We start from the raw sequence: 144,179 nt of genomic DNA on the forward strand, positions 1-144,179 counted from the left end.
TGAAAGAGATGATGTTGCCCACCGAAATGTTCCCCACAATATAGTCCAGGATTTCTTTTGATAGGTCATGATTAATATATGCCCGATTCAAAACCATCATTAATGAGTTCTTGTGTGGTTCGGAACTAAAGAGCAAAGATAGTAGTGAGATACGAGCAAGTAATTTGTTCAACTGTTCAACCACATTGTACTCACTGTGATTAATAAATTTTAGAAATTCTACAACTTCTTTTTCCATCATAGGTCCTTTCAGGTTATTTATTGATCTTTGAGATTGGATTTTATCTTCATTCGGACCTTGCTCCTTTTCTTTTCCTTTCTCTTTTATGAAATTCTTTAAAGCTTCTAACGTAGAACAACATCCATTATAAGTAATCCCTCTAACACTGATTATATTTGCAAAACTAGCTTGGGGTGTAGATACCCATTTTTCCATGTTAGAAACTTGTATACTGTAGTTATAATTCTAAGGTACAGCTTTGTCACTTTTGTAAGGGATAGGTCTAAGGACTTTAATGGTGACTTTTGTCGACCTCTTGTCCTCAACAAGTTTTTCTTTCTCTTCATTATAAATAGCTAGAGGCTTTATCTTAAGCTGATGGGTCTAATTCTTCGTTGAGTCCTCCACTATCACATTAACATATGGCTTTAAAGCTTCTACATAGAATTCAATCAACGATTCATCCATCATTCTTTGTATATTTTCTCGGAATAGACTGTAGTCTTGTATTCGATGCCCCACAAATCCTTTATGATACAAGCAGCGAGGACTTTAGATTCTTTATGAACCATTCTTGCAAAAATAGTCTGGCCAAACTCCAAGCATGTTGGTTTTCACTAAAGCTTCAAATACCTTTTACATAAGTGTTTCTGCCACTCAAACATCCCTTTTGATGTACTTCTCCCTTTCTATAATACTTACTCTAGCTCCAGCATGGTTTGGCAATGGATTATCATTAAAACCCTACACAATTTTTTTCTCAAAATTTAAAAAACCCACCTTAATCAAGCCTTGCACCTTATGTTTGAAGGTCGTGTAGTTCTTAATTGAGTGACCTTTAACTCCATAATGATAATTGCAAAGAGCAATAATATCATACCATCTTAGGAATGAGGGTTTTAATGGTTCATGTATAAGGGTGCCACAATATGATTTACAACAAACTGTGTGAACGTATAATATTGGAATTGGGTCAAATTTCATTTTCTCTTGCCTATTCCACCATCCTCTTAATTCAATGGTTGTATTATTAAGAGATACTACAAGTTGTGTGGCTAAAGCTGAAATATGTGTGGGAGCAAGTAGGCAAATGTTTGTAAGATAGAGTGTAAATTGAACATGAGCATATAGGTAAAGGCTAGGTAAGGCACTAAGCATTAATGGGTACATGTATGGATATTGGGAGGTGTTGTTCACTATTAGGTAATAACGATATGAAGGATATGGGTGATAAGGATTATAGACCACATATTGTGGCTGTCCTAAAAAGATAACCTAGGTTTCTCTTTCTTGCTTTTTAAAAGTATGCTCTTTCTTAGTGTCTGTTGCCTCGCCTCTTTCCGTTTTACCTTGCTTGATAATGCTCTCGATCATTTCCCTTGAAATTACCATTTCAGCAAAATTCTTTGTAGCACTATTAATCAACCTTTCATAGTAGGGTTCTCGTAAGGTATTAACAAACATGACGATGGTCTCTTTTTCAATCAAAAGCGGTTAAACTTGAGAAGCCATATTCCTCCACCTTTGGGTATATTCTTTAAAGCTTTCAGTGGGTTTCTTCCCCATATTTTCTAGAGATAGGTGATCAGGGGCCATGTTTGTAACATGCTTGTATTAGGCCATAAACGCCCTAGCGAGGTCTTTCCATGTATGGATTTAGTTACGGTCTAATTAGACATACCATTTCATCGTAGCGCCCATAAGGCTATCTTGAAAACAATGGATCAAAAGCTCGTCATCATGTGCATACACAGCCATTCTCCTACAATACATGGTGATATGTGTAATCGGCATTTGGTGCCATCATATTTTTCAAAATTGAGAATTTGGAATTTTTGAGGGATGATCACATCTGGTATAAGGCAAAGCTCTATTGCGTCCATGGAACAATACATGTCCATCCCTTTTACCATGCGCAACCTCTCTTCTAGTAGGTCATACTTTTGACTAATTTCAGGGTTATCTTTTGATTTAAAGAAACCACACTTGAGTTTTTCCTATTTCTTTGGATCATCCAAATCAGGTATAAATATAGGGTCAAAAAGACTCGTTCCCCCAATTGCCTTGGTTGAACGCATCCTGGAGGTGGTCCCATAGGCATAGACATTCTAAAGAATGGATATAAACTAGCTTGTGACATAGGGACCTGAGGGTTCCTCATTCGCGGCGAGGTAAATTCTAACGGATATGTAGGTTCCACATTGGTATCCGAAGGTTGTACCTCTTCCAATACACTAAAACTTCCCATCACCCTTTTTCCTTTATCGATAGACATCATTATGCAAGATTTTAGCCAATTGACCCATTATCTCCTCCTACGTCTTCTTGATCTTATTTATCTTTTCTGATTGTTTGTTTCCCATGACCTTTGAGTGGAACCTTGTGCTGTATTTGTGAGGAATTTGGCTCTTTGAAATTTTGTTTTATTTAATCATTTTCAAAAGTTAGAGTTTTATTAACTAATTAAATAAAAGCCAACAAATATATATTAGTGTTTCTTTTTATGCCCTTATTGAGTGACTCATGCAATTGTAATGTTAGTGAAAAAATACTAGCCATCCAACAATAATTACCATAGGAAATCCATATCCACAAAATTGATTATTCGATTACATCCATATTTAAACATTTACATCTTTAGTTTCAAAAGAAAAATCCAACTCGATCATATTGGTCCTGCACTATCTTAAAGTGACCTATTAAACGTTCACTAAGCTTCTTTTTTGGAAAAATCTCCCGCCTAAGCTCTTTAATCTTATTTACCATCTCTCTTACTTTGATAGCTATTTCCCTCAGTTGCATTAGTATCCATTACATTTCAGATGGCTTCTTTTGAAGGTCTTGCTCATATAAATCTCCCACTTTTTGCATCCGAAAGTGTTCTTACTTGATGGCTTCATATTGCTCTTTATAACCCTTCATGGCTGTCTCAATTAGGTTGCAATCGTTCTTGAGCTCTAGTATGGTTTGCTTCTATAGTTGTACTTTGTTTTGCAAAGTATCATTAACGGTATACATTTCTTGAATCTCAACAACCAAAGATGAACATGTCGCATTTGAACTTTCAAACTTGTTTCTCCACTTATTCATTCATCAAGAGCTCCTTGAACTTTCCTTAATGCTTTTTTCTTTACCTCTTCTAATTTAGCTTTATATTTGCATTTCATCTTCATCATTTCTGTCTCAAGCTTCCTTCTAGCCAACTCATTTTTTAGGAGAACATCTTGAGGCTCCAAGCCAATAGGGAGTTTAAATGCACTTTCTGAAGGACATACGACATCTTTCACTCTTCGAGCATGCTATGCTAAATATCCAACATTAAGCTCGTCAGTGAACCTTCCCTGATCCACCCTACTTGTCCTTTTCCAAGCTTGTATTATTTCTTGAATCTTCTTCAAAGTTCCAAGCTCTCCATATGTGAATTCTAGTTGATTAAACCAGTCGATCATAAGCATAAATGGCTTGGATCCAAATTATCTTCACACCATTATTGAAATGCAGCTGATTACTCCCCAAGGCCCCATCAATGGTACCCATGGCTCATCTCCACACTTGTACATTACTTACATCTTAGGCATCCAATGAGCTCTTTAAGTCACCTCCACACTTACCAGCCTTCTGAGTCTTACAATCAATTCTTTTTTTTTTCTTACAAACTGGCCATTCACTTTCATAGAATTTGAGGATAAGGCAACTTGATTGCAGAAAAGGCTTTCGAAATTTGTCCACTCTACACTTGAAATGGCTCTTGATCCATATGGTGAAGAATTGGGCACACCTGATGAAATGCCTTTCACCTTTTCTACGATAATAATTTAATGACCTGAGTCTCTAAACTAAAATGGCAAGAGCTGAAGTAATGTTTCCCGTCACTAGGTCGAAGAAATCTATAACTGATACTTCAACATGACCTAAGATTTTTGGGAAAACTAATAACCCATATATCACAAAGGCAAAGGCAAGATGACTTTGTTCATCTTTCTTATGTTTTCTAATATAATCATTCAAAAAGCTCCCCAAAAGGCATTTAGTATCTCATTTCTTCTTCAAATTCTAATCAACGTCTTCAGTGGTGATATTTAATGACTTGTCCAATTTACTTTGATGCCCTATCTTTTGGGATCTCCGATATATCTTGTCTGGTTGCATCTATTTTATATGAAGCAATGACGAATACTTCTCTATTGTTGGTATCATATCTACTTCATTAAACACGAAACAACAGTATAAAGGATCCTAAAATTGAGTGATGGCCCTAAGTAGTTGATCATCCACGTATATATAAAGAAGCCATGCAACATGCCTATACTTGCTATAGAAACTATCTCGATTGGTGCGCCCCCACTATTCCTAAACATTTATCATCTCTATAAAATCATTTTACCTAAGATCAAGGCGAATCTTTTGTGGTTAAAGCTAAGACGTACCTTGTGGCCAAACGATCTCCTTTGTTCTACTAAGCTTGTCTCATCTGTAATTCCACTTCATAGTCATTTTTATACTTGTTAAGTGGGCCTGCTAATGATGATGCCATGGATGCAATCGGGATTTCTTTGGTTAATAGATGTTGCATAGTCAATATTTTCCCTATATGCAACGTGATTGATGCAAATGCGTACCTGTAAAATATAACAATGATAACAAAAATTAACTCAAGCTAGCATGGTGAAAAGAAATCTAAGAAAATTAAAATAACTTGTACTTAAAGAAGAAAAGAACGAAAAAAGAGAAAAAAAGAACAAAGAATGAAAACTGACAATTAATATCATGAGTATTTACTACGTTATCAGACACTATCTATTCCACGATATTCTTTTCTTATATGTGGCGAGAAATTTAAAATAAAAGGTGTGAACAAGGTTCTTTCATGTGTGACTACGTCATGCATATTCTCTCATGGGTAAAGCTCTACTTGGGAAAAGCTGTCCATGGTATTCTATATGCTAAGTTTGGGTTCGAATGGAGCTAAAGATTCCCAAATTGTTCTCATTGTCATCCACTCGGACTACTAAGGCACACTAGTCCTCACTTATTACCAGCTTCAAACGGACTAGGTTTAATCTGATTGGGAGTTTTCACTAACCCTGTTGAGGTTATCACTTTACGAGAGTGTAGCTACTAAACTCCCTCCTAACAAAGGCTAAAGCCTATGTAAAAGGCTTATGCATGAATCCAAAATGTGTCATGTGTGTAAAGGAACGTTCCAACCTTTGATCGATAGTCTCACATCCTTTTATCCTAAATTCCCACAATTATTTAAAAGCAGTAAAATAACAACAATGAAATAATAAATGCACCAAACAATAATGCACAAAATAAATGCTCGAGACTAAAGGAAACACAAAATTATTTAAGACTTAGGATAACCTATGATTAATTAATGGCTCGACCCTGAAAGCGTTTTTAATGGAGTTGCTAATCTATCTCAACATGCGACGTGGAAAATTTTGAGAGTTGCCATCAATCTTTTTTATCTAGGTGTGATTGGCCACCTACTAAAATAGTTCCATTCGACAAGGTCCTAAATTGATTTTAGATTCGTCTAAAGAACAATAATCTGGTCTGTGAGTTTTAGAGTTGGATTTTGGAGTACAGTTATGCACAAGGAAATATTAGCGCCCCCGTGACACCATTCTACGAATGGTACCATCTAATCATGTGTTATCTTATTTGAACCTTAATTTTTAATTTTATTCTTGTGTTCACTTAATTATTGTTTATTTATTTTATTTATTTTTTATTTTATTAACAACTTGAAAGTATTTTATTTGATTTTATGAGTGTAACGTGCACATGATGTAATTATGAAATGCGTGTCATAAATCTTGATAATGTCAAACAAAAATCTTTTATTGAGAATATTTCCCAAATTCGTCCATTATACTGGTGGGATACAGGGATTGTAACGACCTTCTCCCCGATAGTTATTAGCGTCTGAGACTTGCGAGTGAACCCACTAAATCCCGAACAAGCCTTAATTGAGATTCTGAATAATTAAATCAAACATTCTATTGCGTATGTAAATCGACTTGTCATAACAATACAATCGTTTCCTTAAACTAAACAAACAGCTGAAATTAGGATGTAGCAACTAGATAACAATATCCAAGTTTAACCAAATTCGGGCTAGTTTCAACATCACACTTAGAATTCATTACACAAACTTAAGGTTTTAGCAATACATTACAATAAACAAATAATTTTTATAAGTTCGATTGTTTTACATGACACTGTAACGACCTCTAGGAAACAGAGCTACTCGGAGTGGAAGTCTAAGAGATGCCATTACCTATGTCGCAGCGAATCAAAATATGCCAGGGTAATGCACTTGAGCTAATCACTTATCTGCAAAAGGGAGATAAAAGGGGTAAGTCCCACATACTCAGTGATCATCGACTCCATGAACAGGCCATAGATGCGAAACAAGCTAAGGACAAAAGATTTGAATATTAAAAATATAAGAATATATGTAAACAATTTAGCTTAAAAGGGAGATTTGTGCCTTACATGTAAAACCAAAAATTTTAATGCAAGATAATCGTTTAAATCAAGTATCGAAACCAATACAAGTAAAGATTTCTACCGTTGAAATCATTTAACAACTTTACTTAAAGCGAATCAGTATAATCACGCATGCTCCCGTATAATCAAACGTTACTAAAACTTATACACAAGTTCCTATATCATTTTATCCTCGAGGAGTTTAAAAACAAAATCACTGTATAAACAACGGAGCTGCGGAACATCTTATAATTCTCACCATGAGAAAGAATTCGTGTTTGAAAACCCAAAGAGACATCACTCTAGAGTAGGTAGTCATAGTAAATAACTCGTGGACCCGCTTCCACATAGTAACAATCCGAGAACTTCTCCTCCAACAGATTCCCACAACCATGGCAGTCTCAATAATGTTGGCTGACATCGAAGAAATCAAGTGGTCGCAACCACGTATAACAACTTGTGGACTAGCCACGTATATACATCACAGACCGTGGCCCCAGCCACGTCTAAAAGCCCACCGACGACCCAAAGATTCTCTAGCTAGAGCTCACTTGTGCACAAGGGTCACATTATCCCGATGTGTCATTCGACTTACTCTCAAATCTCCTGGTTTGACAAAACCTTTTAAAAGCAAACCTTTTTCTATTTTATTATTTTTTCTTTAATCACATGTTATGCCATTCAATTTCCTTTCTATGTTATTAACGCCACTTTCCATTGGTGGCTTGTTCATGCAATGTTTCCTTATCCATTCCTTTATCCTTTGGTTAGATTGCCTTGCCCATGCATTGGTTCACATGTTATTTTATTCTTTTATTTCATTTGCATTTCATTTCACATGTATTTCTATGCATTTCATTTTCATTTCCTTTTAATGCCATCTTATAACCCAATAATATTTCTTGCACATTTCCTTTGCCAATAACCTTTGCCATCCCATAAACCAATAAGGGTTCATGCATTTTTCCATTCTTGAATCCTATTTGGCCTTCTTCAAACCAATAGGATTTCATGCAACAAAATTTAATCTTTCTTTTTCTTATTAGATCAAATCAAGTGTAATGATTACACCTTTTTCTTTAAATACCATGGGCTATCTTTGCCATACCATGGTTTCCCTTGCCATTTCATTTTACTTGCATCCTACTTGAATTTCATCTTGGTTTCCATAATACAAATATATACAATAAATATTCACTTAGCTTAAAATGGAGAAATTGCACATAAGTCTTCTAAATTTTTTTATTTACCATTTAACCCTTCAAACTTTTTATATTTTATAATTTGGTCCTTCAAACCTTTCATAAATTGCAAATTGAACCTTCAACTTTTGATAATTCAACTTCACCCCTTAACTTTTCATTATTTACAATTCCACCCCTCAACTTCTTATTCTTTTTAATTGGGTCCTCCCATCATTCCTTTATTTCAATTCTCTTCTATTTTTCTTCCTTTACATTTGTACAAATAAAATATAAAATTCATGCTCCACCAAGGTGTCACCATAATATTTAAATATATACTTACTCTTTCTCACTTTAATTTAATGAAGTCACGTGGGCCCCACTAAAGCTTTCTTTCTTCAAAATATTTCTTGCTTCCACTCCCCCACTTAGATAAATTGTACAAATCATACATTCTTCGTGTAATATAACCAATTTGACATTAGTATTATTTTAATATTATTTTATCTAAAAATTATTATTTTATTCTAAAATTTTCCTCTAGCCTTTTAAGGTTCCAAAATATCTTACTTTGCCCTGGTTTAGCTCTATAGTACCTTTTAACTCCACAACTTCAACCTCAATAAGATATTATTATTTTATTGCATATGGAATATTTTACTCTAAAATATTCCTTTCACCTTCCAACACTGTTAAACACTTTAATTAACCTCAATTGGTATCCAATAAACTCTATTAGCCACCATATCAAAGTACGAGGTGTTGCAGGGATACTCCTTCACTTAGGGAAATACTCGAGAGAATTTGCTTTCACAAGTTTAACAAGCAAATACCATCATCAAGGTAGTCATTTGTGGGTAAAAATAATTTTCTTTTTATGAATACAAACCCTAATACGAGCAAAAGCCTTTTATTAAGGACATTTTCCGAGTCTTCTCATCATACTGATAGGACTCAAAGATATCTTTTGATCTAGGGAATTTCTTAAAAAAACTCGCCTTCGCAAGCTCTGTCTAAAACTCCCATATTTAGGGCCTTGATTCGCACATAAAATATATCGATATGCCATGGCATTTAAATAATGCAATGATGGTACATAACATGTTTATAAATTTCAATATTAATCGTGATTTATTTCATATATTTACTATTACTATAACTTATTCTTTTTGTAATTTTCTTTTTATTATTTTATTTTTGTTTACCTCATGCTTTTTTATTATTTTTTATCCCTTTTTAATATATATATACACATGTATATTATTTTTTAAAAGAACAAAGCCATTCGACTACTTGTTATTTTATTTTTCTTTATGTCTATCTATTCATAGTTTATATGACTAAATAATTTACTATTATTCTTTTTGTCTACCATTTTCATTTGCATGTTTTTAATTCTCATATTTTCTTATCCTAAATTATTCTTTTTATTTTTTCTGAAGACAACTTTCTACTATTTTAAAGCTACATATACTTCACCTATTTTTTTTTGTATTTATTATTATTTATTTTATTTTATTATTTTTTTGTTTCTATGTTTTTTCATTTGATTAACATTTTTTTATTATAGTCTTTTTTAAATATTTATTTAGGATTATAATAGTGAGACTTGAAATTAAAACCCTCCCATCATACTAGTGAAGTTTTAACTAAAATCCTTCACCTAGGAAAATTAATTCGGGATTGTGACTTCTCATGTCCCGAACGAATGTTCCATAATTAGTTCAATCCAAATAATATACTATTATTTTTTTATATTATTATCATAGACATTTAAAAAAATGAAATATTCTATTTATTATTATTATTATTATTATTATTATTATTATTATTATTATTATATAAGCCTAAATATTCCATATCTTTTATTATAAGAATCATCCTTACGATTTCCCTTTTATAACATCAATTACTTTGAAAGATATTGCTTAGAATTGAAACTATAAGTTTATTTTTTTTTATATACCTATATATATTTTGCCATATAATATTTAGTATAACTAAGTATTTCATAACAAAAATTACATTATATATTAATGGAAAAAGATCTAAAGAAACTAAATAAATAAAACTAAAAAAGCAAACAAGCCAAACCCAATAAACAAAAGAATCCAAAGCCATACCAAAGTTTGAGCTAAGGATTGCCCAAAGGATTGGGATTCCACCAACTATAGGCATGCTCAATCAAAGCCCAAAATGGCAGCTCAATTGATCTCAAGCCTGCCAGTAATGGAACACAACATTTAAGTGCTTTAGATGCCTTCTCAGACAGTTGAAACAACGCTATTTAGTTTCTATTTTCTCCAACCAAAACCCCAACTATAAAAGGGTCTTTTTTTTTTTTTCAAATGTTCATCTTTAACTAACCTAGCCGCGAACTTAACCTCTTCTCTCCTTGAACTATCACTTAGCCAACACAATCGCTCAACTTTTTACATTTATCTTCTATTTAACACCACCACAACCCATCATGACTTTGTTCTAACCTAAAACTCTGCACATCTATTTCTAAACCCATAAAAAATGGTACTTCCAAAAGCTACCCCACCCATGAAAAGAACAAATGAACTCTGATAATGTTTTTTTTTTAAGGAGGGTTTTCAACTCTTCATTCCATTCTCATTTTTCTATTCTTTCTTGTGGTTAGTGGCTTCTAAATCTAGGGTTGTTTAGAATTTTTTTTAAAGGTTTTCACGATATAGAAGCCTCTTTTTTTTTTTTACTTTTCTGTTTTGGTTTTTTTTTTTTCTAAATCTTTCTAGGTTTTTTAAAAAAATTATGTTTTTGAAAACAACAAGAACAAAAGAAAAAGTTGCTAAGGTTGCTCAAAAAAAAAAACCTAGGGTTTCTCCTCTACTTAAAAAAATTTTGAAGTTTCTTAAAAAATAGCTTTCTTCCCTTACCCTAGCTTTGATTTTTTTATTTATATAATGGTTGAGAATGTCATTCTTAGCACTCTGTTAGCAGTTGATTTCTTATTGTTTTTGCCTCTACCAGGTGCAATTTCATGCACCTGGCAGTGTGTGTTTTTCCTTATGCGATTTGGGGCCTTTTCTGGCTAACTAGCCTTTTTCAGTCCGTTACTTACATTTCCAAAATGTTCTTTAGTTGATCTTATCTTAATTTTGCTTACTTGTTTTAATCTCTGTTTGATTTGTTTTTTCTTTAATTGAGCTTTACGGGCTTGTTTTAACCAAAAGGCTCAAACGATAGGCTTGGATCTTATACCTATTGGACATTTAACATAAACTAAAGTATCTTATACCCACTAGATGGTTAATGCACCATCCACGCTAAATTTGACCCATCTTTTATGAGGTGCCTTCCACGTAACTCCATGATGAACCTTTTTTTTGTTGTAGGGGCAATTATCGCGTGGGGGTTCTTCAGACGCCCCAACCGTGAGGCCTTGAGCTTGGCCTCAAAGCCCCAGTCAGCCTAAGGATGCCTAGCAGTTGATTCTTCAAGGCCACAAGGACCAAGAAGCACACAAGAATGTAGTATGCAATGCAACTTACCAACTCACACACAAGGCCTCAGCCCTTAGTGCGCACTCTGCACACGCACCCAACACAAGCAACACGCATGCCCAACAGAGAGGTTTCAGTCGGCAGGCTCATGGCACACTCACAAGCACTACGAACAGTGCGTGCTCACACCAACAAGCAGAAAATGGCCTTAGGCTAGTAAGCACACAAGCAGAAGATTGAAGTGAGAAGAGTGGAATAGAAAATTAGAGAGTTTGAGAGTGAAAGAGAGTGTATTTCATTAATTGTCTGATGATAATTTGCTATACAAAATTCACAAGAGGTATTTATAGTGTGTTTTCTCCAAAAACTCCCTCCAAAGTCAAATTAGCTTATAAGACAACTTTTGGCGGGAAACTGTACATTTTGGGCAATTTTGGCGGTTTAGGCAGTACAAGCTCTACAGTATGCGGGTTGGAGTGTTTGGGCCCTGCACAGGCAAGCTGCTTGGGGGTTGGGTGCACGGGTTGGACTGGGCTGCGTACAGCCTATCTATCTAAGGCTGTGTGGGTTGGCTCACCTAAGGGCCTGTGTTCTACACCCCTGTAGTAGTTGGTTTCTGTTTAGCACACCCTAGTGCGGGTTCTCTCCCAACAATGCTCCCCCATGTACCGGCACTCTGTTACACCTCTAGGCTTCCTCTACGGCTCTGAACCGCACTCCATAATACCCTCCCCCACTTAAATTGGCAGTGTCCTCGGTGCCGTGTGGAAGGCATCTATCTGATCTTGGAACTGCCACAAGTCCTCCGTGGACTCCCAGCTCGCTTCACTCTTGGGTAGTCCCTTCCATCTCACTAGGTACTGATGCTAGGGCATGTGATGTTGTCGCCTTAGTACCCTATCGGCCAGCATTTCCTCTACTTCCCAATCGTATGTTGCTCGAACACCCAATGGACCTCGACGGCTCACTCTGTGGCTAGGGTCACTCTCATCGGCATGGTAGGGCTTCAGCATACTTACATGGAACACTAGGTGCACCTTTGCCTTGGCAGCATGTCCAGCTTGTAAGCTACTTGGCCGATCCTCTTAACCACCCGATACGGCCCCTCGTACCTCCGAACAAGGCCTTTGTGCAGGCTTTTATTCTTAAAAACCAGATGCAGCTTCACCATCACCATGTCCTTCTCATTGAAGTGAGCCTCCCGTCAAGTTTAGTCTGCCCACTTCTTTGCCAGCTTGGTCGCCTTGTTGAGACATGCTCGGGCCAAGTCTCGCTGTTCCTCCCAACTCTTGGCAATCTTATATGTTGTTGGAGCGGAACCTATGTAGCCTATGGCTATGGTGCTGGGGGTGCGCGGTTGGTACCTTATCATTATCTCGAACGGGCTTTGGCTAGTGGATTCACTCCACTACAGGTTGTGGGAGAATTGGGTAATGTCAAACTACCTTGGCCAGTCTGTCTACGTGTCGCGCACAAAGTGCCTCAAGTAAAGCTCCAACAACGCGTTCACCCGCTTGGTCTGCCCATCAGTTTGTAGGTGGTTGCTAGTAGATAAGCATAGCTCAAACCCTAGCAGTCAGAACAGCTCAGTCTAAAATTTTTCAATGAAACGGCCATCCCAGTCACTAATTATAGCTTGTGGCACACCCTAGTACTTCACCATATGCTTGAAGAATAGCTTGGTCGCTTCCTCAGTCGGACACTCCTTAGTGGCTGGTATGAAGGTGGCATACTTAGAGAATCTGTCTACCACCACCATGATGTTGCCGAACCCATTGGCCTTGGGTAGCCTCATGATGAAGTCCATGTTCACGCTGTCCCACGGCTTGTCCAAAATCGGCAACGGGTTGAGCAACCCTATAGGCCGTTGCTGCTCAATCTTATCTTGCTGGCACACCAAGCACGTCCAAACATACACCTCGACATCATCTTCCATTCGAGGTCAATAGTAGTCCGCACTAAGCAATGCTAGAGTCTAGTGCACCTCCAAGTGTCCTACCCATCGGCTATCATGGCACTCTTTTAACAACAATTTTCGTAAGCCCCCATGTTGTGGCACATAAAGCCTGTTACCCTTGGCGTACACCAACCCATCGCTTACCCAAAACCGTTTAGTCTTCCTTGCCTTGGCGTGCTCTAGGATGGACTGCGTAGTGGGATCATGTGATATGCCCTCTCTAATGCACGGCAGCAACTCTGCCTGCACCTCATTGATGGCTGCTAGCGTGGCCTTCCTGCTTAGCACGTCAGCCACTAAGTTAGCTTGGCTTGGCTTATACTCAAGCACATAGTTGAATTTTGTCAAAAAATCCTGCCATCTAGACTTCTTTGGGCTCAACTTCTTCTAGCTTTGGAAATATGACGTGGCCACGTTGTTCGTCTGAACCACAAATTGAGCCCCTAGTAAGTAATGCAGCCATGTGCGCAAACAATGAACCACAACAGTCATCTCTTTCTCCTGATCGTGTACCGACGTTCGGTATCATTCAACTTGCGGCTCTCATAAGCAATCAGGGTGCCTGGACTGCATCAACACCCAACCGATGGCAAAGTCACTAGCATCCATATGCACCTCATAGGGCAGAGTGTGATCCAGCAATGCTAGGACTAGCTGCTCGCACACTACCTGTTTTAGCTGCTCAAAAACCCCTTGGCTCACTACATCCCATGTCCATGCTCTGCCTTTCTTCAACATGTCGGTGAATGGCGCGACAATGGAAAAATACCCCTCAATGAATCTATGGTAATAGTTTGCCAGCCCCAAAAAAAATCTCAACTTTTTTACCTTGGTGGCCAGCTCCCATTTTCGGATAGCACTAACTTTAGAGGGATCCATCCAGATTTTTCCATCTCCTACAATATGCCTTAAGAACGGCACCTCATGCAACCCAAAGCAGCATTTTTCTTTCTTCACATATAGCTCATGGTGCCTTAAAGCCTCAAAGACCAACCTTAGATGCTCTACATGCTCATGCAAGGTATGGTTATACACAACAATGTCATCAAGGTATACCATAACAAATTTGTCAAGAAAGGGCTGTAATACCTTATTCATTAGCGTGTAAAAGGTTGCAGGTGCGTTGGTCAATCCGAACGACATAACCAAGAATTCATACGATCCATATTCAGTAACATACATTGTCTTGGCTATGTCCCTTGTTGCTACCCTGACTTGGTAGTATTCGGACTGTAAATCCAACCTAGAAAACCAAGTGCACTGCCCAACTGGTCGAATAGATAAGCAATGAGGGGAATCAGGTACTTGTTCTTCATTATCAGCTTGTTTAACGACCGATAATCAATGCACAACCTCAATGACCCATCATGCTTTTTCTGAAATAAGATTAGGGCATCGAATGGAGACTTGGATGGCCTAATAAACTCGGCATCAATGAGCTCCCCTAACTTTTTTCTTAACTTTGCCAGCTCAGGAAGGGCCATCGGATAAGGCACTCTCGCTGGTGGTTGTGCCCCTAGCACCAAGTCAATGTGATGGTCCACCTTGCGGGTGGGCGGTAAACGGCTCAGTAATTGAGGAGGCATCACATCACGAAACTCTTTCAGCACTTCCAGCACCTCAATCGGAGCCTCTACTACACTACCGAGGGTATCCTCTAAGCTTAGTACGGTGGCAAAGGTCTGCTCACCCTTTCGCACACCCTTGGGTAGCTGTATGGTGAATAGTGTTTTTGTTAGCTAGGCGCACCCCCGTCTAACCGGCACCATATATTGCCCCTATGGGTCTAAGATGCAAATACAGTTATTGTGTGGCACGCGTATGGCTTGAATCGGCTCTAGGAATCTGAGCCCCATAACTTCCTCATAATCATCCATGGGGATCACCTCAATATTCTCAGCCCCATGCCACTACCCTAGCTGCACGTCTATCCCATTGGTAATGCCTTTTATGCACACCTATTTAGAGTTGACGGTCTTCACTTAGCCCCCCGCATGATCGGCCTTGATGCCTAACTTGGCAGTAGCTTGCTTGGACACAAATAAATCAGAGGCACCTGAGTCCACTAAGGCCTCCATTTGTTGACCGACCACTATCAAGTCTGCATACATGAGCCCCTTGGCTAGCTTGCCCGCTTTGTTCACTGCCCCCAACAACATCGAACCTAACTTTACTACCTCAGTCGATTGCTACTCCTCCTCCGAGGCAATAGCCACCAATTTGAACCGCTTGGGGCAGTCTCTCACCCAATGAGGTCCATCACATAAGAAACAGCTCTTGGGTTTATCTTCCTTATTGCTAGAAGGCTTCCTCTTCCATGTGGACTTGCCTTTCCACTTCGATTGTGGCTTGCCATCGCCACTATCTTTATCCCGAGGCTGTTTGCCCTTGTCTGCCCAACCCTTGCTTTTGTCCTTTGGCTTGGCCAGTGCAGCCTTATCCTTGTCCGAGCAGAAGTAGTCAATCAAGCTCTCAGCCACTACCATGGCCCGCGTGAGGTCTTACACACCCCTACACTGCAGCTCTTGTTTAGCCCATGGCTTCAAGCCGTCCATGAAGGTGAAGAGGGCCTCCATTTCCCCCAAATCACCCATTTGCAAGGCCAACTCAATAAACTCCAGGACATATTCCCTAACATCACCCTTTTGGACCAATCGGCGCAACTTCCCCCTCACATCATCCATGGCATACTCGGGGTAGAATTGCTTCCGTAACTAGCATTGAAAATCAGCCCAGGTGTGTACCAGCACTCCCACGAGCCTATCATCGTACCGGCGCCTCCACCATAGTAGCGCGATGTCTCCTAAGTACATGGATGCCGCGGTAATCCGGTGATCATCCGTATTAATCCCGATTGCCTTGAAGTATTATTTTAACCCCCATAAGAAATTTTCTATTTCCTTGGCATCCCTCTTGCCGCGGAACTCTTTTGGCTTAGGCACTTCAAGCCTCACCTTGAGACAGGCAACAACCTCATGGCCACCCTCAGTTCTTACTGCGCGAACTTCAGCTCTCAAGTCCTTCAGCTCACGTTACAAGATGTCTACCACACTCTCTAGCTGAGAGTTTCGTTCAGCCACATTCTCAAGTGTCTCTCGCACCATTTCCTGAACCTCAACCTTGACCTCCTCATCCCGGCCATTAAGCTCCTCTAAGTGCTCCTCTTGCACATTTAGGCGATCCCTCATCTTGCCCACTGTCACTTCCACCCTAAATAGCCTCGCGTCTGGAGAGGATATGAGGTCTCAAGAGGAAAATTTCTCCCTTCAGCTGGCGCGGGTTTCTCTACCCTCGAGCACTGGTTTTGGTAAACTAAACCCACTAGTCGTCATCCTTTCCACCCAATCACCTCTTGTGAAGCTTGCAAACTGCCGCTCACAACTAATAGCAAACTGTCCCAACAACACTACCTAGCTTGCAATTGACCCAGCAACACTGCCTGACTTGCAAATTGTCCCAACAACATTGCCTGGCTCGTAAACTATCCCAGCAGAATAGCCTGGCTCACAGCTGATGGCCCTGATACCACCTGTCACGTGGGGGTTCTTCAGACGCCCCAACTGTACAGCCTTGAGCTCGCTCTTAGCTTGGCCTCGGAGCCCAAGTCAGCTTAAGGATGCCTAGTAGCTGATTCTTCAAGGCCACAAGGACCAATAAGCACACAAGAATGTAGTATGCAATGCAACTTACCAACCCACACGCAAGGCCTCAGCCCTAAGTGTGCACTCTACACACACACCCAGCACAGGCAGCATGCACGCCCAATAAAGGGGTTTCGATCGGCAGGCTCACGGCACACTCACAAGCACTCTAGACAGTGCACGCTCACACCAACAAGCAGAAAATGGCCTTAGGCCAACAGGCACACAAGTAGAAGATTGAAGCGAGAAGAGTGGAATAGAGAATTAGAGAGTTTGAGAGTGACAGAGAGTGTATTTCATTATTTGTCTGATGATAATGTGCTGTACAAAATTTACAAGAGGTATTTATAGTGTGTTTTCCCTCCAAATTCAAATTAGCTGATAAGATAGCTTTTGGTGGAAAATTGTACATTTGGGCAATTTTGGGCGGTTCAGGTAGTACAAGTGCTACAGTATGCGAGCTAGAGTGTCTAGGGCACGCACAGGCAGGCTGCTTGGGCGCTAAGTGTGCGAGTTGGACTGGGTTGCACTAAGGTTGTCTATCTAGGGTTGTGTGGGCTGGGTTGCCCAGGGGCCTGCGTTCTGAGCCCCTACCAGCGGCTAGTTCCTGTCTAGCACACCCCAATGGGGGTTCTTTCCCAACAATGCTCCCTCATGTGCCTACACTCCGCTACACCTCCGGGCCTCCTCTACGGCTCTAAACCGTGCTCCGTGATATAATGACATAGTACTTGACATTCAAAAAGTATCTTTGGTTAAATCTGTCATCTTTGGTCATCTAGCTTTACTCCATACAACTAGATGAAATTTAATAATATTATACAATTGAAAAGTGTCTCAATTCTTCCCATTGAAAATTATATCATTACAAAATAGCCAAGTGGACCAAACAATTGCGTAAAAGGCTAACATCCAAACTTTTAATTTATCACCACATAAACACATTGACAGGATGGACTCAAAAACTTTTCTAAGTGGTGTAATAACTAAAATAATAATAATAATTAAAAATATATAAATATATTAAAATCCATAAACTAGAAGTTTAAAATTAAATAAAAAATGATCTTACATACCAAATTATTAGGTTTAACAACTAACAATGTGACATTTTTCTATTCATTGATCAAACTAAATATAAGCATTCATAAACCACGTAAAGTTAAATACAAAAATCAAATAATCAAACAATATATCTACAAAATAAATAAAAAAAGACTCATAATTTCAAGATATTATTTGACATACAATACTATTTTCTATTAGCTAGATTATAATTATGAACCCAAACTATCAAATTAATCAAAAAACTTAGACACAAAGTATTAAATAACTTAATTTGGGTTAAAAATTACTTATAATTGAAGCCTAGGTGAATTGTTTTGAAAGAGTAAAAAATGCAACCAAGGACCGAGTAGAGGAAGCTTTATTATGGGTCTCAAGAGTAGAACTTGAATTTTTAGAGAGAGAAAATAGTTTATGTTTTGACTTTTTTAATAAAATCTTAAATTATAGGGAGAAATTTTTTTGTCTTTCCATGTAATATTTAAATATTAATCTATAAATTACTTTTTGATAAATCTATTTTGACTTGGAGTTTTGACCTCGCCCCAATAAAATTACAAAAAAATTAATGGGTTCATTATGTCATTAACTATATAAAACTCTAGCTTAACTAATATAAATAAGTAGAAATTTTTGGAATGCGGTAGGTCCTCCCTTGCACATTGGTCTCCAAGCTAGGAAAAAATCTTTTGGATTATTAAGAGTAACCCAATTAATTTCCCAATTAGAAAACCATGAACACCATATCCTCCAGATCTCTTTACATGTGAAGAAAAGATGACAAACAGTCTCAGGACTCTGTTTACACAAAACACAATTAGATTGATCCATTCCAATTAAATGTCTTTTCACTAATTCTGTTTTAATAGCAATTCTTTCCCACGTTAACTGCCAAACAAAAACCTCAACTCTATATGGTGCATACCCAAGCAAGATCTTCTTTCACAACACATTATTATCCGAATTTGATTTATATATAATTTGACAAAAAGATTTAATGGAAAACGTACCACTTGGAGATGCCTTTTATATCACCCAATCTTTGTAGTTGTCCCCCAAAGTATACTCTCTTATAGCATGTTTGGTTGGGGGAATGGCTAAGCCATTCCCCCTTTATTCCCAAGGAATTTTTGTTCCTTTGTTTGGTTGAAAAATGATCCAAGGAATAGCCATTCCTATGGAATGGCTATTCTTCAAAATCCTTCAAAGCCAAGGAATAGCTAACACCACCCTCCCCCATGGTATTAGCTATTCCATGGTTGAGGAATAAATTCAAAAATTAATAAAGACAAAAATATCCCTTACAAGTTTGAAAATTTACAACTTTATTAGTATAAAATATTATTTTTCTCTCTCTCCTCTTTCTCTCACTTGATTCCAACTTTTAATAAAATATTAATATTAAATTATAAATAAAAATATTAATATTTAAATTATCAATTATTAATAAAATAAATTATAAATTATTCCTATTTAAAAACAAAATAAATTAAAAATAAATAAACATAATATCATTTAAATTAGATAAACAATATTAATAATTAAATCATCAATTATTAATATTTAAATAAATTACCAATTATTAATATTTAAAAAATAAAATAAAAAATTAATCATAATAAAATTTAAATTAAATAAAATATTAATATTTAAATTATCTATTATTAATATTTTAAATAAATAATCAATTATTAATTTTCAAAAATAAAATAAAATAAAATAATTGATCATCATAATATTTAAATTAAATAAAATATTAATATTTTAAAATATAAATAAATATTAATATTGAAATTATCAATTATTAATATTTTAAAAATAAAATAAAATAAAAATTAATCATAATAATATTTAAATTAAATAAATGTTAATATTTAAATGATTAATTATTAATATTTTAATTAAATTCTAGATTATTAATATTTAAAAAATCTAATAAAAATAAAATGTCACATAAATAATAAAGGGTGTTTTTATCTTTTTATTTTCTATTCCTTTCTTATTTCAAAATTATTGTTACCAACCAAACACTACAATAAGTCATAATAATTATTCATGTCCTATTCCCTTTGTCATACCAAACTAAGTAATAACTATTCTATTCTATTCCCACCTTATTCTATTCCCACATAATAACTATTCTATTCCATCCCTATCTATTCCGCCAACCAAACGTACCATTAAGGTAACTCCATAATCTTATCCACTATTCAAATTCCCAACCAAATAGTTGATGTATGAGCTCCATTGTCCATTGTCATCCACTTTCTGTTCATCGGTCACATTCACATAATCTTTCATCTTCATTTACAGCTAAGACAAACAATGTAGGAAACTCTTTTTTTTTTTTTTCTTTGTATATCAGTTTTGTGTTATTTGTTTTCTTAGCTATAGTTAATAGTGAAGCCCCATTTTGATTTTCTCATAGAGGTTGCTGAAGCTGAGGGCAGCAACCAAGATGGAGGCCCATTTTTCTTTTAGAAAAAAATGTTTTTATTATATTTATTTATTTCTTGAATTTGGTCCTTTATGTTGAAGCTTTTAACTAATATACTTGATCTTGACACTATGAAAATTTTTCATATGGAGGTATAGCCTTGATAAGTGCTTTAAGTAACATTTATTGAAGGTTACAAATAATCTATTTCATTATTTTTTCAAAATTAATCTCTATTTACTTTTGAGTAGTGCTATAATGTCAGTTGGTTTTTAGAATAATGTGCACGGACAGGTAAAGGAGTGCAGCGATTGGAATATGATTTGGATAAACATGGCATGCTCTCAAACCGCATTATAGTGAGCAGCAATAGTAAAGAAGTTGATGTATTTAGACATTCGTTAATTTAAGTATCTTGCTATCAGGGTTATTTATTTATATTTTTTAATAAAAAATGATAAATACGTATTTGAATATTTAATTTATTAATTAATGTAAAATTTTTTTACTTAAAAAAGTAGAGTTCAATTTTTTTTAATTTAAAAAAATATACGAATGGGAAATACTGAAAATAACAAACAAAATAAGTTGGCTAGCCTTGAATTTTCAAGGATATTGGGAACGGGGAGAGTGAAGGGTCTTTATGTAACCCCAACAAGATTGTATCAATTCCAGTAGGACTCTAATAAACAAAATAAAAAATAAATTAATTATATGTATTTAAGCCATTCAACTTTTTAATGCTTTTTTTATAACAATAATAATTGATAATTCATTGGTCAGGAATAATTTTAGAACCTTTGCTTTGAGTATGATTATGTTTAATGTAAAAATATTTGGTTCCCGAGATTTCGGATTTCAAAAGTTTGAAAGTTTAAGGATTTACAGTAAAAATAAATAAATAAATAAAAATAAAACCACTCTCCAATCTTGGCGCCACTTTTCAAAGCCCACAGTTTTTGCGTTCCCCTGGGAACCCTTCCTCTGCTTGTACCTCTTCCAAACTCTGCCTCTCTCTTTCCCAAATCCACCGAAAGTCCCCTTCTCTCTGAGCTAAAACTCTTTTCAGTTTCCCATGGCTCGTCCGAGGAAGCGGCAGAGACCCGTGAGAGCCCCTGGAATTGGCGACGATTTGCAAACCACCACCCACGAGGAGAATGCCCCAGGAAGAGAGGAAGGCATCGTTGAGAAAACGGAGGAAGACGAAGTGAATAATAAGAAGAAGAAGAGTGAAAAGGGTAAAAAGATGGGCACACACAAGGTTGATGGGAAGGGAAAAGAGGAGGAAAACTCGGAGAAAGTGGAACGAAGTTCAAGCTTTGTTGCTAATCAAGTTGTTGAAACGGGAAATGATCAAGTTGTCTTTGAATTTACAGAGTCATTGAACAAGAGATTAAGATCTGCCGTTGGGGGTAGAAGGGTAAATTACTGTAGTCAGGATCAAGGGTTTGAAGAAGAGGGAGATGAAGTGTTCTCTAGGAGGAAAAGGAAAAAGGGTAAAAGGCAAAAGAGGAAGCTTTCAAAACCTAAAGCTGAAGAAGAAGAAGAAGAAAAAGAAAAAGAAGATGATAATGACAAGGAAGTGATTGATAAAGAAAAGGATGGGGAGAGTGACAGAAAGGGATGGAAAAGAAGAAACGAACCCAAGAATGAAGAGAAGGAAGCAATGGTGGAAACTAGAAGATATCCAGCTAGGGCATCAAAAGCACCAAAGAGAATGGGTGAATTTGTGTCTGATAATACTGCAAAGAAGAAAACTCTTTCTAAAGTTAGAAACCCATTCTTTTTAAGATTTTGTAATGGTGTGTTTTTTTTTTATTGATTGTTTCATGATATAATTCTGGTTTTTGCATTTTTCTTTTCCTGAATAGGACTCTATAATGTGCCATCAATGCCAGAGGAATGATAAAGGAAGAGTTGTAAATTGCAAAAGTTGTAAGCGGAAACGATATTGCATCCCTTGTATAACCAATTGGTATTATTTTCTTTCTTCTTTTTACCAAAAGAGCGATAATATGATGAGAAATTTGAATCACTGTGAATTTACTTGAGTTTTTATTTCATTGATTTGGATTTTATATGTATATATCTCTCAACTACTTTAGATATTCTTCTTTTTTATTGTTGAGAGTAAATGTTAAAAGTTTATAGCAATATTGGTATTTATTAGAGTTTGTATTGGTAGGCTTTTTTTCTTTAAATTTCAAATATAATTTAAAGCTGCTTGGTGCATATTTTAACAATGCTGTCGTTATGTAATCATATTGAGGCCTGATAAATTATGAGTTTTACCTTAAAAATTGTTCAGATGATACTTGACTATAAAATTTGCCAGTTTTCTCATGTTTGGTAATTTTTAAAGGTTTTGATTGAAAAAATGTGTACTTATAGATTTCTTGCAGCATTGACTTTACTTTCTTTACTTCCTTTATACCCTTGCTTCCATCAGTCCATCATTATTGTGATTTGAATGTTGATGCAGATGCTTGGTGTACTTAATCATGTCTGAATCTTTTTTGTTTTAATTCTTGAATTTGCTTCTATTTTTGCATAAGCAACTGATACACTATTGTTGCTTTTGCTTTGTTTATGAGAAGTTGGGAACTCTTTTTAAATCGTCCTTTTTATTTTATAGGTATCCGAAAATGTCGGAGGAGGAAATTGCTGATGTCTGCCCAGTTTGTCGTGATAATTGTAATTGCAAGGCATGCTTGCGCATGGATGGACCTGTCAATGTTAGTTTTACATTTCATGCTTAATTGGTTTTTGATTTATGTATTAGTTGGTGGTTGCTATAGGCTGATAGATGGTATTCTTATCCATGATATGCTGTAGAAATTGAAGGAAGCCTTAGAAATGAAGTTCAGTGGTGATGAAAAGCTTCGGCATTCTAAATACTTGCTTCGGGCACTTCTTCCCCATGTTAAAAAATTTAGTGAACAACAAATGATGGAGAAGGTGATGGAGGCCCGGATACAAGGTGTGGTTTATTTCCTTGACATCCTGATAGGAACCTGTTTTAATTGCCATGCATTGTCTTGTTTTCAGCAGCTTATTTATGGTTATAAATAAAAAAACTAGGTTAGAGGGAAGCTCTATGATGTACATCTTTTTCTTTTTGGAAATGCATATGATGTACATCTTTGCTTTTATTTAAAAGCTTAAAGAAGTATAAAATTCAAAATCTCGCTAGGACATGTTAAGATGGCCTGTAGTTCTTTAAGTTTTGAACTATAAATTTCAAAATCTTGCTAGGCAGTATTAACCTTCATTCTCAACTTGTGATAGGAAATCCTAGATTGGTTCATTAATGATCTTTTCTGCTTCCATAGTGGTTTGTTTCTCTGCTTGCTGCTTCCTCGTGCCTCGTCAAAATTAGGAAACAAGAAACTACATTAGTGTTTGGGACAACAAATTCTTTGTTTCTTTTTTTTTTTTTTATTTAATATGGTTGTTTCCTGCTGCACATTTTAAATCAACATTAATTTTAATTTTTTGATGTGATCCTTGGATAAATAGGGTCATCACCATCAGAAATAAAGCTGAAGCAGGCAGTTTGTCATCCCGCAGAGCGTGTTTATTGGTATGCGTTTATTACTGCTGTCAATGACTATTGCTATTGTTGTTGCATTAAATGATCATTAACTCTTTACACTTATTGCGTTCATGATTCCATTGCATGCTTTTTCAGTAACAACTGTAAAACTTCAATCGTCGACTTCCATAGAACTTGTCCTCTCTGTAACTATGATCTTTGCCTAATTTGCTGCCAAGAAATCCGTGAAGGCCACTTGCAAGGGGGGGAGAAGGAAGTTACTGTGCAATATGTTAACAGGGGTTTTGAATACTTGCATGGTGAGCTTGACTCCTCTATGCTTACAGAAATGGTGGAACCTCTGGATTCACCTACCAAAACTAACTGTAAAGAACTTGAAGGGGTGGAATCTAGGTGGAAAGCAAATGGAAATGGCAGCATTCCTTGCCCTCACAAGGAAATGGGTGGTTGTGCTGAGGGCCTTCTGGAGTTGAGGTGCATGTTTAAAGAAAATGCTGTTCTTAAGTTGGTGGAAAATGCAGAAAGAATAGCCAGAGATCTCAATGTGGAAGACATGCCTGAAACTACTAACCATCAGTGCCCCTGTTACAGCTCAATGGCTGAAGTTGATTTGGGTGACTGTAAATTACGGAAAGCTGCTTCTAGAAAAGATTCCAATGACAACTATCTGTATTGTCCATCAGCAAAAGATATTCACAATGGAGACTTGAATCATTTCCAAAGACATTGGGCTAAAGGTGAGCCTGTTATCATCAGTCAAGTGTTTGAGAATGCATCTGGGGTGAGCTGGGAACCAATGGTTATGTGGCGTGCTTTTCGTCAGATAACTAACTCTAAACATGGTCAACATCTAGATGTTACAGCCATCGATTGCTTAGATTGGTGTGAGGTCAGTTTGGCTATTGATTGCTATCATCCAGTGTCTGAAACATGTGATATTGAACTGACTTGCATAATATCTAATGTCTAAAGTTTTGTTTTATCTCTTTTTTCACCCTTATGGTTGCCAGTAATTGATTTTACATTTTAGCGAGAATTTTGGAAAAGAAAAGAATCTCTGGAAGCTACTTCATTAGGGAGATCTTATTAGTACCATACTAGTAATATGTTGATGCAGCAACTGTGGCGATCATTATAGGGCATGTGAGTTAAATTAATGACTATGGAACTTCAAATTATGTGATTTGAATGTAAAGGGTTCCAAATATCTATGGTCCTTAAATGCAGTTAGATATAATTTAATGCTTCCCCATGTGAAATGTATTGTGTTTATGTAGGAATTTAATTGTTCATGATTTAGTGTTCTTCATACCATGGATACTTGGATCCCTTAATTGAGAAATTTACTTGCTGGGATCTCTGTTCCCTGCAAAGTGCAAAGTTTTTGGAATTTGGTTATATTGACCATTTCTGAGAAAGGATTGTTAATTGAGGAAATGAAATGCTCTAATAAATTAACCATTTTGTAATGGTCTCCACTTTATATGAATTGTTTTGCTAAAGAAGAATGTAAAATAAGGCAGGGCATGCATTTTTCGAACCCTCCTCCCTCATCTTTCCAGAAATGATTTGCCAATTTCTGTTTTGGATGGTACTTTGTTTATCTTCCAAAGACTGCCATCCTTCTTTCCTTTCTTACTTTTTTAAGAGCTATTATTTGGTACTTATTTTTAGTTGATGTGGGAAAAGTCAGGACTACCAATAGGTTGAAGAAGCAAACATATTAATTGAAAGTAAAGAGAACCTTATGTGTGTCTGTGTGTACAAACACGGTAAATATTTTTTCTAATATGCTATTTCTTCCAAGTGAACTGTATTTTTCATCTTTCCAATCTATTTTAAATATTTATGACACAGCAAGCTTGGTTTCTAAATGAGCTGTTGTGATGAAATGCAGGCACAGATCAATATTCACCAGTTCTTTAAAGGGTACACAGATGGCCGTTTTGATAGTAAAGAATGGCCCCAGATATTGAAGTTGAAAGACTGGCCCCCATCCAACAAATTTGAGGAGCGACTTCCACGCCATCATGCTGAATTTCATTATTGTTTGCCATTTAAGGAATATACACATTCTCAAAGCGGCCTTCTAAATCTTGCTACCAAATTGCCTGAGGGGTCCCTTAAGCCAGACATGGGGCCAAAAACATATATTGCTTATGGAGTTGCTCAGGAGCTTGGGCGTGGAGACTCTGTAACAAAGCTTCATTGTGATATGTCTGATGCAGTATATTCTTCTCCCCCACATCCTCCTTATCATTTTTATATTTTAATTTTTTATTTTCCATGCTGCTCATTTGCTCAACTTTTTGTTCATTTACACATTTATGTTATGGTATTTGTACCTGTGTTCTAGCTCAGACTTTGTGTGCATTAAGTTATAGTCATTTTTTACTTTTGCCTCAGTATATTGATCGATAAATTGTTGACATGGTTGATACAATGAAAATATGATTTTTTTAGGTATATCCACTTTCTCTTGTCCTCAGTTTTTGTGTATTTCATGAGTGTCATGTTGGGGATATTGCAGTTGTAGTTGCTTCAAAGTAACAACATAAATATGCCTGTAGTTAGATATTTAAACTATTGTAAATATATTTAAAATATTGTAAATTGTTTAAGTCATTCAATGTGTGTGCCTATGTGTTAAGGTGATCAAATGTGACACTTGCTCTATGAAGTGCTTGCCTTTGATGATGACTTTTTAGTTTAGGAGAATACTTGATCCTTGTAATATACAGGGCAATTAATTTACTTTTCTTTTGGCCGGAATAACACAGCTTCTTTTAAGGTCTTTTAAACAGAATTAGTCTTTTTAAGCTACTGGGTTTTACCCAGTGGCTCTTGTATCTCCAACTTAATGTGGACAGTTGCATTTGCAAATTATTAAATGTGATTACATGGCTTTTTGCTTTTGGTGCATCTATTTATTGATTTATCTTGGGGAAAATTTTTATATCTTGCACCTTGATATGGAGGTCAGTAAGTATAATTGACTTTGCCTTTTTTTTCCAATTAAGTGATGTGTGAAAATGCTATAACGGAGTGAAGAGCCCATAATCACATGCCCTTGCTGATAGATATTGTATAGAGTAATAATGCTTGTCTGTGTCACCCACTAGACAGAAAAGATTAGATGATTCTTGATAACGTTTTCCTAAAATTTACTTTATTTAGTATTACTTTCACTGTTTCAGGTCAATGTTTTGACACATACTGCTGAAGTGAAATTAAAACCTGAAAAGCTTGCTAAAATAGAGACGCTGAAACAAGAACACTGTTCACAAGACCAGAAAGAAATATTCGGGATGGCAAAAGTGGATCAGGAAATATATATGGGAAATGGTGGACTCCACAAAATTTGCGGAAATAAGTTTGAGGAATTACAAGCTAATGAGGCAGGTGCAGTTTGGGACATTTTCCGGAGACAAGATGTTCCCAAGCTGAAGGATTATCTTAAGAAGCATTTTAAGGAGTTCAGGCATATTTATTGTTGTCCGGTGCCACAGGTAAACTACTGCATTTTAAACAAAACTGTAATGTCCTTGAAGATTTGCTTTTGAATTGATAGTATGTTAAACTAATGGCTAGTGTTGCCTTCTGTTAGTTGTTGTTGTTGTTGTTGTTGTTTTGTCGTTCATTTAAGTTGGGGGAGGGGGACTTAAATCAACACTCTATTTTGGAGGTGTGACTATTGTCATTTTTTTCCTTGGCCATTATTTGTATTCTGTTAGTTATTACAGTTATGTACATTTTTAGCTATTTGAGTCAAATGTTCCAGTGTTTAATTTTGTAAGTCAATCTGTTTAAAGATTAGGGGACCTAAAAATATTCAATTATCTGTTTCAGTGGTATTCTGGAATTCAAATCAACACTACTAAGTTAGCTGGAAGGGATTGGGATATGTTCTTAGTTGTCTTTAGTTTAGATTTCCCTCTCTTTTTCTCTCCAATGAACTTACATCAAATCTGCAATGCGGAAATGTATATATAGTGCTAGCCAAGACTACATAATGTTTCATATGTTACCTTTGAGCACCATGAAGGAAATGGAATTTAAAGTAATTTTACTTTAGTGAAAAGTGGGCCCCTGCATATCCTTGTTTCTTGTGCTGGGTAAATAAAATCATCAACTAAAGTACTGAGATTGAACTTCTCAATCAGATGCTGTTAATCTTAAATTTTAATGTTTTAAATCATTTTAGAGAAACATTATTCTTTACTACATTTGCGGACTCAAATTATTACCTTGTCATTTTGTTCCTTCATTTGCTAACACAGGTTGTCGACCCTATACATGATCAGACATTATTTCTGACTTTGGAACATAAGAAAAAGCTGAAGGAGGAATATGGTAAGTTAAATTGACCAAGTATTTACAAACCAGTAGGAAAAAATATTTCAATCTCTTATGTTTATATCGTATACTTTCATGCAGGAATTGAGCCATGGACATTCATACAGAAGCTTGGGGAAGCTGTTTTTATTCCTGCAGGCTGTCCTCATCAAGTCAGGAACATTAAGGTAAGATATGTATGAATTCTGACTTTTTAGTTATATCTCTAGATTCTATGCACATGCAACATGTAATTAAATTGGGTATGTCCACTAAACGGTGGCACAGCAAATTGTCCATATTAGACAAGGGACAAGATTGAAGCCTACTTAGTTAGAGCTGTAGCTGTGACTGCTACAGATGGTATTTGCCATATGTGTCTGATTTCAGATGCTTTTGTGTTTGTGCCTTTTAGTCATGCATAAAGGTTGCTCTTGACTTTGTTTCGCCTGAGAATACTGGTGAATGTGTTCGTTTGGCTGAAGAATTTCGATTACTTCCACAAGGTCATAGAGCTAAAGAGGACAAACTGGAGGTATGTGGATAATAAGCACTGGACTGGATGCTGTAATTTCTATCTTTTTTTTTTTTCTTAATTAGTTTATTTTGCATCTAGAGAGGGGGAGAGGGGTGTTCTTTCTGATTTGATGTTCAACCTAGAAGAAAGGCGACATTGGGCATCATACCTGTTTGTGAGTGCATCCCTTGCTAAACTGAGATTTCCATAGATCATTGTTTCTTAGAGTACTCAAACATTAGTTGTCCACTCCTGTTCATCCGTAAGTGGTGGTCAAACCGACATCATACACTAACTTCTCTCTTAAAGCTTCCTTGTTGTCTCTAGATTTCTCTGTTAAAATTCTATCTATTGGGGATGGCTCCCCTCCCTATATGTTGTATATGGATCTTTTGTATACTCCAAATATTGGTTTCATCTACGGTTATTTTGCACTGGTTCAGCAATGTGGTTTTCAATTGGAGTTGGGGGTTGAGATTGTTACACTCCTTAACAAGCCACTAGGATTTTCGCATGGTTGCATGAAGTTTTTGTGAGGGTTGTTTATGTTTTAAAATAAGTTGGGAGTTTTGACACTTGGAATGATGTTTTCTTTTTACTTAATCTGAAACAGGTCAGGAAAATGATACTGCATGCAATGTGTGAGACTGTTAATTATTTGGATCCTCAAGCAAAGTGAGTCACTTTAAGTACATTTAGCTATTATTTGTTTCTTGATGCTAGTATGCTGAAAACCAAATAATTAGTATGTATCATGGAGTTGGCTTGACACTTGCTCTATATCTTCTGCAAAAATTCTGACCGGCCTAGTGTAAATGGGAAAGCTTATATTGAATTATCTTAGGGTGGATTTGGGATTTGCAATGTGTCATTTTACGGCACGACTAATGTTTAAGAGCCAGAATCACTTTGCAGCTGATTCATGATCTTGAGTTTGTTATAGCTTTTCATAAATATTCCTTATTAATTTTGTATTGCCTGCTCCCTTACTGATTGTTTTTTTGGTGGAGTGGGCTGGGGGTTTAATATTTCCGACACAGACATTATCTGTTAATATCTGTCACTTAGTACAAATAATTTTTTTCCGACATGAATTTTTAGATTTGTATGCTTATATATTTTTAGTATGTGCTGTGCGCTCTTCAAATCTTCTGTAGTGATGATATGCAGAAATAAGTAACTCGTATTTTAAATGCTTGATTTAGGATTATGCTCAAACTGCAGAAACATGCTTGATGACGGATCAACATCTTTGTGGAGCCATTCCTGGATGCAACTGGGTTAAGTATATGGCATCGTACAGTTATTAGGCCATGAACTAGTTTCTTTTGTATAAACTTTAGTTGTGTAAAATATATGTAGAACTAGTTCAATTTGCCTCTAAAGAAGTTTGATCTGTATTTTGTGGAATTGGAGGCACAATTATTATGGTATATACAGATATATTATATGGGAATAGCTCTTATATGATGTTTTGCATATTAGTTACTACATATTTACTGGTTGAAAGCCTTGAGCTGCTTACTGTGTGAAGCTTCACGAGAGCTGTTAATATTGACCTTTAAGAAAGGCTTTGTTAATATTCACAGTTACAAAGGAAAGGTGGTAATTGACATTAAATCATGCAGGAAGAAGGGAAAATACTGATTTTGTTTTATTTATTTTTCCAAAATCTTTACAATAAATTAGAAAAAGATAACTAAATTTTGATTTTTCGGATTTTCATCTAAATCCGAAATTCTAAACAATTGTTTTGCTTTGCATTTGTTTGCTTAATTTAGTTCACTATCATTGAAAATAAATTCTCTTAAGCAGAGTAAGTGTTAACATTATTCCAAAATAAAGGTAGTTTGAGTCTATTAGTTTTGATTTCACATGAACATCTCCTTTCTTCAATCCCCAACCTGCAACATCTGGTTTATTATGTAGTAAAGATCAAAGTATCCCATCATGGAATTCCATACAAAGCTTTTGAAGCTAATCTCAGCATTCATTAATTATTAAGTTAGAAGCAAATACAAGAAGTTGAAGAGACTGCCAAGATTTTGCTTTGGGAAGATGCATCCTGACGCAGTCCTCATCATGAATGCCGCTCCCAATAAAGTAACCTGCCTGCCCCTCTTCAAATCCTTCAGCTACCTTCCCCATTGGGCTCCCCTCACTCTTCTCCTTTCCCATTCCCTTGAAACCACATTTCCAGAATGTCTTCCAGAAAAAGGGCAAATTGTGATGAAGATTTTGTCCCTGATTCTGAAGATGATGATGTTGAAAAAGAATCCATTGACACACAAGCTACAGAGGCAGAAAGCAAGAAGAAGAAGAAGAAGAAGAAGAAACAATGGAAGGAAGAAGAAGAGCTGGCGGTTTTGAAAGAGATGGTCAGATTCTGGAAAGAAGAAAAGTCTGATCCTGCAACTAATAAAGATTCTTTTCTTGGATTCATGAGGCTTGAAGGGAGCTCTGATTTTTCCCAAGTTCAACTTAAAAACAAAATACACAAGCTCCACAAAATGTACAAAGAAGAGAAAGCTGCCAACAGAGGGAAGGTCATTATGGGTTCACATAAAGAGCAAGTCCTGAAATTATGCCACAGCATTTGGGGCCAAAAGGCTGAGCCTGACAATGAAGGTGATAAGGAGGATGAGGATGAGGAGACTAGCACTGGGCAGACTTGCTTCAATGAACTTTGGAGGTATCACACCAAAATATCATCCCGTGTTGGAATTGGAGATGACATTCTGACACAAGCACTTGATCTGGTGGAAGAGCAAAATCTGCAAGAATGGGATCAACAGTGGAAGGAATTGCAGCTTCAGCAAATAGATTTGAACATGAAGGCTGCAAAGTTATACCATGATCAGACCCAGAGTCTCCTAAGAGCTTTGAAGGCTTCCTCTGGTAATGCTAGCTTGAAACGAATCCTCTGACATGCTTCGACCTTGCATTTTCCTTCCTCTCAAGGTTGTTTTCTAGCTATTTGGTACTTGCTAGTAGCAGTTTACCAGTAGTGTATCTTGTCCTGCAGGGTTACAGTTAGTTTGTATGCCAACTCTGCCTTTTTGTCAGTTCGAAGTTTTGGTTATATGTAAATCAATGTCGGTTCCGATCTTAAGACATTGCTGTCAAATGCAAAAGCTTAATTCTCACAAATCAATACTAATTCTTGATCACATTTACATTCCATATGCTTTCATTTAAACAAATAAAATTGAAAAGGATGCTAATTCTTATATCTGTTGCCAGTCTCATTTCACATTTGGATCAAGTTACTCTTCCAATCCAAACTGTTTCAACTTTGGAATCTATTTATTTTCTTTGAATGTGAAATAAACTAAGAGCTTGTCTTCTATATACTTTGACAGGATTACAAGATTCCTTCTCCTCATGCTTTGATTATATTAAATTGCTATTAGCATAAAGAATTTGTTGTCTATGTTCACAGAAAAAAACATGAAAATGACAATAGATAAAGAATGCATTTCGGATTGATCAAAGTAAATAAAACTTTCACAATCATAAGCTGGGGACATTCATCGTCAAAATTCATAAGGTGAAAAAAATAAAAAAAAAATTCATTAGTTTGACATAGACCACTGTGCATTATGGCAGGTAAAGACTTCACCCACTAAGTAATAAATGATCTGAGTTCCAGTATTCCTCAGATTTACTGTTGAATACTTAAGCAATAGTGGCAATTGTATTTAGGTGAAGATAGGAGAAACCACCATTCAAATAATTCAAATACATACATGCAAACACCCTTTTACAACTCCAAACTCACTTGGAAAACTCATTAGTTTGGGATACATAGGATGAACAAAATCAATGAACTAATAATAGCTTTGTCAACTTCTGAGCAATATCCACTCAATTTTCAGTTGTGCATAACTTAAAACTGAAGAAGGGGGCAAAGGGCAATGTGAAGCAAACTCTTTTTATCTAAATAATGGTGTGAAACAGTGCAAAGAAAAATAATTAGAAGTAGGGTTCAATTATCCACAATATTTATATGGGAGTTCCTTTTACTTTTTTCCACAAAACTAGTTTTTTTTTTTCCCCCAAAAGACAGACAATTCTAACAAAGCGCAGAAGGAATTTTGCAAGATTAATCCAAGGCCAATGCATCATAAGCTTTACTAAGAACTATGAAATGTTTGGAAAATGACCAAAAGTTTGTGTAAGAAAAATTAATACCCAGAATATCAGCAAAAACAAAATATCATACAGAAAGAGGGAAAGGACAATTTTCACTATCATGATCTAAAAATCATACCATATCAAAATCAGATTGCATAGTCAAGCTTTCTGCCTTCCTGGATCAGTTCCTCAAAAAGTGTGCAAATTGAAAAACTTCAAATAACATGGCACCTTTTTTCCGATTTTAAGACATTGCCGTCCAATGCAAAAGCTTAATTCTCACAAGTTAATACTAATTCTTAATCACATTTACATTCCATATGGTTCCATTTAAACAAATAAAACTGACAAGGATGCTCATTCTTATATCTGCTGGCAGTTTCATTCACATTCGGATCAAGTTATTCTTTCAATCCAAACTGTTTCAACTTTGGAATCTATTTATTTGGTTTGAATGTGAAAATAAACTAAAAGTTTTTCTTCTATTTACTTTGACAGGATTACAAGTTTCCTTCTCCTCATGCTTTGATTATATCAAATTGCTATTAGTATAAAGAATTTGTTGTCTATGTTCAAAGAAAAAAACATGAAAATGACAACAGATAAAGAATGCATTTCGGATTGATCAAAGTAAATAAAACTTTCACCATTATAACATAAACTGGGGACATTCATCTTCAAAACTCATAAGGTGAAAAAAGGAAAAAAAATTCATTAGTTCAACATATACCACTGTGCATTACAACAGGAAAAGACTTTACCCACTAAGCAATAAATGATCTGAGTTCCACTATTCCTCAGACTTACTGTTGAAATACTAAGCAACAGTGGCAATTGTATTCAGGCAAAGATAGGAGAAACCACCATTCAAATAATTCAAATACATACACGCAAACACCCTTTTATAACTCCAAACTCACTTGGAAAACTCATTAGTTTGGGATACTGGTATACTATGAACAAAATCAATGAACTAATAATAGTTTTGTCAACTTCTGAGCAATATCCACTTAATTTTCAGTTGTGCAAAACTTAAAACTGAAGAAGGGGGGAAAGGGCAATGTGAAGCAAACTCTTTTTATCTAAATAATGGTGTGAAACAGTCCAAAGAAAAATAATTAGAAGTAGGGTTCAATTATCCACCATATTTATATGGGAGTTCCTTTTACTTTTTTCCATAAAACTAATCATAAGCTTTACTAAGAACTATGAAATGTTTGGAAAATGACCAAAAGTTTGTGTAAGAAAAATTAATACCCAGAATATCAGCAAAAACAAAATATCATACAGAAAGAGGGAAAGGACAATTTTCACTATCATGATCTAAAAATCATACCATATCAAAATCAGATTGCATAGTCAAGCTTTCTGCCTTCCTGGATCAGTTCCTCAAAAAACTGTGCAAATTGAAAAACTTCAAATAACATGGCACCTTTTTTGGGGGGGTTTAAACAAGTAAACTTACTCATCGAGCTTTGGATGGCTTCCTGGGATATTTATTAGCTTTGCACGTCGAGTCTTTTGATCAACCTCTACTCTAAGACCAAGTCTTGAAAGTTCAGGCATGTCAACAGACCCTTGTAGCTCTAAATCAGCCACTGCTTGTTGGTTTTCTGCATGCCCTTCTAATAAATTTCTCAAAGACCAAATGCCCCATTCCCTCAGATATGGGTTGTCATCATCAGTAACACACTGCTGTAACAGCAGTAGAATCCCATTTTTCTGCCTTATTTCATCCTGTACATGCTTCCTTCGATAGGCACAATTCCCAATTACTGCTATCATATCTCTCCGGAATCCTTTATAAGGGCAAAGCTTAGATGCAGACAAATTCAGTCCTTGGTTGTCACCCTCCTTCAGGACTTTTCTTATGATTGCTGGAGGGTCAAGATCACGAAGTAAAGACAAAAGAATGTCTATAAGTTCATGGGAGAGTAGCATATCAACAACATCTAAGGAATCGTTCTTCAAGTCTCCTACACCTTCTCGAGCACAGATATCTCTCAAAATGATGAGTGAATATCCCATAACATCAATGGATGTACATCCTGTAGGAAGACTAGACATGCCTCGGGAGGCAAAATCAACAACCCTCACTGATCTCTTAAATATTCCAAGAACACACAATGCAAACTCACTGGAAACTTGTATCTCCTCAATTCGTTCATTTAGGATCTCCGAAATGATTCTCAAAAGAAAAGCCTGCTCTGACAAAAAAAGATCATCCCCTGAATCAGTATTTCCACTATTCTCAGAGGAACTGCCTTCACATGATTTAGAGAACACCAGAGGAAAGTGAATATCTTCCAAACATAATCTTGAGAGAAGCAACTTAAACCAATCTTCTCCAAAACCAACTGATATGACCACAAAAGAAAATAGAAAAGGGAAGAATTTAGAGTTAGGTGTTGTTATATCTAAATCTGTTGAAAACGAAGTTAGGAACGGAGTAATGAAAACTCAAAAATGAAAGGCTAATCTTCTGTACCTGAAGCAACTGTCCTTATTATACCCACTACAATAGGCAACCCCATATCTCTACATAGCTCAGCAACCAGTCCAGGCCTTCTATCACAACAGGTATATAAAATCATACACAGAGGATCATTAGTCTCTTGACTTCGAACTCTCGCTAGTACAGAAAACTCATTCGGGAAGAACTTAAGCCAAATAGCCTGCTGATGGTCTTCTCCAGCTAATGAAACATTTGCCAGAACTTGCAGGCTGACACGAATAACCCCAGAATCTGGATTAGAAAGAAGTGCTGCAGACCTCAAAACACTCAAAACAACTTCAACTCCATTTTGTTCAAAAAATGCATTCTGATTGGCAACTTCTCCTGCACATAGGTTCCTAAGAAGCTTCAGAGAATTCACGAGATATTCACGACTTGATGTTTGGTGGAAAGATTCAACAAGCTTAAGGACTGTAGGAAGGATATTCCTTAAAGCAAGTTCTGCACGGGCAGCGGCAGTCCTAGATACTTTTATAAGAATCTCAAGGGCTTCTTTTAGTGAAGATGAATTTGATGCACTAAGTAATGGCTGCAGAACACCTTCTAGCCCATTGAACTCTGGCAAAGATTCTCCAACCATTTCTAAAACAATGAAAGAAAATGAAATTAAGGTTATAATCATAACAAGATTCCTGAACTCACAAGCATAATATGGCACTGATATGCAATAAAGGGGCAGGAAAATCAATTTAATTAAATTTACATCTAAACAAACCCACCCTGTGAAAATTTCACCATAATTAAAAACTTTGTTTAGCCAAAAGCAAAACCATTTTTTCGTTCCTCAAATCTATAATTTTGCAATTTCAAACCAGTAAACTTGCAAATAAAACAACAATCACATTAGTCAAGCCAGCAAGCTCTGCTTGTGTGCAAAGGAAATGACATCAAACCGAGCTAAAACTTGATGAAGAAATCAGTACCTTTTACTTTAAATCAATTACGCTGCTTCTTTTTTTATAATTATTCCAAAAAAATTGCCAAACCCACTTCAAACATCAAATATTAATAATAGAAAATTGTGAAACCCACTTAAATAATTCTGACAAAATTGGTAAAATATATTGGCATGGAAATATCAGTAGACATCACAACTAAAATATAAACTTGGGAAGAAGATTGATGTGGAGACCTTCCAGAGGCACAGCAGCCCGGGACACAGTTAGGAAAGAAATGAGAAAGAAGATTGAAGAAGCACCCAGCTCTTTGAAGAAAAGAGACGAAGCCTTCAGTTGCATTTAGATTAAGTGTGCCAAACTGTTAGAATTTAGATCGAAAAACTAAATTTACCTTAATCTATAATCTATAACTATATATAAATCTAGACTTTTTTTTACTGTTGTAATTGGAAAAAAAAAGGATGTAGTTTTGACTCCTCTTGCAAGAAATTTTTTTTTCTAGTTCCTTAAGGCTCAAAATGATGTTGTTTTGAGCTTTATTTAATTATGATCAATTTTTTTTTAGAGAAATACTGTTATAAACAAAACAAAAAAGAAATCCATAAACACAATTTCACAAAGAAAATCAAAAATAAAAAATTCACGAAGAAGCATGTTAACCATCATAAACAAAATGAAAAATAATGACATAAGCCTAAGAAAACCCAAAATAAGATCACATTGAACAAAAATAAAAAAAATCCACATCATGGAGAACACAGTGTGAGTAATAGTTCAACAAAATTTCCCTTGCTCAAACTTACTGATGACAAAAGGTTGTTTATGTATGTTTTCAGTAGCCAGTGAGGTTGTAGGGGGAATTATACTAGAAGGAAAATTAAATTAAAAAAAAGACAGTTATTTCTTAACAAGAAAAAGACAATAAACCACTGTCAGAATTTGGGCAGGACGGGCAGTGTCCTCCTCATGTAGAAAGATTGAGGGTTCGGGGATACGAGTATTTTGGGTTTCAGAGTTATTTAATTAAGATAAAATACTATTTAATTAATTTAATATTGTTTTTGTTAGTATTTAATTAATAAAAATATTGGACTCTTGTTTAAACTCTCTTGTCCTTACCTCCCTGGTTTTGGTTTAACTTACTAACTTTATTTAACAGTTTAAGTTTATAAAAGAAATTAATAAAATTTAAAACATTGTTCTTAAAACTAAAAGATTTATTCAATCGAATTTCATCTTTCTTAAAACTTGAATATTGTAACATGGAATGTTAGCATTTAACCAAAGGCTTTACACCTCAACTCAATCACATGATTAGAATATAGATTGAAAGAATAATGGAGTTTTGACTACTTTAGGAAGGGTGTGGGATATTATTTTATTACCTTTTGGAAAGATTAATTTATTCCAACTCATCATTTTAGGAACAAGATGTCTTCAGCATTTGAGTGGCAGCCACAAATATTTCTCAATATTTCTACACTCCAAACCATCCACATGGAATCCAGGGAAATGGACCTCAGATGAGGCCTCTCATATCCTCAACTGATTTAGAACCCATACATGCTAACACCTACACAAAAAAACCTCACACCAGTAGGAAAACAAAATACAAACTAAAACCAACAAGGGCTCTGGCTTGATTATATACAGTCAGTTCATTTTCTTTTCCCCTGCAACAAGAAAGAAAACACTCGCATATGCAGCAATCGCCCTTCATATCATCTTCACAAGGAAGCAAAGTAAACACCACTCCAGAAAAAAAAAAAAACAGTCTTTAGCTCCCAATAACACATAATCCAATAATGTGAAGCTAGAATCCATCTAATCCCTTCGAAATCACCAATGATCACCGCCCATTACAACTAATCTAACACCTTTTGGAAGAATTAAATAAACCCATATAAAAAATAACACATTAAATACAAAATAAATCAATTCCAGATTCAATTCAGCAAAGATTATTTATTTTTAAGATCACTTATTGCAAAAGAACGAAACATGAATGCACAAAAAATACAACAAAACTAAAATTAAATGAGAATTATTGATTTAAAGTTACCTGATGTAATGGATGATACGGACAGGATAAATTTGGACGTATTTGTACAGTTTTAAAGGAGACCTTGCACCCCGAGAAGAAGAACGGCGTCTAGGGCTTTTATAGAGAGAGGAAACTGGCGGCAGAAGGAAAGGGAAGAGAAAAAAAGAAGAAAAGAGGAAAGGGAAGGAAAGAGGGAGCCGCCGCCGGAAAGGCCTAGGCCGGCGAAGGCGACCGAGGAAGGGAGAGATAGGGTTCAGAGGAAGGGGCTGGCTGTTAGGGTTACCTAAGCTTAACATCCGATCCCTTTCTCCTTTCAAGGGGAGATCAAAACTACGTCGTTTTGTTGGGTCGGATTGATATTCTTTACTTTTCCATTTTATTATTATAATAATTTCTCCAACCCTTAAAACCCCAAGTAAAATTGCCTCATTGCTCACTTTCCCCAGTACCTCCATCAACATCAACATGGCCGAATACGAAATACAAATCCTTCGCGGCCATGAGCTACGACTCATGCGCTGCGCCCTACGTCCACCTTCCAGTCCTTCTCCTTCCTCCCAATCCTTTGCTTCCGACGACTCTCCTCCTCTCCACGCCTTCATCTCCAACATCCTCACTTCCATCGAGTCAGGGGACTACCTCGGAGCCCTTTCCTCTGACGCGGCACGCCTCGTCCTTGCCTCGCCCGACTCCGACATCTTTTCTGACACGCCTGACCGAGTCTACTCCGATTTACTCGACCGAGTTGAATCCCTTATCAACGAACCTTCCATTGAGGATGCGGAAAAAGCTTGCAGGGTTGTTCTTGTTGTGTGCGTTGCTGTAGCCGCTTTGTTCTGGTTCACTCAGTGCAATTTGACTGGGTAAGACCTTAAATTCTTTTTTAAAACGTAAAAACGATTATTACACTTTGCTTGTTACTTTTTTTTTTATTTGCCATTCACTTTTGGAAAAGGAATTATGAAAGGTTAGTTTTCATATAGAATTGTACAATGTTTGTAAAAATTGGAATTTGAAATATATTTTATAAAATTTGAAAAGAAATTATATTATTTTACTTTAATGTAAGAAATATGATAGAATTTATATGGTATTTTGTTTTTTTTTTTGTTTTTAATCGTGAATGATTTTACTTTTGTACTAGTACTTCCGTTTAACAGCTTTGGAGTATGTTAAAAAAAATAAACAAAAGGCAAGATGTAATGTGATGACTAAATGATGTTTAAAATATATTTTCTTAATAAATATTGAATTCAAAATTAGGCCGGTGGAGAGGTTACCGAAGCGTCCTCTGCCAATGAAAGCGTGGTTGGAAGAAAGTGAGATCGTGGAGTGGGAGAATTGGGCAAGGAATCAGCTCATGGCTGCTGGCTCTGACTTGCTTGGCAAGTTCTCTTATCTTCAGGTGATTTTTTTTTTTCAATTCATAGAGGGGTCTTCCAATTAGTGAAATATAAAAATTGTTCATTTTTTTTCTTGTTGCTACTTTTACTATTTGCTTTTCTAGGCAATGAGCGACAATTTACATTTGGATCTAAAAGTAAAAGAGAATGAAGTTTGTAGAATTAAAACCTAGATGAATCTTTTTATCTAAATAATTATATTTGAATTGGCCTTTTTTAAACCTATTTACTCTTTTTTTTTTGTTTAAAAGACCAAATACTAGAAAGCAAGTAGGAGAACAATATCCAAATTGAGAATTAGGTTTTGCTTGGTAGGATATGGAAGTGGGATGATGGAAAAGGGGGGGTTATTTTGTTTGATCATACTCATTAAGGAAAAAGAGTGAGAGTAGAAAAACTAGAAGTGATTGCTATTTTTATCCATGCTAACAAATATTAGTTCTCTCAAATTGGAAAGATTAGGGAAGAGACAATGGAAGAGATGCCAATCGAGTGTTGCAAATTTACAATGCTGTTCACATCTATTTAAATTTGCTGTTTTTTTCTAGTTAGCAACGGGTATAATGGTAAAATAGTGTGAGGAGAATTGGAAAGATAGAAAGTTGGCTGCTGGTACTGGCCAGTATCTCTTTTTTCCTCAAACTAGTACATTTAATTGTTTGTTCATTTTTGCCTTGGTACTGTTCAATACCGGACTATCCCGTCTTTTCCTGCCTGGAGGACAAGTTGTCTTCCCTTTTATAGAAAACTGTCTTTGATTTGTTTCCATAGGCCTGGTAAATGAGTTTAAGCACATATGTTGTATAGGTTCTGAAATTCCTCTTCAATTTGTTATTGACTTCCTTTTCAAATTTATTTGCATAAATTTCTTTAAAATAGAAACAAACAACAAGGAATCAAAGAAAAAAAAGGTAGAAAATAAACTAAAGGAAAGTAGAAGAATAAAGACCAGAGAAAGAGAGAAGCAAAAAGAGAAGGAAGGTGAGCAGGAAGAAGAGTAAAAGCAGCGCAAAGAGACAAAAATATTTTTAAGAGATATTTCATACTTTAGGTTGTTTAGGGTTTTTGATGAGTGAGTGTTTTATTATTATTGTTCTTTGGACTGGGTGAGTTCAAATGATGACTTTGGGTCACTTTGATCAAAATGAATGAAGTAAAGATCATCTTAAACATTATTTCTACTTTATATGCTTGTTTGATGATGACTTGCATTTTATATTTGGATTTTTAATATTATGGAGTTAGTCTCATTATTTGATTTGAAGTTTTTGGAACATTACTTTTTTAAATTGTTTGTGTGTGTGTGTGTGTGTGTGTATAAGAAAAAGTATTTTAGAATATCGCTATATCCAAAACAATAAGTAGAAACACATTGGTACCAATATGAACTGTTTTCAGAGTGATACCGGTATACTCACTGGTATGGTCTTGACAAACCTCGTTCAAAATAAGTTGTAATGAGAAGATGATAGACAAGTTAAAATTATTAAATAAAGAAAAGATATTTATAGTTAATCAAGTAATGAGTAATTATAAATTGATAGAACTTCCTTAAAAACTCTACTTAAATCGCACTTTTTTGTGAAGCTCCTATTAGGCCCAAACAGCTCTTAATTAATCATATGTTATAGAAGTGAATTGTCTTTCTAGGTAAGCTTGATCAGAGTTTAATATTGCCTACATTTGTGTGTCTAAGTGATTTCAACTCTTCATTGTTGTATATGGTAATGTTAACTTTTCTATATGAATTTGAAATCTGCTTTTTAAATTCTTTTGGTTTGAGGGTCTAGTTGTGCCATTTTGCATGATGTTCTTGTTTTTATTGTACACTTTGAGTTCTTTAAATTTATTTAAGAAAGTCTTTTCTGCTTTGCAGTACATAATTTTTGCTAAAATGTTGCTCCTGAAGACGAGAGATCTATTATTTGAAGCAAGTGTTGTGTCCACATTTGGAATCAAAAGCATTTCATGGTGGCTATTTAGAATTTTGCTTATTCACCAACGAATTTTGGATGAGCGGTCTTCTTCTCTTTTTGATTTATTGCAAGTATTTATGGGTGAAACTTCAAGTCATTTTGGAAGTTCGGAAAAAGTGACAAGTTATTGGGGTTCTCAATTGCAAGATGGGGAGGCATCTACTATTGCTTCAATGGTTCATTTAGAAGCAGGGGTGCTAGAATACATTTATGCCCGACTTGATCCATGTAGGTGAGTTTCAAGGAAACGTTTCCTATTGGATAGGCTTATCACAGACATTGTTTTTATTTGGAAAGATATTGATAATAATTGATAGGAATATTTATATATAGTTTGATCGGATCTTTATGAACTGTACATACATGCATGGAGCTATGTATGCACCCATCTGGAGAAGATTGTCTTCCTTGCTTTTCCTACCATGTCAAGACATTCTTGTCCAGCAATTAATTGCATTTTATTTGATTCTTTTGTTGCATACTTCACAATGTGAGAGATTACATTCTTCCAAGTCACGTCTTTTGCATGTCAGTTTGTATTTGTGCTATTATTGAACCAAAAATTATGTTTAACAGTTTATACCTAGTAGACCTTACCTTTTCTTGAGGCATGCTAGTTGCTTAAAATATTTATTTTGAGTGTCCACATTTTATGCCATGTGTGAAATATGAAGAGGGTAAAATGCTTATTCAGTAATAAGAATTTTTTTTTTTGAGAGCCTAATATTCTCACTCAAAGAGATGATACTCATGCTCCTTGAAGTTGTTACTAAATACCCTTTTTTTTTTTGGTTTTATGCTTTGCAATTTTTCTTATCAGCACAAATCATTTTTAATTCTCCAAACCATGATTTTTTAATGCATAACCTGAAGTTCCAAGTGGTACAGTAGATGGTTTTGTTTTCTAGCTTTTTTTTATTCATTGAGGTCATTTTGTTCATGTCAGGCTACATTTGGAGTCAGCTGAAGTGGCAGCTGGGCTTCAGCTCTCAGTTACTGGTGTTCTTGGCTTACGTACCGTACATCAGGTAAATATTGAAAGGTCTTAATAATGCTTTTATTGCGAATTCTTGTTCAGTTGTTCTTAGAATTAGGAATCATTTTGCCATAGGTAGAACCGAAGGCGCAAATGGTATTGGTTGCAAACCCAAGATCAGAATCTGTAAATGGTGATATCTGCACCTCGATAGGTCCTGGCATAGAGTTGTCTGGTCCAAGCATCCGTGAAGCCTCTGATATATTTATGACCCCAAAGCTGGTTGAGGATGGTAATGATTTTGGAAGCAATGCATGTGGTGGTGCTTGTGCCACATTAACAGCAGTCCAGCAGGCAGTGGTTTTAGCACAATGCCTCCTAATTGAAAAGAGTAGTCCATATGATGAAATGCAAGGTAAGATGGTCAAAGATATCTGGACTGGGCCTTCTGCTGGTATGAGCATTGCTTTTGGTTTTCTCTGCACTTATGTATTTATTTTTTTTGTGACATGAGATTACATATCTTTTGCTAAGGCCCTGTTATCCTCTAAAGGAGTCTTCACAAAAATAAAATTTCTAAAATGTTTGTTATCATTAGGTATGAATTGGAATTGAAGGTGGATGCTTTCTTTCAGTAAAACAAGGACAATATTTGGGCTTAACATTGTTATCTAAGCAAGGAGAAGGTCATAACAGTATGAATATTGTGTTCATTATGTACCATATAACTCTCATATTGGATATTTTATATTCATTCCACGACGTTCTATTTCATGCATTTTCTTGTTCAAACATCAGATATATAACCTGCAAAAATAACATCTTAATGCTAAAACCTTAGCTACCATTCCCAAGCTCTTTTTTTTTTTTTTTTTCCAGTTCTTGGACACCCTTAAATTATTCAACCACAAACCTGACCTTATTTCAAATTAATAAATTAACTCTTTCTCTTCAGTTTCCTTTATCTTCTCAAATTTTAGCCTCTTTGGCTTGGTTGGGGTTTCAATGAAGTACTGCTTTTTGAAATTTTTGAAAAGGGTTGTCAAATTGAAATTATGTGAAATCATTAAGAACACCATTTATTTGTTTATTTGTTAATTGACTTGTCTATCACTTATATTGCTTCTTTCCTTAGAAGCTTCAGCTTATAGCTTTGATAAGCTTATTTTAAACTTTTAAAGAAGTTATGCTTTGAGTGTCCAGTTTCACTCACCTTCATCTCTTCAGAATAGAGAAGTTGTACCATATGAGAAACAACACTTTATTGTTACTTTTCAATTGATGTACAGTTTGTGGAATTTTGTAGGCAGATATTGAGAATGATTATGTAGTAATTTACTGCTCAATTTCTGTTTCAGGTTGGGATATGGCTCCGTATATAGAGGCAATTGATTCTCAGCAATCATCGTACTTCATTGTAAGCAGATTAGTGCAAAAGCATCTAGTTACATGTGTCAACGAAATGTATCGACAAGTTTGTTTCAGACATTAAAATCTTTAATATTGAAAAATTTAGTGAATGTGGAGCCATATTTCTAGAAATTTTTGTGCTTTATGATTGGGGCTTTCTCTAAATTAAGTATGCCATAATGGAATTTGCAATCTAAAGTTACTCAAGATAGTAAAAAGATAATGGGTTTGACCTGAAGAAAGATGATTTGACAACAATCTGAATGATCTGTAATGAGCTATTAGTTTTCTTCAATGCAGAAGGTTGGTTACCATTGAATATGATCTTAAAATTTTTGATTGCCACATGCCTTGTAATTTCTCAGTTACAGTGTTTCTGTGACATATTACGGATTCGTTGGGAGTCAACTCGCAGTCGCACAAAGGAGCGTGCTCTACAGATGATGGATAACTTGGTAAGATGAGTGTCCATGTATTGATGCTTTCCTGGTCTTTTTAAAAAAATATAGTGTGGCTTTGTAATTTTATATCCATGCTTTTGCTTTCCTTTTACTCCTTGTTTGTAATTATATATATATATATATATATATATATAAGTACAATGTCTAAGTAATTTTATTTGTATTACTATTGAATATAATATTTTAATTTACAGTACACACTCATCAAGTTTACATATCAATTTATACTATATACTACTTAAAAATATTATGATGAATGACAAAGTTTGATGTTATTTTAGCCATTGGGTTGACTACGTAATCATGCCACTTGTCTCATGAGTTGCTTTTAATGACATCGGAGAAGGGTGCTTTTGGATATCCATTGCTTCTTTTAACTTTGGGTGTCTACAAGATGTTGTTTCTTTTATCTTTGTCTTTTCTTTTTTCATGTCTATTCTATGTGCATCAAGTTTTTCAATTCTAGTATGTGAGGATTCCTTTTCAATTTGGAGGTATGTTTCATTAAAAAATATATTTTGGGTTATTTCAGGTTGAAAGTATTCATGAACCTTCTGTTGGGGTTCCGCTGAGGCTTCCTTTTTGTTATGCTGTTTATATCCCAACGATTCCTGCTCTTCGGAAGTAAAACTATTTTCTATGTTCTCAAAAGATTCATGATGGTTTATATTTTTATTTTTTAATTAAATGTATCATATTTACCAACTCTGTATACTCACCTTTATTTAGAGTTAGTTGTTTTAACAATTTCTTACAGTGTTCCATTATTCACTTTTTCTCATTTATCCTCATGATTTTAGGCAATATGGTAACATATTAGTTAGCTGTGGCTTGATCGGAGAGGCGCTTAAAATCTTTGAGGATTTAGAGTTGTGGGATAATCTAATATACTGCTACTGGTATGATGAACTATAGCATCTCCTTTCCGAGTGAAGATTTTCTTGTATGTGTTTATCCATGCCTTTTGTTTCTTTTTGGAACTCTTTGTTGTGTTTTTCAATCTTATGTGAGATTTGACATGATTAAACAGCCAATTAGAGAAGAAAGCAGCTGCTGTTGAACTTATCAAGGTCCGACTGTCTAAAACGCCAAATGACCCAAGATTATGGTATGTGAATTCACCTTTTCTATTGATCTTCTCATATTGTAATTTTTTGTCCTTCTATGTTCATTAACATGTTTATTTCATAAGTTCTGGCCAGGCTAAAAACGTTGTTCTCATCGACTAGGCTTTTTTTTATTGTTGCATTTGTTATTTGCTTTTACTTCCTAAAGTTGCTAAACAACAAAATTATAATTGATTAAGAGCTTGTTTGGCCTGATTTTTTTTTAGCTTAAAAGTTATTATGAAGTTCTTATGAAAAATAATAGTTTTTAAAATTAAGTGAAAGTTGTTTGGTAAATTTCTTTTTATAAGTTATAATTTTTGTTAAAATTATCATAGAAGGTATTTTTGTTTTTTGAGAGGGTAATATTGTTATTATTTTTAACAGATGAGGATATTTTTGAAACAAAAATAAAAGTTTTCTTGTATTTTAACAGATAAGGATTTTTCCTGAAGCTCTTTTTTTAAAAATTTTATTCTTTAAAAAAAAAGTTACTTTTTTTTTAAGAGCTTCTCAAAATTTATGTTTGACTTGGCTTTTGTTTTTAAAAGGTAAATAAGCTGAAAAAATGTCAGGCCAAACAAGCACTAAAAATGAACAAATAACTTAAATGTAATACTAATCATGACATAACTATTTTATCTAAAAGGAAAATCATGCATTATGCTCTTAAAAAAATTTACAATCTTTAAATTAAGTGTTCGAAATATTTTTTGCTTTTATACCCAAATGTGTATTTTTCCTTTTGCTTCCGAGAGCAAAACACTAATAGGAAAATCAACAACCAAATGGAGTTATACATTTTGCATTTATTTTTTATTTCAGTATTAATGACTTTGCACCCAATGATGTAACATTTTGAGAAGCATGTTGTGGCTCAAAATAGAAAAATAAAAAATTTAGGGCTTTGTTTGGTTGTTGCTTTTGTTAGTTGGTTTTTGCTATTTGCTTTCGATTGTTAAAAGGTTGCTAATGTGAAAGCAAATTATAAAATGTGAAATCAAAAATAATATTTGAAAATTAATAAATAAGTAAAATAAAAATGCAACAGCAATTCTAGTTTTTCAACATAATTAAAATCATGCATTTTCTTCTCCAAAATAGTTACAATTTTAATTTCTCCTTAACTCAAAAATATAATTTGCTTAAGTATTCAAACATGTGTTTTGTGTGTTGCTTTTGGATGCAAAAAGCGACTAGAAAAAAGCAACAACCAAACAGCATCTTAATATAAAACATCCTAGTATCTCTAGTTCCCATGCTTAATTTTTCTTTGCTTTATTTTCATTGGGTTGTATTCCCATATAACTAGGTTGACCACTTATAGGTAATTTGCTTTAGTATGGTTTTATTTTGTGGTGACCGTCAATTTTTTGGTTTTTCTTGGTTGTAGGCCTTATTATACCTTATAAGATGAAGTAAATAATTAACTTATAATAATATATAAAGTAATTTATTGCATTTTAAATACTTTATAATTAATAATTATATCATAAAACAAAATGTACACATTCTAAGATTATATAGCTCACTACAAAATCAATCACAAAACTATAACCATTTTAGTGATATGAAATTTGTAATTATTTCATGAGTTATTTTCTCTAATAAATAATTACATAAATTCATAGGAAAAAACAAAAGAAAGTGTTCATCTTCTTGGTCCTTATGTCACGTGGGGGTTTTGCAGACGTCCCAACTTTTCGGTCTTCAGCTCGCCTTTAGCTTGGCCTCGTAGCCCAAGTCAGCCTAAGGATGCCTAGCAGTTGATTACATAATCAATCACAAAACTATAACCATTTTTGTGATGAAATTTGTAATTATTTTGTGAGTTATTTTCTCTAATAAATAATTACATAAATTCATAGGAAAAAACAAAAGAAAGTGTTCATCTTCCTGGTCCTTATGTCACATGGGGGTTCTGTAGACGCCCTCACCGTGCGGCTTTGAGCTCGCCCTTAGCTTGGCCTCGGAGCTCAAGTCAACCTAAGGATGCCTAGCAGTTGATTCTTCAAGGCCACAAAGACCAAGGAGCACACAAGAATGTAGTGTGCAATGCAACTTACCAACCCACACGCAAGGTCTAAGCCCTCAGTGCACACTTCGCACACACCCAGCACAGGTAGCACACACACCCAGCAAAGGGGTTTCAGTCAGCAGGCTCACGGCACTCACAAGCGCTCCAGACAGTGTGTGCTCACACCAAGTAGAAAATGACCTTAAGCTCGCAAGTACATAAGCAGAAGATTGAAGTGAGAAGAGTGGAAGAGAGAATTAGAGAGTTTGAGAGTGAAATAGAGTGTATTTCACTAATTCTGATGATAAATACTGTACAAAATTTATAAGAGATATTTATAGTGTGTTTTCCCTCCAAAAATTTTTCTTAAAGTCAATTTGATTGATAAGACAGCTTTTGGTGGGAAATTGTACATTTTGGGCAATTTTGGGTTGTTCAGGTAGTACAGACGCTACGGCATGCGGGTTGGAGTGTCTGGGCAGCGTACAGGCAGGTTGCTTGGGGTCTGGGCGTGCGAGCTGGACTAGGCCGCGCGCAAGCTGTCTGTTTGGGGTTGTGTTGGTTGGCTCACCCAAGAGCTTGTGTTCTGCGCCTCTGCCAGCAGCTGGCTCTTGTCTAGCACACCCTAGTGGGGTTTCTCTCCCAACAATGCTTCCCCATTTTGGCATTTCGCTACACCTCCGGGCCTCTTCTACGGTTCTGAACCGCGCTCCGTGATCCCTTCCCCCACCTAAGCTGGTAGCGTCCTTACTGCATTGTGAAAAAAGTCTATTCGATCTTGGAACTGCCACAAGTCTTCCACGGACTCCTAGCTCGCTTCACTCTCGGGTAGTCTTTTCCATCTTACTAGGTACTGATGTTGGAGCATGTGGTGCTGTCGCCTTAGTACCCTATCGGCCAGCACTTCCTCCACTTCTCAATCATATGCTGCTCGAATGCCCAATGGAGTCCAACGACTCACTCCGCCGCTAGGGTCGTGCTCATCGGCATGGTAGGGCTTCAACATACTTACATGGAACACCGAATGCACCTTTGGCTTGGGCAGCATGTCCAGCTGGTAAGCTACTTGGCCGATCCTCTTACATGGCTCGACATGGCCCAGTTCTCCCACAACTTACAGCGGACTGAATCCACTGGCCAGAGCTAGTTCGAGATAATGATAGGGCACCAGCCGTGCACGCCCAGCGCTATAGCTACAGGCTACACAGGTTCAGCACCAACAGCATATAAGATTGCCAAGAGCTGGGAGGAACAGCAAGACTTGGTCCGAGCATGTCTCCACAAGGCGGCCAAGAAGGCAAAGAAGTGGGCAGACCAAACCCGACGTGAGGCTTACTTCAGTGAGGGGGACATGGTGATGGTGAAGCTGCACCTGGTCTTGAAGAACAAAGGAGTGGTTCAAAGGATCGGCCAAGTAGCTTACAAGCTGAACATGTTACCCAAGCTAAAGGTGCACTCGATGTTCCTTGTAAGTATGCTGAAGTCCTACCATACCGATGAGAGCGACCTTAGCCGCAGGGTGAGTTGTCGGGCTCCATTGGGCGTTCGAGCAGCATACGACCAAGAAATAGAGGAAGTGCTGGCTGATAGGGTACTAAAGTGACAGCACCACATGCCCCAGCATCAGTGCCTAATGAGATGGAAAGGACTGTCCGAGAGAGAAGCGAGTTGGGAGTCCGCAGAGGACTTGTGGTAGTTCCAAGAGCGGATAGACGCCTTCCACACTGCAACGAGGATGCTGCCAGCTTAGGTGGGGGAGGGTATTACGGTTCAGAGTCGTAGAGGAGGCTCGGAGGTGTAGCGAAGTGCCGGCACATGGGGGAGCATTGTTTGGAGAGAACTCCCATTGAGGTGTACTAGATAAGAGCTAGCTGCTGGCAGGGGTGCAGAACACAGGCCCTTGGGCGAGCCAGCCTGCACAACCCCAGACAGTCAGCCTAAGCGCTGCCTAGTGCCCAGGCAACCTGCCTGTGTACGGCCTTGACACTTCAACCCGCATACTATAACGCCTGTACTGCCTGAACCACCTAAAATTGTCCAAAATATACAGTTTCTAGCCAAAAGCTATCTTATCAGCCTAATTGACTTTGGGGGGAATTTTTGAAGAAAAAACACCATAAATACCTCTTGTACATTGTGTACGAGATTTATCATCAGAATTAATGAAATACACTATTTCACTCTCAAACTCTCTGGTTCTCTCTTCCACTCTTCTCACTTCAATCTTCTACTTGTGTGCTTGTTGGCCTAAGGTCATTTTCTACCTGGTTGGTGTGAGCGCGCACTATCTGGAGTGCTTGTTTGTCATGAGCCTGCCAACCGAAACCCCTCTGCTAGGCGTGTGCTGCCTGTGTTGGGTGCGTGTGCGAAGTGTTCACTGAAGGCTGAGGCCTTGCGTGTGGGTTGGTAAGTTACATTGCATACTTCATTCTTGTGTGATCTTTGTCCTTGTGGCCTCAAAGAATCAGCTACTAAGCTGACTTAGGCTCGAGGCCAAGCTAAGGGTGAGCTCAAGGCCGCACGGTTGGGGCGTCTGCAAAACTCCCACGTGACAGGTGGTATCAGAGCCATCAGCTGTGAGTCAGGCAGTGTGTTGGGACAATTTGCGAGCCAAGCAGTGTTGCTGGGTCAGTTGCGAGCCAGGCAGTGTTGTTGAGGACAATTTGCGATCTTTTTGCGAGTCGCAGTGTGTAAGCTTCATAAGAGGTGATTGAGTGGAAAGGATGACAACCAGTGGGTCTAGTCTGCCAAAACCAGTGCCTAAGGGTAAAGACACCCGCGCTAGTCGAAGGGAGAAATCTTCCTTCCGAGACCTCATTTCTGCTCTTGACACGAGGCTGTCTCTAGTAGAAGTAACGGTGGGCGAGATGAGGGATCGCCTAGATGTGCAAGAGAAGCATCTAGAAGAGTGGAAGAGAGAACTAGAGAGTTTGAGAGTGAAATAGAATGTATTTTATTAATTCTGATGATAAATCCTGTACAAAATTTACAAGAGGTATTTATAGTGTGTTTTCTCTCCAAAAATTTTTCCCAAAGTCAATTTGGCTGATAAGACAACTTTTGGCGAGAAACTATACATATTGGGCAATTTTGGGCGGTTTAGGCAGTACAGGCACTACAGTATGAGGGTTGGAGTGTCTGAGCCGCGCATAGGCAGGGTGCCTGGGTGCTGAGCGCGCGTGCTGGACTGGGCAACGCGCAAGCTATGTATTGGGGGCTGTGCGGGCTGGCTCGCCAAGGGGCCTGTGTTCTGCGCCCCTGCCAGCAGCTGGCTCCTGTCTAGCACACCCTAGTGGGGGTTCTCTCCCAGCAATGCTCCCCCATGTGCCGGCACTCCACTACACCTCCGGGCCTCGTCTATGGCTCTGAACTGCACTCCATGATACTTGCCCATTGTTGGCCAAAGAGGCACAAACAAGTTAAATCCAATTAAATTGATGGCAACATGCCTATATTACTCTGTCTACTAGTTTTGTGCTCTCATTTCTTCTTGAGGGGCCAAAGGGTCATCACCCTAGGTGTGTTCATATAAAAGTGGGTGATATGATTTTAACTTCTAGAATGTTTATTAAAATGTCCTCTCTTGGCTTGAACCCTGCTCTTGTACATACCAACACGGCATTTTTACTATTAAAGAGGATGATGGCCTCTGATGATACATGCCATAATTTAAGAGTTCATTACTTAGTATATTCATGCCACATAAAGTCTTGGTAAAGGTGTACATAAGAGAACTACTGTCAAGATTTTGTATTTGTTTTGTATAGGGGCATATATCATTTTTATGGGCTATCCCTGTCCCCTGAACTTATAATTTTGTATTCAAGAAAAAGGTTTGATAAAGATGAAAGACAACTTAATCTATGCTTCCATGAATTATTTTTTCTAAATGAAGTGTGATTTGATCTTATAGGAAGCCCCCTGTAATTGTGGCTTCTATGCCTTAGAAGGCTTTACTTAAAGGTGGCACTTACGGCACTTCTGCCGTTTTCTGTTTATTAAGTATTTTTCACCTTTAAATATGGATATGATTGTGGAACTTTTTGGTTTTTGTTATGTTGCACATGTGGACACAAGTTTATTGAGTCTTGTCCAATGGAAAGAAATTGCTAAATTTAGTGTAATATATCTAACATGTAATTTTTAATTTCTAGGTGTTCATTGGGTGATATTACAAACAGTGATGCCTGTTATGAAAAAGCATTGGAAATTTCAAATAATAGGTCAACACGGGCTAAGGTGACTTATTTTGCTTATAATTAAATGGTTTTCAGTATGTTTTGTTTTAGTATTTTTTATTACATTATTAGTTTTTTTTGTGTCAGCGTTCTCTTGCTCGTAATGCGTATCAAAGAGGAGACTATGAGACATCTAAGACACTATGGTATATTTTCTTGATTGCTTCTACTACTGTTTCCATTACAATGACTGATAGCTTTGTGCTGCTTATGATTTATTTGGTTGAAAATAAAACAAAAAGGATTATTTGGCTGAAAAACTGATTAAACTTAACCCAGGGAGTCTGCCATGGCCTTGAATTCATTGTATCCAGGTGGATGGTTTGCACTTGGTGCTGCTGCATTGAAGGTATGTAACTTGATCTTTGTTTTTTTGGGGCCAGTCGACTTGTTGATCTTTATTTATCAGTTTCTGCACCAATTTTTGTGCACTTTAGAGTATATATAAGAAAATGGATTTTTAAGGTTCTCTTTGTTGTGTGGGTTAGTTGCTCTATTAAACTTTTTAAGCGTCTGATTAAGATCATGACATACAGGCTAGGGATGTTGAAAAGGCGCTTGATGGTTTTACTCGAGCAGTGCAACTTGATCCTGAAAATGGGGAGGCTTGGAACAATATTGCTTGTTTGTATGCTCTTGTCTCTTTCATCTATTATCACATCTTATATTTGTTTGCCCAAGATATTTGTATTTTTCTCCTCATTGGGCAATTCCAATTACTGCTATTTTAATGGGATGATTTTTGTAGAAGGAACTTCTCTAATTCATTGGGATTGGTTTTTATATTTTTCTGCCTTAAGATTTTTTGCTTTGCTCCAAGAAAAAATTTTTTTTGTTTTACTTGCATCTTAAATCTGGATTATTATAATTGTCTAGATGAATTAAATTGCTGTAATGAGAATCGGTTTTTATAGTTACCACCTGGTCATCTGATTTTAGGTTAGTGTGCTAGTGAAAAGTGAAAACTGTGTGGTTTGCTAAAGTTCTGAGTTCTTCTGCAAAGTCTAGTGCTAGAGCAACTGGAAAATCTTACCTCAAAGCTTCCAGGTCATATTTCTACCTTTTTTAAAAAGGGTTTTTTTAATATAGGTTATATCAGATGTCAAACTTTGCTTAGCTTCCATATTTCAAGACATCTCTTGATGAGCATTTGCTTATGACCTATGAATTGCTGAGTCATGAATATAAAAGTTTGGAAGGGTATATCCATCATAAATGACACTAAAATCTTGAGACGGCATTATTATAAACAATATCAAGATCTTTTGTTGTCTATGTTCCAAAAAACAAAACCTTTTGTTGTCTGAGAGTGTCCACGGTTGTTTGTTCTCTTGAATTTACTTGTTAAGTATTACACTACACTGCTATTTATATGTAAACCTGATTCTTCTGTCTTGAACTAGAAAGATGCCATTTGTTGAATCTCTAAAGTTTTGGCTAGATGGAGGAGAATTGGATGGATGCAGTCAGATTTGGCTTTCAAATTACAAACCCTTATTGAGATACGTACTGATTACCAGGATTTTTATCTTAAGAATGATTAACAAGGTATTTCCAAACTTAGATCTCTAGACTTGACTTGCCCATAAGAATTTTTCATATCTACTGACAGAGATCCCATCCCAATGCTTAGATGCTTCTCAAAGAAGTCAACATTTATCCCCCTGTGCTTTGTCAACTTAAATCTTTCTCTCTACCCTCTAATAAGCCACATCATAACGCTTTGATGTTTGGACAACAAATTTGTTCAATTGAGCCATCAAAAAGAAGTTGATGTTGCTTTGTAATACGGTGTATTCACTTGATGTCTGAGTTTTACTTGAAGTCAATCAGATGGTCGCTTGGGTAGCTAACTTTTGTTCTGAGAGCTGTTACTGTCGAGCTCATTGTGAAACAAAATCAAGCATAAGCAAGATTTTAAACTATTTTGGTGGAAATCTATTTGAAACCTGAGATTTTCTTATTAGGATTAGATCCAAAGAAGGATGAAGGATTTGCAGCAAATTTCTGATTTAGGAATCTTAAGTACGTAAACAGGAAAATGAACTGATTCCTATCGTAAATTTGTTCAGAACTCTTGACATCATCCTGAATCCTGGTTTATTCTCCCTTATTAATGCAGCCTGAAGTCAATTTCTTGTCTTGCACCATTGACCCTTCAAATCCACATCATTTCCTGCCTCTTTCCTATCATCTGTTGCACTGAACATATCTGAATGGTGAGATAGTTTACCTTTGGATTTCTCATGTAAAAATGCTCGACTGGTTTTGGGAACATAATACAGGTGTTTTTGTGGGCCAAAATCAATTCATTGGATCTAGTGCACAGAAAAATTCATAGCCTTGATTTGTTTAGCATATTTAACTAGTCCGGTTAGTATTTCTTCAACTGACTATTGGTTCTTTTAATGCTCTCAATAACTAGGTTCTTATAGATGCTAGACTCATGAAGCAGGTTCAAAAGCTGTCAGCAAATCTACGTACCATTTTGAAATGCCTTAATTTGGTATAGTACAAGGGAAGGTTGTATAATATATATTTAATATGATAATGGTAACAATTGATATGACAAATAAGTGGATAACATCCCCATATGGGAAAAGATATTGAAAAGAAAGGAAGGAGAACCCTTTATATTGTCTTCAGATCTTTTTGTCTCATCAAAAGAAAGAATAGGGAGCACATTGTTAGTGCCAACATACATACATGCATACATGTGTGTGTAGATATATATATGCAACAAGAGGAGAAAAGTAGGTGAAACTGCTTATTGCCTGTAACATAGTATGGTTTTAGTCTATATTATTTGGGCTTGGGGGTGAGTGTTGGATATGGGTATGTGTCCTACATAGGTATTTCAACTTTTTTATAAGTTTTCCCATGCATTTGGAGGGTGTGACCTCCATACCCATGTCTGTTGATATGTGTTGCACACAGATAGTTTATGAGAAATGAAGAGTCAGAGCAACATAACATTCTACATCTGTGTAGAAATGGGTATCTTTGAAGTGGAAATTTGGACTTAGAAATGGAATTTATCTAAAGATTTTTGGCTTGGTTCTTGCTCCGATTGTAGAATGTTATTGCTGGGGTCATAGTAAGCAAGAGTTGTATATTATGGAACTAGACAAAACAATTTTAAGTTTCAGGTAGGCTCGTTAGGAATTGGGATACATACTTTGAGGACTAGGAAGATTTGAAGTGTGGATTGTATTTTAGGGTTTGTGTAGAGTGTTATTCAGACTTTTGATATCTTTTTTTTTTTTTGTCTCAATAATCAATCATGATCTTCTTGTTGAGATATATCTTTGTTGAACTGTATTCTGCATATATTTTTTTTGTGAACCATATATCACTATTGGACTTGTGCTCTTTTTTTATACTGGAATTTACTATATCATAGTTCTTTTGTTTTTTCTCTTTGATAAAAATTATGTTACAGTTTTAGACCATATAAACTTTAGGTGCATGGTAAATTTAATCAATTACAACATATCTGTTGACTATGCAGGCATATGTTTAAGAACAAGAGCAAAGAGTCCTATATTGCATTCAAGGAGGCCTTGAAATATAAGTACTACTTTTTCACCTTGATTGAATCACGCACTTTTGCACACACCAGGCCACTTATTTTCAAGCACACTTGTTTATTGTTTTACTGTAACAAACAACCTGTTTTGGTGACAGGCGAGACAGCTGGCAGATGTGGGAGAACTACAGCCATGTTGCTTTTGATGTTGGCAATATTGGTCAGGTAATCTTGCCTATGTAGTTTGGTTTTGAGCTGTTTACTTTGCTAATTAGTCGATCTGTTTAAAGATCAAGCAAGTCTTCTCTTTGGCCCTTCTTGGAAGGCTCTGCTTGATTCATATGAAGATCTAAGTAGGAGCACTTTTGTCTGGCATGTGTGGAAAAACTTTTATAGCTGTTAATTATTATTAGCTGATCACTTTGAGTTTCAGATTATTCAAGTTTGGGTTGTTGAATTTTAAATTAACTGAAAGTGAGTTGAGTTCTGGTCATTATTATACTAAGTTGTATTCTAGTTTTAATTTTTTAATTAAATTAATATTGAAAATGAAAAAATAATAGAAATTATGCTCAATTTAAGTTTCGGATCAGTTGGGGTTTGGTTGAGGGTCGGGTTTGGATTGATATGGGTCTGAATCTCTTCAGGTTCATGTTGATTCAAAAATTTTTGGGTTTCAGTTTATTCAGGTTTGAGTCTCGTGTGGTTATTTTTATTCATGTTCTGGTTATTGAGATTTAGGTTTTGCTTGGTAGGGAGGATGGAAAAATGGAAAGATGGTTGGGAGAATAGAAAAGTAAATGATTGACAGCATGTTTTTCTTTCCATATTTGCTTGGTAGGAAAGATGGAAATGTGAATGAAAAAAAATGATTTTCTTTCCATGGTAGGGTTGAAAAGTGAGGAAAGAAAATAAAAGTAAAATTTTCAATCATACACTTCTAAAAATATTCACTAAAAATTGTAATTTCCAATAACATGAGTGGATTTTATCTGGTTATTTCTCAGATCTGGTGTAAAAAGGTTCATTTATGGGGTTTATCCAAATAGGCCTTATTTTCTCTCTCCTCATCCGCCCAATTTTGGAATTGCGCTTTGTGGGTTGGAAAGAAAACATCCATCACTCCCTGATTTCTTTGCTCTGGATTTTCTTTAACACCTAAAATCCATTTCTTTTCACCTTTTCCACCATCCCCACTCCATTCTGTACTCAAGCAAAGCCTTAGAGTCAAATTGGGTTAAGTTTCAGGGTAGGTTGGGTGGGTCATTCTGGTCAGGTTAGCTTTTTCTTAGTCTTTTTGAGCCTGGGAAAAAGTTTATTCTTACAAATAGAAAGGATTATTCTTCAAATTGGTATGTAAGAGCAAACAAACTGTTATAAGATATAATACAGTTAACCTCTACACGGCCTTCACCACACTGCTGGTATTAGCTATATGAATTGTTCCCCTTGTCTAAGAGAAACTGATATTCTGACTAGAAAGAGGAGATAGAAAATAGCATGTGACCTTGATTGAGGTCTTATAAGTAAGATAAATTTGATATATGCGTAGTTATCTCTGGTTCTCGACCTCAGATTCTCTGCGTGTGAGCTTTTCGTCATATAGCCATCAGTTCAATGACTAGCAATTGCAATTATGATTATACCTTCACTTGTCTTTTTACTTTCTATTTATATGCTATTTTATCTATGTATATCTGTTTGTAGGCTCTGGAAGCTATTAAGATGGTGCTAAGTATGACCAATAATAAGAGAATTGATGTTGAATTACTTGAGGGAATTATGCAATATTTGGAGGAAAGGGCTTCAGTTAGACAGTCTGCTGTAACCAGTGATGATGATTTTTCCAATCAGACCAGTCCTGATTCACTTGTATATTCTGTTAATAAATCTGCAAATACTGAGCAGACTGCGGGAAAATTGGGAGAAAATGAGCATTTGGTGGAGTTTCTTGGAAAAATTCTACAACAGGTTTCAAATACTTTCATGATTGTGACTATGTTCTATTATCTTTTCTCCTTACAGAGAGTGATACCAAACTCTTTTATGTGGGGAGTCAACAATCGTCTCCTTATATGATTTCTCATGCTTGACACCAATCACAAAACTTCTAAATTGGTATTGGGATGCATCTGCACTTTGACAGACTGCTTTATACTAGCGTTACTTGGGCTGTACAAATTTGGGCTAAATTATGCCTATGTAATATTTTACTCAATATCTAATGCATATTAAGTCTTGTCTGATACAGATAGTTCGAAGTGAAAGTAGGGCAGAATTATGGGGCTTATATGCGAGGTGGCATAGAATTAAAGGTGACCTTACTATGTGCTGTGAAGCTCTCTTAAAGCAAGTTAGATCATATCAGGTATCTCGATCAACATTCAATGCCTTGTATTCTGCTATTATCAACGTGATATTTTTAGTACATTTTAGGGGGCTCCTAGCAAATTCTTTTCCCTGAAGAGTGACGTCATGTATTATTTGAGTTTACCAAATTGACAATCCTATATTGTGAGAGAGCTTTTTAGTGATTTTATATTCTCTAATGTGTATGTTTTGACTTATATTAAGACTTTGTGATGAGGTTCTTTTGAGTCAAAACTGAGATGTATAAAAAAAAGGTAGGCCAAAAAGTGCCATGATGGTTAAGAGTTAAAGAGCTTAGCTTAGTGATTTTATATTCTCTAATGTGTATGTTTTGACTTATATTATGACTTTGTGATGAGGTTCTTTTGAGTCACAAGTGAGATGTATAAAAAAAAAAATAGGCCAAAAAGTGCCATGATGGTTAAGAATTAAAGAGCTTAGCTTGATTTCGAAGAATTCTACTGAGTTTAGGCTTGTTCTAAACATGCCTGAAGTTAGGTGCCTGCTAGGAAGCTGAAGAGTGCCAATATAAATTTTAATTTGATTTGCCTGGCTTGGACTTTGTCCCCTCACCCCTTAGTACCCCACCTTCATATCTGCCTCCTCTCTCCCATCCTACCTCCCAGCTACTCATCTACTTTTCTCTTTCTCAGAAAAATTAAATAGGACCAAATACAATAACTGATGTTTCAATCTGTTTGTGAAACTTTCTTTTCAAACCACACTCTTGAAGCCAGGGTTCCCTTGTGTAAATTCTTGATATCAAAGACTGAAGTGAGGATTGCATGGCTGAAAATTTATTACCTGCCTTTACATCAACATTACTGGCCAGCACTGCTTTTCTGTTTGGACAGAGAAGTGTATGCCCAAACACTTTTTGCAGTTTTAATTTGCATCTGCTCTTGTGTAATTGCTCCTTATTTGAGGAATTATGGATGGGTTTTCTCAGTAAGAGGATAATCAAATTCTCAATCAGACTTTTTACATTGTCTGCATCAGTTTCCCATTTTCTTTCCTTCTTCACAAGAATTTATTAATAGAAAGACTTATGGAAATATATGCGATTCCTATCTGAGATATGTGTCTGTGCTGGCACTTATATTTTATGCCTTGTGTTATTATTCAGGATTGACTTTAGGCATAACTTGAATGTATTTCTGTACCATGATGACAACTACAGGAGTCTATTCAATTTCTGTTATCATTCCTTCTCCCTTTATGTTTTTTATGCATGTGTCTTTATATCCTAATTTAATGAATTTATATGATGTGATCAATAAAAAATGTCATCCTACCAATGATTTCTATTTCAATTGGCATATCATTTATTCTTATTATTTTGTTATTGTGCCATGAGTTTGACTCTAATCTCTCTCTCCCAGGGATCTAATTTGTGGAAAGATAGAGACAGCTTTAAAAAGTTTGCACAGGCCTCATTGGAACTTTGTAAGGTCTACATAGATATTTCTTCCTCTACTGGTAGTCGTCGAGAACTACTTACAGCTGAGATGCACTTGAAGAACATTCTAAAACAGGCAAGTAGTTTTATTTTGCTATGCATTCTAAATTGCATTGTTGCTGCATTTATCTTTTCTATATTTTTTAGTTTAGTTTGCACTTTAAACATTTTCACTAATGTGTTCCTACATTTGCTAATTGTTACACTCTTCTGTAACTTTATATGTATATAATATAGCTATTTTCTATTGAATCAACAATGATTCAATAATTTATTTATTCTCATCATTCATGTAAAGTTTTAGGTTGAAGATTTTTGTATCACATCAATCAAGAATATATCTTTTATGATATATGTTTAACGTTTGATTTGTGATGTCAAAAAACAATCAAGCATTTTCAAGCAACTTGCAATTGTACGAGTACAATTTCATGATAGAGCATTAGATCTAACATCTTGATTAACAAAATATGAAATTTACAAACAGATGGGAATGTTTTTTTTGTTTGCTTAGCAAACAGATAGGAAATTACATAACATATATAATTGTTACTTGAGTGTAAGTTTATTCCTGCTCATATTTTCCATGGATAAAAATATCAATTACATATTTATCCTTGATCATGTTGTGAGAACTGCTTATAAGGTAGAATTGTGGCATTTTAGGCTGGGATCTTTTCAGACACGGAAGAATTCAGGAATCTTGAAGCTTGCCTTAATGAAGTAAAGACGAAACAACAACAACAATTAGAGTCGACACCTACTTAAAAGTCAAAATTTCTAAGCTTGCAGGATTTACTATCTACATCAGATCAAGGGTAGGTTTGCAATTATATATATTCCTTCTTTTATAACTATGTCAACCTGTGGTTTAGTTTGGGATAATTTTTGCAGTGATAAGCATGCATTAATTACTTGCTCTGCTTTTTTATTATGTAGGTATATGCTTTATACCAAAACACATTCACAATGTTGAGTCAGCTTTTCCATTTGAGTTGATCAATTTCACAGTCTTCAATCCTTTTAGTTATCCAGAGAGCATTTTGTGAAGGATTTTTGTTCCCTGCAATGCATCGGACTGTAGAGAGAATTGACATCGAATTATTAAGACAATGTGCTTTTCATTCAGGAAATGCTGGTAACACATCATGATGCAACTGTGCAGGTTGGGTCTGGCTTTATTTCACCTCCCTGTCCTGGAAGAGAAAATTTTAGTTGAAAGAACTCCACTGCATCATGGCAGTGGCTGTGATGTCCAAGTGAACCTTGTCATCATCTTTTGGTAGCAGAGTGTCTCTCCCTACCCTTTGCCTTGGCTTTGATTCCTTTTCTTGATCATTTTTGTTTTTTTCTTCATAGAGATTGAAAAAACTAAAGGGTAGGAATTCCTGGGCATTGGAACACAGAATGGGTGATTGAAAAAGGATAGGGAAAGGGGTAAGTATCCTCAGTATCCCTGCCGTCTACTACATGATCGATTGTGGGTCTTCAATGACTGATAGTTAATCACAATGCTAAGGGCTAATTACATGAAATTCTTTTTTATTTTTTTTATGGAATAATTACATGAAATTTTTTGTGAATTAAACTGAAGCTTTAGAACCCGTAAAGAATTAAATAAATAGGTTAGCATATACGATCCAGAACCACCGTGTGTTACCTTATGTATACAGTGTTAGATTTTCTTATAAACTTTTATACTATTTATTTGTTTATTTGATTAAAAGTTGATTAAGTTAATTTGGTTTTAATAAAGAAATAAAATTATAATTTAAAATTATGATCTAATAAAGTGGATTATAATTCAAGACTAGAAATTTACCCGTGCATTGCACATGAATATAATAATGCATGTAATAGTTGTGTTATCATATTTTTCATTTTATTAAATTTTTATAAGTGAGGATTAAAGCAAGTTCACGTATTAAAAATTACATATATAAAATGTTATAGTCCATAGTAGAAAGTCTTAGAACATTATAACTTAGGATCATAATATAATGCATAATGCATAAATACATAGATATCAGCACAAAACGTAAGGTAATATTACGGCAATTTATAATTTTATACCATATCGTCAGGTTAGATACAAAAGGTAGTGCCTCTAAGTAGAAATTAAGGTAAGGCTTTTATGAAGTATCACAAAAGATGTTACAAAACATATGTAGTTGGGTAAATGAGTGTTTTGATATTTAGTCAGCATTCGAAGCATATACTAAAAAGATATAGTTAGAGTGTGTAATATCACATGTCATCTTGAACAAAAGAATGAAGCATCTTAATACATAATGGGCAATTAGATGTCAAGATTTCGTATTAGTTATAAATAAATAAAACGTTTCAGTAATGTTGAGCTTTTATCTAGGTTTTGGTTCAATCTGTGCTTTATTTGTAGGCAATGGCAGAGCAATTAAAGAGTATCATATATTGCTTGAAATTTTTATTAGATATCTCAATGAAAATATTACAAGAATGCATATGCAAATAGATGAATAGTTTACTTATAATTTTTCATCATCTCAACCAATGATTTTCTTATAGAAAGAATTTATTCTAGAAGGCCATGCATCAGCCATTCTAAGTTTCAATTTAAAAAATCAAGCCACTAATCCTAATCTTATAAATCCAAGAAACATAAGCAATAAACTCAACAACTCATGAACCAAAGCAAAAAATGTTAAAATTTCATGAGTAATACACAGCTTACATCAAGCATTGATAAAGTTTATGTACGAACAATTAAAAGAGGCCAACTTTAACATCCATTAGTAACAGAATTTTATCATCCATAAAATAGACTTTTTATTTCTTTGCAGCTCTCAAAATGAGCAAAAGAATCTAATTTATTTAAAATTTCAATGTTGATATCTTAGCTATAAATCATTCATTAAAAGTGCTAGAAGTGTGTGTTAATTTTGAAAATGTTGAACATTCAAATAAAGATAGATATATTTCAAAATGCATCATTTTCATCTCATGCTTACTGTTCAAACTATATGAAAGAAGGAGAAAATAACCTAATAACAATAAGATGAAGAGCAAATATATAAAATGAAGTTTATTGCACTGTAATCTTAACCTGGTTTTATATATTTTTTTTTGAGGTGATTTTTGTCTCTAGTTGGTGGCAACACCATCGTGAGGAGTATTTGTTTGGAAAAGTTCTCTGGCTATTTGTGTGCTAATTGGTGATGGTAGGAGTTGCTCCTCTAGTTGTTCAATTGTTGTAGAAGTTGGAGTGGCAGGTTCTTGGTTTGCCATCACATCACAATTGAACAATTTATAATTTATAATTTTTATTTTAATTGCCTTTAATGTCAGACTTGTAATCTATTACGAATGTCTTGGTTTGGTTGATCAAGGCCTTGACAGATCCAAGCAATGTCATGCGATGGATAATATTGAGTGTTGTAAGTTTTGCGATACTTGCTCCAACTAACTTTTCGGTCACTTTACCAAAAAGTCTATGTTTTGTTAATATCTCAAGATTTTGACAACCAAATGTAAATATGAATAAAAAAATTGTTTGATTCCATACAAAGGAGCAACAATCCATCATAACTTGTCCACTAAGGCTGCATTCTACCTTCTTCATAATATAAAGAAAGTAACTAATAATAGAAAGGAAAATCTTCAAGATTTTTATGTAATAAGTTTAGTGTCGTAGCATGACAAGGTCAAGTGTTTAAGGAAATATTGAACTATATGGTAACTTGGAATTATATTTATTCATATTTTGGATTAGCTATTTAGTTGGCACCAATTAACCTTGATATTTTATAACAATAGAGAATGAAAGAATTAAATATTCTTTGTTAACATTTTGTTTAATTATAAGTAATAATTACAAAGCAATATCAATTTGATTGTTGTTTATACAATTGTAGAATGCTCTTTCCTAATTGAGAAATGGTCAAATTATTTGTAATATATTTCAAGGGAAACTCTATTAAGATATGGTTATATATATATATATATATATTCTATACAGGGATTGGTTTAATGTTTATGGAATAGTATCTAATTTCCAAAGAACAATCTTGTTTAATCATTAAAAAAAATATGCACTTGTGCATTAGTTACTAGGAAATCCAATCTAAGGAGTGTGTTTGGACAATTTGGATCAATTGATTCACATAGATGCACAATCCTCACTTCGACTGATGTATCTGGTTGAAAAGATCGTAGGTCAGATAGGAATTGATTCACCATTGTTATCCTGTACTGATAGCAAATAGGTTATGCACTTTAAATTAAATAGATATTCAAGAGTAAAATGTTTATGTTATACTATTTGTTTAATTGGTAAATAAGCATGAATTAAAGTAATTATAAGATAGAAGTCGAAAATAGAATAAGTTAAAGAAACAGATCTCTATGTAATAATATGGGTTGAAATGGATATACTAAATGATGGTTGGAACAAAACAAGCATTATGTAATAAGTGGCAGCACCTTCCTGAGGAGTGTTTTTTAGGAAAAGTTCTTTGGCCACTTGTGTGCTGATTGGTGATAGTAGGAGTTGCTCATCTAGTTGTTCAATTGTTAATGGATGTGTTGAGGATACAATAATGCTTGTAGAAGTTGGAGTGGCAGGTTCTTGGTTTGCCATCACATCACAATTGAACAATTTGTAATTTGAAATTTCTATTTTAATTGCCTTTAATGTCAGACTTATAACTTATTACGAATGTCTTTGTTTGGTTGATCAAGGCCTTGACAAGTCCAGGCAATGTTATGCGATGGATAGTATTGAGTGTTGCAAGTTTTGCAATACTTGCTCCAACTAACTTCTCTGCCACTTTACCGAACACTACTAATCTCATTTGTCTAGTGCTATCTTGCATAATCAGTTGTATGAAATATTTGCAAAATTGAATTTTAGTTTTTTACAAGTGGAGATATGGAGTTGGTAATGAACTCAAAAGGTATTTATACCAGCAAGACATGTATTGTATAATAATAATTTTAAAATATTTCAAATACTAACATAATGAATTATAAACATGTTTATAAAATTAATATACAAACACATAAACTTGTGTTCATGTATATTTGATTTTTTGAATTCATTATTAAGAAGACAGAAATGAAGATTTTGATTGTGTGAAGAAGATTGGACTAGAGTTTGCAATGATTTTTAGAATCTGAGACAAAAAGTATTCAATCATAAACATCCATATTCTAGAACAAAATAAATGACCAAAATGTTAAGAATATGTGAATGTTTGCTCCTTTTGAACTAGATGACCATATATCAACCAAAAAATTTTTTCCTCAATGTGGTATTATAAAAAGAATTTAGGAAAGCATTGAATTCATGAAATAAAGATAACTAAGAATATAAGGGTTTCATTATTTACTTATGTTGGCAACGGTGTCTTTTCATCATGTTGAGTGCACCAACACTTTGCAACACAGAATCGTAAGGCCAACCAACATTCGTTACATGAATTGTAAAACCATCCATTGTTGCAATCAATATTAGTAATTGTTGCATGTATCTTGTATTTGATGTTCTACAATATACATTTATTGTCAGTATGTTTGTGTTTAACATTTTGTTTCGAAAATCGTTTGTTCAAGTTTGCTGTTACTTGGGTTTTGATTGGGCAAGCTGCATTAATGGCTACAATGGTTGATTCCTCAATGTTGTTATTGTTTCCAGTTTGTGGATGTGAGTCCATTTCTATGTTTATGATTTGCACACTAAATGGTTTTTCTTGATATATGTGAGTTAAAAGATTTGTGAGCTGATATTTTATATTTGAATTGCCATTTATAGTTATAATATTAATATTGCCTCTGTTTAAATGCTGCAGTTTTAGGTATATCTGGATCAATATATATCTTGGTGGGCGAACATGATGCAAGGTAAAGGGTGTCTACAAGAGTAGCAAATAGTTATAAAAACACATGACTAATATTGAATAATATAACTAATAGTAAATGATATTCTTGCTCATATATTTCTTCACTGTTGTTGTGGCCAAGACAATAACGAGGCTGATCGCTTCATCAACAAGGTAGTCTCCATTTATGTCTTTAGCTTTATCAGCATATAAAACAACTTTTAAGTTGTTGCCATTGGACATAAAAATACCAAGTATATGATTTGATGTAAAAATTTATTCACCCATAAGATCAAATGCGTTCATGACCTTTTTTTTTTTTACTTGAGATCCTCAATGTGAAGGTCACGTTTTTTAATGTCATATGTTTTGTTATACAAGCGGACCTTTGCAATATTGGTCATTGATTTTAAAACCCCAATAAAATCTGAGGTTTTCAAACATAATTTTAATTGGGGTTAGTGACTATTTGCAATGTCAATAATGAAATATGCTATAGAAATCATGTTTTAGCAATTTAGGAAATAATTGAGTTGGTTGTACTTGTCAAGACAACATCATATTGGATCCTTGCATTGAATTGATTAAATGATACAAAAGTTAAATATGACGAAGTGTATAGGGCCAAATCTTCATGAAGCTATTGGATTTGGGTGTTCCTTGTAAACATCCTAATTATATTTAAAGGAATGGTGTTAAAATTGAATTTTTTTATCACTTGTTTGAAACTTGCTAATTCGATATAAAGATCCTTTTTCAATTGAGGTCGGAATTGTGGCATGTCCGGGGTTCTCACCATAAAATGCAACGCATTTGTCTATTGAATGAAGAGTTCAAAAAGTTATTACCAATTTGTAACTCCAAGAATGCAAAATGTGGATTTAACGCTAAAATTATTTTTCAACAGTCAACTATACAAAGATAGAAGCAAAATTCTATGATCTTGATATGTGAAGTACCCAAATTTTGAAATGAAACAAAATCTATGTTTTGTTAATATTTAAATAAAGAAAAATCTATGTTTTTTTAATATCTCAGGATTCTAACAACCAAATAAAATATGAATCAAAAACTTGTTTGATTCCATACAAAGGAGCAACAATCCATCATAACTTGTCTATTAACCAACCAGGCTGCATTCTACCTTTTTCATAATATAAAGAAAGTTCAAAGTTTGTATGGTAATCACTTACATTCTCCTATCATTATAATAGTAATTAATAATAGAAAGAAATATCTTCAAGATTTTTATATAATAAGTTTAGTGCCGTAGCATGAAAGGGTCAAGTGTTTAAGGAAAAATTGGACTACATGGTAACTTGGAATTATATTTATTCATATTTTGGAATAGCTATTTAGTTGGCACCAATTAACCTTGATATTTTATAACAGTAGAGAATGAAAGAATTAAATATTTCTTTGTTAATGTTTTTATTTAATTATAAGTAATAGTTACAAAGCAATATCAATTTGATTGTTGTTTATACAATTGTAGAATGCTCTTTCCTAATTGAGAAATGGCCAAACTCTTTGTAATATATTTCAAGGGAAACTTTGTTAAGATATGGTTATATATATATGTATATATTCTATACAGGGATTGGTTTAATGTTTATGGAATGGTATCTAATTTCCAAAAAACAATCTTGTTTAATCATTAAAGAAAGTATGTACTTGTGCATTAATTACTAGGAAATCAAAGCTAAGGAGTGTGTCCAGACAATTTGGATTAATTGATTCACATAGACGTACAATCCTCACTTTGATTGATGTAGCTGGTTGAAAATATCGTAGGTCAGATAGGAATTGGTCCATGTAATGACTGTTCCTCGATCGCTACCGACGTCTAAGTCTTACGAGAGAACCCGCCAAATACCGAACAAGCTTTATCCAAAACCTTTGTATAACCATGAATCCATTCCACTGATCTATTTAATTACTTGAACCATACATCCTTTATGTGACATAACTTAAACAATAGCTATGATAAATCAACTCAACTTTTATTTAACATAATTGTAGAAGTATATCAAGGTTTTTTATTATATCCAACCATACATTTAAATTAATACTATTTATAATCAAATTTGTTTGTCCCAAATAAATGTGCTAAGGGGGGGTGAATAGCACTTTTTGGCTCTTACTAAAATTGGCTCTAAATTAGGGGCAAGTTAAAGATCAATAATGACTAGTTTGAAGCAAGATGAAGGAATGATTTAAGAAAGAATGAAAAAGAAAAATAAAACAGAGCAGACAATACTCAACAATTTATAGTGGTTCAGTCAAAGACCTACATCCACTACCTTGATTGTTCAATCAAGGATTTTGCAAACCAAGTCACAAAAAATGGTGGAATTCCCAAGCTTCCACCAAGCTTTTACAATGGCTTTTCACAGGCTCAACCACAATCTTTAACAATTGTTTTTCCAGAATCAACCAAAACCCAAAGCTAACTTTTTCTAAGCTGAGTTAGAACCTATACACTCAATCAAGCTAACCCAAGCTTGAATAAACCCCTTAGAGTGACTCGCTCACTCTAAGTATATAAGGAGAAAATAAATAAGGAAGTACCTATGATCACTAACCTGATCTAAATGGTACAAAGTGAAGTGTTTATCTCAATTACAAAGATTGGAGTGAAGTGTAAAAAGTATACAAAAGGTTTTTGCTATTTTTGAGCTTTTTTAATCTTGGAAGCCTTGGATGTGATTCTTAGCCGTTGGAAGTCCCTTATATACTTGAAAAATTGACTTTGATGGATGTTTGACAGTTGCTGACCGTTGGAAATAGTTGAGAGATAGTTCTAGCTGTTATTTTGTCTTTTAGCATTAAATTCAAATTTTCAGACAGAGTGTTCTTAGTCGACTAGCTATGCTTCTTAGTTGATTAAGTCGTCTCTATCTCTATGTCACGACCCGAATTTTAGGCCATAATCGGTGCATGGGCCCAATGGACGTAGCCCACAAAGCCCAAGCAAGCCTATTTATATGACCTGTTCATCATTCCATCAAAAGTTGCTAAAGTCACATTTCATAATTTCAATTCAAAATAATGCTAACCATTGCCAACTCATAGTGGTATTACCAATCAAAATATACATATATTGTCTAAAACTTATATCTTAATAATTTACATCAGGTTTGTCTATACACAACAAAAGGGATACTCGACTTCTAACGGAGAGACTCGGGCGAAAGTACAGCTATTGAATGCCGAGATACCTACCTAGGAGACGAATCTACAAGGACACCTCGACCTAGTTACCGACTGCCTCTTAATCTGAAAACACGAAGTTGAAAATAGTGAGTATAAACCTAGTGAGTCAACAAAAGGAAGGGAACAAGCAAACGATAAGAAAAGTTTAAGAAATCAAGATGCACTTATTTTCAAAAACAATGCAATTTAGGTTAATTCTTATTAAAACCCCTCATTAAACCCTTAATTGGTTAATCACTTGATGATGAAGGATCCATACATAATAAAGACTTTGAAGAGTGAAAACTTTAATAGCATTCAAGCAAGTCAAGTGAATGACGAGTCCTCGCTGCAGCGAAAAGGCATTCTCGCTGCAACTAATGAATTTTCGCTGTAGAGAAATTTGGGCTCAAATCATTAGCTAGTCAAGGGTTTCTCACTAAAACCCTTCATTTCAAACTTAATTAATTAATTCTTTGACGTTGGAAGTCTATGATCAACTATGATGTTAAAGAAGTAAAAAATAGGGCAGAAACCAAACAAGGTGGCAAGCACGAGAGAATGTTTCTCACTATAGCGAAACCACTTGTAGACATCTCGCTGCAGTGAGTTACAGGACAATAGCCAGCCTCCCAACCCAAGAGTTTCTCGCTGCAGCGAGAAATAGGACACCAAGAAAAAGTTTTCATTATATCAAGAAAAGGCCATTCTGCTGCAATGACAAAATCAACTTGAAATACTTAACAATTTCTAAGGTTCAACATGCAAGATTTCACAAACATTACAACCATATACCATATTCATGAACTTTCTATTGCATATATATATATATATATATATATACACACACACAGACATACATAACCACCAATAACACCATCGCCTCACCCAGCTCATGTGTAACCCCCACATTGCACACATAGTTGGAGTCATCATGTGCATCCCCCACATCGTGCACAACTAATACCGCAGTGTGCATCCCCCACATCGCGCACAGGCAATATCATCATCCACACTCCTGCACTTGTCATCACTGATATGTGCTCCCCCACATCGCGCACATGCTCAGTTATAATTACAAACAATATTACTATCAATACATATCATATATATATTTAGATATATATATATATATATCAACATAACACAAGGCCCATAGATTCATCACAGTCGGATTCCACAACGCAAAACGTTTCATTAAAAGCTTGTTCCCATGCATATTTTAGAGAAAAACAGAGAAAATATTTCAATGGATTTAATCAAACACGTATGCTCTAATCCCAAAACATTTTAATACAAGTTCACTCACCAGTATTTGTTAAATCTTTACCTAACTCCAACTTCCTCTAATGGTCCAAATGGGGCGGTGGGGCTTCGTTGGAACCTATCATCACATTAGCATCACAGTTAACTCAATTCACATAACTATAAATTCTAAAAGCTATCTCTTAATTAGCTTCCAATTGCCATTAAGTGGCTATCTATTTTCACTATCCTAATCACTCTAAAATGAATAAACAACCTCAACTACAAAACACTCACAAGTCTGATCACTAGCCATTCTCAACATTTAAAAATCAACTCTAATTCACTACTCATTTCAGTAGCTTTGTAATTGAATTTCTTTCCAAAAATTTTCAAACTATTATAGAAGCTCCCTTTTTCTCTCTCTAAAACACCTAGCTAGTGAGAGGAAGTATGGAAATAAGACTTTTCAAGGGTTTTAAAGTGAGAGAGTGAAAGAGCACAAAAGATTCTATTAAAAGGTGCACAAAAGCATGAAAATTGGAGCTAGCTTGAGAGAAGTTATGGAGGTTTCAAAACAAGCTTCCATGGAGGATGAAAGAAACATGAGATGGGAGGAAGAAGAAGAAGAAGCTACTGGAGAAATGAAGAAGTTGCTGGAAAAATGATATTTATAGCTAAAGCTTATCCAAACTCTACTTAAATTACGAAAATACTCTTAACAAGTCGGCTTGTCCTCCTCCAATCATTGGTGTAATCTTTTTACTCTTTTGACACTGGGACGAAGTCCATAATAGTTTAAAAATATTGGGGTTCACAAAAAATTAAAATTTCGACTCGAGATGGAAAATGACCCTTTTGCCCCTACCTTAAAAATCATCATTATGTTTATTTCCTTCGTCATTTTACCTTTATTTTCATCATTCATTTATGCCTTATGCCTACTTAAGACTTAATATTGTTTGAAAGCCTACTTCTAGGGGCTCACCATGAGAAATGACGAAATCATCCCTGGCCCATGTTATCGTGTCTACACCTAGTTACGGGCCTATAAGGGTCGAGGTCTCACATTTCCAACCAGTAGTCTTCCTTTAATTAGTTAGTCCTTCCTTTAGCTGATTAAAGCTTATCTTCCTCCAACTTTAACTAATTAAAATAAACTTTACCAATTAAAAATTCTTCGAATTTGAATTTCTTTATTTTAGCTCCCTTTAAAGGTCAACTTCACTTTAAATTTGAATTTTTGGCACCTTTTTTTAAGGTACTTCAAATCTAATGCTTTAATCGATTAACCTCATTCCTTAACCGATTAGCACACCTTTATCTTTAGCTTTTAGCTCCTTCTTAATCAATTAAGCTTGATGTTAATTGATTAGGGCTTTTCTACCTTACTTTTATATAGCGCCCAGTTTTGCCTTAGCTGGTTAAAGCTCTATGTTAATCAGTTAATGATATTCTGTTTTACTAAACATTTTCTTCTTTCCCACTTTAATTGATTAACCCATCTTTTGAGTGAGTAAGCTTCTTGACTTACCTTTAATCATCAATTTTATTAGGGAAATTAAACTTTATCCTGCACACTTGAGTTGTGAAGTTAGACATCAAAAAGTAAAAAATGTTTTGTTATCATCAAAAACATATGGAGTCAATATTACCAACACTAATGAACCTTTTAGACAACTTGTTTACGGCTAATGAATGCAACTTCCAAACTATCAACTACTTCAGAAACAACAAAAATTGAACCAAAAACTATAAAATTCAAGCTACGATTTTTGAGTTTATATTAAAAGCAACTCCATGAATCACAATTATGGAAGCAACCATATCTGAAATGGTGATAAAAAGTTAAGATTGCCTCAAGAAGGTTGCCTTTTCAATACTTTCTATTCCTTCCTCCTTTCCAATCAAATATATAATTGAAGCGTATATTCAACTTTTAAAATCTCATAATTTTCATAATTGATAATCATGTCTTTAATATGACTTCCCAAACATATAGAACCTCCACAAAAACAAAAATCAATCTGAGTTACGAAGGACAATCTACCTACTAATTTGATGCTCATGTCTTTAGTTTTAAATGTTTATAAAATTTCATATTTATTTTTGACTCACTGACACTATAAGATTCACTGATGATTGTAGGATGTATTCACTGATAATACAGCAAATATAAACTCTAATTTTATTTGTATATTTGATCTCATCGAAAAGTGATAATTTAATTACAATTAAGGTAAGCATCTTTAATTTTAAAGATCATATATAATTCTAATAGAAAAATATTACGAGAGACGCATGTGAGGCAAGTCCTATGAACAAAATTCACCACAAATCCCATCGCCCTTAGCATCCCTTGGCATTCACCATCATTAATTTCCTCTCTTATTATCAAAAACTATATTCATTCATTAAGTCCCAATACAAAAGAAGAATTACTACAAATGCATGAATTAGAAACGAAAACAGTTCCATTCAATCAAAAGAAATAATTGTCCTTTAAGCCAAATAAATGCCGTTTTCCAACAAAAAGCTAAAAAAAAGTCAACTCTACTTCCCACCCACCCTAATTTATATATGTATAGTTGATTACACAAATAATGGTAGAACGGGAAAATGTTATTAATTTTGGTAACAAGTCATTTATTATTATTCTTGTTTTATTATTACTTATGGATTTATTTAATTATGGTGCTATTTGATAAACAGAAAAATTACGTATTAATTTTTAGTTTTGAAAAATTTAAGCACTGAATTTATAATATCAAAATTGTTAGTATGCAACTTAAAATTAAATATTGAGTACATTCTTTGTTAAATATTTTGTCAAAGAGATATTGATAAAAGCTAAAACGAAAAGAACTAATGATTTAAAGGAAAGAATATTATTGCTAAATATTGAATATCTTCAATGCATTTGTATTGAAAATTTTTTCTATTAAGTAGTTTCTCAAAATGAATTATCAAAAAATTATTGAAAATTTTGATGATTTATCAAACACATAAAACCCTTTAAAGTTAATACTAGTATCTTTGTATATACATTTGGGTAGACAGAATATTTATTTCACTTATACAAACATTCACTTATAGTAATTTGGACAGCAGCCTGCATGCTGGGATTGGGCAATGATATGCTCTTTTTTTTTTTTTTTTGTAATTAAGGGAATGGAAATTCGAACCTTCTTCTTTAGGTAGAGAGATCATACACCAACTAATAAGCCAAATGCGCAGGTGCAATGATATGCTTCATTATGCATAGACTCGATTTAATTTCAGCTGGGACTAATGTTGAGCTAGTACTTGGACATCCCCAAATCCAAGATTTAGATTTTATTCATTGTGTTATAGTTTCCCAATTGTAATATAATTATAATTTATTTCCATGTAAGCAAGACCTAAAGGACTAATGAGTAAATATGGTTTATGTGCTCTTTTGGCTATTGATTCTGTCGATGAAAAAGAAAAGAATAAATTTTTTATTTGGGAAATTGATTCAAAATTGAAAGCACCAGAGAGAGGCAGAGACGCTTTGAAGCTCTCACCTTCCCTCACAACTTACAGCTACCATACAAATAGGTTTCCATTTTTCCCAGAACAATAAACCGCTCTATTTCCTACTCTCTTTAATGGCTTTTCCCTTTTATTATCTTGTTATTATTTTGAATTTTTTTTTCTTATTTTAAGAAATAATTTGGTTAATGTTTGCAGGAATCAAGGTGTGACCATTCACTCATGCACCGGCACATCTCTCGAGTATAATTAAAACTCAAAACTCCTCTCCTTTCTTTTCTTCGAGTTAAAATTCATTGCATGAAGACATGAGAAGGCACCACCACAAACACCTTCAAAACAAGAAGAAATCCAAGGAACTCCACAAACTCAAAACAACTCACCCTTCAAAAACACTAAAATGACCACAACTACCATCCATGCAAACTGCTCCAGTGACTCCAACGAAGTTAAATGTCCCAAGAGAAAAGCTTCTGCTGTTGTTGAGACGTATAGAGAAGATGAAAAGAAGTCGCCTTTTCAACGGGTGTTTAATGAAGACGATGAAGTGGCTGTGTTGGAAGCTATATTAGAGTACTCCATCAAAAAAGTGACTAATCCTAGTGCTGATATCAATGGATTTTATGATTTCATTATGAAATCCATTCATGTTAATGTTACAAAAGCTCAATTGAAGGACAAAATTAAGAGGTTGAAAAAGAAATTTAGAAAGAATGCTAAAGGTAACCGGACCTTTCTCCACTCGCATGCCCAAAAAATCTTTTACTTGTCCAATACCATATGGGGTCAAGAAGTGAAAGGAAAGGAAGCAATGGAAGTTGATATGGGAGAAAGCAGAGCAACTTCGGAACAGAAGTGGAGGGAATTAGAAATTGCTGAATTGGAAGTCTTTTTGCAACGGAAGAAGTTGATAGTAGAGCAAGCCAAGTTGATGCTGAAACGATTCAAATCTGAACATAAATAGGGCATCGGTTATATGGTATTAGGTCTTTATCTTTAGGTTATTTTGATGCTTTGATATGGTATTTATTATTTGGTACCAAGGGTTTGCATTTATGTTTTGTTAAATATATTTTAATTTGATGCTTTGACATGATATCTATTAATTTTGTGTTGGGCGTTTTGTTTTTTTCTATGTTTTGATAAGTCTTGAGATCGTTTGCATGTTTTGATAGTTGCCTTTATATAGCATCACTGCTAAGAGTAACTATGGTTTGATGGTTACTTTATAATAATTTGGTGCAGTCCGATAATGAGAAGCTTAGTTAGAGGTTTAAGTAGGGTTTGTTGATTTTGGGTCTAAACTTATATTTCTTCAAGTTAAAATCAAGGTTGCTGTTTTATAATCTTCTGTTTTCATGAGTTTCAAAATGTTAAGGTTATTCTCATAATTTTTGAGATTGCTGGTGATTGCAGTTGATTTTGAGATGCTTATTTTAGAATCTTGTTTTGAAATCAAGTTTGTTAGTTTCCCTTTTGAAGGTTTAGTAATTGTTAGTCCTTATTGGATTAAGAACTCAAATTGCACATGGACATGCAAGGCTCCTACAAAAAAGACTAGAAGTGGGGGTTGGGGAAATTGCAATAGGCTCCTACCTATTGCAGGGAAGTAGAGTCCCTGAAACTATTTTCCATGTCCGTTTTGAGTTGTTAGATTGGAGGCACACATTGCCCCTGCTAAACTCAATTGCAGGCACAGAATGTTAATATGGGCTATGGATAGTTTTAATGCCTAAGACTTGGAGATGTTCTAAATGCTGTGAAATAGGTGCGTCCACTTGTAGCAGATTGTTAGAAGATTTGAAACAGGGAAATCACAATAATTGTTGCCCATGAGTTTTATTGTTATCATATTCTGAAATGGTGATAGAAAGTTGAAATTGCAACAGACCTCAACAAGGTTGCCCTTTCGATCGGTACCTTCTATTCTTTCCTCCTTTCCATCCAATATTAAGTTCCACGGCCTTTTCTAGAAGTTAGGCATCAAAAACATTTCTTTTGAAAGTATAAATTTATTAATTTCAAAAGCTTACATGTCGTAACAAGTCTTGAATTTTATAAATAAAAGACTTCCAAGTAATTGAAAAAAAGGGAGCAGTACACATACGAGAGGACTCAACTACTCCAAACAAAAGTGATATCAAGTAGAAATCGAGATCCCAAGCAAACAGAGACCTATCCCATACATCAAATAACTGACTAATCTTAATCCAGATATACCTACCCAGTCTTAAAATTACCAACTAATTCTAAATCTGATGCTAAAACAAGCATCAAAACCACACAAACAAAAAGAGACCCAATATTGCAACAAATTACACAGAAAAACTATAATCCAAGCCTATAGCCTCGACTTACAACATCCAAAAAAAGCAAAGCTCCACCAGCAGTAAACAACTCCACCCAAAAACAGACTTATGGTTGACGTTACTTGACCCGAACATATCAATTTAGGAATCATTCCCTATCTCAAAAGCCCCAATAGCGTTCATGCATCCATCTTCAAGCAGGCAGTCTGGTTCAATTCTTTGAAACTTCTCCATGCAAAACAACACTTTTGAAGCCAAACACCAACCCATCAGAAACACGTACACACTTCCAACTACATCAGCTGGACATCTCATGTTAAAAAATTCTCTTCCCCATCATTTGAAGCTCCCTTCTGTTCCTTTCTTGGCTTTAGCTCTTGCCACTGCCTCCCTTACCATGTCTGCCAGCAGCATATCCTCATCTTTCTCACAAATGAAACCCAATTTATTCTCAATTGAGCAAGCAACCTTCACGTCTTTTATTAGCACGTCATTCTTATTCTTGAATCCCCATTTGATAAAGATTTATTACCATGTCAAGCTGCAGTTAGGAATGGCAACCTACTCGCTAATTTTGACTTACCCGTACTTGAATTCAATTATAAAATCCAACATCTTTACCCTATCGAATCTAACTTACAAAAAATCCTATTAAAACTCAATAAAACTTAAACCCATTCATTTAGTTAAAAGTGATATAGGTACCCGTTACAAACCCGACCTGATCTAAATTCAATAATAAAAAATAAATTTTTAGTCAAAATTAAATAAAAAAAATGCAAAGTAAATTTTATACTTAGACGATTTATAAATTAAAATAAATATTATATCAATTATAAGCAATACATACACACAAAAAATAATATAAAATTTAAAATAAATATTAAAATATTCATTATCTATTATTGAGTTCAGGTAATAGATACATAAGATTAATATTGCTCATCATCCGAAAACATTTATAAAGAACCTTAATTTTTCTTAAATGAGCTAAACAATGCCACAGATCAATTTACATACTACTCATTTATAAAATACTAATAATGAGACTGGGAAATGAGGTGAGGGAAACAATGGTAATGGCAGCCGTAATACATACACTAAAAAATAATATAAAACATATAGAACCTCCGAAAAACGATAATCGATATGCAGTTAAAAATAGCAATGTGCCTACTAATTTGATGCTCATGTCTTTATTTTTTAAGGATTTATAAAATTTCATATTTATTTTTTGATGAGGTGGCAACATAAGATTTACCAACAGTTTATAGGAACTATGCATTGATAGTGCATCACATATAAATCTTAATTCTATTTGTACGAGTGATCCCATCGAGAAGTGATAGTGTAATTACAAGTAATGCTAACATCTTTATTAAAGAGCATATCTAATTTTAATTTTACGTGTGATCTTTAGTAATATTCTTCTATCTAATAAATATTTTAATATTTATAATCAGGTTTAAGTAGCAAAAAATTTTTATTTTACTACCATATCCTATCCAAATTCATTTATAGAATGCTCTAATCCTACTTAAATAGATTAGATAGTGTCGTGCTCTTGTTAACATGCTACCCATTGCCATCGTTAGACAAATGGACTTGAAATGACTAAAAAGGAAAGGAAAAATAACTAGGTATTTAACCAAAACGACGACATTTCCATAGGAAAAGATTTGAAAAGAACTAATAATGAGATGAGGTTATGAGTTGGGAGAGCCCTATGGTATCTTTTATTGGGATAAATATAAAATTTACCGTTATACTGTATACTTAGCTTATTATTTAATTTTATCGACATATTTTTATATGTGGATGATTTTTGAATAAGAATTATAGTGAAAATATTCATAAAATATTTTATTTATAAGGTTTAAATAAGTTTAGAGAATGAAAAATTGTAATATTGAATTTCACAATTTTTTCTTCATAATCATGAAAGCAAAAGAATTAGTGGCATTTTATGTCACCAGGGCCGCCCTAGGGTAAAGTCAGCAAAGCCTTTGCTTTAGGTCTCAAATTTTCATAAATCTCATAGTTTTATAATAATACAATAATTATATTAAAAATATATAAAAATTAATATAATTAATAAAATATCTACATATCCTCTCATGCTTAATAAATATCTATTTTCTCTCACTTCCCACATCTCTATTAATTTTCAACTATTTATATGATTTTTCATTAAAAATATGTAAAAGTCAAGATAATTAATAAAATTACACATTATGTGCTTTATAAATCTCAATTTTTTATCACTTTTCAATTCCTACATTGCTATTAATTCTCAACTACTTTTCCTATTCTCAATCAACTAATGATAATATGTATTTAATTATGTCCAACAGCTATTTTTTGTATATATAAAACTAATTATTTTTTTAATTTATAATATCTACCTATGAATTTTTTTTCTTTTCTCATTTTCTCTTTCTTTCTTAATTTCAATAAAAAAAAGGGCTCATTTTCTTAATTTCAAAAAAAAAAAAGACTTCATTTGAATATTTAGTTTTAGGCCTTTAACGTTATTAAGTCGCCTCTGTTGATTGGTATAGGAGGCTCTAACTTGGTAGAAATTGTCACACTCCCGACTTTGATATGGACTATGGGATATGTCAACTAAGCTATTTGAGGAGTTAATTTAAATTTTGATGTATGTGTTAAAAGATTTGAGAATATGATTAAGTGTATAGAGAATGATTTTGGAATTTATTTGGTACTTAAGGACTTTGATGAGACTTTGATGATACTTTGAATAAACTAAGTGTATGAAAAATGCACCATAACACTTAGGCAATTTATTAGAAAAATGATTGATGAATCTTAAAGTTTGAAGTTTAGATTAAGATTGAGATTTAATCTTATATTTTAATATAACTGTAAAAATCTTGAGTTATATGAATGATTTGAAGTGTTTGTGTGAATGAAAATGGATTAGATACTTAAAGAAGTGACTTTGGAGACTTGGGAGGAGTGAAAACTAGAATCTAGGCATGATTTATCAATAAATGTGCTACATCAATAGATGCAAAATAGAAAACATGAGGAAGGCAAGTTGGAAGAACATCTCAATAGAATCCACATGATTATCGATAGATGTCCACTTGAGAATCAAATAAAGCCTGTTGGACAAAAACTATTGATAGATCGACGGAATCAATCGATACATGGCCACACAAGATGAATATCAAGCAAGTTGAGAAGCATCTATTGATAAACTCGTGAAATCTATCGATAAATAGCTAAACAAGGAAAATGTGAAGGGGTCTAGTGCACCATCTATCGATAAATGGAAGGTCAACACCAAAAATAATAGTGGGATCTATCAATAGATGCATACATCTATCTATAGATGAGTGTGAAAATGCAAAATAAAAAGGGGTTTCAAGCTATCCGTTCATTTCAAAACAAAAGGAAAACTCTCCTCACTCTCTACCCTTTTGAAACCCTAAACCCCCAATAAAATTTAGAGCTCATTTGAAGTGGATCTGAGCTTAGGACAGCATTATTAAGGTAAGATCAAACCTTTCTACCAATTGATTTTCGATTTAATCGGTTTATAACTTTGAAATCCATTTGCTCTAACTTTGGTGTTACTCCCCTTAGACTTTGTTGAGAATTCGAAGTTAAGATTAGGTGACCTTTGGACTTTGTTGGGAATTTGAAGTTGAGATTAGGTGACCTAGCACCAAAGGTAAAGATTTAAACATTTTGAACTTAGGATTTGAAACCTAGATTTTCACAACCATGAGTGATTGAAACCAAACCTAGTTTGAAATGCTAGAAATGGTCGAAAGCTAAGAAATAATTATTATTTTGATTTGTACAGGGGGGAAATGAAATTGTTAGAGCATCATTGATCTAGAGAACCATTAGAGGCGAGAAAAGCTCGATTTTGGCTGTGGAAGAGCCTTCGTTTGTCAATGTGAGTGAAGTTTATTGTTTGAATAATGCATGTAATGCATAACTCATGATAGATGAATTGCCATGGTACTTAATATGATATGTATATGCCTAGAAGGTTATGCATAGGCTAGTAATTATTGATATATGTTATTATGTATGTACACTATGATGTGAGCCACATGGTGGCAATATTTTTGACTCGAGGGTATATGGAACCTAGATTATGAGGTTATCCATGTTATGCTATGTATGTCTAGATAGTAGCGGTGCTACATTTCGAAAACTAAGTTGCCTAACTATATATGAGATCAAGATATATATTTGGAGATAATACTATATGATGCATAGACTAATGGAGGATTATTGTTATTATGCTTAGTTGATGTGTATAAGCCTATGGCTAAATGATGTGAAATAGTTTATGTATGTGAGGCTATTTGTGAGACCTTGACCTTTATAGACTCGTAGCTAGAAGTAAACATGATATCACTGACTAGAGGTAATTTCGTCATTTCCTTAGTAAGCCCCTAGAAGTAAGCTTTCAAACAATATTAAAGGCCTAAGTAGGCCTAAGGTATAAATGAATGATGAAAATAAGGGTAAAATTACAAAGGAAATAAAAATAATGATGATTTTCAAGGTAGGGGCAAAATGGTCATTTTTCATCTCGAGTCAAAATTTTTAAGTTTTCATGAACCCGAGTATTTCTAGACTATTATGGACCTTGTCCTAGTGTCAAAAAAGTAAAAAGATTGCACAAAAGATTGGAGGAGAACAAGCAAACTTGTTAAGGGCATTTTCGTAATTTAAGAAAATATTGGATAAGCTTTAGGTATAAATATCATTTGTTCCAGCAGCTTCTTTGTCACAACCCGAAACCTCCCTTGGGCCCATGACAACCGCCGCGACGTCCTGATTGATACTCATTACCCAGAATACCAATCGGAACCCTACAAGGCTTACATATCAGTTTTCAACAATTTTCAGTTGTTTCCGGCTCAAGTAAATCAAAAGACAAAAAAATAGCATTTTTATATAAAACAATATTTATAGAAACACGTGTAAGTAATCTTTTATAACTTAGAAGTAAAATAAATTCATACCTACAATAATTTACAAAGTTATAATGTACAATAATAATTACAATGAGAAGTGGCCCCTAAATACACCAAGTGTTGGTGATAGTAACCTACTGTCTGTGAGATAGAGGGGTCAATTGGAATCCTCGACAAAATCGGTATCTACAAGCTACCACAGGCTTGAAATATTTGGAAAGAAGGTGGGTGAGATTTTGCAATCCCAATGAGTAAACAGACACTATCATAAATATCTAAAGGCGAGTAAAATAGAGGCAAGTTTAAACAATAAATTACAAACCATTTCATAAGGTTTTCAATTTATTTCTTAAACCATAAAATATTTGTAATTTACCATAAAATAAATTCATACCTACAATAATTTACAAAGTTATAATGTACAATAATAATTACAATGAGAAGTGGCCCCTAAATACACCAAGTGTTGGTGATAGTAACCTACTGTCTGTGAGATAGAGGGGTCAATTGGAATCCTCGACAAAATCGGTATCTACAAGCTACCACAGGCTTGAAATATTTGGAAAGGAGGTAGGTGAGATTTTGCAATCCAAATGAGTAAACAGACATTATCATAAATATCTAAGGCAAGTAAAATGGAGGCAAGTTTAAACAACAAATTACAAACTATTTCATAAGGTTTTCAATTTATTTCTTAAACCATAAAATATTTGTAATTTACCAAAACAATTGTTAAGGCTTCTGACTTTTATTAAAAACAAGGCTCAAGCCAAAACTAATCCTCAGGGATACCTTGGCTGAGGCATCTAACCGAGTCCGCCAAGGTTGTTAAGATATTTACCTGTGAAACACATTTTTATTTTTAAAACAAGCCGTTCCTTGGCGTTGGCCGAGTTACACATTCACGTGGGGGTTCGACGTGAAGTGAACTCTAATACTACCCCGGGAGTTACCCTTATCGCTTCTACAACCGAAGTAATTATATAACCGGGTTTACCATGCCCTTCTAATAGGCAGTCCACGAAAACCCGTCACTGCAGTAACTAAACCCACCAATTTTAATAAAATTTTGACAGTATAACGTGGCTTTTATTTATTTACCCAGCCTGCATAGTAAAATCAGCTTACATTTATTCCCAATGCAATTATAAAATATAGCCACATATACTCATATATCATAAGCCATTCATAGTAAAATATATATTTCAAAATAATTGACAGCTTCCAATTACTCAATTTCATAATCAACACAATATATTTTTATTTGTCACATTTATTTCTAAAACATCAAAAATCTCGTTTTAATCTCATTTTCGTTTCATAAAATATATAAAGAGTATTTAAAAATAAGCTCTAGATAATTTACAATAATAATAGGTTTACTCACCGTTTGTACAAACTAAATGCTTTCTAGGTGCCCCGATCACTGTTCGTCGAGTACGACTTCCTTGCCTTTACCGGAAGGCTCTCCTCCTAAACACATTGCAAAATTTACCCAATTCACCACATTGATGTTAAATTACTATATAATTGGCTTAAATCCTATACTAATGCATGGTATAAAATGCAATAGTCTAAAACGGCTTAAACGCGGTATTAACCTATTTTTGGCACTTTACCCGATAACTTGCTAACGCGCTCCATTTTAACTCTAAATTGTCCCATTTTCTCTCCAACATTTCTAACCATTAAATATCAGCCAATAACTCACTAAAATCACCAAAATCAGCTCACTTTCCTCCTTGGAAAAATTCGGTCAAAAATGGGACATTAACTAGGTAAATTTTTCACTTTGTTTTTCTATCACATTTAACCATTTTTCATTATTTTCTCTTCATTTCTCTTAGAATAAAAAATCAATTCATCATCATTGTACATCATTGAAGATTCAGCCAAGGGTTGGTGTTGTGAAAATTTCATGCTTTCTTGCCCAATTTGATTTCTATACACATTTAACTAACTAAAACTATCAATTTAACTAAAAATCAAAATATAAAAATTTCAAATTCCTCCCCCTTGAATTTCGTCCAGCCCTTGATATCACTTTTTGATCTCTCTCCTCAAGCATGCTAAATGGAAACAAAGGCATAAGAAAGGTAGAAATCAAGCCAAAGTCGAAAAATCTTACCGTTAGATGCGTAAACGGACGAAAAACGCGATTTCCCCTTTGAATTTTCTAGTTTCCCTTTGGTTTTTCTCTTTTCTTCCGTTCCTCTCTATTTTCTTTCTTGTTCTCTCCTTATGGCCGGCCATCACTTAATATGGGGTTTAAATGGGCTGATTTTCCATTAAAATAATATTAAACAATTAAAAAGTGCCATGTGTCACTTTTCCAGTGGCCTATTTTTAAACTTTCATTCATTTGTTTCCAAATTTTCACCATACACTTGTCCCACATATCCACAGCTTAGATAAAATTTTCAGACTTATCCAAAGTCTTGGGGGAGTAATTTTTAAAATTTACACTTTTACCCCCGTAAAAGTGAAAAATTTCATTTTTGCCCCAAAAATTGAAAAATTGCCCATAAACATATTTTTCATCCCTTATACTCATACCATTCTCCAATTTGTCAAATTTGATCTAAATTCTCTCAAAATCTCAAATTTTGTCTACGAGTGGCAAAATTACGATTTTGCCCCTACACTCCAGAAATCACCAGAATTAAACTTTTTGACTTCCTATCATTAAATTATACTCCAGATAGTTAATCTTGGTAAAAAATTTCACTCCATGATCAAATTATTATCTTAGGTGGCAAAATGACGATTTTACCCCTAAACATCAAAATTTCCATTTTTTCCCCAAATGAATCCTCGAACTCCGAACAATCATTTTTAGTCATTCCTGGACTATAAAATATTAAATTTCATCCTATGATTCCTATTTGAACTAATTCGAGGTTAAATCAACTCAAGTGTACCGTTAGGTAGAATACTGGGTTTCGTCTATTCTTAGGACTTTTCTAACGTAATAACATGCTACTCAGTGTATGTATGTCATGACATGTGTTTATAGGGTCGAGTTTTACATTCTTCATTTCTCTAGCAGCTTCTTCTTCTTCTCCCTCTTATCTCACGTTGCTTTCATCCTCCATGGAAGCTTGTTTTGAAACCTCCATAACTTCTCCCAAGCTAGCTCCAATTTTCATGCTTTTGTGCACCCTTTCATAGAACCTTTGTGCTCTTTCACTCTCTCACTTTAAAACCCTTGAAAAGTCTTACTTCCATACTCCCTCTCACTAGCTAGGTGTTTTAGAGAGAGAAAGAGAGAGCTTCTATTATAGCTTGAAAATTATTGGAAAGAATTTCAAATGTACAAAGCTACCAAGGTGAGTAGTGAATTAAAATTGATTTTTAAGTGTTGAGAATGGCTAGTGATTAGACTTGTGAGTGTTTTGTAGTTAAGGTTGTTCATTCATTTTAGAGTGATTAGGATAGTGAAAATAGATAACCACTTAATGGCAATTGGAAGCTAGATAGGAGATAGCTTTTAGAATTTATAGTTATGTGATTTGAGTTAATTGTGATGCTAATATGATGATAGGTTCCAACAAAGCCCCATCGCCCCATTTGGACCATTAGAGGAAGTTGGAGTTGAGTAAAGATTTAACGAATACTGGTGAGTGAACTTGCATTTCAAAATTTCTTTGGGAAATGTAGATGTATTTGGGTGAAACATTTGAATGATTTTATCCAACCTTTCTTTAAAAATGTGTGCTGGGGACAAGCCCTGAATAAAATGTTTGATGTTGTGAAATGTGAAATGTGTATAAGGATGAATCCATGTGCTCTTATATTATGTTGGTATGTATATATATATATATGTGTGTGTGTGTGTGTGTGTGTGTGTGTGTGTGTGTGTGTGTGTTGAGGGTTACACTAGCCTGGTTCTCGCTGTAGCGAGAAACATTCTGTCTTGTTTACTTATTTGTTTGGTTACTGCCCTATTTTCCACTTCTTTAGCACCATAGTTGATCATGGACTTCCAAAATCAAGGAATTAATTAATTAAGTTTGAAATGCTCGACTAGCTGAGAAACCCTCGGTCAACTAATAATTTGAGCCCAAATTTCGCTGCAGTGAAAATTCATTCTCACTACAGCTACATTGCAATGAGAATGCCTTTCCGCTACAACGAGGACCCGTCATTTCACTTGACTTGTTAAATGCTACTAAAGCTAACTATCTAAATTCTTTGATATGTATGGATCCTTCATCATCAAGCGATTAAATAATTGAGGGTTTAATGAGGGGTTTTAATAAGAATTAAACTAAATTGCATTGTTTTTTAAAATAAGTGCATTATGAATTCTTAACTTCTCTTATCGATTGCTTATTCCCTTCCTTTGTTCACTCACTAGGTTTATACTCACCGTTTTCAACTTCATGTTTTCAGATCAGGAGACAGTCGGTAACTAGGTCGATGTGTCCTTGTAGATTCGTTTCCTTGGTAGGTATCTCGGCATTCAATAGCTGAACTTTCACTTAAATCTCTTCACTAGAAGTCGAGTATCCCTTTTGTTGTGTATAGACAAACCGGATGTAAATTATTAAGATATATGTTTTAAACAATATATGTATATTTGATTGGTAATGCTACTATGAGATGGCAATGGTTATCATTATTTTGAATTGGAATTATGAAATATAACTTTGACAACTTTTGATGGAATGATGAACGGGTCATATAGATAGGCTTGCTTGGGCTTAGTGGGCTATGTCCACTGGGCTCATGCACCGGTCATGGCCTAAAATTTGGGTCGTGACACTATTAAACCATGGTTAGATGATATGAAACATGATATGAGTCATTATGGCATTATGGCCTATGAACATGATTATATTCTATTCGATGTGTGAATTCTATATGTTGATTGATTTGAGGTTGAGTGGTGTCCTTCTCTTGTGACTATGTTATGCCCTTGTAGGAATGATAGTAAGTAGGGACGGTGGTAGAAGTCCTGCCTACAATGCTTTAATGCCATCCATTAAGTGATTTTGAGTGATGACGTTGACTTTTCGTCAGTAGCTTCAGCACTAGGCATGATTTGAACTCTCCGCTAATCACTTCGGTGTCATGCGTGATTTGACTTCGCATCAGTTGCTTCGACGCTAAGCATGATTTGACTCTCCGTCGATTGCTTTGACATCATGTGTGATTTGACTCCGTTGACTGGTCACTGTACATGATTTGGCCATGTCTAAAGAGGACCACTTGTTGACTATGTATGATTATGATTATATGCATTGTGAATGGTAATGTTATGAAATATGAGCTTGTGATTATCGATATGAGATGAATTATGGTTAATATGTGATGAAAAGTTTCAAGGTAAGCAAATACGATCATTGAGTTTTGATGTGACTATTTGGCAACTATGGTGTGCCTACGGATCTTGGCTTCAAAAATGGCTATAAGGTAAACTTAAATTAGATATAGATCATTATGAAGTCGTAGGTTGGACTGATCATGATAGTGGCATGCCATTTGACATGTAGTCACAACTAGACTTAGTTTAGTGTAATATGGGTAAAGATATCAAAGTGATTCACACACACTTGACATCAGAGATGTTTGTTTATTAGTTATGCTTACCTTATGATTAAGCTTTATTATATGTCTTCGTATATGGTTGTGCTTATGTTAACACCACATATTGAATATTAGATGACTTACCCTTTATGTGTATCATTTGCAGCTAAAGCAAATTACGAGATTGCGTAGTTGACATCATCTATCGATAGACACATTTTGGCATTCGATAAGTTTTTTATCGATAAGTCCATTCTGCTATGTTTAAGTTGTAATAGCTTCTGCTTTTGGTCTTGATTTCCCGTCTATGTTTTACTCGAGAATTGTGTGGGCACTGTGTTGCCTTATATTATTGTGTTACGAGTTGTATGGGACGAACCCATTTTGTTAGTCAACATATGGCTTGAATTATTATGACTAAATGTTTAATTTGAAACTATGTGCCAAGAGGTAATATTGTAAATATTGGAATTATGTTATAAAATGAATTTTGATGGTTATGTAAACCATAGAATTTTGTATTGTGAATGTTTCAAGGCTTGTACTCTAAAGCTTGTTCAGGTCTCGTGGACCTTGCCTGCTAGGCTCGTGTGCCAACCATGGTTTTCCAATTTGAGGCATGACAAAAATATTAGTTATTAGAGAAGTATACATAATTTTTGCAGCTTCGGAATGGTGCCAATGGATTAAGTTGTGTATTTTCTATTTCATTGATTTATAAATTAAAATAAATAATTTGTCAACCACAAGTAACTCATACACCCAAAAATAATATAAAATTTTAAATAAATATAAAATATTAAATCAAGTTCGAGTAACTAATGCCTAAAATTACTACAGTTCTCTATCTTGAGCCCATTTATAAAATCTCTTAATCTTACTTAATGCCACACAGCCTTTCACACACTAATCATTATCTTCCCTAGGCAAATAAAGCTGCATTGGCCGACAAAATGTGATGGAAATCGAAGTACTTGGTTGAGATTTGAAAGCAAAGAAAAAAAGAGCAGGAAACCAAATCTGCGATGTTTCCATAGCAAAAAAATTTTAAAATACTAATAATGAGATGGGGATATCAGGTGAGGGAATACGTACACTAAAAAATAATATAAAAAATTAAAATAAATAAAAATATTTTATTATTTATATTTAGGTTTAGGTAATAGGTGCTCTACTTTTACTGTCGTATCCTCAAATACTAATAATGAGACCAGGATGTCAGGTGATGTGTCTTTAAAGCTAAAGAAGATGCTTGGCATGGTGAAGCTTGAATTAAAGATTTTTACTGAGGCAATGTTGGAATTAAACCCAGTTAAATATTGTTGATTATGTGGTTTGTTTCCATCATTTACTTCAACGTTTCTTTGGTGTGATGATAGCTTTTTACAATTGAATCTCTATAAATTAATACATTAAAGATCATGAAAATTTATTAATTAAATAAAAAATATTTAGACCCTGTTTGGTTTGATTTTTTTTAATTTAAAAGTAATTATGAAGCTTTTATAAAAAATAATAGTTTTTAAAATTAAATTAAAAGTTGTTTGGTAAATTTTTTTTATAAATTTTTTTTATAAGTTATAATTTTTGTTAAAATTATCATATAAGATATTTCTTTTTTTTTAGAGAGTAATATTGTAATTATTTTTAACAAATGAAGATATTTTTGGAACAAAAATAAAAATTTTCTTGTATTTTTAAAAGAAAAGAAGAAAAAACTTCTCCTTGGAGCTTTTTTTTAAGCTCTTTTTTTTAATTTTATACTTAAAAAAAAGTTATTTTTTTAAGAGCTTCTCAGAAGATCATGTTTGACCTGATTTTTATTTTTAAGAGGTAAATAAGATAAAAAAAATTAAGCCAAACATGCATTTAATCAATAAATTAATAATTTATTAATTTATATATCAATTAAGCTTTTCTTATGCTTAATTGATGATTAAATTGGTTGTTTGGCATTAGCGTTGATATTAGAAGCTATCTCGCATAAAGATACATTAAAAGCGATAATCATCTTATATAATTTTTTTTTATGATACGAGAACATTATATTAGAGTTTTTTTAATATATTCAAAAAAGTTAGAAATAAGATTTAATGAGATATTAATTTAAAAAAAAAATAAGTGACATTGAAATCATATTTTACAAAAACCTCTTAATTGAATCATACATCTATATATATATATATATAATTATGATATGTAATGAAATTATTAATTTATATATTAAAAGAATCTTATGTGTTTTTTTAAAGTATATTATTTTATAAATTTAATAAATTATTAATTTATTATATTGATTTTAAATCAAAATTGATTAAAAATATTATTTAATTAAAATTATGAATTTATTTAAATATTAATTTATAAAGATTATAATGTTGTTGGGATTAACCAAGGTTATATATAACTTTATGTGGCCATCATTTTGAAAGCTAGAGGGGTTTTGGTTATTGAAATTTTGTCAGGCGATAGCTACGATTGCGGTAGTCTGCTACTCTACAAATTCTAATGATTACTTCAATGGGAAACGTTTAGCCAATCCCATATATCCAATTTTAATTATATTTTTTGCTTTGCTTGAAAATCATTTAAACAATATGGATGCAGAAAAATCAAAATTATTAATAAATTACTGATATAAAATAGAAAAAAAGATATATTAAGAAATTAATTGAAAGAAGAATTGAGAAAAAATTTTTAGTTTATTTCTTATGAGAGAAGAATTTTTTGTTATTTTTTATTGTTATTGATTTTTATTTTTCATAAATTACAAAGCTTTATTTATAAAATTACATAGAGGTTATGAATAAAACTTGAAAAGTTAAAAGATCTAATAGACACGTTCATTTATTCATAACAACCACAACCAAATAAATTATTGAATATTTTGAAATTTTGATTCTATTAATTAATTATTTTTGATAACATTAAATATTTTATATTTATTATTATTATTTATAGATTTACGTAACAATTCTTTTATGAATGAAAACAGGGTTTCATAAACTTCATCTAAGCGAATATCAGTACATGATGACTGTTTACGTTCATAAATCAGTTCTGCAATTAGGATTAACAGAACTAACTAAAAGATTATGTCATCCCGAAGATCATGGGGAGCCAGCTTCTGTCGATTGCTTGTAGTTACCGTTGACCGAACTTTCTTGCTGCTTTCATCTCAGCAACCACTCTTTCCAGCCTGCAAACCTTTGCTTTCATACTCGCAGCGATATCATTGAGTTCCGCCATTGCCGTTGAAGGCTCCCTACATGGTGGAAGTTCGTTGCTTGCGACTGAAGAGGGCCAACTTTGAGATTGAGACGATGAGCTTTTGCCCTCTCCAGCATCTTTACAATCAACACCGTCGTGCTTGTGCTGAGGTTTCAACATTTCCGCTACTGCCAGTTTACCTTAGAAAGTTTTTGTGGCAGTCACTGCCACTTTATATTCATCGGTAGAGTATCTCCGACGTTTCGCCTTTCACTGGTTGCATATAAATTGAAAAAATTAATTAAATTCTGAAAATTTTAATTTTAAAAAATTTAAATATTGAGAACATTTTTAATTGAATATTTTGTAAAATTTGAATCCTGAATTTAATTGAATATTTTTTATATTACTTTAATTTATTTAATATAAATAAATAAAGAAATTATGATGAGGCTTTAGGGATCTTTCCCTGCCTGATTGGATTTTGCCGCCTCTTTTCTTTTCTTTTTTTTTTTGGTTAATAAAAATAGAGTAAAATGTAATGTTTTGGGGACTTTAAGCTACGACTTAGGGAATTGATTGAAAATTGAAAGCCAGAGAGAAAGAGTGGGAGGGAGGGGCAGAGACGCCTCGAGAATCGAAGCTCTCACTTTCCCTCGCAAATTACAACTATACCAATATAAAAAGGCATCTCACTCTCTTGCCCAGAAAATATAAACACATCTATTCCTCACTCTCTGCTCTCATCAATGGCTTTCTGGGGTCGCTTGCTCTTTCCTTTTTGTTCTTCTGATTTGCAGTCTGTACTATGTTCTTTTCTTAAAAGAGATAATTTGGTTGATTTTTGCAGGGATCGAAGTGAAACCTGGAAGACCATTCACTCACTCACCTCTAAGCTCGAGGCTTCATCTCTCCCAGGTATTATTAGTTAGTTTTTTGGGGTTTTTTTGTTGGGTTGATGATTGATTCTTTATATCTGATGGGACAATCGAAATCCTTAAAATTTGTATAAATATATTTTGTCAGGCAACGTTAGGAATGGGCAGTTCAATGCAAAAGAGTATAGTTCAATGCAATGTGGGAAACAAGAGCCCAGTATATGTTTGCTGTTTGTTTCCTGATAAAGCAGAGTGTTGTCAACTCAATTTGGAATTTGAGGAAGCTCATGAAGTTGTTTTCTCTGTCATTGGTCCTCGAAGTGTTCACCTTACTGGTTACTATCTGCCCAATTCCTCCTGTAATCATCCCAATGACGAATCGTATCCTTTTTTTATTATTCTTTTGGAGTCTCTAATTTGCTTCAAATGATTGTTTTCTTTTCAATTTTTTCATTAACTATGTTGCTCAGAGAATCCTACGGGGAAGATATTGGAGAGTCAGACACAGAAAGATCAGAGAATAGTGAAGACAGTGAATATGGTGGCAGTTTTATTAATGATGATGACCCACCAAATGTCCCATCTTCTCCATACCTCTCTGCTAAATGTATGTCTGACCTCACCCCTTTAAATGCTTTGCATTTTCTTCTTTTCTTTGAATCTAGTTTTATCTGTCCACATTGTTCTTGCTAACTCTAAGTCTTAGATACATGAACCATGATTGTAAATATTATGCAAAAAATGGTCTTGCATATGAAAACTTGTTTTGATCATGTCATTTAATTACATGCCCAAATCTGTAAATTAAGGTCCGCTGTTAGTTCTCAAGTGACAAGCATTTTTGTTTTCCATAATTCTGTTCTTTAGTTTAATTTTATTAAAAGGTGTGGCAAAATATGCATTGGTAAGTGTTTTCTAATTTAAGTTCTTTTGTTGTGTCTGACTTCAGCAAATGAAGAAATCTTTGACTTAAAGAAATCTAAGAATGGTAAAGGAACGCGGAGAAGGCTTAGAAAGAAGTACCAACTGAGTGAATCTGAAAATGAGGAAAGTTCTCAGCAAAAAGTTTTCACCAGTGCTGTTGCTGCTGCAGAAGTATTGGACAGTGAATTTGAAGATACCTTGCCTATTTCTTCTCTCTGTAGGGGAAACAATGCATCGGATAGTGCAAAGGTTGACGTGGAGGAAAAAGCTAGGAAGGAAATAGATAATCTTAACAACAATGAGACTGAAGACATTGTTTTAATGTCGGAAGGGACTACTGCTGCAATAGGTGTTAGGCCTGAAAGGTAGGATTGTTGTAAAACTTAAAAGAAACAGATAAGCCTATCAAACGATGAGAAATACAATGCAATAGCTGAACAAACTTTATTGAGAAGAGGGCGTGGGGGTGCCAACTATTATCTGTTAAACTTATGGTTGTTTGCTTCATTTATCATTTCTGGCTTGCAGTTGATATGGTTTAACTTTAATTTTTTGTACTGGCTTACAGTGAATCAGGTGTCAGGAATGAAGAAACACAGAAGGTTGTGCTTGGCGTTGATGATGGTATGCCAAAGAAGAAAAGAGAAGGGGTGGTCAAGGAGGAAAGATTTTCTGAAGATGATCATGGCATGACTGGAAAAGCAGTATTGGAACAAAATGAGCAAAATCAGAAGTTGGCCAGTAATGAGTGAGTGTTATTTTGCTTAAAAATTTGCTTGTTTAATGAATTGAGCATTAGAGAGTGGAAAATGACGTGGAGGAAAAAGCTAGGAAGGAAATAGATAGAATGAGACTCAAGATAATGTTACAATGTCAGAAGGTACTAATTAAAAGAAACAGAAAAGCCTATTAGTTGATAAAGGAATACAATGCAATAGCTTAACAAACTATATTGAGAAGAGGAGCTTGAGGTGCCAACTATTATTATGTTTGTTTGCTTCATCAATCATTTTTGGCTTCCAGTTGATTTGGTTTAACTTTAATTTATTCTTACTGGCTTACAGTGAATCAGTTGTCCCGAATGAAGAAACACAAAGGCTTGTGCTTGGTGTTGATGATGGTATGTCAAAGAAGAAAAGAGCAGTGCTGGTCAAGGAGGAAAGATTTCCTGAAGCTGATCATGGCATGACTGGAAAGGCAGTATTGGAACAAAATGAGCAAAATCAGAAGCTGCCCAGGAATGAGTGAGTGATATTTTGCTTAAAAATTTTGTTGTTTAATGAATTATGCATTGGATAATGGAAAATGATGTGGAGGAAAAAGCTGAGAAGGAAATAGATGAAATGAGACTCAAGATAATGTTACAATGTCAGAAGGGACTAATTAAAAGAAACAGAGAAGCCTATTAGTTGATAAAGGAATACAATGCAATAGCTTAACAAACTATATTGAGAAGAGGGCCTTGAGGTGCCAACTATTATTATGTTTGTTTGCTTCATCAATCATTTCTGGCTTGCAGTTGATTTGGTTTAACTTTAATTTATTCGTACTGGCTTACAGTGAATCAGTTGTCCCGAATGAAGAAACACAAAAGCTTGTGCTTGGTGTTGATGATGGTATGCCAAAGAAGAAAGGAGAAGTGCTGGTCAAGGAGGAAAGATTTCCTGAAGCTGATCATGGCATGACTGGAAAAGCAATATTGGAACAAAATGAGCAAAATCAGAAGCTTGCCAGTGATGAGTGAGTGATATTTTGCTTAAAAATTTTGTTGTTTAATGATTTGTGCATTTAATAGTTGAAAAGTCAACATGGAGGAAAAAGCTAGCAAGGAAATAGATAAAATGAGATTGAAGATAATGTTACAATGTCAGAAGGGACTCATGCTGCACTAGGTTTTCAGCTTGATATGTAGCTAGGTTTGTTGTGTGACTTAAAAGAAACAGACAAGCCTATCAAATGATAAAGAAATACAATGCAATAGCTTAACAAACTATATCGAGAAGAGGACCTTGAGGTGCCAACTATTATTATGTTTGTTTGCTTCATCGATCATTCCTGGGTTGCAGTGGATTTGGTTTAACTTTAATTTATTCATGCTGGCTTACAGTGAATCAGGTGTCAGGAATGAAGAAACACAAAAGCTTGTGCTTGGTGTTGATGATGGTATGCCAAAGAGGAAAAGAGAAGAGCTCGTAGAGGAACAATTTCCTGAAGCTGATCATGGCATGACTGGAAAAGCAGTATTGGAGCAAAATCAAAAGCCTGCCTGTAATGAGTGAGTGATACTTTGCTTAAAGATTTTGCTGTTTAATAAACTTTGTGCTTCCATGTTTGTCCTCATCTTAGTTATATGTTTTTTAAGGAATCATTCTTGTTTTAACAATCACTATACAATATGTTATTATAGGGAAGAGAACTTTCAACATAGTCTCTTGCTAGCTTCCACTGAAGTGGCTGTTGAAGATGGAGCAAAGCCAATGAGGAAAAGAAAAGAACAGGTAGAAGAGAAAACACTTGAAGACAATGTTGCTGAAGAAGATAAAGGCCAGAAAAACGGTTCAAATTTGGATGCCGTAACCCTGGACGTATATGTGGAGGATAAGGAAACTCAAAATCAAGTTAATGAAAAGTAAGTGTTGACTTACTTGACTTGTGAATGGCCATGTGTGCAATTGCAGTCTTTTTCATTTTCTATACATGACACATCTACCTTGGGTGCATGAGTTGAATTTGCCTGCAAGACTTTTTATTCTAGTTCTAGTCTTGTAATGGCAAATCTTAGCCATTAGCTATTTGCAGGTGTTTTAACAGTGATACTGATCAATTTCTTTTATAAAATCAATCTAGGAGGAGGAAAAGGAAGAAAAGGCGCAAGAATAAGGACAATGGGGATGCCATGAAGATGGAAGCACCTCTCTTATCAGGCATTGAAAAGGATAGATCTGTTATGGACATGGATGGTGAGAATGCTAATGACGAGGCAATTCAGCTGTCAAATGGAATGATCATTGAAGAGTTAGAAATGGGGAAACCAGATGGCAAACTAGCTTCTCTTGGTAAAAAGGCATGTAGTCTTGATTTACTATTTTGTCCATTTTGTAATGACTATGCATATTCTCTCCTTGTAAGTTCTGCCATGTTGAACTAAAGGAAATTATTTAAAGAGTTTTGATTGAAAACGATTCTCTTTGTGTTAGGTTCGTGTCCGTTACACTGGAAAGTTGAAGGAGAGTGGAGAAGTATTTTATTCAAGCGCTGGAAAAGCTCTGTTAAAGTTTCGGCTTGGTAGGCATCTTTGGTTAAATTATACTTTACTAGTACAGTGGTTTTTTGGTCATTGCCTAATTCAAAAAGGTATTATCTATTCAGTTTCTTATCATATTGCAAAGTTTTTATGAACAAATGTCCCTACACATTCTAGGGAGACTGGTTATTAGAGAGAGTGGGCAAGTATTTGATTTGAATGCTGCTCTTTGCAAATATGTATTTGTTTTACTAACCTTTTAAGTTAGGACTTTTAACTATGTTGCTTTTGCAGGTGGGGAAGAAGTTCCAGAGGTATGGAATGTTGGCATTGATGGTATGAGCTTTGATTTTGTTTTCATAAGTAATTTTTATCCATTAACAAATTGAATTTCTATTTTCCTAGAATTATGTTCCTTATGAGTGTAATGTATTGTGATTTTTAGGTATGCGAGTTGGTGGCAAACGTAGACTCACTGTTCCACCATCAATGAGGTATGCAATTCAATTTGGTTAAATACACCAAGCTCATTTCTCTATTATGTTTTTACTCTTGGCCTGGTCCAGTTCCTTCAATGATGTACTTGGGTTTGTTTTGCAGTTATAGAAATGAAGGGGCTAGTGAGAATATTCCACCGGACTCGTGGCTGGTTTTTGATGTTGAATTGGTTAAAGTCAGGTGAAATGGTTGGCAGTGCTTGGTTTGTTTAGTGTTTGCTAAAGCTGGCTTAATGCTTTTGACAAGCACAAGTTTTTGGTAATGAGCTTTAGATGCTTGCAACTAGTAGTTTAGCTTCTGGACTTGGCGATTGTACAATGTCTGTTGCTTGGCTTGGGAAGGTTTGGAAATATGTAGCTTTGGCTTTGTGCAGCAAAAGTTCTTTTTGTTGAAAAAATATGTGTAATGCCTTTTATAGATCGTCAATTGAAGCATATATTTCACCAGGATTTTTTCCTCAACTGAGGATTTAAAAAACAAATGAAAGCAGAAAAATTGGCAATTGCCACCTAGGCCAAATTTTATAGCCAAAAAAATAAAATAAAATTTATGTGAGGAACATGTCAAGGTAAAAATATTAAACTAGGGACTTACGTATTTTGCTTGAGAAACTTGAGGAAAGAAGACATAATCAATGTTATTTAACCCCTATTAAGTTTTTGAGTGAGGATAAAAGGATTATAAAAGAAATCCCAAAAATGGTCCAATTTTTTTTAATTAAATAAACAAAAAAATAAAAGAATTATAAAAGAAAGCTAGTTATTGCCTTTTTTAAAAAATTAATTGAAAATATAACACTGTTCACTCATTTGAATATAAAAGTGAAATATAATTTTATACGAAAAAAAACCCTTAAAGTGTTATATGAAAAAATGTTATATCACAAGATATCTATGTAGAATTTACTCTTTATTGATTATATTTTAAAAATATCTTATTTTGATTGATTTATTTATGAATTTATAGGTTTTGTTATTAAATTTATGTAATAAATTATTGTCATATTAAGATAAAATAGTTGTGATAAAACAAAAGGAAAAAGGTGAGATTTAAACAAATGAAGAAGGAATTAAAAGTCTATTACTTAGGAAGAATCAAAAGGGCAACAAAGTGACAAAACGATGTCAAACGTTTTTTAGCTTGCATTCAACTTCTATTTGTTATATTAAAAAACTGAAATATATTAAATGTATAAAATAAAATAAAATAAACTGGATTATAGAATAAGTTTTGTGGTTACTATGCCCGGGCATTTTCATCCTTGTGCTGTGGTGGCAAGGGGAGGGCAAAAAGAAAAGAAAAAATAAAAAAAAGGGACAAAATTAAAAAAAAAAAAAACCAAGATTAAGAGATCCAGTGCATTCTAGACCAATAAACCTCAATGGATAGCCCAATTATAACTTATAAATTTGATTAATATTTAAATATTTTTCATCATTCCCCAAGTCTGAATTTGAAAGATTAAAACAAAAACTTATAATTAAGAGATATAAATCTTATCTCTATGTAATCTAATGAACCAATAAATTTACATGCCATTGAACACTAGACTATACATACATAACTTATGTTGCTGTTTTTATTGGGATTGTCTTTTAAAAAAAATGAAATTATGAGAACAAATAATTTTTGGAATTGAACTCATAAACATATGTATATGTGTGTGTGTGTGTGTGTGTGTGTGTATTTCTTGGAGTTTATGACAAATAGCATAAAGGAAGGCACTGAAAATTAATTTAGCCTCGTTCATGTAGTTACATCAAATGTCACTATTGAAGATGTACTCAATTGCATAATCAAACAATAACACAATATCATTAATTTAGTTAGTAAAATTTTTTAAAATTACAATAAATTGCATGATTTGGGTTCATCTCTTTGTAGATAACTAACTGTACGTTTTGTTTCAAGTTATCATGTCACGACCCGGAACTCCCATTGGGCCCGTGATAATCATCGCGACGTCTCGATAGACATTCTTTACTCGGAATGTCAATCGAAACCTCGCAAGGCTTAACATCAATTTTTCTCGCTTCCCCTATGAGTATTAGTCACTAAAATTATGTTTTGAGAGATTATAAACATTTTCCAAATCAAAATAATGGAAAAACAATTTTTTCTCATAGGGGCATTTTAGTCATTTTTTCTCATAAATCTCGAAATCCGCTAAAAATGTAGTATGCTAGTGCAAAACACATATTTCATAATCAAAAATAAATTTGGATGTCTAAAACATTCGTTTAAAATGAAATTATAACTATTAGAATAAAATAAAAATATTGAATAAAATATTCAATTTTCTCATAAAACAATATTTTTAGAACACTGCATAAATAATTTTTTACAGCGTAAAAGAAAAATAAATTCATATATATCGTAATACAGTAAGCCAGAGTATTTAATTTAATTTACAGTAATAAGTGGGCCCTTAAATAACTGAAAGTAAGAAAAATTGTGAACTTACAGTTTGGAGGATGCAAATCCAATGGTGGTCCTTGATGAAATCAGCTATCCATAGACTATCTTGAACCTGAAATGGGTGAAAAAGAGGGTGGTGAGATTATATAATCTCAGTGAGTAAACAAATACCATCTAAAATATCTAAAGCCGAGTAAATGGAGACAGATAAAATAGTTCAACACACTGTAATTCATCACCTTTCAACTTGTTTCAACCAAATAAAATCAATTCACATAAATCGAGTAATCAACATGGCTTATGAATTTCTTAAAACTTTGGCTCTTGCCAAAATTATTTTCATACCCAGTTATCAAGGATGCCTTGATCGAGGGCTATCCCAACCGAGTCTGCCAAAGCTGTTAAAAAGTTATGTACGCATAAATCATGTTTTTATTTTGAAAACATAGCCATTCCTTGACGTTGGCCGAGTTCCCCTCACGTGGTGGTTGGGCGTGAAGTGAACTTTAAAGTTTGACCTCGGGAGTTACCCTACGCGCCTCTCTAATCGAGGTACATATATATGACCAGGTTTCGTGCCCCTCTAATAGGTTGGTCCACAGAACCAGCTCACTATAGCAAGCTAAACCCACCATACAATAAAAATTCAACAGCATGATATGACAATTTTATTATTATCCAACCTATCAAGGCAAACAACAGTTTATACATTTCAACACAAATACCAATTCAGCCATTCATGCCAATATTGTCATAAGCCAATCAATTAGAACCATAAATTCACAATACATCAAATGGTCTCCAATTACTCTATTTTCAAAGCCATTATTCAATTTCAAGACAATTTTATAAAATCATTTCATTTAAACACATTTTGCTTATAAAACATAAAGATTTACCATTTAAACTCATTTCCCATAAAATCACAAAATCGGATAAAAACCACTTCAGATAATTAAGATGATAGTAAGGTTACTTATTGTATAAGGAGTTTGAATTATTCCTATTCTCAGTCCTCTGACACAACGTCTTTACCTTTGTTAGAAAGCTCACCACCTATACACAATACACGACACATAATTCAATATACTGTGTCATACCATTATAAATCTATTTCAAGCTCTTTACTAATGCATGAAATGGGATGCAAATTGCTCGGATTATCGTCCAAACACGGTACTCTATATAAATTCAATTGTGTACCTAAATAAAACGGTGTTGATCTAATTTGATCTATCCCTCGATTAATTGGCCAATATGTCCAATTTCACTTCAAATAATTTCATTTTTCTCTCAATACTCAAAATCATCAAACACAAGTCAAATAGCATAAAATCTAGCAAAATCATCTTCACATTTTCTCTTGAAAAATTCGACCATGGTGGGTGCATCAACATTATGATTTTTCCTACTTGATTTTCTCACCATAATTCATCATTTCCTAACCAATTCACTGGAAATAAAATCAAAATCATCATCCACACTCTACATGGAAAATTCAGCTAATGATGGGTTATGGGAGAAAATGAATTTTTCTTATTTGATTTTCATGCTATACATCACCAACTAACTAAAAACACTAGAATATCTTAAAATCTAACCAAAACAACCATCAAATCTCCTCTCTCTAAATTTGGTTAGCAATGAATCCTTCATGATATCTTGTGATTCAACCATGGAAAATGCAAAATAATGCATGGGAAAGGTAGATCACAAGTCAAAATCAAGAAATTTTACCTTTGATTGCTTGATTACTTGAATTTTCACACTTTTCCCATGAATTTTTCCACCTAGGGTTTGTGTTCTTCTTTTCTTCCTTTGTTCTTGCTATGGCCGGCCATAATGAAGAGAAATGAGCTGATTTTGTGCTAATTTATAAGGAAAATAATGAATGGATGAGATTTTGACACATGTCACCATTCCATTGATCCATGTGTCATACTTAGCCATTAAGAAATCTCTCTCCACCACTTAAATTTACTCAATTATCCATGATAATATTGGGTAAAATCCATGTGCTGGACAAGTGTTGGGTGTGTAAAATTACAATCTTACCCTTGGGCGGCAAAATAACTATTTTACCCATATGCTCGAAAAAATGCCGGAATTAAAATTTTTCACTTCTCAACTCAAACTATGTTCTAAATAGTCAATCTTGATAAAAAAAACTTCTTCCAACATTCCAATTTTTAACCTCAGGTGGCAAAATGACCATTTTGCCCCTAGGTCATGAAAATTCCAATTTGACTCCAAATCGGTCCTCAAACTCCGAATCACCATTTTAAGTCATTTTGGGGTTTTAAAATTCTCAATTTCATCTTAAAATCTCTATTTGGACTAGTTCGAGGCTTAATTCAACTTAATTGTATCATTTGGTACATTGCCGTCCTTTAACAATTTCTGAGATATCCAAGTAAGCAAACATACATTCTTATGTAAGAATGGCATAATAAACATATTGTAGAGTCGGGCTTGACATATCAATCAGACCCTATCAACTGAAATCGTGAAAATGAATGTCATAGATAACAGATGAATAAGTGAAGAAGGTACTTTGCATAAAGGAGTTGAATTTGCTTGTAAATAGCTAAGGAAATAAAGATGAAATGCATCATATCAAGATTGTACAAAGGAAGAAAGCAGGAAGGATAAAGAGCACCGATTCATTTAAAGTTTCTCTAATAGTTTTTAAATAGTTGTTAGTTAGCTAATCATTGTAATTTGATATTTTTTGTCCTTTTCTCACACATGTACATGTTCTATATATATAGCCCATTTTCTGTACACTTTTTTGATGATGAAATGAATCAATTTGATTCCCAAAAAAATTCTTTGATCATTTCACTATTCGTCATGGTATTAGAGCAATAAAGTTCTTACAGAAATTGATTTGGGAAGGCACAGTTATTGCAGTAGAAATTTATCAATTGGATTTTATCGCTCATCATCTTTCTTCAGCTTTATAGTAAGTTGAATCTTTTTCTTTTCTTGTATTTCTCTTTATTCCAATAGTGAATCATATCAGACATATCTAAATCAAGGACTCAAACCTCATGAACCACCACTGAAACTAGACCAATAGTATCCCCCATTGCATAACCTCAGTCTTCTTATTTCTTGCATCATACTGATCACCTTAGATCTGTTGTGATTAATCCCAAGATAACCACAAACAACTATGTATCCTCGAGTCGATCATTCTTATTAGCTTTATCAATCAGAAATAAGATAGGCGTCATTAATGGAACAATACCAAAACCAGAGGTTACAAATCTATTTACTCTTCCTGGGTTCATTGTAACAATCTATTGGTAGCATGGCTCCATTCCATCACGCAACCCATTGTATCTACAGTGTTTTATATAGAATCAACCATGGAAATTTGGAACACTCTCAAGCAAAATTTTGCCTAACTAGATGACACTAGACTTTGTAATCTTCAATGTAACTTGAGAAATATAACTCAGGGGTCCAGGATTGTTGATTCTTATTTCATAAAACTTAAGGGAATTTGGGAAAAATTGAGAAACTTTAGACCCTTACCACATTGCGAGTGTGGAAAATGAAATGAAAGTACTTCAAAAAGTATTCTGACCAATACCAGGACAGGGTATTGAAATTTCTCAATGTGTTGAATGATTCCTTTTGTACCATTAGATCACAAATCATCCTTATGGACTCCATACCAAGTTTGGATAAGGTTTATAGCCTTGTTTTGATAAAGGAAACACAAAAGAGCCTAATACTTCAAACACAACCTGTATTGGAATCACCAACCATGTTGACTGCTAGTGATGGAAGGAAGAAACCCAAAAAGGACTTGTTATGTTCACATTGTGGCAAAAAGGGACACATCAAAGAAAAGTGCTTTAGATTGGTTGGTTTTCTTGAAGATTTTAAGTTCACAAAGACCAAAGGAAACTTCAAGAAAAGGAAAGTTGTGTCAAATAATGTTGCAAGTGTGAATGAAGGTCAATTAACTGAAATGCAGTTTGATCATGATGATAATTTAGCTGGTAATGGTTCTATGTCTCAACTGTCAGCAATCAAGCAACAAGTCAACAAGCTATTGAAGCTCTTGAGTGAGAATGGGATCACTTGTAATGATGGTAAGGCACCTTTATCAAGCAATCATCGAAACAAACCATCCCTGGTGAATTCTGCTTTTGCAGGTATTATCTCTAACCATCCATGTTTCAATATCTCCAAACAACCTACCATATAGTTTTAAACACATTAGTAACCTTGTGATTAAATAAGATAGCTAGATTATGGACTCTGGTGCTAATAATCACATTTTTAACTCCTTAGACAAATTCATTTTAACTGAATCAGTCAATGATTATTTTGTTTTAACTGAATCAGTCAATGATTATTTTGTTTACTTGCCAAACAATGGTAGAGCTCCTATTACACACATAGGAATAGTTAGAATAACACCTTTGCTAGTACTCAAAAATGTACTGTGTGTTCTCAGTTTCAATTTTAATCTTATATTAGTAAGAGAGCTGACCAAATCAAAGAAATCAAGTCTCTTATTCACTGACACATATTATGTTATTCAAGACCTTCCATTATGGACAGTGATCGGGGTTGCTAGGGTGTCTTCTAGCTTATATCTTAAGCGAGATACCAAGTTGAACAAGATCTTTCTCATTTTTGTTTTAAAAACTTTGTCAAGAACTCTTATGCTTTTTTTGCCAATTCCTCTAAGCCAAAATACAGAGATTTTGATCTTTGGCATTTTTAGATTGGGGCATGCTCCAATAGAAAGAATCAATGTATTACACCAAAAGTTTCTAGAAATCGATTGTGCTAATGATTTATTATGTGAAATTTGTCCACTAGCAAAGCAAAAGAGATTACCATTTCCAATTCATGTTCAAAACACAAAAATAGCTTTTGAACTAGTCCATCTAGACATATGGGGACCATATGAAATACCTACTTTATATGGTCATAGATATTTCTTAATAGTTGTTGATGATTTCTCATGTTTTACTTGGATATATTTGATGAAAAATAAATCAGAAGTTTCATAAATTGTACCTATTTTCAACAACTTGGCTCAAAAATAATTTGACGGTTTCATAAAATGCCTAAGAATAGAAAATGGTCAAGAGTTTAGGCTTATAGATATCTACAATAAAACTTGTATTGTTCATCAACTATCCCTCACAAGTATATCACAGCAAAATGGTGTTGTAGAGAGAAAGCACCAACATATTCTAGTTGTGGCAAAGGCATTAAGACATTAATCCAATGTTCCACTTACTTTATGAGGGGATGCAATTTTAACTGCTATACATATCATAAACAGAGTGCCAATTAGGGTTTTGCTAAACAAATCACCAAATGAATTAATGTTCCAAAGACCTCCTTCATTTGGTCATTTCAGAGTATTCGGATATTTGTGTTTTGCTTCCACACAAATGTCACATAGAAAGAAATTTGATAGCAAGGCAAACAAATGCATATTCATAGGTTATCCAAGTAATGTCAAAGGGTATAAATTGTATGATCTTGAAGCAGAAAGAGTCTTGATATCCACAGATCTTGAAGCAGAAAGAGTCTTAATATCCAAAAAGTATGACAAACAGAATTTTGCCTTTCATCAAACACTTGGTATGCATGTTGTCCCTTTTGATGTTCTTAATTCAAATTGTGAAAATTTCCAGTCACCTAACCTTAACCAAGGTGAATTATGTTTTGATGAACCTTTACCAATCATGGAACAACCTTCCACATCAGAAAATAATCAAATATCCCATGATTCACCTGCAAGCAGTAGTCTGCCTAGCAATGACAGTACTAATTAGACACAAACTAAACAGACCTTTGAGATAACACAGCCAACAAGAAAAAACACAAGACCAAAAAGCATACCAAAGTATTTAGAAGCATATGAAATTGATTTACCAGCTCATACAACCACTATCACTTCATACCCCATATCCAAGTACCTTTCATCACATAATCTCTCACCATAATACAAAGCATTCACCATATCATTATCAAGCATACAATACCCTACATCCTGTCATCAAGTAGTGACTTATTCACAATGGAGAGATGCAATGGTAGTTGAACTTAAGCATTAGAAGAAAATGGCAGTTGGAGCATAGTACCATTACCAACCAAATATCATACTATTGGCTGTAAATGGGTTTATAAGACCAAGTTGAATGCAAAGGGAGAAGTGGAAAGATACAACTATAAAGGCATATTATTATTTTTTTTTGGAAATTGATTTAGCATGTCATGTTATTATCAATTATGATTTGCTAGCATGCCATATCACATCAATTATGATATGTGAGCATGCCATGCTAGCTCCATGTGGCATAGAATGACAAATAACATTTTTAACTAAGTCAATTATTAATCATAAAGACTTATTTGGCTCAAAATAAAAGTATAAGGGCTTGATTGAACACAAGAAAAGTATAAGGGCTTATTTGAATTATCTTAAATATTTTAGGGGTTTTTTTAGATTTATGACAAAGATTTTCAAAAATTCTCCTTAAACGAGGCTTCACAATTTAAAGAGATTTTGAAAGATTCTCCTCCAACGAGGCTTTGCCAATTAACTTTTAGTCAAAACCAAGAGTTGCCAATCGACTTTTAGTCAAAATTGAGAATAAAAGATTAAGTCTCATCATTACCAAAAAATTGAAGTTTGGAGATTCTGGTAGAGAGTATAAACGTAAACAAAACAAATAAATAATCCTAGAATACAATAATTTATCCGTTATACTTTAAAAATATCTTATAAATTGGTTAACTCATTTACAAATTAGTAGACTCTAGCCTTCAATTTATGTAACAAATTTTTATCATGTCAAGACACAATAATTGTAATAAAACAAAAAAAAAATGGTAAGATTCAAAGGAACCAAATATCCATTCTCAAGAAGAATTACAAATGCCAACAAAGTGACAACTTAAGTAAAGCTCACACATTACAACAACTAAATTGCTTTTATACATTTCTTAAAGCTATAGGCTACTAATGAATCTTAAGCAGGACTTATTACATACATAAGCTTATTATTTACTCAAAATATTTTTCAAATTAAGAGTAGCAATCCAAGTTGAAGCAAAATAGTTTCTATACTATCTTCAAATCAAAAAAAAAAATTCAAAATTAAAAAAATAATATTACTTTACTTATAAATGTATATAGTTATTTTTTAAAATAATTAATTATGCATTTTTTATTGAGCAATAAATATTGTGTACTTCTCAAAAAAATTATGTATTTTACTTTTTATTCAAATATTTATCCATTTACTCAATATTATATATGTCATAATAATTTATTCAATAATTTATTTACAGATGCGTTATATTTTTGTCCGCTTGGAATGATGTCTCTGAAAAGAAAAGTAATCAAAAAGATGTGGGTTCCGAAAGGAATTAAGCCTAGTTGTGGTAAAATTCTTGAGGTCAATGAGGTTCCAATGGTTCCAATTCCTTAGATAATTCTTTTGGAGTCATCACCAAAAGAAATACTTCCACCTTTCTTTCTATCAAGTTTGACAAATAATCTTTCATTCCCTACCATATATCTTAAGCAAGCACTGTCCACATACTAAGGTTAACTTTCCTTTGGTTTTTTTTTTTAATTATTGGGAGAAGGGGGATTCGAACTCTACTCTTTAGGCAAGGGATCATGCACCAACCACTGAGCCAAATGCTTGGTGTAGCCTTTCCTTTGGTTGAGCTTTTAAACATTCTTTCTACCCTTACTCAACCTACAAAACAAATTTTCAACTTTTCTTTACAAATACCCATACTTTGATGGGTTTTTAGAGGTAGGAAGCACATAAGAACCTTTAGACACCCAAACCAATTTCATTTTGGGGAGGTTATTTCCCTTATGATAGTAATCACAAGACAGATGGCCTCCTTTACCACATACATAGCAATAAAATGAAGATGCATTATTTTTCTTTCTAAAAATAGCATTTTTCCTAGGTTTTTCTCATTGTTCAAATTTAGTTTTGAACTTTCCTCTATTGAAGCTTTAATAATAGCATTTTCATCCTATGCCTTCTGCAAGGCTTCATTTTTACCCTCAAGTTCCAACTTGAAGATTTCAAAATTTGTTTTGGAATGCTCAAGGTTAATTTGAAAAATATTTCTTTGATAAAAAACAGAATTGAAATCATGCTTTATTTTTGTAATTCATCATCTAATGACATAGTTTTCTTTCCCAAAACTTTATACTTTAGAGCAAACTTTTCAAATTCATCATATAAGCAATCATTATAAGAAATTTCAAATAAATTGGAATTTACTTTGGGTTGTTCTTCTTTGGCCATCAATCAAAAGTTGGATTTTTCTTCTATCTTTTCTTTCTCATCCTCTGAATTATAGGAGTCATTATTTGTAGCACTTAATGTGAGATTTGTCCATCGGCTTTGATCGATAATTGCTTCAACCGTTTCTACTTTGTCTTCATCTTCCTTTGGTATTGTTTAAATAACCAAACTTAAAGTTGTGTTATTGCCAACGATTTTGGTTTCCTCTACCTCTGCCACATCCTATGCCTTTTCCTCTTCTTCAATCTGACCTATTCAATGTTAAAGACGAATTGTTTCTGAAAGCTTTCAAAGCTTGTTCTCCTTTGTCTTGATAACTCAACTTTTGTTCATGAACCAACAACGATCCTTGCAATTCATCAATTGAAAGATCATCAAGATCCTTGGATTCTTCAATTGCACAAACTACATAGTTAAAACTTTGGTGACATTAATCGTGGAATCTTCTCCACCACTGTCTGTCATGTTTTCCATCTTTTCTCCATGGACACGCATCTTGTTGATAATCGTTATTGTTCTTGAGAAAAACTTAGAGATAAACTCCTCTGTTTTCATTCAAAGTGTTTCAAACTTTAAACGAAATGCTTGAAACTGCTACCTTTTCATCCTTGTTGATCTTTGAAATTTTTTTTTTCATGGAATCCCAAATCTGCTTAGAAATGTCTTTGCTAAGAATCATTTCCAAGATAGATTGATCAACTTCTTGGAATAAATTATTCTTTGCCTTCAAATCATTTAGCTTTAAACCTTCTATTTTCACCTTCTGTGTATCTGATAGAGGTGTATTGATTGTTGGTTCTTCTATTCTGACACTAACAACTTGCCAAAAATCTTTAGACCTAAAGAAGTTCTTCATTAGCATGCTCTAATGATCGTAATGACCATCAAAGTAAAGAATAGTTGATTGCACAAAATTTTTTGAAGCCATGGAAATGAGATATTGTTGTTGCAATAAGAAATGCTTGCTAGAGTGAAATGGTTTCTGCTGTAAATGACTTTTCACTTTATTCACTCTTTACTAGATAATTTATCTTTCTCACTTTCACAGATTTCTCACTGTTTCTCACTCTTTTCTATTCCTAACTTATGCTCTGATACCACTGTTACAAAATATTGAATAACAAAAGACACATATGAAAAAAAAACGTTAAAACACTCTAATTGTAATTGATAGAAAATAGCTTATAAATTGGCATAACATCAAAAAGATATCACTAACTAACCACTAACTTTCACCATTAACTTTTATAAAATAGAAAAGTAATCACTTTAAACAACTCATTATAAAGTAAATACTTAAAACAACCCACTATCTTTTAACCTCCTAAAGAGTAGGACAAAATAACAAACCACTAAGAAACAAATAACTCTTAATAAGGGAATGATAAAAAAAATATTTCAATATTAATCAAATTTATAAGAAAGTCATCCTTTGGACATCAAGAAATTGGACATGTAAAAGTAGACATCACCTTTGAACTATGATTAAATGCCCTGATCCTTATCTCCGTGGTCAAACAAAAATCTAGAGAGGCATTGGAGGTATAAGTACTTTTTGAAATTTTCAATGCTTGTTTTGAAATAATTTATTTCAAAGTAATTTATTCTCATACTTAGAAATATGCTACCAAAATTTATTTTAAGCTAATTGTTGAATTATTTAGGCTTGAGATTACTATGAAAAATTACTAGAAAAATATTAAGTTCCTCATCAAAAAATTTGATATGGGGATTTTTTTGAGAATCTAATCAGCTTGAGGAAAGATAGGACAATTACTATTATTGAGAGGTGGTTAGATTCAACCCAAATAATGGTGTTTCATTGCCGCGAGACAATAATGACCTCTTTATAATTTACCTCCTCCATTATGATATTTAATTGTAGGGCCAATCCATTGGCTTTTATTACTATTAGCTTTAAAATTAATTAATGTTTTGAATTGACAAATTACATTGGTTAAAGTTTGATCACAAGTATTTGAAATGATTTGATTCATTTTTTTAATCCGCTAAAGTCTTAAAATATGTTTGACAAGCTTCCTATACTTAGAGGAAATGAAAAATCTTCCAAACATTAAGTTTATAACAATGGAGGATTGACGTTGTTTATAGAGTGGTCGATCCTAAAGTGAAAATAAAGAGCAAACATGGGTATTGGTCCAAGATTGACATTTGACCTTGAAGCTTAATCCTAAGTGCACAAAAGAAGGAAAGAAGAAAACATAGCCTCAAGTTCTAGATCAACATATGACTTTGAAGCTTGATCCTAAGTCAGAAATCAAGAAAAAGTGAAGGAAGCATAGAGGATCAACATTGGACAAGCCAAGTTCAATCCTAAAAGACAAAAAGAAGACAAAGAGCCCTTGAAAGCTTGGAGAATCGACTTATTCACTCCTAAGCTTGATCCTAGAAAAGATGAAATGACATATGTCTTTGGTGTGGGATCGACATAGCCCTTTAGAAGCTCGATCCTGTAAGCATAAATTCGAAGAAAATTCAAATTAGGATCGACACTCCCTTCACCCTGATCAATCCTTGAGATGTGGTAATTGAGAATTTAATGCTCCCCAATGGCTATTTTTTATCCCATTTCATCTATAACGGCTCTAATTCATTGGAGGTATAAAAGAGGGATTCCCACTCATTTTGAAGTAATAAAAAACTCTGAAAATCATTCACACACTTGAGAAAAGCTCCTAGTTCATTTACTCTGCTCTTACCCTTCATTTAAGTCTTCCTCCAAAGCCTTTATTGAATACCTTGAGCTAATTTTTCGATTTTTATTGTACCCACTCTCTTTAAAGCTTAAACATTTAGCTTATCAGCCTTTAAAAGGCATTTATTGCTAGTCTTTCATTGTAAAACTTTGAGGGTTATACCTTAGCCATTAAAAGGTACTTTGTAGGTTGTGCTTGATCCTTTTAAAAGGCATTGTAAAGGCTGTGCTTGATCCTACAAAAAAGCATTATAAAGGTTATGCTTGAGCCTTAAAAAAGTATTCTTCATAGTGGATTTGAAATTCCTTAGTGAGTTATGGAAGAGGACATAGGCAAGGAGGCTGAACCTCTATAAAAATCCTATGCATTTGTTTTTACTTTATTTTTGTTTTCATTGGTACAACTTATTTTAAAGAAAATTAATTTCTCATTAAGTTTGCAAGAATTCTTCAAAAAGCCCAATTCACCCTCTCTTGGTCTTAGTTATTTGAAAAACAGAAAATAAGGTGAGGTAATTGCTTGGGGAGTATCTTTCATTTTCCTCTAGTAATTGATTCTAGGTTAAAAACCGTTGTCATTACTTGTCCATTTTGGCCTTTTGTTTCATTCTTAATTTGTTTGATATTTCCTTTCCTTTTTTTTTTTTGTTACAACTATTTGTCTTAATATAACAATAATTTATAAGTAGTTATGAGATTTGCTGAGTCCATCGATTTTTGTGATGCTAATCAGGTAGAAATTTTAACTATAAGAGAAGCTTTCTTATTGTTGAGCAGATATATGAAAAATTCACAAATGAAATTATAGATTGAAAGTGACTCTTATAATGTGGTATACTAGATAAATAATCCTTTGAAAGTTCATTGGCATTTCAGATAGCATATGGTTGCAAAACTCAATTTTCAGTTGGATGGTCATACATACACTTGGGAAGGCTAACGAAGAGGTAGGTGTACTAGCCAAACAAGGTGTAACATGTGAGAGTGATTTATTCCAATTTGTCAATTAAAAGAATTTTTTATTACATGTGAAAAATAATTCTAATTGCCATGGCAGGAGAAATTTCTTAGGTTGTTTGAATTTAAATTGGTCTCTACAATTGTATTTCACTTGGACTTTAAATTGGAGTTGAAATCCTTCACAATAGATATTTATCTTAAATTCAATAATAGGACTTCTGACATGGGAAGAAAGTTGCTTAAAAATGGAACTCTACTTCTATATGAATATTCAAATTTCTAAACAACTTTATTGAAAATTACATGGTGGTGGTGGATAATGAGTGAAGTCTATCTGAATTTAGACATTAAGGGTAGGAATTTATGTACATTAAGGACTTGATCGTGAGTTGGATTGTTTTCATTATGCATTGATGACTGTAATGAGTTCTTAAGACACACTCAATCTAAGAGCGAGGTAGTAGTAAGTTGCATCAAATAGGATTTCTTTAAAGTGTGAAGGTTCCTTTAAAGCGTCTAGGTGGCTGTTTATTGCAGCATTATGTGGACAAGCAACTGGAGGTTTTTATAATGCTTTAACTAATTGGAAGCCTCTCAAGTTTAGGCTTGGATATCCCTAAACTCGGGCCTTTACTTGTATAGGGTTCTTATTTAGCTTTTATTTTATTTCCATTGCAATCATAAAGTCCAAATTTTTTACAATTTGGCATTCAACAATAAATTTGCATACTTTTCTAAAAAATTAATTTATAATATAAATTTAAGGTTAGAGTATACGCATTCATAAATGTGTCAACCAATCTATAAGAGATGTCATAACATACAAGTCCAAAAACTCAACTACCAGATATAAAATAGGAGTCGTAACTAATTTTTTTTGTTTAGGCATGATTGACCACTTAATTGAATCTATCTTTCTTAATGAGATCCTAAATTTAACATCGGTTCATTTAAAAACATAAGTTCAACGCTACAAAATCGATTTATGTTCGAAAGTAAAATTACGCATGGGGAAAACTAAAAATTTTAAATATTTATAGGTTATGTGCAAAAAGTACGATTAATCCCCTCCAAAAGACTCCACATTTTAAATATTTTGAAAATTTCTTTTCCAACAAGACTCAATAACTTTAAAAGATTCTGAAAGATTTTTCTCTAACAAGGTACCACAACTTTTAGTTAAAATTAAGATTCACTAATTGGCTTTTATTCAAAACTGGGAACCGATTATAAGCATCAAGGCTGCAAGTCTCATCATCACCAAAGAATGTAGTTTGGAGATTGGAGTATAGAGTATACAAGGAACAAAAAATAAATAAATAATTCTACAGTATAATAATTTATTAATTATATCTTAAAAAACATATTAGTTCTAAATTGGTTGACGTGTTTATAAATTATTAGACTCTAATCTTAATTTATGTAATAAAATTTTATTATATCAAGACAAAATAGTTGTAACAAAACAAAAAAAAAGGTAATATTCAAACAAATTAAAAAAAAAAAAAACCAAAAATCATTGCTTAGGAAGAATAAAAAATGCCAACATTTTTTAACCTGCATTCAATTTTCTACTTCTCTCCAATTTAATGTACAACTCATTATTCTCTGTCTAACTATAAAAACCCTTGAAGAGCTCACAGATTACAAGAATTAAATTGCTTTTATGCATTTCATAAAGCTTTAGGCTAAGAATGATTGTCTAGCATGATTACTACATGCATAAGCTTATTTCGAATAAAATAATAAGCTTATTCAAATATAGGAACTCATCATGAAAGATAGATTTAATTAAGTAACCAATCACATCTAAATGAAAAATATTAATGGCTATTCTTCTTTTACCTCGAGTGGTTGCAATTTAAATAAAAAATATAAATTCAATTTGGGTGTTTTTTTGGGTAAAAAGCATGAAAATCAGAGAGAGGAAGAGTAGTGGCTAGAAAGACAAAGGTTCATAAATGTAAAAAAATGAATCAATTTGGGTTTTAAAACCCACACATAGGGGTACGTGATTTCAATCAATAACCGTGACTATTGATCAACGGTTGCTTCTTTCAATTTTTTATATTTCTAAACTATATGGTGATTGATCAACACAATAAACTATTGATTGACCTAGACTATGTTCATCAATTTTAAAATTTTCAATTGTTTTCAATTCCTTTAACTTTGTTTCAAACTATTTCGATATAATCTAGAAATTTCTTATTCTGCCAAGCTGAAGATCAATTTGACAATAACAAATTTGATTCAACTTTGACATATTTTACTTTACCAACCTCAAAATTATTTGTCTAAATCTTTTTAGAAAAATCAAGAATTATTTCACCAAATAGTGGTAGATTCTTTTGAATTTGAAATTTTGGAAAAAATTCATCCTTATCTCTTTAAACATGTTTAAGTCAATTGATTCTACGTATCATCGAGCAATACAACAAATTTGATACTTAAACTATAAGATTGCCAACAAAATAAAAAAAAAGATCATTCACTTTCTAGATTAGATGATAAAAGTTATGACAATTTGAAGTTGAATTTGTAAATCTAAAATTATTGAGGTTTCAAAAGGTGGTGGTACCAAGATCAAAAAAGTGTTGGTGTGGTTGGAAGGATGTAATGGTGTGATTAAAATTAAGGGTGAGGTAATGTGTATTTGGTGAAAAAAGAATGTTGTGTTAAAGAGAGTGTTGGGTTTTAAGTTAATTGAAATTCTAGATCTTATTTGACTATGATTCTTGTTTGTGTACAACATTGAATAGTTGCATAGTTTTAAACTTCTTGTTCTACATCAAGTCCTAATCACCTTCTACTTTGACCTTTTATATTATAAAAATAGATCTCTAGGCTTTAAAATAGTAAGTAATGCTTTGGGAGTTCTAGGGAGGGAACACTTTGTAACTCTGTCTTTTACTCTAGGTGAAGTTAGAGTAGTTTGAATGAGCATTCTTGGGAGGTTATTGAAAGAAGGTGTGCAAGGGATCTTGGGTTGATTTGAAGAACTATAGAGGTCAATTTATTGTACTTTAATTTCTCAATAATAAAAAAACGGTTTCACTCCGTGGACGTAGGTAAAAGGTCGAACAACGTAAATTCTTGTGTTTTCTGTTTGCTTGATTTCTTTGGGTTTTATCTTTATTATTTCTTGGGCAATTTTCATAATAAACTGGTTTCAGAGCTTCGAGTTTAAAAAAATCAAGACTCAACAAAGATGTCGAGGTTTCTAGTTCTACGAATTTTTCAATTGAAAAGTTTGATGGGAAAACTAGTTTAACTCCGTGGCAGAGAAGGATGAAAGATATCTCTGTACAACAAGGTTTGATATGCCTTTTGCTAAGAAAGGAGGAAGGGCAACTAGACGACATGAAGGATGTTGAATGGGCAATGTTGGAGCAAAGGTGTGTGAGCACTATTCAACTTTGCATTGGAGATAATGTATTTAACCATGTTATTGATGAGAATTTTACTCTAAGTTTAAAGTTGGAGAAAATTTACTTAGCAAAAAGTCTTTCAAACAAGTTGCAGTTTAGACAAAAATTGTATCACTTAAAGATGGAAGAGAATGGAGACCTCATGAAGCATATGAACGAATTCGACAAGATCATTGATCAGTAGAAAAAGGTATGGATTTGATAGTGTTTAGTGCTTTCAATGCCAAGGGTATGGATTGTGATGTCCTACAAAAGGGGATGAAAGTAACGAGAACAATGATGAGTGTGCTTTCGTTGTTGAAGGTGATGATTGTGATGTCCATGCAATCTCAGAAAATATTGATGCAAATTCTGATTGGTATTTAGATTCTACTTCTACCACTCATGTATGCTATTAAAAGGATTGTTTTGATTTACTTCAAGAAGGGGCGGCTAGGAATTTAACTTTGGGCAATAAGTCAATAATGAAGGTCATGGGTCTTGGAATGGTGAAAATCAAAATGTTTAATGGGGTTGTGCACTCTTTGGATGATGTGGCCTATGTCCTAGAGATGCGTAAGAATCTAATATCATTGAGCCTATTAAACTCTAAAAAGTATGGATATTTTACTTGTGATGGAGTGGTAAAAGTCACATAAGGCGACATGGTCCTAATGAGGGAGAATTTGAATAATGGTTTATATCGTTTAGAATGTGAGGCCTCAAAAGGATGGGAACAGTGCATCAGAGATGGTAGCTACTAAAGTGAGATTTCATTTGCCGGTAAAGTGATGAAAGGTTCCCATGGTATAGATGATGGTGAAAGGACAAAAAATCTTGCCAACAATGAATTGGGAAGGATGCCAAAATTCCTTTCTGAAATCAATTAGTGTCATTGACTTAACAGCTACACAAGTGCTTTGGTCGTTTGTGGAATCAAGTGTTGGACCATGCTTGGTTCGGTGAGTGTAGTCGTGGTAATTTTGAAGGCCATTGATTTGGAAAGTCTTATGCTTGGAGAGTTGTTCAAGGAGTTGGAAAGTAAGTGGAGTTAGGAAGTTGCAATTGGATGCAACTGGTGGAAAAGGTTTAAGGAGTTTGAATTCAAGTCAAAGGTGGAGATTTGTTTAGTTTTGAGTTTACTAGAATTCTAGATTTTATTTGACTAGGATTCTTGTTTGTATACAACATGAAGTAGTTGCATGGTTTTAAACTTCTTGTTCAACATCGAATCCTATTCACATTTTTTATGGACTTTTGTATTATAAAAGTGAATCTCTAAGCTTTAGAATAGTGAGTAGTGCTCTGGGAGCTCTAGAGAGGGAACACCTTGTAATTCTGTCTTTTGCTTTAGGTAAAGTTAAAGTGGTTTAGGTGAGCGTTCTTGGGAAGTTATTAAAAGAAGATCTGCAAGGGATCTTGGGTTGGTTTGGGGAATCATAGAGGTCAATTTATTATATTTTAATTTCTCAATAATAAAAGAATAATTTCATTCCGTGGACATAGGCAAGAAGTCGAACTACATAAATTCTCGTGTTTTTCTATTTGCTTGATTTCTCTGAATTTTATCGTTATCGTTTCTTGGGCAATTTTCATAACGAAGAGAACTACCATCAAGGACATTAAATCCAAGTTGGTATTTTATGATGTTTTTCCAATATATTAGAAGATTACAAACATAAAAAAGTAATTAAAATCAATTAATAATATTTATGTATCAAATAATATTTTTGAGAAAGTGATATTAATTTACTTGGTTATTTATGTTTATAGTTAGTTTTTTTTTTACATAATTAATTATGTATTTTATTTTTTATTCATGTATTTATCCATTTGCTCGATAAATTGAATATATATTTCATAGTAATTTATTCAATAATTTTTTTACTTATTGATGTAGTTGTTTATATAAGTGTACACACACAGAAATATATATAAATATATATATATATGTATATATATATATGTATATATTTATTCAATATGGTGTATCCATTTCTTTAGTTATTTTTAAAATTAACTATATGTATTTATTTACTATATCTAAAAATTTTGAAAAAATATGAAATATATAATAAAGTAAAAAAACTGGATTATAGAAAAAAAAAAAAAAAAGCACTAGTAAAGATTCCATGCAAAGACATTTTCATCTTTTATTATTGTCATATCAAGACAACAATTGAAACAAACAAAAACAAGAAAGGTAAGAAAGGAAAAAAAAATTTATTCCTCAGGAAGAATCAAAAAGCTCAACAGACACAAACAATAATTGAGGTGAATTTCCCAGGCTTATTGGTGCAATGGAGATTGTTGACGTTAGTGTGGTTGTTTTGATCTTGAGTGTTGTGAGTGTGAAAAGTGTGGAGGGGAAGGACTTCACACCCTACAATTTTAGATCAGTTTACAACTTTGGTGATCCTAATTCTGATACTGGCGGTGGATCAACTGGATTCTACCCTGCAGGACCTCCATCCGGTGAGACTTTCTTCGGTAGGCCGGCTGAAAGGGGCTGCGACGGGCGTCTGATAATAGATTTCATTGCTGAGCATCTTGATTTGCCTCACTTGAGTCCATACCTGGATTCCATTGGAACAAGCTATCGGCATGGTGCTAATTTCGCCATTGGCGGATCAACCATCAGGCCGCAAAATGAATCAATGTCTTTAAATGGAGTAAGCCCGTTCTCACTTGACATCCAGTTTATACAATATAATCAGTTCAAGGCTCGCACCAGCTTTCTCTACAACCAAGCCAAGAAAAATTACCACAGAAAACATCTCCCTAGACCTCAGGACCTCTCCCAGGCTCTTCATGTCATTGACATTGGTCAAAATGACATTGCTGCTGGTTTCAGGTTGAAGAATGAGTCAGAATTTCATGCATCAATGCCAGACATAGTTGACCAGCTAGCTAAAGCAGTCCACAATCTCTATGACCAAGGGGCAAGGACATTTTGGATACATAATACAGGCCCAATTGGTTGCTTGCCTGTGAATCTACACCATCATCTTCAGCCTGATGAACTTGACAAGCCGGGCTGTCTTAAATCTCTAAATGACTTTGCTATAGAGTTTAATAGGCAGATTAAGGATAGAGTGATCAAACTTAGGACTAAGCTACCAAATGCTGCATTAACATATGTGTGTTGCAAAATATGAATTGATTGGCAACGCAAAACAGCAAGGATTTGTTGATGCAGCCGAGATTTGCTATGGATTTCATGGCGATGACATTCATATATATTGCGGCAACAAAATGCAACTAAATGGTACTGAAATCTACGCCAGTTTTTGTGAAGATCCTTCCAAGTATATTAGCTAGGATGGTGTCCACTACACCAAAGGTTTACAATTTAACAATTTCTCATTAGCTGTAGGATAATTATTTCTTTAGCCATTCTGTGTATCCTCCAATCTTTACTTGTCTTTAGATTCAATTTCAGCAGTGAAAGGATGTTCAGCGCTATTTATACAAAAAGAAAAAAAAACCACAAAACAATAATTTATTTGGCTTTTTTTTATTCTCTTTGAGGAATACACTTTCGTTTCCTTCTTAATTTATGTGGATTTTTCCTTTTTCTTGGTCTGTTTTGTCACAACTATTTGTCTTGATTTGACAATAAGTTATTACATAAATTTAACGATAAAATCTACAAATTCATAAATATATCTATCAATTTATAAAATATATAATAACGTACAAATCCGAAAAATCAATCCTAGATGTAAAAAAAAGTCTTCTCCAACCTTTTTATTTAACTATGATTATATGATTGACCGTCCAATCTGAACTAATGGATCAATTCGAATTCAATTTGAGTCAACGGATCAATTTGTTCAAATGTGCAAATGTTCAGTGCTTCAATTAGAGCACCTCGGTTTAGTTGGGTTATTTGATTGAGTCGATAGAAAAATTGACCGAATAACCGGATATGTTATATTTATAATTATACAATTTATATTTATATTTTCATTTTACTGCTGCCCCCGACCTCGACCCACCCTTTTCAACCTTTCTATTCTAGGTTTTTCTTTACTCTTCTCTTTCAAGTCCCAACTCTAACTCTCAATAACTTATAACCTTTAAGCCCTCAAGCCGCCAACGGCACCAATGCCTTGCGCCCTTGCCGCCGTTCAACCTCTCCAATCCAGCTGCATTTCCTTACTCCCTCATGTTTCTTCTTAGTTTCTCCTTAGTCCTAAGCTCCCTTTCTCCCTGCTGTCGCCAGTACCTTTGCGCTCTTGTAAATAAATTATTGAATAAACTACTATGAAATCTATAATCAATTTATTGAGTAAATGGTTAAATATACGAGTCAAAAATATACCATGTGTTGCATAAAATAGCTTCCAAAGTTATTGCTAATAGGTTGAAGTCAAAATTACCTGATATCATATTTGAGAATAAGAGTGCTTTCATTCCTGGTAGATTGATAACTGATAATGTTATTGTGGCTCATGAAGTTATCCACTACTTGAATAACAAGAGACAAGGACAGATAGGCAATTTCGCACTTTAAGTTGGATATGAGTAAGGCTTGTAACAGAGTGGAATGGTCCTTCGTCTAAAAGATTCTACAGAAGATGAGATTTGATGATAAATTTATTAAGATGGTCATGCGGTGTCTATCTACAGTGACTTGTTCAGTTTTAATTAATAGGATTCTTGAGGAAATCATTATACCTTCCAGAGGATTGAGATAAGGTGATCCGTTGTCTTTTTTTTTTTATTGATCACAATCTCTGAAACTTTATCTTGTTTGTTATCTGCTGATAAAGCCAATAAAAGTATTTTTGCGATGCAAGGGAGTAAGGGTGGCCCAAATAACACTCATTTATTCATTGCTGATGATAGTACGCTATTTGGGAAAGTACGAGGTCAAGAGGTGATGAGCGTCACAAATTTATTTGTTTGGTACGAGAATGCATTCGGCCAAACAATAAATTTTGAGAAATCTGCAATTATGTTTAGCAGGAATACAAGTATTACTGATATTGATTCAATCTGTCAGATCTTGGGTGTATAGAAAGATCAATGGGGAGGAAAGTATCTTGGAATGCCCCTTACATCTGGAGGTTCGAAAAAACAAATATTTAGCTATGTTAAGGAGAAAGTGCTAAAACGAATTTCCGATTAAAAAAATAAATTACTATCTATAGCTGACAGAGAAGTCTCGTTTAAGACTGTGGTACAAGCAATACCCACGTATGTCATGAGCTGTTTTCAGTTATCAGATGGTTTGTGTTAAAAAATCAATTCAGCTATTGCTAAGTTCTAGCGGGAGGAAACGATACAGCTTCTAAGATTCATTGGAAGAACTGGCGATTTATGTGTTCATTGAAGCACTCTAGAGGAATGGGCTTTAGGGATACTCGACTACTTAATTTGGAAATGTTGGCCAAGCAGAGATGGAGGTTACAAATAGAAAAGGATACACTTGCTTTTAAGGTGTTAAAAGCCCGTTATTTCCCTAAAACAAGTTTTTTGGATGTACCGATGGGGTCTAACCCCAGTTACTTGTCACGCAGTCTTAGAGAAAGTCAATTTCTCATTAGTGGAGGATCTTGTTGGAGGGCTGGTGATGGGAGGAAAATTTTGGCTAGATCGTGTAATTGGATACTTTATGATAAACCCAGTTCGATTCTGATTTGTGATGAAAGGGTGACAGAATCCACCAAGGTGAGTGACTATATAAATGAAGATCAAATGACCTAGGATGAAGAAATAATAAGAGAATACTTTTCTCTATATGAAAGTAATCTCATTTTATCATTGCCATTGAGTACAAGGAGACCGGAAGACCAATTAGTGTGGTACAAAAGTAAAGATGGGGAATACACTGTCAAATTAGGCTGTAGATTCCTTTATTCGACTATGGGTGACGCACAGATACTGAGCTCGCCTGGTAATGAATTGGTGATGTGGAGGAAATTCTTCATTGTGTATGGAGGGTTTTGCATTGCTGCCTACCGACAAAAGATGCTTTGATTAAAAGAAGTAATATTCATCCAGGTCGCCCAGATTGTAGGGCAGAGATTGAAACAGAGTTACATATTTTCTGTGAGTGCCCTTTTGCTAAAGCGATATGGTTCATGACTCGGCTTAATTGTACATCTATTGAGCATTGTAGAAGAGACACTAAGGTACTAGTGGCCTATGAAATTGGTAAGTTGGCTAAAGATTCGGAGGTGGACCAGTTTAATTCTAGACTAGATGTTCCTGTGGCAATACAAAATGTAATTAGGAATGATGGCAATTCTAGCTAATGTGGGAGGAGGGCATGATTGAAGGGTAACTCTTTTTTCATTTTTGTCGAGTTTTTTTCATGGAAAGGATTTTAATGAGACTCTCTTCATGCCGTAGGAATTTTATAACATAACTTGAAAAGGTTTTTTATTCTTCTTAATTTGTTTGAATCTTACCCTTTTTTTTTATTATTTCAACTATTTTATCTTGAGATGACAAATTTATTACATAAATTGAAGACTAAAGTCCACCAATTCGTTAACCAATTTATAAGATATTTTCAAAGTAAAACCGATGAATTGTTATATTCTAAGATTATTTATACTCGCAACGGAATCTCCGTAATTAACTTAAAGATACGTGTATAGCTTAATTGTTTGATTATGCAGTTGAGTACATCTTCAAAGGTGACATTTGATGTAACTCCATGTACAAGGCTTGATTAATTTTCAATGCCTTCCTTTAAACTATTTGTCCTAAACTCCAAGAAAAAAATATTTTGTGTTCAATTTCAGAAATTATTTGTTCTCGTAATTTCATTTGTATTAAATACAATCCTAATAAATGATTATATTTTATAGGTATCTATATTATCATATTACCATTTCTTCCACTGTTTTATCATACTCTTTTTATATACTTATGTTTTTACTTCAATTGTAACCTCATGAATAAGATTTGAGTCATGAGACACTTTGGGATTTCGATGTTCTATACCTGAAGCAAGCCCAAATCCAACGACAACAATAACCCAAGATGAACTTGGCTTTAGATAACTCAAACCTGAAATAACTTTGAACCTAAATGATCCAAAAGTTGGAATAACCTTGAAACCACCCTCACATAAAAACAATTATCCAACAATTATCCAAAATGCTGAACGATCCTTTCAGAAATCTTGCAATCTACATACTAATAGAAATATAATCAGAAGATAATGGTTTGTCATCCCATTATCTGCCATTTCAAGAAAACCAAAAAGGCATAAATGATTGAACTCCCTAGTATCCAGCTCCATATCTTTTTCTGGAAGCATAAAGGTCATTTACTTTGACATGCATAGCAAGTAGACAAAAATGTTGAACAAATTAAGAACAAAAGACAGGGCCAACAATCTAATTCGAGAACTACGAAAAAAATTGTTAACTAGACTGCCTATCTTTTCTGATTTATAAAGTTTATGGGAATCAGTAAGACAACGAATTGTTCTTTACCACTGATGTAGGATTTGTGACAGAGCTATATCCATACAGCTATGAAGCTCTCTTAGGAGGAGACATGTTACCAATGAGATGAATTGTGTAGCCAATGATAAATAAATGCAACACCAGTCCTGCAAAATTAAAAAGAAAAAAAGGGGAAATGCAAAGATGACCACGGTCATTAGTATCATAAACTTCAGGAAAACATACAAGTACCAAACAATCAGAACTTACCTACTAGAGAAAGAGCTACCTCAGGAAGTTCCAACATTGTTTCCCAGTAACTTGGGTTTTTGGCAGTCTATTAACCAATACATAACAACCAGGAGATCATTATAGGATTTATCACTTTAAATATTAGAGCTGAAATAAATTCTCTTTTCTCTCTTTTCTACTAAATGTAACACTAATAAAGATAACTCTATGAATTCAACACAACAATCATTAGTACAAATAAGACTACATGCTAGTTCATCTAAACGGATGCTGACTTCATAAATCACTCTATATAGCAACCAATTTAGCATTGCATTCAACTAACAGCTCCAACCTCCAAATTGCTCAACTAAAATCTAAAATGAAAATTTTCTACTACTTTGGAGGAGGGATGGAATGCCTTTCAACAGCTATTACAAAGACTACATCTACTTTTTTATGCCATTTATTCATTTATTTATTCATGAAACCCCATTATTTCATTTCTTCCTTCTTGTTCTTTACCTTTCAAATATTATTATTATCTAGCCAACAACAGATTTGCATCATTTTTTCCATTTTTTAAAGTCTACAATGTATTTATCTATTTCTTTCTTTGCTTTTATTTTTCTCTTAATTTGGTGAAGTTTAGAAATTACAAGAAATCAATTTTATGGTGATAAAGAATAATGCGATAATCAATGGTAACAAAATAAACGTACTCCGAAATTAACCCTTTTAACTTTATTAAGAACTGTGAAGAAAAAAGAGAACCACTTTAAACTTGAAAGAAAGAAATTAAAATCCTTACCCTGAATCTTGAATACTTGCAAATAGTGCAATATATCAAGAACGAGACAACAATAGATGAAGTGGCCATAAAAAATCTCAACACATTCACTCGGCTGCGCTTCCGACCTTACACAAATGACAAAGATCTAGTATTAAACAAATTCCAACCTCAGAAAGAATTATAGAGAAACATAGGAGTTAGTAAGTAACCTATTTCTCCTATTATCAAAGAAATGAGACCACAAGTGGTAGCAGCAATTTCAAGCCCATGGGAAGCCAAATCCTCAGATGTTGATAGAAAAATTAGCAAAAACAGTCCTACCATAAGTGTGATAGCCTGCAATAGAAGAATGCTATTAAGGTAAAGAAAAGCTAAGCAAACTGAAGCTTCTAAAAGATAAGCAAATTTTGGTTTCTGTAACACTTGAGTCTAAACACAGGTGACAAGCAGATATTAGATTTTATAGGAATAAGAGAGTAGCATACCTGAACTAAAAAAAATGATCGCAAAATAGACTTTGTACGAGCTACTTTTTGATATCCTAAATATTTACATCAAAGTAAATAAGTAGACAAATAAAGAAGTGAATTAAATAGTTTGAAAATAAGGTGCTAGGAAACACAAAAAAATTTATTGATAAGATCATAGATGTACTAATATTAAAAGTAAAAATATAAATAGAATTACTCCAGGTAGGAGCGTACGGGAATCAACAACCATCCGATAAGAGAAATCTGAGCCATCTGTGCCAGAAGGCCTCCCAGATGTAGACATTCTCCGTTGCATCTTTGCTACTTTGGTTTTCTTCTACTCCTGTTTTAAGAAATAAGTCATTTGAACTGTTAGCTCATTTCTTTCTAAGAATTTGAATTGCGAGCATTATCAGATACTTAAGCATTCATCCTATCAAACCAAAATTATAAAACATGAGACACACCCCTAAAAGTGGTTGAATTAATCAGTTGAATGCTGAGATGGGACAAATCTCCAAGATCAAAAATCAGATTAACTAGTTCCTTTCTTCATTAAAAAAATATGAAAAACCACCAAGAGCTTTTTTGCAGTAGTATTGATTACAAAGAAAGATAAATTTCAAATGAATTAACTCAAAAAGGATATCCTATTATTCTCTATGCTTCTCTATATACTACTGTTCCTCATTTTCTTTTCCAATCAATTTTCAGATTGCTAATATTGTCCAAAAAGAAGGGATAGGGGAGGGGGGGGGGGGGGGGGGGGGGGGACTTGAAAAAGACATCACTACCAGAAATACTGGTTTCTATGACAGAAGAAACAGTCACTGAAAGTCCAAAATCCATCAAAAATAGAAATTACTGACAGAAATTGTAACGGATATTTTACCACACTGTAAGACTTCTGTCACAAATTTTTTTCAATATGATGGTTCTTGACCATTCAGAAGGACTAGTACGTAGAATATTCTACTTTTCAAAAGGAAATTCAAAATACTAAAGTGTCATATATCATACTTCGCAAATAATTTGTCCCGGAATCAGTGATACGAGCTCCAAAAAGATCAAGATGTGTCAGTCCAGACAAACCTGTCTCAAGAAGAGGAGAAAAATACAAGCAATTAAATAAATCTACAAATTAGAATGTGCCTTTTTTTTTTTTTTGTTAGATCTGAATGTGCTTCTTTATATGTGCATGATTTAAGGAAACGCATCCTAAAGTGATTGCTAAAGCTTAAAGATGTAATGTTATGCTTCTTTCATTTCTAGAACTTTAAAATTACTTTAAGATCAATACTTTTCAGATAATTAACTTTTTGACCAGAAAAATGGGCATATTACTTCATAATCACTCATTTTAGAAAAATAAAAACAATTATTCAAAGAATTGAAAGAAGCACTCAGAACAAATTTAAGGCAAAATCTGCCTCGATAGTTATTTTGTACAGATTTACTAGTAAGAGCTACAAGTCCGGCATCTTTGATTTGACGGGCATCCAGGTTAAGTGATTTAAGAGATGACAATCCAGATAGTTTTCTTAAACCACTATCAGTAACTACAGTGAAAGATTTATACTCTCCAGATTTCCCAAACCTACAAGGAGTAAACCAATCAAAAATTGGATGATCATGTACAAGAAACGTTAAATTGTTCAAGGTATCAATATGCATATTAAAAGACTACTAAATGAACATAGCGACCGCTCTCTCACAACTTCGAATCCTCTCTGTTTATCTACTTCCCACAGGTTTCTTTCTTGCACATTATAACATATGAACTGGTGTCAAAAGAGAAAGAAGACACACCTCTTAATCCCCTCTGTCAAAAGAAAAAGAAGATACACCTCTTACTCCTCTCTTTCAAGCGCATTATAACAAATGGACAAAGAGAAGGGCATGGATGATTTAAATAAAACATCAACTTCTAACGGCAGATGCTCAAAATGCAAATTATAGTACCTGATGGAATCATCAAATGAAGAAAATAACAAGCATCATGGATGCCAAGAATATAAACCTGAAAGAGAATCCAAACATGAAGCTGTAACTGGGCAGCCCTCCAAGTTCAAAATAGAAAGCTTTTGCAGACCTGAAGCATAATTGAAAAGATAAACATATTTTTTTGGAAAAAATAAATCACTATGAGTTCACATTCGAGCGCATCTTATATTCCTTTCTTCAATATCAAGAAGCCTAAAAGCACATTTAGTGTTCTATTATTATGTCTCAACTTTTAACACTATGGGAGTCCTTGATAAATTCTTTAAAAGATAAACAATTTTAATGAAATAAAAGTTCAATAATTAGTAATAGCTAATTTCAGAATTCCTACAATCTACTAATATGCAAAGAATGCTAAAGCTTTACCTATCAAGTTGAGGCAGGCCATAATATACAGAAGAAACCACAATGAAGTGTAGACACCTTTTTTTTATAATAATATAAAAATAATAATAAATAAATAAAAAAAGAGAAAAAACAGAGAGGCTGGAAGAACGCTTGCCTCCATTGTCAACAATATACAGAGCATTGATTGCTCCCTCTGGCAGCCAAGATTTGGGTGCTCATTTTCGGTGGATTTGCTGTGACTTTAAGGTTTGTGATTGTCCAAAATTTTGGACAATCAAATGCAGGAAAGGAAAGCAGGATTGAAAACCAAGGGCAAGATTTTTGAAAGCCAGAGAAAACGATCCAAAAAAAGCCAATCCTTCAAAAACCCAAAAACACAAAACCTACCAAAAGTCCTAAACCACTAGCAGCTAGAACCACAATCCACAACAATCAAAAAAATAAAAAAAAAATAGATAAACAAAAAAAAACGGTAGAGGCAGTAGGTAGTGGGGGATTTCGATTTGGGTTTCTAGGGAGGGGTTGGATCGAGATTTTGGGGGTTAGATCTGCCGATCTGCGGCCGTAGAGAGAAAGAGAGTAAGTGAGCGGCGTCGGAGTAAGGGAGAGGGGGAGAAAGGTTTGAGTCGTCGGTTAGAGAGAGGAGAAAGGCGGTTAGTTGGCCGGCGACGAAAAGAGAGAGAGAGTTGGGGAAAGAGCAATCAAAAATGGCAGTTCTTTAGAGATAGGAAGGGGCAACCGGTGGAAGAGAGAAAGGAAGAAACTGGAAAGTGAGGGCAGGAGAGAAAAAAAAAAGAGAATAGAAATATCAAACGGCGCCGTTTTCATAGGGAGGATAATTGCTCCTTGGATTTTCCTGGTGGGCTTCAACAGATCTGTTGGGTCATTCCCTGAGCCCAAGCCAGGTAGAATCATCCCCTTTTCTTTAAGGATCCATTATGGTTTATGTTACTAAGATTTAGTCTAGTCCATTGATTCAATATATGATGTAGAAATAAGATAAATAATTTTAATATAATATCTTAAATATTTTAGATGATATTTCAGGATTTAGAAATTATTGTAAACATAAAATATAATGATGAGAATAATAGCAAAATCATAAAGATGTTTCTAAATTGATTAGAGAGAAATTAGGTTGGAGGAATATTTATTAAGGATACATAAACTTAGATAAATTAAACGCGTATGTAAAACAAAGGAAAAATGTTTACATTAAATATGATTATAAGGATAGATCTAAATAGCTAAAAATAAAATAAGAACATAGAAAGAAATATAATAAGAAGGAAGTAGTTGAGTAAAGCAAATTTTGTTTCTTTTTTTTTTATAAAAAATAAGAGGTTAGAAGCTACCTAATTCTTTTGAGAAAAAATATATATATATCATAGAAAGTAGGTGAATGAATAAGGTAAAAAAAATTTTAAATGGAAGACTAGAAAACACTTAGTTTTAAAAATATATATAAATGATAAATAGAGCAAGAGAAAATGAAATAATTATAATACAAAATTCATCTAAGTATTTATAAACATATAGAATATACAATATAATATCAAATTACAAATATAAAAAAATCGAGTGGTTAATTTGAGTTAATTCGAAGATGGAATTTCACCTGGGAGGGGCAAAGAGTTGCCTCTTTCTGGTGAATTTCTTAGGTACGAAGTTCGAGACGAATTTTCACCGAAATGTCAAGATAAATTTGAACTTTAAATTCCAATACCTGTTAACTCAAATAATCATTGTCAAAATATAATAAATAATAAAATACATGATGTAAATATAGTTATTATAAAATAATAATAATAATAATGAAATAATTATTTTGAGTAATCCGAGGATAGAATTTCACCTAAAAAAAGGCAAAGAGTTACCTCTTTCAGGTGGATTTCTTAGGTGTGGAATTCAAGACTGATTTTCACTGAAGCGTCGGGATGAATCTGAATTTTATACTCCGATACCTATTAACTCAAATAATCATTGCTAAAAAATAATAATAAATAATAATATGAACAAGGGAATAAATTTTCCTAAATTATTAAACAAATTATTGCACGAAAATCAAGCCCACTAAATTAACAAATGTGTACATGTAGATATCATCATTTTATCCTGTCATACCACGTCACGTTTATCTTGTTAATGAGTCGGGAATTTCGATGACGGGATTTCTTCGAAGAGCTCGTAGAGACGAATTCTTTCGAGGACATCCTTAGGTAAGGAAAACTTCGAGACTTCACCAAAACATTGGAATGGTCTACGAATGATTTTTCAATAAACGATTATCGACCTCATCGTTTAAAATTGAATAAATCATGACATCATTTTTTGACTGTATCACGTGTATCCGTGAAACCGACTAAAAGATTCAATCAGATAACATAATAAAGAATTAATTAATAAGAAAGATTAAGGAAACATAGGAATAAAATCAAGGGTAGGCTACAATAGGATAACTTAAGATTAAATGTTATCGTTCGTGGAACAGACGTCACGGAGGTGCTAACCCTTCTCCATGCGTAGTCGTACTCCAGAACCTATCTCTGAAAAACGTGGACCAGTTCTCGTTCTGTCAATAGACCTAAAATTAATTTAAGACTTCATTGATTATAATCGAGTTAATAGGTGGCTAATCACACCTAAATAAAAAAAAAAAAAGATTGGTAGCGACTCCTTAAATTACCCCACGTCTAGCGGTCGGGTTTCCAAACTCGGCACGTTACGACATGAAGAAAGTTAAAAAGTTTATCAAATTCCAAATATCCAGTTGTCATAGGATAAAAATTTCAATATACCACTGCTAATATGGAAATCTAAAAGATTAAAAGAAATAAATTAGCAATTCACAACAAGAAAAGGATAAGCAAGAGGGAAATTAAAAAAAAATAAAACAAGAATTCTGGTTCATAAACCCTATCTAATTCAAAGGTTAATAAGTTTGACTATCTTTGAGCAACAAAATGCAATTTTACTCAACATTATACATGCATACATCAGACAAAATCTTCTTCCTTTCATATAAATATAATATCAACCCCTTCCGATTCAGATTGATGCCATCAAGCTCACCAGACAGGGAAGAGGGGAGGGTTTGTTGAGAGGATGAACATTCATTATTGAATGGTTGAACAACTTCATCTTAACATTCCAAACCATGCAGTACACTTATAAAAACCTCCCACAGTCATAATAGCCCAACATAAACAATCAATCTGTTATAGATGACTAAATAATTTATCACCCTAATACCAAAATGTAAACCATGACCGCAAATGAGACAGTAACAAAGTACCTTTCAAATAAGTAATGCCAAAATCTGTAACCTTACTGCGGGAAATCTACAAGCTTTTCAAGTTTGTAAGCCCTAAAATGTCATAAGAGAAGTTCGCCCTCATACATGAAAGTGTAAAGCACATGTTTATTCAATTTACAATGTCCTTATTCTAAATGTGATTCATTATACTAATCAAGTGACCCATACAAATAGAAATCCACCCACAGCTCATAACAAATTTCATGTAGAGAAAAAGAACATCATGATTAAAAATACTCAAAAAAAGAGAGAAGCTTCGAACAAGTGTACATATCTTTGATTGCCTACTGAAAATTATCAAACAAAGATGCTCCTAAATCGATACATAAAGGTTTGAACAGTTAGATCCTATAACAAAGATTGCACAGTTTAAGAGAAATTGCAGAGATGAACTTTAAATCCTCAAAAAAAAAAACCCAAAAATATAGAGTAAATAGAGGGAAATAATCACTAATCTGAAGAGAAAAAAGAAAACGAAAATGAAAAGAGAAACTAGTGAAATTTTGAGTTGAAAAATTGAAAAGCAACCTTCAAAATCAGAAAAGAAAATGAAAAGAGAGAAAAAAACAAACCTTCAAATTTAGAGAAAGAAAAAGAATAGAAAGGGAAATGAAGAGATCTTCAAAATAATCTTGGAAGATTATGTGAATAGAGTGAGAGTAGAAAGAATACGACAGACGCACAAAGAAAGAAGCCTTTATTTCTTTTTTCTTCCTTGAAAATATTGGTAAACTATTTTAAAGAGAACGACTAACCAATGTTGGTTAATATTTTTGTTTTAATTTATAATTAACATTTAGATAAAATAAATGAACACTATCTGTCAAAAGTGTAAACATCATTAAAGAAGATGAAAAGATTAAAATGTTTTTTTATTCATTTAAAACATTATTATTATATTTTTAAAAAGAAAAAGAAAAAGAATCTTACAATTAAGGGCTAAGGTGAGAATTAAGGGTTAAGGTGAGAGGTGTTTAGCAGGCGTAGGACACGCACCTCACATGGATGTTAACTTGGAAGGATATGATACGAAAGGGTAGTTTTGTTAAAAAGTCTTTTATATCAAGTCAACTTTTTTATCATGGCATGTAACAATTAAATTTTTCAACATGACGTGTAACAACTAAATTTTTAATATGGCGTGTAACAATTAAATTTTTAACATGATGTGTAACAACTAAATCTTGAACATAGCATGTAACTATATTTTTCAACCTAGTGGTAACAACTACATTTTCAACGCGATTTTCTGTCGTATATGATACACGCTTCATCCATCTGTTAACGTAACTTTTAATTGTAAGAAATCGAAAACGTTTGGCCTTTAATTATTACAATTGAAACATTTGGCCCTTAATTGAAAAATTGCCCAAACATTTAGTTACAATTTGAGCATTTAGCCATTTAGTTAAGATGTATGAAAATTGATTAATAAAAAAATTTATTAAACAAATATTGACTTTAAAAGTGCCCTTCCTAGGGGAGTGAAGGGGGGGGGGGTGCTACTCCTTTGGGGAGCATGAGATCCACACTTCTCTGGGGAGCACCGAGGGTTGGGGGATGCGACTATAATACCATAGCCCAAATAATATTTGGACTGAAGTATTAACATATTCAAAGAAAAAAGTAAAAAGTAACAAATAAGCCTTTATAAATAATTGGGCCTAAATTATTTTCTATTATTGATGTTATTAAAATACCATCAGGGTTAATATAAATATATTATCTAAACATACGCTGCCATTTTAGTGAAGAAAACCTAAAGTTATATATTTTGGTGTAGAATTTAGGGATTTTCAAGAACAACTTGAAGAATAAGCATTCGAAGACTACTTTGGATTGATCATTATAAGGCAAGTAAAACCCTCTTTTAAATCATAAAAAAATATGTGATTGGTTTAGAAGAATTTAGATTGAAATTGAAAAGGAGAATCTATTTGTAGAATAAAGTATCATGTCTTGTCCTATCACTTTGAGTCTGATCATAAAATGATTTATGAGTCTATTTTCTAACGAACTAAATGGAAGTGTATTCCGAGTTTTCTACGTAAAAGATTTTTTGTAAAGACAGTGCAAACTGCCTAGCAACAACGTCATAGGCAATTTCAAAAATTTTTTGCACTTTTCCTACAATGAACTAAGTTTTGAGATTTATATGGATAGAAAGCTTATTAAATCTAGTTTCCAATGCACTAAACGAATCTCAATTTCGAGTCTCATAGCTTAAGATATGGTTATTTTAGTGATGATGTGCAAGCTGTCTAGATTTTTGATTTAGGAGAGATTGGATTGTTTTGTGTAGCTTCAGGTGATAAATAGATTTTAAAAAGTTAGATGGTTGCTAATATGTTTAAATGGTTATTATTAGGCTTTTAATTATTTTGGGAGGAAGGGAGTTTGTTAGAACGAAGGGAGGTAAGTATATCTTCACACACCTTGTTTGTTTTGGAACAATCGTATATATATATTTCTTGAAAGAATCAAATGTCTTCTATCATTATTTCAGTATATTGAACATAGAGTCAAGCATATGATTATTTTCTATTTTGAGCTTAATAATATGATGAAAAATGATTTATGAATGATTTGGTTTACTCATGTGATGGAAAACTGGATTTACAAATGATTTGAGTTATACATATGATGAAAATTGTTCAATGAATATTTTGGTGATTTATGTGACGAATATGAATTTATGAACGAAAAGAAATTTTTGATGATCTTTAAAAAATGTTTTAAGAGCTACGAAATAATCTCTAGGAAGTGGGATACTCGACACCAGAATTAGTTCTACAACCCTACTAATGGGATATAATAGTTATTAGCGATCATGAGAATGATTAGTCAATATGGCCCTTGTCACAAGATATAATAGTAACAATAGCTAAGATGATGAAACTTTACGAGTTTGGGAGATTGAATCTATGATTCGCTAAAATGATATTTCAAGAATGATATATAATGATCAATGATTTATGAACTCACGATGTTATCCATTTTTGTATATAGAGCTTCTTTATCTATTTGAAAGCATGATTTATTGAAATGCCCTTAAGTAATCTATATGCTATATTGAAAACAATGCTTGATCCGGTAAGGTGTACGTGGCTATACTTGTTGAGCTATGGTTTGATCATTCCTTTACCATATTTTGTAGATGTCTAAAGATAAGGCTGTTATTTTGTCCTTTTGTGCTTAAATTCAAATTTCTAACAGTGAACTTTTAGTTGGTTAACCATACTTCTTAGTCGATTAAGTCTTCTCTGTCTCACAATCTATTTTACTCTATTAATTGGTTAAGATAGACATTAACCGATTAAGAGATTACTATTTCTAGAGCACCCAGTTTCACCAACTTTTCTTTGTTTGATTAATTCTTCTCTTAACTTGGTAATGCTGATCTTCCATTTCCCTTAAACAGCCATGAGATACTTCAATCATTCGATACTTCTTGAATTGTTCTTCACAAATTTGACTGCCTTCATTTTGGGTCTTCACTTTTGGATTTTAGCTAACTACCTCCCTTGGTTAGCCGATTAAAAGGCTTCTGTTTGTGTCTAGAACCTGCTTAACTGATTAAATATTGCGTTAATCAATTAAGACCTTTCTGTTTGTCCTTAATGTAGTGCCAGAATTGCTTTAATTGATTAAGGATTTGTGTTAATCGGTTAGGACTAATTTGTCTTCATTAAAGCTTTTTCTTCTTTACTTATTTAACCAATTAACCCATTTTGCAACTACATAGCCATCTTCACTTGCTTTCAAATACCAAATATATTAATGAGTTTAAGCTTTCTCTTGCACACTTAAATAACATAATTAGACACCAATGAATAGGAATGTTTTGCTATCATAAAAAACATATAGAGTCATTCTCTTTCTCTTATTTTTGATTATGACAAAACACTCCTAGATTAAGAGTGCAATGTCTATATTCAATATGAATGCTTCAAATCTTTATGCATAATGAGTTGCTCCCCCTTAGTCAATGCATCTAGTTTTCTTTAAAGATTTTCAATAAAATATTTATAATATCCACGATAACTAAACAAGATATTCAATATCTACAATAGCTAAGCAACTAGCACATAATATTCAACAAAACCATAACTAAGCATCACAAACATAAATTAAACATGAAGTCTATTAAACTCTATTTAACTTAGTCTTCCTTTTCTCATTTTTGGTCATCATTAAAAAAAAATTCAAAACTCCCCCTTAATGAGTGGATCTAGATTTTCTTTTCATCTTTAAATCAGACTTTAATGAATAAGAATTGTAAGCACTTATACACTTCAGTCATACAAGTTAATAAATTTTGTTCAATAATGTCACGACCCGGTACTCCCCTCGAGCTAGTGACAACCGCCGAGGTATCCCGATAGACACTCATTTCTCGGAATGCCAACTGGGACCCCGCAAGGCTTAATATCAGTATCTCATTTCCCCCGTGAGTAACCGTTGTCGAAATTCATGTTCTAGAAGATTTTAAACTGTTTCCAACTTAAAACAAATAAAATAATAATTTTTCGTCTCACAGGGGTATTTTAGTCATTTTTCCCCAAAAATTTCAAAACTAGCTAAAAATGTAATATATGAGTACAAAACACATAATTCATAATCAAAAGTGAGTTTTAAAGTCTAAAATCTTCATTTAAAACGAAATTATGGTTATTTGAATATAATAAGAAAATTAAGGAAATATTAAGTAAAATATTCTATTTTCTTATGAAATAATATTTTTAGAGTTATACATAAATAATTTTTCGAGCGTAAAAGCTAAATAAATTTATACATACTGTAATACAGTAAGCCAAAATATTTAATTTAATTTACAATAACAAGAGGGCCCCCGAATAAACAAAAGTAAAGAGGACTGTGAACCTACAGTTTGGAAAATGTAGATCCAACGGTAGTCCTCGATGAGATCAGCTATCTACAGTCTATACTAAACTTGAAATGGATGGAAATGAGGGTAGTGAGATTATAAAATCCCAATGAGTAAATAAACATCATCATAAACATCTAGAGTTGAGTACATGGAGACAATAAAGTAAATCATCATAAACTAGCTCACAGCATTAGAACACATTTCATTCAAAATACGTAAAGAGGCTTATGAATCTCATAAAAACTAGGCTTGTGCCATAAATCTATTCTCGTGGACACCTTGGCCGAGGCATCCTACCAAGACCGTCAAGGCTGTTAAAAATTCACATTTCACATAAATCATGTTTTTATTTTGAAACATAGTCGTTCCTTAGCGTTGGCTGAGTTCCCCCTCACGTGGTGGTTTGGCGTGAAGTGAACCCTAAGCTTTACCCTAGGAGATACCCTACGCGCCTCTCCGTTCGAGTTAAGAATATAATGGGGTTTACTGTACCCCTCTAAAAGGCTGGTCCACAGAAACCCCCTACTGCAGTGATTAATTAATATATAATCCACTATATAATAAAATTTCGACGGCATGACAGGGCTAATGAAATACTACCCAGCCTGCAAGGGTAAAATAAAACAATTCATACAATTTATAAAATACAGCCCAGCCAGTCATGCCAACACAATAACAATATAACATAAGCCATCAATTTAAACAATCAAATTGTCACAATTAACAGTTTTCGTGTACTCTATTTTTTAAAATCATTATTAATTTCAAAACAATTTATAAATTAATTTCATTGGAACACCTTTATTCATAAATCATGAAAATTTACCTTTTGAAATCCATTTTTCATAGAATTCATGAAATCATCTAAAAACCACCCTAGATAATTAAAATGATAGTAAGTTTACTCACAATGTCTAGAATGCAGACTTTCGAAGTACTTTGTTTACTGATCCTCGGATGCAATTTCTTTACCTTTATCGGAGGACTCACCACCTTGACACAATACGAAATCGAGAAATTCACCACATTGATATTAAATTGAAATTAAACTAATTTAGACTACTAATGCATGATATGGAATGTAAAAATGTCCGAATAGCCGTTTATATACGGTATTCGACCTAATTTGCACTATTCTCGGTTTAATCAGCTAAAATCTTCAATTTAACTCCAAATCAATTTTTTTCACTTTCTACACTCCAATTATACCTAAATTACCTCAGTGACTATGAATGAGGTTCAATTTATCAGTCCCCGGGTCAATAATTACACATGTCTATATGTTGAGCAAAAATTCGTATTTTCGCACCAAAATTTCCCATTTAATTTCTAGCCTCACCAAACATCAAATATCACCAAAATATCATGAAATATCATCAAATTCAGCCACAATATTCTCCCTAGGAAATTCGGCCAATGATGGTAATGGGGGAAAATGAATTCTTTTCTTGTTGTTTTGTTTTTAAATATGCTAAACTAACTTAAAACACTAACATAACTTAAAATCAAATCAATCTAACTTCATTCTCTCTCCATACCCATTTGGGCAACCATGAATTCACCATGAAAATATGAAATCTAACCATGAAAAATAAGGAGAAATGCATGGGAAAGGTAGATCACAAGTCAAAATCAAGAAATTTTACCTTTAATTGCTTGATTCCTTGAAATCCCACACTTTTTCTTTAATTTTCCCACCTAGGTTTCTTGTTTTTCTTTTCCTCTCTTTGTTCTTGCTATGGTCGGCCACATGAAGAGAAAATGGGATAAATATGGGCTGATTTTTAAGTTAAATAATAATATATTCTAAGCTTGACACATGGCATGTTTCCATTGGTCTAAATTTTAAATTCTTATCTTTTAAGCTTTAAATCTCCACCACACATTATTCAAGGGTCAAAAATGATGATGGGTGAAGACCTTGTGCTGGAAAAATGCTCTGGGGGTACAAAATTACAGTTTTACCCTCGGGGTGGCAAATGACCATTTTGCACCTAGATAGTGAAAATTCCGGTTTGACTCCAAATTGATTCTTAAACTCCGAATTACCATTTTGAGTCATCCTTGGACTGTGAAGCTCTTAATTTCACCGTAAAATTCCTATTTGATCTAGTTCGAGGCTTAAATCAACTTTGTTGTACCTCTAGGTACAATACCAACTTTTGTACATTTTTCGGGACTCTCCTAGCATGCAATCATGCTATCATCACATGTATGTCATGACAAGTATTTGATAAGGTCGGGCTTTACAAATAACTTCAAGAGTCAAGCTTATAACTATGTAAGAACAAATGTATGAGAGTTAAATCATTTCAAGAAATTGTCAAGGATTACTCAAATAATGTTCAAGCAAATTTGATTATTTTGTCATAATCAAAACTACAATAATTTTAAAGCTAACACATGTGGCTAAAAACAATTAGCTTAAGCATTTTGTTATTTGACTTTGGGGCTTATCTTCCTTTTAGTAATGACATCTTTATTTTAATAAACAAATTATTATTAATTTAGTATTAAGTTCAAGACTTTGAGCTTGATAAGCCTAGTGTTAACTTATTTATGTTTTACTCATGAAGTTCTGCATTAAAGGTGATAACTCTTATAAACATGTAAAAGTTTGATTCAGGTCATTTCGAGTTTAAATTATTTTAATTTAAAAAAATTTTGAACTTCGAACCAACTATTAAATGTGTTTTAATAAATTTAATAAATCAAGTTTTGCATTTGATTTAGATCGAATTATCTTTACTATTGTCGAATAAATGTTAGGTTTAGATTTAAGTTCTAACTTAAAGTTAGAATCCCAATTTTTTATAGTTTGAACAATGCTTATTTGGGATTCTAACTACAAATTTTACCTTTGGTACTTTAGAGACCACAAGATATTACGCACATTGATTTGTATAATCTTGAGTTTTAATCTTAATTTCAAGAAATGAAAATGAATATTAAACTTGATTATGTTGCACATTTGAAATAATTTGGTTATGTTAGGAGATTTTATATCATTTTTTTATTAATATGTCAAGGTAAAAATTATAATTTTTTAAAAAATATTTTAAAAATATTATTATTTATATTTTGAAATTCTCAAATTTACTTATTAATGAGTTGATAATGTTCAATGATAGTATATAGAATTTATACATTAATCATATATCAAATATAACTTTTATAATTTACAATTTTGTAATTTTTAAACTGCTTAATATGTCAATTTAAACTTAAAAATAGAACTTTTGGATTTACACACTTTGTTGGGCTCCAACTTAAGCCCAATGGTCAAGCCACAAATAGAAATTTAAAGGTTTTTGTGTATTTATATAAAATTTAATTTTTTGTTTGGAAAGAAAAAAAGAACATTAAAAGATAATTTAAAAATATTAATATATTAATGTTATGACAACTTCAAAATAAGTTTAATAAGCAAATTATTAACTTAATATTAAGTTCAAAACTTTGAGATTTGGAGTGAAAAAACAAAACCTTTGAGAGTCACCTTGGCAAGTTTTTTAACATTTAATATAATCCTTGGCTAAACTTTTTGCATCAAGGTGATAATTGAAAAGCATGCAAAAGTTGAATTCAAATCATATTTTAAAAGGATTGTTTAAATATGATGAAATTCCATGAATAAGTGTCAAGTTTGAATTAGTTTAAAATCAATATAATTTGAATTGTTTGTAGAAATTGTTTCATAAGAAAATAAATTAAAAGTATAATAATATTTCCATCTAGTTAATCTAAGAGTTATTGTTCTTCAATTAATTTGAATATTTTTTGAGAATTACACTCTTCATTAACTTGAAAATTTGAATTATTGTGTTTGTTACTAATAAGTAGCACAAAGAATGTCATCTAAAATTTAATTACAAGTTTTTTGGCAAGAGTGACTCACAATGATTAGCACTTGCTTGTGAATTATTTTAATATTCTATCAAATTAAAAATTAAAAAAAAAAACATGTTACCATTAACCAACATGTGGATCTATGATACAAATATTCTACATGTCAAATCTAAAATTTAAATTTTAATGTAGATATTAAAAATATATCATAACATCATATGAAATTAATTTAACTTGAACAAAATGCTTATTTGAAATCAATTTAGTACTACTGCCATTGACTGTTAGGACATATACAATGTGTAGAACAACAAAACTATGTCTATTTTTATTCAAAGCGTTAGAATTATCTGCTTAATTCAGCATTTATTTAATTAGTTCAATTTTTTTTCATCCCCATTTCCTAATTTAATTTGTTTTTCTAAACAAGCTAGTGACTAGAAATGAATAGAAGTGGTGCTTATTTGCGAAAAAGATCAATTGAAATTACAAACAAAAAAACCCAAGTGATTCCTCCACTTGGGGATTTGGACTTGGGCATATGTTGGATCATTTTAATAAAGTATCGCATATATGTTGCATGATATAATATGAAAAATACATTTTTTAACCTTCATTTTATTCAATTACCATTTTTTTTTTTAGGTTTCAGTAAATTTTTAAAACTTTGTGTTTAACAGTATAATCTTTGCCTATCAAATCGACGTTTATGATGCAAATGAAGGTAAATCTTTTCATTCTTCACTGCTTGTATCTTAACCACTGTCTATGTAATGTACCGACTAAAGGAAAAATGTTTGTATAAGGATTAAATGCAGAAGTGTTGCTTTTAAACGGTTATTCTTTTTCAAAGAATTAGAATTATATATTTTATTTAGCACTTCTTGATTAGTTCAAATTTATTTTCCTTTTTTTCATTTTCTAATTTTATTTTTTTTCTAAATATGCTTGATAACTAGAAATGAATGAAAGAAGTGGTATTTATTTGCAAAATATGTATAATATGATATGTTACGATATTAATGAAAAATGATATGAGTTGATATGTTTTATCATTTTAATTAATTATTGTATGATATCGCATGATACATATAAAATACGAAAAATATATATTTTAAACTTTATTTTACCAAGTTACTAAAAACTCATTTTTTTTATTTATTATTTTAATTAAAACATGATAAATTATTTTTTGACCATAAAACTACAGTATATTTTCATGTGACCACTTAATTGAAATAAAAGTGCTTGGTTGTTGAGTATTCTTTAAGTATACAAGTAACAATGGAACTAAAAGAAAGCATTTTCTTTAAATTATTTTAATTTAAAACTTTTTTGAACTTCGAACGAACTATTAGATATGTTTTAATAAATTTTAATAAATCAAGTTTTGCATTTGATTTACATTGAATTATCAGCTAAATAAAAGTTAAGTTTAAGTTCTAACTTAAAGTTAGAATCCCAAATTTTGATAGTTTGAACAATGCTTATTTGGGATTCTAACTATAAATTTTAACTTTGGTACCTTAGAGACCCCAAGATATTATACACATTGATTTGTAAAATCTTGAGTTTTAATCTTAATTTTAAGAAATGAAAATGAAAATTAAACTTGATTATGTTGCACACTTGAAATAATTTGGTTATGATAGGAGATTTTATATAATTATTTTGGATTAATATGTCAAGGTAAAAATTATAAAACTTTTTTAAAAATATTTTAAAAGTATTGTTATTTATATTTTGAAATTCTCAATTTTTAAATTTACTTATTAATGAGTTAATAATGTTCAATGATAGTACATAGAATTTATACATTAATCATACATCAAATATAACTTTTATAATTAATAATTTCACAATTTTTAAACTGCTTAATATGTCAATTTAAACTTAAAAATAGAACTTTTGGATTTACACACTTTGCTGTTCTTTAACCTAAACCCAATGGTCAAGCCACAAATCGAGCCTATAATACTACTCGGATCATAAAACGGTAGCGTTTTGTTTTAATAAATAATGTTTTGTTTTAATAAATAGCATACTATGCATTAGGGCATTTTCCATATGTAAACTCTAGAGCCCTAAACCTTACCAAAGCCACCGCTTTCTTATAACCTTACTTTTACTATTTTGCTGCTCATCATTAGAATCAGATAAGTTCATTTTTTTCCTCATCCTCCTTGTTTTTGCGTTTTTTCATAATATCAAGCGAACAAAATCTTGGACCACAAAATATGACTTAATTAAAAGGGTTTATAAATGAGCATTGTCCTTAACCGTCGTCAACTCAATTAGAGTAGACCTGCCAATTCCTAGAAAACCATACAACAGATAACCACGTTTTCAACCCTAGAGTAATATTCTTTTCCTCGACTGATTGTAATAAGATCATTTATTATCTCCTCATTCTTCTTAGGATCTATGGCAAAAGAATCAAAGCTTCTAAGATGTTCTAATCATGTCTAGTCCCAGAAACCATCTTCACAATTCATATAAAGCTCTCATTGCCTCATCTTTTTATTTATGGCTTTGCCCTCTTGCAAGACATAATTCAAATATCACTCCATGATGATGTCCCGATCTCTGGGTGAAAGATTAAAGCGTAATAATTCTTGTTATCAAGAGGATGATTATATATTATCTTCTTCTCAGGGGATGTTCCCCTTTCTACCACGTAATTTTGACGCCTTCAAACTTATCTTCAATATTCTCGTAGTTATCTAAAAATAGAAAAGGCACCTTTCTCTTAAAAGATTCTACTCTCAACTTAGAAAATAGAAAGGATGTGTTTTCGAGTTAATTACTTCAAATGAAATGATGTCACGCTCAATGTATCAATTTTCAGAAAAAATGGTTAAATATTTGTATAAATTAATTTAGTTTCTTTCAAAAGAAAAATTATGACTATTTTTCCTTTTTCATTTCTAAGTGTAAAGGATTTATTATGAAATGAGAGATGAAGTGTTCCAAATAAGTAAAAAGATCTATTAGAGGTAATGGAGAGAAAGATTAATACAGTTCCTAATGTACCAAGAGTTATGGTAGGTGAAAGTGAAAAAGTGAATGGCAGAGTAAGGTTGAGAATAGGTAAAGAATAGGCACACGATAAACTAACAATATTGTCAAAGTCGAAGAGCAAGATTGTGAATAAGGTGGAGAAAGACTGAGTAATAGATAATTAAGGAGAGAATATTTAAAGTAATAAGCTAAGATTAAAAATATGTTTGCACTAGTTAAAGAAATCTTATTACGCTTAAAATGAATGGTCAAAGTGTCATGACCCGGAACTCCCCTCGAGCTCGTGACAACCACCGCGACATCCCGATGACACTATTACCCCGAATGCCAATAGGAATCCCGCAAGGCTTAGCATCAGCTTTCGCATCTCCTCGGTGAGCGACAGTTATTAAATCTCGCATTTCAAGAAAATCATAAGTCGTTTCCAAATATAATATTATTTTCTGGCTCACAATGGCATTTTCATCATTTTTCTTCAAAAATACCGAAACCCGTCAAAAACATGGTGTAAAAGCTAAATATGTTCATACATACTTTAAATCAAATAACTAAAGTATAAAATTACTTTTACAATGACACATGGGCCCCCAACTAACCAATAAGATGCGAGTCCGTGAACCTACAATTTTGTCGATGCAAGGCTAATTGAAGTCCTTGATGCAATCGGCTATTTACCGGCTATCCCAAGCCTGAAATGTGGGAAATTGAGAGTGGTGAGATTATAAAATCCTAGTGAGTAAACAGACACCATCTAAACTATCTAAAGGCGAGTAAATGGAGACGAATTAAAATATTCTTTTCCAATATATGTTTCATAACATGAATATTCAGTTTACTCAATTAATCAACATGGCTTATATATCTCACAAAACTTGGCTCCTGCCAAAATCATTCTCGTGGGTACCTTCGTCAAAGTATCCCACTAAGATCGCCAAGGCTGTTAAAATTCATATTTCGCATAAAACACATTTTTCATTGAACATCACAACCGTTCCTTGGTGTTGGCTGAGTCTCACTCTCACGTGGTAGTTAACGTGAAGTGCACTCAAAAAGCCCACCTTAAGAGATACCCTACTCGCCTCTACCACCGAGGTGAGAATATAAAGGAGTTTACTGTTGAAATACTCCATACTTTGATATGGTGATAAATAAAGTTGATCGGATACAAATTGAGGTCAATTAAAATGTTTAAAAGTGATAAAAGACGAAAGGAGTAGTTTATGATAAAATATTTCGCACTCGAGAAAATAATAATAAAATAATAATAATTTTAGCGGAGGAGAATTTGTGAGATAAAAGGCGATTCGGAAGTCAAGTGGGGCATAATAAGGTATTTTGAGTACCAAGGAGATAAGATAAAATTTTTAGAATAAAATAATATTTTATTAATAAAATAATATTAAAATATTAAATTTAATCGGATGTCGAAATTAGTCATGAAGAAGGATCATATGATTGATCCAAGTGGGGGAGAAGAAATACAAGTGAATTTTTGGAGAAATAAGCGACAAAAGTGAAATAGGTGTGTTTTGTTAATTCGAACCAACGCGGATAAGTAAATATTTAAATGTTGTGGTAATACCGCGTTGAGGTACAATTTTTATATTTCGGTGGAACACGCATCGAGAAAGGAAGTTAGATGAAAATTGAAATTTTTAGACGTAATAAAAAGATCGAATTTAACATATAAAAGTTAAAGGATATGTAATGAAAATTAATGAGAAAAATAAAATTAACATAGAGTAAAATAATAATAGTATGTGTATAAATATATATATATTAGAAGACCAACATGGGCAGCAGCCCATGTGGTCAATAAAAGAGTCAAAGACTCTTTACTTAGTGAATTGGAGGGGGGTCCGGCCATGTGGAACACAAAGTGAAGGAAGAAAAAAATTTTCATATGGCCGGCCATGATGTTGTGGAACATTCAAGAAAGAAATAAAATATATATGTGTAATTGACCAAGCTAAGTGAAGAAGACCAAGAAGAAGAGAAAAGTCGATTGAGGGAGAAATAAAAGAGCAAAGGAAGAAGAAAGAACCAAGAGAAAGAAAAACAAAAAGAAAACCATGCATGAGGAAGGAAAACAAAAAGAAAAGAGAGTTGAGTTGAGGGGCTGTTTTGCTACCATTCAAGAAGGGAAAGAAAGCCATTTAAGGGCTGGTTTTGGAGGTTGGAAAGTGCCATTTTCTGCTATTTTGGAGGCCAAAAAGTGTAAAATTTTGTAGCAGAAAATTTAAGGTTTGAGGTGCTGTTTTGATGGTTAATTGTGGTTGTTTTGGCTGTAAATTTTTTGAAGGAAAGGTGCAGCTTAGTTGCTGAATACTTGAGGAAAAAACAGAGCAGTATAGCTGCTGATTTTGGAGCCAAAATAAGCAGTTGTAGCTGCTAAAAAATTTAGAGATAAAAAGCTAGGAAGTGTGACCGGTGGTGAGAGGGAGAGAAAGGAAGAGAGTGGACGATTTGTGCATGTGAAGAGAAGAAAAAGGAAGACAACAAGGCTGCTGGACGGTGGGAGAGAAAGAAAGAAAGAAAAGAAAAGAAAAGAAAATAACAAGGAAAATGGGCATGGCCCAACAAGCAAGGAAAATTGGACATGGTCCAATAAAGGAAGAATGGGCATGACCCAATTAAAAAGAAATGGGAGAAGTCCATGATTAAGAGTCCAAAAATAATAAAGGAAGAAAAATCCAAAAGAACAGGAAGGTGGAGATTTGGGCCAACCTAACTTAATTGGGTAAAAATTTCTTTACTCTTCACCATGATTTATTTTGAAATTGGATTATATGGAGGCTAAATTATTTTATTTAATTATGCATTGGTTAATTGGTGATATGAAGTAAATTTAAGTTGCTTAGAAGGTTGAAATAGGCACTTAATACCATAAATAAGTTACCGGTGTTAATACTCTAAAGAATTACGTGAACAAAGGATGCAATTAATTATAGTAAAAATATATTAAGATGTGAATTAGGTGAGTGGATTTATGGTAGAATGAGAGAGAGAAAAGTAGAATTGATTCACTAAATGTATTGAATTTAAATGGTTGCTAGGAAAGCGTGTTGAACGAAGTAGGTGACGGGCAATTAGGTATAATTATACGCATATACGAAGTAATAGCGACGTAGAAATCCCGCTATTGTGAGGTGAGTAACCTTACCATCATTTTTATTATTTAAAGTATGTTTTTATTCGGTTTTTGTGAAATTTTATGAAAAGGAGTTTAAATGGTAAATCTTTGTGTTTTATAAACAAAATGTATTTACATGAAAGGATTTTATAAATTGTCTTGAAATCGAATAATGATTTTGAAAAATAGAGTAATTGGAGACCACTTGTTATATTGTAAATTTATGATTTGAAATCGAATGGCTTATGACAATATTTGCATGAATGGCTAAATTGATACTTGTGTTGAAATGTATGAAATATGTATTTAGCCTTGAAAGGCTGTGAATTACAATAATTGTCATATCATGTTATTGAATTTTATTATATGGTGGGTTTAGCTTGCTACAGTGGGCGGATTCTGTGGACCAGCCTATTAGAGGGGCACAGAATCCGGATATATATATGTACCTCGGTTGGAGAAGCGCGTAGGGTATCTCCTGAGGTATAGTTAGAGTTCACGTCACGCCGAACCACCTCGTGATGATGAACTCCGCTAACGCCAAGGAACGACTGCGTTTTTCTCAAACTAAAAATATGTTTTACGTGTATATGAAATTTTTAACAGCCTTGGCGGGCTCGAGTGTACACCTCTGATCAAGGTATCATCGAGTACTATTTGATGGCATGAGCCAAATGTTTATGGAAATCATAAGCCCTAATGAGAAATTAAATGAAATACAACTGTTTGCATGGGTTAGGATGAATTTTCAAATTGTAAAATACTTAAAATGATGGGATATTTTAATTGTCTCCTTTTACTCGGCTTTAGCTGATTTAAATGGTGTTTGTTTACTCACTGGTATTTTATAATCTCACCACCCTCCTTTCCACCTATTTCAGGCTCAGGAAAATCTGTAGATAGCTCATTTCATCAAGGATTACAATTGGACTGGCATCCTCAAAATATGTAGGTTTATCTCTCTAGATACTTTTGGTCGTTCGTGGGCCCACGTGTCACTGCAAATTTAATTTTATACCTTGATTATCTGTATTACAATATATATGAATTTATTTTACTGTTACGTGGTAAAAATTATTTATGCAGTGTTCTTAAAATATTATTTTATGAGAAAAATTGAATATTTTATTTAATATTTTTATTTTATACTAATAGTCATAATTTCATTTTAAACGAATGTTTTAGACATTCAAAATTATTTTTGATTATGAAATATGTGTTTTCCAATTGCATACTACATTTTTAACTGATTTTGAGATTTTTGAAAAAAATGACCAAAATACCCCTGTGGGACAAAAATTTTTAATTTATCTGTTTTAAGTTGGAAATAGCTCAAAATCCTTTGGAACATAATATTTGGCAATGGTTACTCACCGGGGGAAATGAGAAACTGATATTAAGTCTTGCGGAGTTTCGGTTGGCATTTCGGGAGATGATTGCCCATCGAGGTACTACGGCTGTTGTCACGGGCTCGAGGGGAGTTCCGGGTAGTGACAACCGTGCCCCTCTAATAGACTAGTCCACAGAACCCCCCACCACTGCAGTAGCTAATCTTTAATCCACCAATTGATCAAATCTCAATGGCATAGCATGGCAATTACATTACTAACCAATTTATCAAGGTAAAACAGACAGTTCATATTTTTTAACACAAGTATAAATTCAGCCAATCATGCCAATTTATCATAAGCCATTTAATTTAAAACCATAAATTTACAACACAAGTAGGCAGTCTCCAATTACTCTATTTTCAAAACCAGTATTCGATTTTTCAGAAAATTAATAAAATCATTTTATAAAATCACAATTTCTCCTAAAACATAGCAATTTACCATTTAAACCCTTTTTTCATAAAATCACACAATTGTATAAAACTACTCTAGATAATTAAGACGATAACAAGTTTACTCACAGTTTCCGAAAACTAAATTCTGGTACTTCAACTATTACTCCTCGGGTGCGATTTCTTTGCCCTTGCCAGAGGATTCGCCACCTTGACAAATTGCACAATTAAGAGGTTTACTACTTTGGTACTAAACCAAAATAAACTAATTTATACTACTAATGCATGATATGAAGTGTAA

General features: G+C 33.6%; 7 protein-coding genes and 1 pseudogene across 22 annotated transcripts; 6 read left to right on the top strand and 2 right to left on the bottom strand.

Annotated features, from left to right (window-relative positions):
* The first annotated feature begins 21,414 nt into the window (after positions 1-21,414).
* Positions 21,415-30,361, top strand: LOC18594898 (lysine-specific demethylase JMJ29-like). 4 transcript variants are annotated; one of them, XM_007022577.3, is made up of 13 exons: positions 21,415-22,243; positions 22,347-22,450; positions 23,111-23,210; positions 23,311-23,455; positions 23,995-24,058; positions 24,167-24,920; positions 25,929-26,258; positions 27,229-27,540; positions 28,312-28,384; positions 28,469-28,554; positions 28,782-28,901; positions 29,497-29,558; positions 30,089-30,361. In XM_007022577.3, the coding sequence occupies exons 1-13, from the start codon at positions 21,551-21,553 to the stop codon at positions 30,117-30,119; spliced, it is 2,874 nt and encodes a 957-aa protein (XP_007022639.3). In that variant the 5' UTR covers positions 21,415-21,550; the 3' UTR covers positions 30,120-30,361. The 4 variants fall into 4 exon arrangements, with proteins under 4 accessions (XP_007022639.3, XP_007022640.3, XP_088664867.1 ...); XM_007022578.3 differs by having other exon boundaries at positions 30,108-30,361; XM_088808741.1 differs by lacking the exon at positions 28,782-28,901.
* A 362-nt stretch (positions 30,362-30,723) lies between these two features.
* On the bottom strand, positions 30,724-38,832 carry MEE50 (ARM repeat superfamily protein). Of its 7 annotated transcripts, none has more exons than XM_088807916.1 (6): positions 38,497-38,832; positions 37,820-38,007; positions 35,509-36,117; positions 34,486-35,377; positions 34,357-34,417; positions 30,724-31,902 (listed from the first exon to the last, which is right to left on the bottom strand). In XM_088807916.1, the coding sequence occupies exons 2-5, from the start codon at positions 37,851-37,853 to the stop codon at positions 34,402-34,404; spliced, it is 1,551 nt and encodes a 516-aa protein (XP_088664042.1). In that variant the 5' UTR covers positions 37,854-38,007; positions 38,497-38,832; the 3' UTR covers positions 30,724-31,902; positions 34,357-34,401. The 7 variants fall into 7 exon arrangements, with proteins under 7 accessions (XP_088664042.1, XP_088664041.1, XP_088664040.1 ...); XM_088807915.1 differs by having other exon boundaries at positions 33,157-34,417; XM_088807914.1 differs by lacking the exon at positions 34,357-34,417 and having other exon boundaries at positions 30,724-31,657; positions 31,736-31,902; positions 38,497-38,831.
* LOC148761831 (uncharacterized) lies at positions 31,259-31,810 on the top strand. The gene has a single exon (XM_088808724.1). It carries the CDS (start codon positions 31,259-31,261, stop codon positions 31,808-31,810), a length of 552 nt encoding a protein of 183 aa, XP_088664850.1.
* A 61-nt stretch (positions 38,833-38,893) lies between the features above and the next one.
* On the top strand, positions 38,894-61,011 carry LOC18594900 (Protein prenylyltransferase superfamily protein). 3 transcript variants are annotated; one of them, XM_007022594.3, is made up of 21 exons: positions 38,894-39,341; positions 39,742-39,883; positions 41,758-42,089; positions 42,804-42,885; positions 42,969-43,248; positions 44,192-44,250; positions 44,609-44,698; positions 45,237-45,328; positions 45,505-45,603; positions 45,735-45,812; positions 51,982-52,066; positions 52,153-52,211; positions 52,345-52,414; positions 52,602-52,693; positions 55,577-55,639; positions 55,753-55,819; positions 57,302-57,565; positions 57,846-57,962; positions 59,347-59,499; positions 60,090-60,241; positions 60,363-61,011. In XM_007022594.3, the coding sequence occupies exons 1-20, from the start codon at positions 38,944-38,946 to the stop codon at positions 60,189-60,191; spliced, it is 2,724 nt and encodes a 907-aa protein (XP_007022656.3). In that variant the 5' UTR covers positions 38,894-38,943; the 3' UTR covers positions 60,192-60,241; positions 60,363-61,011. The 3 variants fall into 3 exon arrangements, with proteins under 3 accessions (XP_007022656.3, XP_007022654.3, XP_007022655.3); XM_007022592.3 differs by having other exon boundaries at positions 60,553-61,011; XM_007022593.3 differs by having other exon boundaries at positions 60,589-61,011.
* A 12,623-nt stretch (positions 61,012-73,634) lies between these two features.
* On the top strand, positions 73,635-74,198 carry LOC148761832 (putative transcription factor At1g61730). The gene has a single exon (XM_088808725.1). The coding sequence runs from the start codon at positions 73,635-73,637 to the stop codon at positions 74,196-74,198; it is 564 nt and encodes a 187-aa protein (XP_088664851.1).
* A 14,869-nt stretch (positions 74,199-89,067) lies between these two features.
* Positions 89,068-95,245, top strand: LOC18594903 (peptidyl-prolyl cis-trans isomerase FKBP43-like). Of its 3 annotated transcripts, none has more exons than XM_018125205.2 (15): positions 89,068-89,496; positions 90,103-90,170; positions 90,279-90,511; positions 90,601-90,737; positions 91,080-91,419; positions 91,623-91,802; positions 92,119-92,298; positions 92,615-92,794; positions 93,162-93,329; positions 93,462-93,683; positions 93,902-94,118; positions 94,252-94,339; positions 94,593-94,634; positions 94,744-94,792; positions 94,899-95,245. In XM_018125205.2, the coding sequence occupies exons 3-15, from the start codon at positions 90,291-90,293 to the stop codon at positions 94,978-94,980; spliced, it is 2,106 nt and encodes a 701-aa protein (XP_017980694.2). In that variant the 5' UTR covers positions 89,068-89,496; positions 90,103-90,170; positions 90,279-90,290; the 3' UTR covers positions 94,981-95,245. The 3 variants fall into 3 exon arrangements, with proteins under 3 accessions (XP_017980694.2, XP_017980695.2, XP_007022660.3); XM_018125206.2 differs by having other exon boundaries at positions 89,068-89,422; XM_007022598.3 differs by lacking the exon at positions 89,068-89,496 and adding an exon at positions 89,788-90,014.
* A 19,682-nt stretch (positions 95,246-114,927) lies between these two features.
* LOC18594905 (GDSL esterase/lipase At5g14450 pseudogene) lies at positions 114,928-116,008 on the top strand (annotated as a pseudogene).
* Positions 116,009-119,894: 3,886 nt separating this feature from the next.
* LOC18594906 (jagunal-like protein) lies at positions 119,895-124,642 on the bottom strand. 3 transcript variants are annotated; one of them, XM_007022603.3, is made up of 9 exons: positions 124,040-124,642; positions 123,554-123,625; positions 122,554-122,625; positions 121,768-121,876; positions 121,549-121,604; positions 121,273-121,399; positions 121,082-121,188; positions 120,310-120,376; positions 119,895-120,206 (listed from the first exon to the last, which is right to left on the bottom strand). In XM_007022603.3, the coding sequence occupies exons 4-9, from the start codon at positions 121,847-121,849 to the stop codon at positions 120,127-120,129; spliced, it is 519 nt and encodes a 172-aa protein (XP_007022665.3). In that variant the 5' UTR covers positions 121,850-121,876; positions 122,554-122,625; positions 123,554-123,625; positions 124,040-124,642; the 3' UTR covers positions 119,895-120,126. The 3 variants fall into 3 exon arrangements, with proteins under 3 accessions (XP_007022665.3, XP_017980684.2, XP_017980685.2); XM_018125195.2 differs by lacking the exon at positions 124,040-124,642 and adding an exon at positions 123,904-123,987; XM_018125196.2 differs by lacking the exon at positions 121,549-121,604.
* Between the last annotated feature and the right edge of the window lie 19,537 nt (positions 124,643-144,179).

This window comes from Theobroma cacao, chromosome 7 (genome assembly GCF_053813885.1).
Source record: "Theobroma cacao isolate CCN51 chromosome 7, ASM5381388v1, whole genome shotgun sequence".
Lineage (NCBI taxonomy): Eukaryota > Viridiplantae > Streptophyta > Magnoliopsida > Malvales > Malvaceae > Theobroma > Theobroma cacao.

Bases quoted from the DNA above. Each gene is read 5' to 3' on its own strand.
- LOC18594898 (XM_007022578.3), top strand. From the start codon at position 21,551: ATGGCTCGTCCGAGGAAGCGGCAGAGACCCGTGAGAGCCCCTGGAATT. The intron at 22,451-23,110 runs GTATTATTTTCT...TTTATTTTATAG, and splicing joins ATCCCTTGTATAACCAATTG to GTATCCGAAAATGTCGGAGG. The intron at 29,559-30,107 runs GTGAGTCACTTT...CTCAAACTGCAG, and splicing joins TATTTGGATCCTCAAGCAAA to AAACATGCTTGATGACGGAT.
- LOC148761831 (XM_088808724.1), top strand. From the start codon at position 31,259: ATGGTCAGATTCTGGAAAGAAGAAAAGTCTGATCCTGCAACTAATAAA.
- MEE50 (XM_088807914.1), bottom strand. From the start codon at position 37,853: ATGATGAGTTGGAATAAATTAATCTTTCCAAAAG. The intron at 36,118-37,819 runs GTAATAAAATAA...TCATTGTTTTAG, and splicing joins TAAATTAATCTTTCCAAAAG to AAATGGTTGGAGAATCTTTG. The intron at 31,903-34,485 runs GTAAGTTTACTT...GTAACCCTGCAG, and splicing joins AGCCATCCAAAGCTCGATGA to GACAAGATACACTACTGGTA.
- LOC18594900 (XM_007022594.3), top strand. From the start codon at position 38,944: ATGGCCGAATACGAAATACAAATCCTTCGCGGCCATGAGCTACGACTC. The intron at 42,090-42,803 runs GTGAGTTTCAAG...TGTTCATGTCAG, and splicing joins GCCCGACTTGATCCATGTAG to GCTACATTTGGAGTCAGCTG. The intron at 52,067-52,152 runs GTGACTTATTTT...TTTTTGTGTCAG, and splicing joins ATAGGTCAACACGGGCTAAG to CGTTCTCTTGCTCGTAATGC.
- LOC148761832 (XM_088808725.1), top strand. From the start codon at position 73,635: ATGACCACAACTACCATCCATGCAAACTGCTCCAGTGACTCCAACGAA.
- LOC18594903 (XM_007022598.3), top strand. The intron at 90,171-90,278 runs GTATTATTAGTT...ATATTTTGTCAG, and splicing joins CGAGGCTTCATCTCTCCCAG to GCAACGTTAGGAATGGGCAG. The intron at 93,330-93,461 runs GTGAGTGATACT...ATGTTATTATAG, and splicing joins CAAAAGCCTGCCTGTAATGA to GGAAGAGAACTTTCAACATA.
- LOC18594906 (XM_007022603.3), bottom strand. From the start codon at position 121,849: ATGCAACGGAGAATGTCTACATCTGGGAGGCCTTCTGGCACAGATGGC. The intron at 121,605-121,767 runs GTACGCTCCTAC...GTAAATATTTAG, and splicing joins TCGGATGGTTGTTGATTCCC to GATATCAAAAAGTAGCTCGT. The intron at 120,207-120,309 runs GTAAGTTCTGAT...TTAATTTTGCAG, and splicing joins GGTAGCTCTTTCTCTAGTAG to GACTGGTGTTGCATTTATTT.